Source organism: Rhinatrema bivittatum, chromosome 2 (genome assembly GCF_901001135.1).
Source record: "Rhinatrema bivittatum chromosome 2, aRhiBiv1.1, whole genome shotgun sequence".
Classification (NCBI taxonomy): Eukaryota; Metazoa; Chordata; class Amphibia; order Gymnophiona; family Rhinatrematidae; genus Rhinatrema; species Rhinatrema bivittatum.
Window position 1 is genome coordinate 597,260,139 of NC_042616.1, and position 144,179 is coordinate 597,404,317.

At 44.4% G+C, this 144,179-nt stretch overlaps 1 protein-coding gene across 5 annotated transcripts; it reads left to right on the plus strand.

The window, feature by feature from the left end:
• The first annotated feature begins 45,721 nt into the window (after window positions 1-45,721).
• On the plus strand, window positions 45,722-107,134 carry GATA6 (GATA binding protein 6). 5 transcript variants are annotated; one of them, XM_029591116.1, is made up of 7 exons: window positions 45,722-45,874; window positions 47,365-48,238; window positions 55,366-55,532; window positions 69,593-69,718; window positions 78,780-78,867; window positions 78,961-79,070; window positions 105,158-107,134. In XM_029591116.1, exons 2-7 carry the CDS (start codon window positions 47,404-47,406, stop codon window positions 105,323-105,325), a joined length of 1,494 nt encoding a protein of 497 aa, XP_029446976.1. In that variant the 5' UTR covers window positions 45,722-45,874; window positions 47,365-47,403; the 3' UTR covers window positions 105,326-107,134. The 5 variants fall into 5 exon arrangements, with proteins under 5 accessions (XP_029446976.1, XP_029446977.1, XP_029446975.1 ...); XM_029591117.1 differs by lacking the exon at window positions 45,722-45,874 and adding an exon at window positions 46,371-46,388; XM_029591115.1 differs by lacking the exon at window positions 45,722-45,874 and adding an exon at window positions 46,442-46,615.
• The last annotated feature ends 37,045 nt before the right edge of the window (window positions 107,135-144,179 follow it).

The window sequence follows — 144,179 nt, forward strand, 5'->3', positions numbered from 1 at the left end:
CCGCATCCTCTGGCAATGAATTCCAGAGGTTAATTGTCCATTGTCCATTGAGTGAAGATGGTTTCTAGTTTCCAGGTGCGTCACCCAGTGCTCGATATCTGTGCAGCCCGATGACATCACTGGGGGCAGGAGAATGATAAGTCAACACCAATGGGCAGTAAGCCGAGGAAAACAAAGTCCAGAAATGACAGCAGAAATCCAGATGCTGATAACAAGATGCAGTGCATTCTCAGCTGTTGATGGTAGTCACAGCAAGATGATTTTGTGAATACTAGGGCCCTTGGGGGGCCAGACTGCTGGTGTAATGTGCTGGGAGGGATCTCAGTACTGGGTCTGGGCTATGAGGAATATTATCATGTTACAGGCCATGTATATGAATTAAGCAGAAAAGACTCAATACTAATGTTCGCACCAAGAAAACACCAATAGACAACAATTTTTAGGGCCCTTAAGGAACCCTAAAATAGCTGGAAAATAAACATCTAAATTTAAAAATTATAAACATCTACCATCAGAAGCCTTATAAATAATATTATTAATAAATTATGTGATTTTGCTTTTCAGTAATAAATTGACTCTCCTGTAAAAATACAGAACCTTGAATTTTCTAGTTTTCTACTCTTGTGTATTAATCTAGTGGCCTGTGGCAGTCCTGAATGGTAGCACTGATAGCTCTGAAACAGCATCCTGTAATAGAAACAAAGTGTGACATTCTTTCTTATCTACAATAATAAACTTTAAAAGAAGATATTTTCAAAGAAGCTTGCACTTGATGGATCTCTGGTCTTCTTTCAACTTAACCAAATATGTAACTATGGGCTTCATTCACTCCTGCTTGGCACTTAGAACGTTTTCCAGCAAAAAGTCATTTGCCGCATTGGGTTAATTAAACGAATTACATTCCACATGAAGAGGCAGCTGGGATGCCTTGCATATGTCAGCAACACTGAATAATCCTCCTTTAGTTGGGTTTTATGGCTGATTGGCTGGTATTCAATCTCCAGTTGTAATATAATATTAGCTTTGTTAAAATAAGCACAGGTCTCATAGAAACATAAAACAGAACCCAACAGTAAATAAAGACCGTATCCCACATCCAGTCTGCCCATCAATGTCTCCTCCATAGCTTTATAGTCCCTTCATCTCCCGCAGAGATCCACTGTGCTTGTCCCATGTTTTTTTTTTTTATACTGTCCTCTCTACCAACACCACAAGGAGGCTGTTACATGAGTTCTCCACCCTCTCTTTAAAGAATATTTCCTTAGATTAGTAGCTCCCAAACTGGTCCTGGGACCCCCAACCAATTGGATTTTCAGGATATCCACAATGAATATGCATTAGATTAATTTGCATGTAATGGGACTGTGCATAGAAATCTATCTCATCTATATTCATTGTGAATGTAATCCCTGTGCTGAGGTCCTCACTGAGAAGTCCACGGGCCACCCTCAAATATGTGGGCTTAAGTTATTCAAACTTCCCATGTGGTTCTTAACTCCCTCTTTGAGTTCCAAGATTCCTTGTCTGGGGGGGGGGGGGGGGGGGGCGGGGAGACTCCATTCCAAGGCCCCGAGTGTTGTTAAGGCAGTCTCTGTATAGAGCAGCAACAATCAAGCCAGAAGCTGACCAAGATGTCCAACTCAGCTTTACTGACATTGGTTGGTGGAATAATGAAATGACTATTTACAACTCCTCACCCAATCCAATCTCGTCACATGTTTGGATTTTCAATAAATCTGTGTATTTGTAACTCTTAATACATTTTATAGTCGATTCCTGATCCTTGGCTAATTAGAAGGGTAGTTTTGCAAGTTCCCTCCCAAACATTAGGATTTGGGTTTCTCTAAACCAATTCAGTTGTTACACTTTAAAATCCATAAGGCATACCTTTGTCCAGATGAACAGAATATATTCCTTACTTCCCAGTTCAAACTCATCATTGTTGATATATGAAGGGTTTCTTGCCACTCCTTTCTTCACTATCCAGGTGATAATATAAAGGTATTGGTTAACACCAGATGGGTGCCAACTTAACCTCCTCCAAGGAATAAATGAGGACTCATTTCCTCAATAATCATAGAAAGTTTTTTGAGTCTTTTAGAATGAGAAACTCCCACGCTCTTTTAGGATGATATTTTATGAGTCCCTGGATCCGAAAGGGAACTCAGGGGAATGGTAAAAAATAAACCAGTTTCCAAAAATATCACACAAAGAGGAAAAAAGGGTGGATAGAATTTCTTCCTCCTAACAAAATGGTTAAAAGCTAGATTCTCTACAAGAGCAAAAGGTAAATTGTCTTCTATTCTATACCCAAGTTTCTTTCCAAGAAACCCAAAGGTTCTCCCAGAAAACAAACAAAAGTAAGGAGCATACAAGAAAGCATGCTACTTCTTTAAAAGGCAACACAAAATCTACACCTACAAAATGGTGCCTTGGGTTTTTATAGACCAGGACTCCACCATTAAATTTTCCATCATAGAAACATAGAAATGACGGCAGAAAAAGACCAAACGGCCCATCCAGTCTGCCTAGCAAGCTCCCACACTTATTTTCCCATACTTATCTGTTTTACCAATACCAATTTCAGGGCCCTTATTGGTAACTGTTTGATTCGAATTTCCTGCCACCCCCTGCCACTGATGAAGAGAGTAATGTTGGAGTTGTATCAAAGGTGAGCATAAGGCTTGTGGTTAAGGGTAATAACCGCCACATCAAGCAAGTTACCCCGATGCTTGTTTACCCAGACTGCACATCTACAGACTGAGGATATACAGTCAGATGTTGTCTGACTGTATATCCTCTTTTCCACATTTCCCTCTGCCATTGAAGCAGAGAGCAATGCTGTATATGCATTCAAAGTGAAAAATCAAGCTTAATTGGTTTAGGGTAGTAACCACCGCAATAAGTAAGCTACCCCCACGCTTATTTGTTTACCCAGACTGTGTGTAGTTCAGTTCTTGTTGGTTGTTGTCTGAATAAATGAGGGAGCTATAACTAAACTAAACATACTTCTGTTCCCTAGTCCTTAGTTAATTGGTATTTCCTTTAGTAGAGTCTCACTAGTGTTTTCTACACTAATATCCTGAAAATCTGACTGGCTAGGAGTCCCCCGCTCTCATTATATGATCATTTGTTTCAGAGCCACCTTTCTGTTGAAAGAGGCCTGCCTCCTGTGTATTTTTTTCTTGGAGGTATTTAAATTGTTGTGGACGAGGACCCCTAGGCTGAGACGGGGTTGGTGCAACCTGCAGGGAGGAGCCCTGCAGGTCCCCACTGTCAGCAGGTGGACCCAGATGAAGCAGAGGCTCAACTGGAGCTTCACCTTTACCAGCTCACGTTCCCCTCGAGTTGAGCTTTTTGGTGCAGGGGCCGGTAGGATTTAGGTGGGAGCCTTTGCTGGAGTGATCCAGCAATGAAACTGGAATGGAGCAGAAGATGAAGCATATCCAAAGGCAGGATATTTTCAGAGGCAGGCAGCATGTGAGAATGGCCAGGAGTCAGGCAGTTGTAGGAGGCAGGTGACAAGTGAAAATGTCCAGGAGTTAGGCCGAGTCAAATACCAGGTATCTGTCCATAGGCAGGAGGAACAGATAGACAGTGCAGGAAGGCATGGAGCAGAATGGGGGGGGGGGGGGGGGGCAGCAGATGAGGAGATAAAGATGAGATGAAGAACTGACCACAGGAACTAGAGATGGAGACAAGGACTACTAGAACTGAGGGCAAAGATGAAGACCAGGAATTAAAAACAAAGACCATTGGAACTGAAGATATGGAATGCAGGAACTTGAGAACGAAGGCAGAGAACGCTGAGGCTACTCACACTGCAAGGACTGTAGGGAGACCTGTTGCCAAGGTGAAGACTGCAGGGAGAGAGGGCCTTTTATAGGCCAGGGCTTGAGAGGTCATCCGTGGGTGCCGCAGGCCCTTTAAGTTTGGTGATGTCGGGCGCACGCACGCCTGTGGGTGGCCATGGGAAGAGCCAACGACATCCTGCCGCGTGTCACATTGAGCCTGTCTGAACATGGCGACTTGCCACACAGCTGCCTTGGTGGCATCGGGAACCAGTGATGTTGGCTCAGGGCCAGAGGTAAGATCGGTGAATTGTAGGGGAGACCCGCAGAATGCCAAATGCAACAGTAATATCTTTATCATATTTCCCTCTTTTCCTCCAGGGTATATATGTTTAGATTTGCTTTGTGTTGTGGAGACTTGGCATTATGAGTATGATATTATAATGATGAATTGTGTTTGCCCAGAGAGGATTACATATATTGAACAGTCAAGAGGAACTAAAAGAGTTGGAGGAATTATAGTATTTTACAACACATCATACAAGGTTAAGCAACTTTCTATAGATGCCAACCTGCTCATTGAAGCAGTTTTATTTAAGATACATGACTGGTTTATTTGCACAATTTATTTTCCTCCAAGCCAAAAGATATATGATTTACGCCTTCTTTATTATTTTGTAAGTACCTTAATGTTGAGGTTTAGGAATCTAATAATTCTTGGTGATTTCAATTTGCATTAGGAGGATAATAATTTCCTTGGCTTACAAGAGTTCCAGCTATTATTGCAAGCAATATCAGCAGTGCAATTAATTTTTGGTCCTACTCATAGGGCAGGTCATACTCTTGACTTACTATTGTGTAGAGATTCCGACCAGTATCGACTGAAGGATATCACTAAAAGAGCTGTACCTTGGTCTGATCATCTATTGATCGAGTATACATTGCTGTTAGATTCAAAAGGGAGTAAAGTGAAAACCTCTAGGGAAAAGAAGTTTAAATGCCCAATTCTTTATAATGACAAATTTAAAGACTGTTGGTTAGAAAAGATCAATACCATTAATTGGGATGATTTTCCCTTTATGAAATGACTGTAAAAATGGCAGTCCTCACAAATGCAAATATATGATCAAGATGCTCCTCTTTCTGAAGCCTCAGCAGAAGAGAAAAGAAAATATCCATTGTGGTTTGCACATAGTGTTGCTGAAGCAAAGTGAACTATCAGAAAGTTTTAAAAACAAAGAGGAAAGATAAGCCATCTTTAAATGCTTACAAGAAGGCCTTGAAGGTTTATCGTCAATGTAGTTTGAAAGCAAAAAGTGCTCACTATGGGGTAGATTTTAAAAAGGAGCACACAGGTGTACATGTGTGCGCTCTACCTGGGGCTCACACATGTACGCCTGATTTTATAACATGTGCGCGCATTTTATAAAATCTGGGGTCGGCGTGTGCAATGGGGTGCACAATTGTGCACCTTGCGTGCGCCGAGACCGCTCCGAGTCTCACTGCCTTCCCCCTTCCCTAACCCCCCCCCCCCCCCATCTTCCCTTCCCTTCCCCTACCTCCCCCGCCCTTTCCGCCCTACCTTTTTGGTCTTCTGTCTTTTGTCACAAAACTTACTTCAGCCCTGTATTTATTTCTTGGAGGTCTTTAAATTGTTGCAGACGAGGACCCTTAGGCTGAGACGGGGTTGGTGCAACCTGCAGGGAGGAGCAGGTGAGACCCAGATGAGGCAGAGGCCCAACTGGAGCTTCACCTTTACCAGCTCACATTCCCCTCGAGTTGAGCTTTTTGGTGGTGCTGAAGTATGTTGCACATGCCGGCCAACTGCCAGCGTGCGATCCCAGGCACAGCAGCAAATGGCCGTTGTGCCTGGAGCCTCTGACCCTGCCCTCTCCCCACCCCTTTAGTAAAGCCCTGGGACTTACACGTGTCCCACGGCTTTAAGCGTGTCACCGGGCCTTTTGAAAGTCCAGCCCTATATGTCTAAGTTGGAGCACTCACTTAATAAGTCCCTAGATCTTTTCAAAACAGTTAAACAATTAGCTAAGAAAGCTGATCCTGTAGAGCTCAATTATCCTGTAGAGCGCTAGCTGATCACTTTGATAACAAAATTTAGTGCAGCAAATTGGTCCTTTATTAATTAATTTAGATCATATAGATGAAAACCAAGTCCAAGATCAGTGGCTGGATTTTGATATGGTTTCATTAAAGGAAGTAGAAACTGGAGTTCTAGGTCTCAAGTCAACCACCTCTGCTCTGGACTCATGTCCATTTCAAGTTATTAAGAACTTGAAGGATATCTCTGTTACCATCCTGAGAAAGATGTTACCAAGTCACTAAGTACTGGTGTTCTGCCAGAAGTCTGGAAACAGACTACAGTTAAACCTAAAAAGAAAGATGCTAACTAACTACTGCCCTATTTCAAACCTACCAACTATTGTGAAAATATTGGAAAAAACAGTAAAAGAACTTTATGTTCGAAAGGCAGTTGTTAGATATGATTCAGTTTGGCTTCCATAGGAACCATTCAACGGAGTTTTTATTACTAAATGTTATGGATACTCTACTTGCCTACTTAGACTAAGGTTCATCTGGAACTTTGATCCATTTGGATCTGTCTGTAGCTTTTGACTCCTTACATCATGATATCTTATTAAGGACCTTGTCTATGACTGTATTAGATTGGTTTCGCTCATACTTGACTGACAGACTATAAAGGGTTCAGATCAAATCCAAGCACTCTTCATGGTGGAAAATAATGTGGGGCATGCTTTAGGGCTCGGCCTTGTCTTTGGTATTGTTTAACATTTACCTGGCTCTCATTGGAGCCATTTTTCAGTCACTAAACTTCAAATATTTTATATATGCAGATGACATTCAGTTTTTCTTGCCATAAAGTCCTAATGGTGATCTACCCGAAGTCAGGATACAAGAAGTTATTAGATAACTACAGAAATGGTTAACTGACTAACATTTATTCCTCAATATGAAGAAGACTCAGATTCTTTGGGTAGGAAAGGGGCCTGATTTAGTGACGTTGAAGGAAGTTTGGTTATCCAAAACCTTATGAGTCCCAATCCAATCAGAGATTAAGAGTTTGGAACGGGGTGGATTGGCCTATCAGGGCTTGGGGCATGCCCCGGTGGGCCAGTCAGGCCAGTCACATGACACTAGTGTTGCTCACAGCGGCCCCATGCCTGTGGAGCCGCTGAGATTAAACCTGACCCACAGCAGCTGTTCTCGCAGAGCAGGAGCCTCTACCGAGGCTCTCTGCTCATTTTTTATTTTGTTTTATTTTTTTCTTTTCCCGCGGCTGCAGCCACGATTCTATGGCTTATCTTTTATTTGTTGTCTCAATGGCTGCAGCATGGCTCTATAGGCCTGCAATTTTGTTTGTTTTCTTTTCCGCGAAGTTGCTATGTGGGATCGCTCCCTGCCCCTCCCCCATCACCACGGTGGCAGGAAACGTTCCGAGGCCTTCCTTCACACCACCCCATCACTCTTTTTGTCTTGCAAGGCAGCCAGCAGACCTCCCGCTGCTGCCTTACCACAGCTGAAGGCCTCAGGCTCTGACTGATGGCCTCTGACTCATTTCTGCTGACGGATCCCCTTATGTTGGGGTCGAAGCAAAAAATAACCCCACACTGCTGCATCTTTTCCCACAGCCAGGCCATCAGCTAGTATTCCTGCCTGGATCCCTCCTGCCCACCAGTGTAAGTAAAATTTTGTATATATATAAGAGGTTGCAGGGGAAAAGAGAGAGAGTGGGAGTGTATGAGGGAGCATGCATGTGTATATATGGGTCAGTGGGTGCAAGGCAGTGTGTGTGTGGGTGGTGTCTATTTGAGCTAGTGGGTGTGACTGAGGTATGTGTATATCTATTAGTGGGTATGAGGGGGCATGTATGTGTCAGTGGGTGTGTGCGTGTGTGTGAGTGTGTCAGCGGGCGTGAGGGAGTTTGTGTGTGTGTGTGTGTGTGTGTGTGTCAGCATGCGGTGAAGGAAGAGAAAATTTGTGCACTCCCTCACCCCCACTAATCCAGAACAATCTCAGGGTGACTGAAAAGTATAGAAAGCGAGGACGTTTTTAAATTCTTATTGGTTTTAATTATTGTGTATTATCTGATGTGTCTTCTATTTAAAAATATTTTGTTTTTTGTGTAATTTTTAAAAATTTTATATGAGTTTAATTATTGGATGTTCAGCTATTTTGAAATATTTATTCTTTTTATTAGTATGGATTTACTATTGCTGATTTATATTTCTTGGTTTGATATTTTATGAGGAATGGTAATGTCTCTCTCTTTCTATTGTTGCACTGTATACAGGATCTAGCTTGTTGCAGTTTCCAATTCAGTTTTTGTCTGCACATTTCCATTTAAACTTTATGGACTCTATTTTGTATTTAGAGAGGATCGATCTGTATTATGCATGTGTGACAATAAGACTGTACTTTGAATGTCCTTTTTAATGTAAAAAAAAGTTATAAATGCATAATTACTTGTGTGTGGGGAGAAAGAGGCTTGAGGTACAAAGCTGTAAGGTTTACCTATGATGCCTAATACCCTTGCACCATCCCTGGCTGCACTGGATCCATGTGGGAAAGCAGGAATCTGGAGCTGTACGGGTCCTGTATCTCTCTCCAGTCCAGCCAGGGCTTCATTTTTCTTTTAAGTCCTGGAGGAACAGGACCGGTCCTGGTCTCCCCACCCCTCCCAAGTAGGTAGGCAATGCAGAGCCTGGGGAACCATAAAAGCAGCAGATTCTGTAGCACTCTGCTGCTTTTATGGTTTGTGCTGGAATGGTAGCGGGGGCATGGAGAAGTGGAGGCAAGCTCCAGTCACAAAAAGGGAGGGGGTGAGCCAAGGGTAAGTGCCTGTGCAGTGTTGTGTAGGCTTCTGGAGGCTGGGCTTTCCTTCTGAAAGAGTTAACTCGCTGTGGAACCAGTGAGTCTCCTGGGGGGGGGGGGGGCAAAAAGAGTGGGGTGGGAATGAGAAAGGGAGAGGGTTGCTGCAGGGTGGGGTAGGGCTGGCAGCAAGCAAATATTTTTTACATAATGCTGTGGCAGTACTGGACCGGGAGCACTCACTGTGTGAGCATATGAGTAGCAGCACAATGACGGAATGTGTGTGTCAGAGAAAGAGTGTGTGTGTGTGTGTGTGTGTGTGTGTGTGTGTGTGTGTGCGTGTGGGTACCTTTCTCCCTAACACAGAAAGGCACTTATACACACTCTTTCTCTTTGACACACCCATACACTGAGAGTGAGAGTGTATGTGTGGGTGTCTTCGTATCAGAGAGACACACACACAAAGTAGGTGTCTGAAAGAGTATGCATGGGTGTTTGTGCCTGAGAGACACACTGTGTCAGACACTGGCTAGAACTAAGGTTGTCACATTACTTGGCAACTAGTTCATGAGCTGATTGGTTGACAAGAGACTTTCATACCAGATCAAGAATCCAAGATATAATTATGAGAGATATAACCAGTCTTGGGGGCAGATGGCAACCGATTGCATGGATGGAAGAGGGCCTTAAGCTCTGTTCGCTCAACCTTGGTCAAGGGTGTATTCTACTACTTACAGGCCGATACAGTACAGTGCACTCCACCGGAGCTAGCTTTACCCCTTATTCAGTAAGGGGTAATAGCGCGTCGAAAACGCGCGTCCAACCCCCCCGAAACTAATAGCGCCCACAACATGCAAATGCATGTTGATGGCCCTATTAGTTATTCCTGCGCAATACAGAAAGTAAAATGTGCAGCCAAGCCGCACATTTTACTTTCAGAAATTAACGCCTGCCCAAAGGCTGGCGTTAATTTCTGCCGGCACCGGGGAAGTGCACAGAAAAGCAGTAAAAACTGCTTTTCTGTGCACCCTCCGACTTAATATCATGGCGATATTAAGTCGGAGGCCCCAAAAGTAAAAAAAAGTAAAAATTAAAAAAAAAAAATTAAAAATCGGCCCGCGGCCCACGGGTCGGAAGACGGATGCTCAATTTTGCCGGCATCCGGTTTCCGAACCCGTGGCTGTCAGCAGGCTCGAGAACCGATGCCAGCAAAATTGAGCGTCGGCTGTCAAACCTGCTGACAGCCGCTGCTCCTGTCAAAAAGGAGGCGCTAGGGACGCGCTAGTGTCCCTAGCGCCTCCTTTTACCGCGGGCCCTAATTTGCATATGCCACCCTCCTGAATCGCGTGCCCAGGAGAGTGGCCTATGCGCACGCTCGCCAGCTCTCCCGCGCGTTTTTCTGAATTGGCCTGATAGTTATTTAGGAACACTTTGAATTTACATTGTTTTTTTGGCTCGATTCTGCCAGGCTCCAGGTCACCTGACGTACCTCTGAAGGGTCATTTTGGTGTGCTTTTGGGAACTGCTGAAACACATCCTGCAGGGAAAGCACACAAGGGAGTCAGACATATACCACGTGGGCCAGATTTGAAAAACATCCCCTGGGCTGATATTTTCTTGCAATCCGCCCCTGGTTTGGGAGTTTTCTTAGTCTCCCAATTATCTAAAAAACAGCAAATTTGTCATGTTACCAAAACCACTTTTTATAAGATTATGTTAGTTCGACCATTAAAAATGTTGTTACCCTCAATGTGCTTTCAAATGATCGTTCAGACCCCAGTCCTTAGTCACCTAGATTACTGTGCTTCTCTGGTTATTGGGCTTCCTGACAGGCTGATGCACGCTTTACAGTTAGTGCAGAACGCGTCTGCGAGAGTAATTTCTAGGACCTCAAGGAGCGAGCACATAACCCCTGTTTTGAAAGAACTACCCTGGCTCCCTGTTAAATGGAGAGGTTGATTCAGGTTGGTTGCCATTGTTTTTAAAGTTTTGAGAACAGTATCTCCATGTGTTTTCAGAAGCTATCTTGAGTGGTACATTAAGGTCACAGGAAGCCCAGCTCTTAGTTGCCCCTCCGGTCAAAAAATTCAGTTGGGTCCATACCAGAGGGTGGGCTTTCTCTTCAGTGGCAGCACATGAATGGAACAAATTGCCTGTTACACTTAGACAGCAACAGGATTTTAAAATGTTCAGGAAAGCTTTAAAAGCAGAGAACTTTCATGAAGCATTTGGATGAGCTGGCATACTAAGTAGTACTATTGTATTTACATGTTTATAATGTCTTACATGTTAACTTTTGTATTTTGTAATACTATTTTAATATTTTATGACTGTTTTTATGTAATCCGCACCAGGCAGTTGTCTGGAGATTACAGAATATAAAATCTTAAATAAATAAATATCCCCATATTCTTTATTATGAAGACCATTGACCATTTTAGTATTTGCCTTTTGGACTGTCTCTATAGTTTTATAACCTTTTTCAGGTATGCAAAGTTGTTCATTCGACTTTGGCAATATCTAGCATAAAGGAGTGTTCATAGTATATGCTCAAAATGTGATATCAGTGCAAATTAAAGACAAAAAGCTAAAAACACTTGCCTTATACTTCAGTGACCATTTGGTCTCATTTAAATGTGTTCTGAGACATGTACATGGGCAGGATCCAAATGAACCAATGGGGAAACAGAAATAAAAGGGGACAAGCAAGAAAAAATGCATTGACAAGGAAATCAACTCATATAATTTGCTATGTTTATATGTTGGTCAATCTATGTGTTACATTCCAAAAACCATATTTTCACTGCATTTTTTGGGAGATTTAATCATTGATTTTTTTTCCCTTAGAGTCTACTCTAGATGTCCCATCAAAAAATATTGCTTAAACGGGCGGATTTTAAAAGCCCTGCTCGCGTAAATCCACCCGGATTTACGCGAGCAGGGCCCTCGTGCGCCGGCGCGCAGAGCCCCGGGACGCGCGTATGTCCCGGGGTTTTTTGAAGGGGGCGTGTCGGGGCGGGGCCGAGTGACGCGGTGTTTCGGGGGCGGGATGCAGTGTTTCGGGGGCGGGACCAGGGGCGTGGTGCCGGACCGGGGGCGTGGTCGAGGCCTCCAGACCAGCCCCCGGGTCGGAGGATGGCGCGCGTAGATTTACGTCTGCTTCTCGCAGGCGTAAATCTAGGGACAAAGGTAAGGGGGGGGTTTAGATAGGGCCAGGGGGGTGGGTTAGGTAGGGGAAGGGAGGGAAAGGGAGGGAAAGGTGAGGGGAGGGCGAAAGAAAGTTCCCTCCGAGGCCGCTCCGATTTTGGAGCGGCCTCGGAAGGAACGGAGGCAGGCTGCGCGGCTCGGCGCACGCAGGCTGCCCAAAATCGGCAGCCTTGCGTGCGCCAATCCAGGATTTTAGATGATACGCGCGACTATGCGCGTATCTTATAAAATCCTGCGTACTTTTGTTTGCGCCTGCTGCGCAAACAAAAGTACGCGATCGCGCTTTTTTAAAAAATCTACCCCATAGGTTTTAATTAAACATGAAATGCAATTAAAATAACCTTTTCACCCAGCATGCAAAAACTGCAAGTTTTAACAAATTTCCCACAGATGATCATGAATGTACATGTGTACAGTACACTTTGGGACATTGTCCAGCCTCTGTGCAGGTAACAACATATGCACTTTTATCTAATACAACAAATACACATTAGGCATATGCAGATAGCAACATTTTGGATTGATTTCTTATTTCAGTGTGATTGCCATTTTTTATTCATTTCATTCGTTTTGGTTCCCAAGTTAATGGTAATTCATTTATTTCGTTTTGTCCTTTCATTCATTTCAATAAAATCAACTGGTGGAAGCAATGAACTCTATTTTGGGCTTTAACATTTGGGTTTTCTATCCAAGTTGAATGAAAGCTGCAGGCAGGCAGCAGAAGCAGCAGAGGGACCGGCACTCCAAGACAGCAAGAGTGGAGAAGAGCAGCATGAACACCCCAAGATATCAAAAGAGGAGTAAAGAGCACAAAGGACAATGGCATGAACAAACCAAGGCCCTTAAAGAAGAGCAAAGACGTTCATAAATGCCAAAATATACCTTCTCTTATCTGGGAATAACTGTCCCGATGTGCCTATTTGTTCATTGCCCAGCTGGAAACTACCTTCCCGCAGCTTGCCCTGCAAGGCCCGTGTTATCTGCGCCAGCTCCTCCTCGTGTCCATGAGGATTCAATTAGTCAGGGAGGCGGCAGGGCGGCAGCGCCTGGAAATCCCTGAGAGCCCCAAGCATTTTCGGGTCTTGAACTTTATCGGGTTTGAAAGTGTGACTGTGAAAGTAAAGAGCAGGGAAATGACAGCGCTCGGTAAATCAAACAGAGACAAGATCAGGGCTGTCAAAAAAAAAAAAAAGGCAGTGAAGGAACAGGCTCTGTGCTGAAAAGGCCTCAGACCTTAGTGTTGCTTATTATCACGGCTGCCTCGCACTCTGCAGCTTAAAAGAAACATTTTCTTCCTTGTAGTGTTCCCTGCCATAAGACGCTGTGTTCAGAAAACGTTTGTGGGCTAAACAATGAGGTGGTTGATTTCAGCTGTAGATTTCAGGGGGTTTTTTTTTTCACATTTCATTTTTAGATCACACTCTTATTATAGTGATTACATCTGCTAAGCTTGCTCCAGTTTTATTACCCCAAAATAAAATAAAATATCAAAGGTACGTGTTGCTGCTAAAAGGGAATAGTGGCCTGGATTCTTCTACACTACAGAATGAAAGACAACAAAAACACACTTTAGCTCAAAAATACTCTCTGCCTGTCTTCCTCTGTATGTTTTCAAACCCTTGAGATTCTTATTAGTCCTGACTTACAGTGGGAATATTTCTGGTGATTTAACATTTTCTGAAGGCCCAGGGATGCTCATGTTTGAAAACTTAGTGATAGCACACAACGTTTTGTGATGGCTGGTGATGGCATTACACTTCTTTGACTGTGTACCAGTTAGGGCAAGCACATAGTCCACATTTGCTGTTCAACATTTTTTTTACCATAGGCACAAAGGAGCCTATGTAATAAAACCTGCGCTAAAAATGCTTTAGTGTATGACTTGGTACACGTTTTATGTGCCTGTTAAAATGAGGCAACATGCCTTGCAATACATTTTATAAAAAAATACAAACAGACAGGTGCACAGTATTACTAAATGGTAAACCTCCAGTGTAAAAATTGCAAAACGTTAGCAGTACTTTAACCAATAATGTCAAGGGGAAGCAGAATTGTATCAGCCAACAATGCTGTTCTCAATCTGAGGTCTTGTGCCTGCAATGGGCTTTAGGCCAGATCATATAAATGCATTGAACTTTAATCATCTACAGTTCTCCTATACAGACCTCTGCTAAACAATCCTAACCCTTCTTTTATTACAGTTTTATTATATATCAAAAACTCAAAGAGTAAAATCAACACTTATCTTAACTTGAAGTGCAAAGTGTGTGCGTTCAACCCCGATGGCCTGTAAGCCACTCCTATGTATGAAACCCCAATACTGATGATGTTTTGGCACCATGTGCCTGCCTTAGGGGATTATTAAAAGTTATCTGCAATATGGAAGAAATAAAAATATAGAGGTCCATATTCAGTCAGTCTGGATAGCAAAGTTAGGGCCCTATTTTCTAAGCATTTTTCCCATAGACACTTTAGCTGGATAAACATATCCGGCTATCTTTAGAGGTATATTCAATAGTGCAGCCATACTATTGATTATAGCCAGCTATCTTAAAGTTATCCAGCTAACTTTATCCATTTAACTTTAGGACAACTCTAGGCACAACCAGACTTAGTAGGATAAGTTATCCAGCTAAATGCCACTGAATATGGACCTCATATATTATAAAGTGCATACTTTTTCAGATCTTAACACAATATCAAATAAAACCTCTAATCGGACAAAGCATCTCATATAGCTTATAAAGATGGCATATACTGTCCAGTCGACCTCTTTGTTTAATCTATGTGATTCCACTGAATTTAATTTAAAAATCCCAAATTGCTCCCTCCACAATAGCTGCAGATTAAAATCACCATCCTGTTTATTCTTTTGCAGTTTTTTTAAGTACTGCATACTTCAGATCTTCAAACCTATGTTTAAAAAGTATACAATGTGTCACTAAAGGGGCTTCGCTCCTTTCACACCATATGCATGATCGATGCTCTATTGTTCATTATCCCCATAGCTTATATTTGGCTTTTACAATATACACAAGCATGCAGGGGCACCAAATGATGTAAGTTACCCCTGCTGTATCACAAGTCGTACTCATTGTGTTCCAAAAATGTAACTGTGGTAGCAGTAGAGCCAACATGACATTGAGAACACACCAAACAATGTCCAAATTGGTGGTAACCAGTGGTGATATCGGCTTGGAGAATATTATTCCATTTATTTCCATACACTGAATGGACCATATATTTATACCTCTAGTGTAGGCAAATGAGAGAGATGTTCCAAAGTCCGAATGCAATTGAGCAAAGACCAATGTTTCTTCATGCTGCATTATATATGGTAAATCTCTGGAAAATATGGTATTATGCAAACCACATGAATATGATCTTTATGAGATCTAGTTTGCAACCATAAATCCCTCTGAGCCCACCATGTTCTCTTGTAGGCTCTATTAATTGCTGTCTGAGGTTAACTCCTCGGTGGAATATAATATTAGACATCTCTAAAGCAAAGTGTTTAAAATCAGCAGTGAATGAATAAAGCTTCTGCAGCCATAAGAATTGTCCTACTGATAAATTGTCTTGCAGGCCAACAAGATGAAAAGTTGAATAGCTAGGTAATGTATTCCAATCAATGGGTTTTCTGAATATAGAAAATGTAAAACCAATATTACATACCATAATCATAAGGTCCAGGTAAGGACTTTCATCTTTGGTGGAACACAATTTGTGCATATTCTAAATACAAATTTAATAGCTGCGGGGGGTAAAGGTACTCTGTTTAAAACCTTTAAGATATGGGACCTTTTGAAACATTTTTCTTCTTAACTGGTCCACTCCTTTTTATTGTTTATTGTTATCTCATGTAATGCTTTATTATAGGGCCCCAAAAGGACTTGATTTAGTGATCACACATTAACATTTTGATGGACCATCTTCATGTGCACATTAAGCCCCTCTTCTATTTTTAACACATGCAAAACAATCTTTATGCACGTTATGCTTTATTATAGGGCCCCAAAATTGGAAACAACCTTTAGTATATCTGTCTCACAGTTTGTACCTGGATTCTAGTTTTATAAATAGCTCTGAATTTGCAATGGCTTACCCTGCACCTTCGTTGCTCTATCTATAGGAAGAAGGAGTAAGCAAGCTAGGAAAAAATAAGCCTTTTAGACTTTTGGAGCCCAGTATTCATAATGGTACTTAGCAGGCTAAGATCCACTTAACCAGCTATGTGGCGCCGCTGACTATCCAGCTACGGTCAGCGGGTGCCACTTAGCTGCCTAAGTGGCACCCACTGACCATAGCTGTACAAATCAGGGGCAGGGAATGGGCAGATTGGGAAGGAGTTGAGTTGGCCAGATAAATTAAATGGCTAAACTGATATTCAAGTATGTGTTATGGGACCGGGCCGTGCCCCGGTCCCTCCTCCTACCTCGGGGCCGGCCCAGCCCGCACGAATGTCTCTTCGGCCGCATAGGCCTGATCCGCAGCCTGCCGTGGCTCTCCCTGTGCGAGGGAGATGCCACCGACTCGACGCTCTTGGCCCCGCCCCCTAGGTGCGCGCGCGCCCGGGGGCTGAGGCTTTAAAGGGGCCAGCGCGGGAAATTCAAGAGGACGCCCCAGATGACGTCAGACACTGCAGAGTATTTAAACCCTGCAGCTTGACTAGGACGGGGCCTTGCAACGAGGTTCTCTCAGTCCCCTGAGCTACTAGTTGCTGCATCCAGATCTTGGATCACTTCTTCAGACTTCAGACTTCTGGCTTCTGACCCAGCTTCGTCTCCTGACTTCGTCTTCAGCTTCTGCCCCTGGTTTTGGTTTGACTTCTGACTTCTGGTTTCCGACCCGGCTCTGTCCTACGACTCTGATTCCAGCTTCCGCTCCTGGCTTTGGCTTCATACCTCTGGCTTCTGACCCGGCTTCGTTCTTGGACTCCATCTTCAGCCTCTTCCACCTCCTCAGGTATCTGGTACTCGCTGGCCCAGAGGATTCTCCTAAGTCCCAGCGGCTCGGGCTCTCACGGGCTCCTCCCGGGGGAGCTGCGGGCTTCCGAAGGTGAAGATCCTTCTAGCCTCCTGGGCTCAGTTGGCCTCATCTTCCACCTCTTCAGCCGCTGCCCAGATCCTTGGTCGCATAGGGTCCCGCCTAAGTCCAAAAGGTCTGGTTCCTACGGGCTCCTCCTGGGGGGACTGCGGACATACAGTGGTAAAGTCTTCTCTGGAGTATCTTCAGCACGCCTCCCGGCTGAGACGCTTCCTGCGGGGTCCCACAGTATACCATCTACAGCAGCGGTTCTCAACCTGTGGGTCACAACCTCGGCGGGGGTCGAACGACCAAAACGCAGGGGTCGCCTAAACAGGGCCGGCGGAAGCACTAGGCGAACTAGGCGGTCGCCTAGGGCGCCAGCTTCCCGGGGGCGGCACTGCTCCGGTAAAATTAAGAGAGCCGCGCTTTCAAGCATGTGAGTCCTTTGCTGTCAGCCCGGGCGGAACGCGGCAGGACAGCTGGGGTCAGCGGCACCGGGCATGCTCTCTTCTTCCCGCCCCCCCCCCCCCCCGCGGTCCGGAAGAGGAAGTGGAGAGCATCGGGTGCCTGCGCGGGAAGAAGAGACCACGCTAGTGTCCGACGGGAAGAAGACTGCAGCGCGGCTCGGAGGAAAATGGAGTTTCAACCGCGGCCGATGGGACTCCGCCTCCGCGAGGGCTGAAAATGAAGAGGTTAGCGTTGGGAGGAGGCTGCTGCTGCTGCTAGTTCCCGGGGTGGGGGAGAGAGATAGTGAATGAACGAGCAAGCATGTGTGTTTGAGATCCTGTTTGTGTGAGTGAGAGATTGCATGTATGTGAATGATTGAGAGCCTGTGTATGTGAAAGAGAGTATGTCTGTGATTGAGAGCCTGCCTGTGAGAGAGAGAGCATGAATGTAAGTTTACCATTGGGAACCTGTATGTGTAAGTTTGTGTGAAAGAGTATGTGTGTATGATTGAGATCCTTTGTGTGTGAGAGAAATCATGTGTATGTATGATTAAGAGCCTGTGTGTATAAGTAAGAGAGAGATCATGTGTGTCTGTGTCTGATTGACAGCTGGTTTAGGTGATGGAGCATGTGAGTATGTGATTGAGAGCATGTGTTTAAATGAGAGAGAGAGATCATGTGTGTCTGTGTGTGATTGAGAGCTGATTTAGGTGACGGAGCATGTGAGTATGTGATTGAGAGCCTGTGTGTAAATGAGAGAAAGAGAGGACATGTTTGTAAGCATGTGAATGAGAGTCTGTGTGTGAGAGAAAAAGACAGCATGTATTTATGTGATTGAAAGCCTGTGTGTGTGTGTAAGCGTGAAAAGATAGACAGCATGTGTGTAAATGTGTAATTAAGACCCTATATGAGAGAGAAAAAACATGTGTATATGTGAGTACTGAGAGCATGTGTGTATAGGTGTGTCATTGAGAGCCAGTGTGAGAGAGAGCGCTGGTATGTGACTGAGAGAGGAGAAAGTTCCAAGCAAACCACCCCACCTCCTGCTAATTCAGAACAATCTCAGGACACCTGGATATCAAATGTTCCCAGGTATGCAGAGCAAAAAAAATTTTGTATCCTTATTATTTTTCATTACTGGGTCTTTGGGTCTGCTATTTTTAAATATTTTGTTGGTATCTGGAAATGTTTTATATGAGTTTTTAATTATTGGATATTCCACTCATCAGCTGTTTCAAAATATGTTCTTTTTGTTAGTACAGTTTTACTGCTGATGATTTTATATTTCTTGATTTGTTTTATAAGGATGGGTGATGTTTCTTTTTTCCTTTGTTACACTGCATACAGAGACTCTGGCTTGTTGCAGTTTCCAATTCAGTTTTTTCTGCATGCTGCTTGTTATGCGTTTTGGTCTCTTTATTCTATGTTAGGTGAGGGACAGCACGTGATTCAGGTGAGGTTTTCTGCTGGCGTGTTGTTTCTGTGTAGGACTCTATAGCAGCCTGACTTGGTCCGTTTTCCTAATAGGAGATGTATTGGTGTCTTAAGGCCTGGTGTAATATTTTCAGAGACTTATTGTACTTTAAAAGTGTGATCTTACATAAAATGCACACATTTACTTGTATTTAGTTTTAAACATATTGTATGGCTCTCATGGAATTACATTTTAAAATATGTGGCGTTTATGGCTCTCTCAGCCAAAAAGGTTCCTGACCCCTGGTATAGAGCTTAGCCACTACTGCTGCTTCTGGTGTGTACTACAGCCTGCATGGAAGAAGAGTAAGAGAGCTGCTGGAGGGGGTAAGTAAAGATGGCTTTTTAAGTTCATTTTTCTTGATTGACTGCCATTTTAATTATTTAATATTATGTGATGTGTCTGCTTTTTTTGTTTGAGCAACAAGTATAGCTTTGGTTTATGTTTATTTTATATATTTTTATTTATTTATTTATAAAAGAGTTTCTATACCGTCGATAAGACAAATCATCTCAATGGTTTACATGGCATAAAAATGTCAAATAAGTGTTCTGTTATAAATACAGACTTCGTTATTTTCATTAATGCACAATGTAAGTTAAATGTGTGTGGAGGCGGGGGGGGGGGGGGGCGGCATAGCTGACGTTTCGCCTAGGGCGCCTAATACCCTTGCACCGGCCCTGCGCCTAAAGCAGGTCCCCAACCACCGGTCCGCGGACCAGTACCGGGCCGTTGGGGTTTTTTGCCGGTCCGTGGCGCCACGGCTGCTGTGGGGAGGCAGGGCGAAGCTGGCGACCTGCCTCCTCCAACCCCAAAAGAGAAGAGACATGGCCCAAAAAGGTAGCGCGTCGCAGTGACGCATGTTGCTGGAGCCGCGCAGGCAGGAAGGAGGTGTATCAGCCACTGCAGGTGCTCCTCCTACTGCCTTCCTGCCTGCCCTGCCCCGGAAGACAAATGTTGCCGGAGCCGCATGGGGAGAAAGGAGGAGGCGCGTCAGCCGCGTGGGTAGAAGAGGCGCTTCAGCCGCGTGCAGAAGAGGAGCAGCGGGGCCGGGAAGACTAGGGCCACTGCAGAGCCCATCCTGTGGCAACCCGTAAAGAAGAGGCCCAGAGGTGAGAGAGAGGTGTGTGCGAGTATGAGATGAGTTGAAAGACTGTGTGTGTTTGCAGAGACAGCATGTGAGAGCCTCTGTGTGTGTGAAAGAGACAGCATGTAAGAGTGAGAGCCTGTGCTTGAGCAAGGCAGCATGTGGGGGTGTGAGAGAGCCTGTGTGTGAGACTCAGATAGCCTGTGCCAGTGAGAGCCTGTGTATGTGTGTGTGAGAGAGAAATGCATGTGAGAATGAGAACCTGACTGTGTGTTTGAGGGAAGAAGACAGGTGGAGAGAAAGAAATAGAAAAAAAGGCAATATAAAAGGAAATGGCAAAAAATTAGAAAGGGAAGCAGATGTAAAAAAAAATACTTTTTACTGATTGGCACATGTAATCTTTGGGAATGTGCAAGAGTAGCACTTTCTCTATGGCGGATCTCACAATGTACGAGATCAACATGGAGGAAGTGGAAACCCACGGGGCCTGCACAGAGGAGGCAGCAGAATGGGCTTCAGTGCCAATAGCAGCAATCAGTGTCTCCCCAATAGCCACGTGGCAGCAGTGGCAGTAATTAGATTAATTGTTTGACTCAGCTGAAGGTGACAAAGTATGAAGTGGGATGTGAAATCAGCTTGATCTGGTGGAGAATTAGGATTGCTGTTACACATGAACTGTATTTGGCAAACATAAAGGGAGCCAGGATAATCAATTGATGCCTGCAGCTGAGGACTGATTCATTATGACTCATGTAGAAATTAGTGCATTTTCCAGATTAGTCTGCATAACACAATTCTCAACATTCAGCATTATTTCTGCTGCATAGAGTTTTATCTGAGAGGCTCTGAGGTTGTGAGGGAGCCAGTAAGAGTGAGAGCATGAGTGTGTATGAGAAAATCCAGGGGAGTAAGAGTGTGTGTGAGTGGGGGGGGGGGGGGGAGAGAGTGTCTTACACCCTGAGAGTGTGTCAGTGTCTGTGAGAGTGAGAGGTTATGGTGGGTATAAGAGCATGAATGTGTAAGTATGTGACAGTGTATGTGTGAGAGAGAATGGACATGTGAGTGTATATGTGAGAGAGGATAACCTCCTAATCCTCGACAATATCAGGGTGACTGGAAATCAAGAGCTCCCATGTATGGACAGCAGGGGCTTTTTAAAATCCTTATTAGTTTTAATTATTGTGTGTTATTTGATATATGTGCTGTTTTGAAATATTATTGGTGTGTGGGAAATTAAAAAATGTATATGATTTTAATTAATAGAAATTCTATTTATCAGTAATTTTAAAATATTCTTTTATTAGTATGGTTTTACTATTATAACTGATTCTTTATGTTTCTTAATTTTATTGTTTTATGAGGAATGGTGGTTCTGTTTATAAATGTCATAATAAATAAGTATGCACTAAAATCCAACCCCATCCATAACCCCGCCCCCATATGACCAAAGCCCCACCCTCACCCCGCCCTCGCCCTGTGAGGGCGGGGCAAGGGCGGGGCAAGGGGTCACCGCAACATGAGGAACTGTATTTCGGGGTCACGGCATTAGAAAGGTTGAGAACCACTGATCTACAGTCTCAGCCGGCCCAAGGGTCCACGACCGTAATAGTATGACTGTCCTAAAGTTAGCCAGCTTTAACTATAACTTATCTAGCTAAGTGGTAGCCACTGAACATCTGGCTTTAGCAGCTGCCACTTAATCGGATAAGTCACTTATCCAGCTAAGTAGATAACCAGATAGTCAATGGGTGGGGAATGGGCGGATTGAGGTGGCACTACTTATCTGGTTATCTTAACCGGATATGCACCTATAGTCAGTCTTATCTGGTTGAGTTAACTGAATAAGTTAGACCTGCTCAATAACAGGTCTAATGTTTTCCGGATATTACTTATCTGGATAACTAGAAGTTATTTGGTTATATTCAGAAGCAAAGCTGTATAGCTGAATATCCCTTCTAAGTTATCTGCCTAATTATATCTGGATAACTTAAATAACACCATTTAAAATCCCAGGGCAGACATCAGATCCTGTTCTTAAAAGGCCTACATTTTCATAACAATGATAGGAGAGTTTTTAGGATGTTGAAAAAAATAAGAGACCCATCAAAAGTTAGTATGGAAAACAAATGGAAAGTGAACCATTTTATGGGTAATAAAAAAGTTGTATTTTTATTTCCTTTTGCTTATTACAGTGTTTTCAATGTATTTGTTTTGCTCTTCAAGTGAGAAGAAAAATATCCCCTCCCTAGAACTCTTTATTAGGCCTTTGAAAAGGTGGGCTGAGTGATGTTATATTACATCATAGAACACACACACACACACATACCATCTTGTTAAAGCAAAACTCAGTTTACTAAATATAATAAAAATTTGGTATAAAATCAACAAATGAATATCAGTAATATGTGCACAGCATCACAATAAACATTATATAGATTAATCAAGCCAAATAGTTATTACAATAACAAAGATAGAAATAAAGAAAAGAGTCTGTACAGAAAAAAATTTCCTCATAGGCCTTCCTTTCTTTGAGATAGTATCTTCTTGAAAATGAAAGGTTATTATGAGCTTGGGAACCCCACAAACCAACTGCTCACTCTTTGTCTGTGGGCCATTCAAAGAAACCTGCCAAATGCAATTCCTTATATTTTCATTTTCTGGCAAGTGTTAAGTGTACTGACTTGTACTCATATCTCTGACAATAACTAGCTGTAGCTCGTTAAGCTATGGCCAATTAAAGAAGCTGGTACCTCCTGAATCTCAAAATGTTCAAACACATGCCTTTACCTTAATGAAACAAATATAGAAAGAACAAAGTATCCTGGCTTATCTTCAGCTCATTAGTCCAAGCAGAATGCTATAGTTTCAGGTCTCAATGATCCTTATGCTAAACTATATGCAATGTACATATATTGATACACATTTATCAATTATTGGGGATTATTTTCATCCATTCTCAACCCACCTTTACAAGCAATGATCTTCTAGGAATCTAATTACTAACTACCTAAAATAATTTTAATACAGGCCTGGACTTACTGACATTTCTCAACATTCACTAACACTCGTCTTCAAAGCAATCATTTCTCTGGGTATACGCCTGCTCCTTTTACAGGCGTTTCATCTCATGCTTCTGGAAGCTCCATTGACAAATTTTTAAAAAGCATATAAGGTTAAAAGTACCTGCAGAAATGTTTTCTAAAAAATTTCAGCTGATAGCTAAAACAAAAAAGGGCCTGATTCACTAATGACATTTTTTTAAGAAAAAACATGCCATACTGGGTCAGACCAAGGGTCCATCAAGCCCAGCATCCTGTTTCCAACAGTGGCCAATCCAGGCCATAAGAACCTGGCACGTACCCAAAAACTAAGTCTATTCCATGTTACCGTTGCTAGTAATAGTGGTGGTTATTATCTAAGTCAACTTAATTAATAGCAGGTAATGGACTTCTCCTCCAAGAACTTATCCAATCCTTTTTTAAACACAGGTCCGCTCATTCCCACAAGGATGAGGCCCAGGCCAAAGCCTTTTCCTCCAATAAAGAGAGGATATACGTTGTCTTAGTAGCCACGTCAGGAAAGTATGTGGGTTGTAAGGAAAAGTGCATGTTGCACTGATTCAGGAAGCCCCTACAGGACAAGGGGTCACCTGAAAACCTGAAAACCGAAGAGGTGCCGGCAGGGGCACAGGTGGCCATAATGGCGGCGTCTGAGGGGTAGCAATCAATTTAGCATATGTTGCAGTGGCATCCAGCTGGTTATTTAAAATATTTATGGTGCTACCCAAGTTCTCCAAAACTTTCTGCTGCTGGGCCAGGCCGGGGATGGCCTGGAGGGCCGAGTCCATGGACTTGGCAATCTGTTAGGATAAGTAAGTGAGTGAACCCTTTGGCCGAGGTGAGAGGTGGAATCACCCAGGGGGAGGAGTCCCTCTGGGTCTCACCATCGGGAGGTGGAGCCTCGGCTGTAAGATGGAGATACAGCAGACGTAGAGGAGGAGACATAGAGGGTGACCCCTGGAGGTGGGCCACGGAACGACAGCAATTGCTGACATCAGTCTTGCTTGAGACAAGAGTCAAAGGAGGAAGCGGCAATACCCGAGGAGCGGGTGTGCCGAGAATTACAGTCACTGTATCACACTGAATCAGTAGTGAAGAATGCAGGGAGGTTCCTTGGTGGAAGAACACAGTAGTGATCCGCAGAGCAGGGTACACCAGCGAGGATTTTGCAGATGATACACAGCACAGGTCCGTAGTGCAGGGGGAACCCGGAAGTGAGTCCTCACGGCAATGGTCCGCAGAGCGGGGTACACCAGCCAGGGTTCCTCAGATGATATCACCGATAGAGTCTGCTGAGCAGGAGGAAACCCAGAACGGAGTCCTCATGGCAATGATTCGCAGAGTGGGGTACACCAGCGGGAATACCCACATAGCAATCAAAGCAGAGATACAGAAGTGGTACTCACAGCGACAGGTAGTAAGCAGAGATCCCGTAGAAAGCCTTATAGGAAGGCAGGCTGGAAACCGCGTGATAGGTCGTCTGAGGAGTGGATAGCCAAGAGACAAAGGTGGCCCCTGAGGAGCGAGTACGGGTACCCAGTAGTCTCAAACCATGGAAGCAAACCGTAACAAGTAGAGCAGAAGCTGGAACAACAGCGAGTGAACTCGTTGCCAAGTTGCCGGCTGTCTGGGCAGGCCAGATTAAATATGAGAGCAGAGTGACGTCATCTGGTAGGGATGCCCCCGAGGTTCCCGCCATGACGTGGGTAAAGCTGGTCAGGAGGTGCACGTGCGCGCCTAAGGATCCCCATGGGTAAGATGGCGGTTGGGAGCTTCCATGCTGCTCGGATAGGCCCGGGAACGGAGGGCAGAAGGCCGGTGGTAGCTGGCCGAAGCCGCGAATTCACCCAACGGAGCCAAGGTTGTGAAAGGGGAGGTGAGCAATGGTGGCTGCAGCCGTCTGTGGCCGCGGAGCATAACATTAGTATAAGAACTATGAAAATCTAATAAATTATCTTCCTCTCCCATACCCCACCCCATCATTCTCCAAAAAGAAATAAAAGGGTATTTACAACATACTTATTTCAGATACATCCATTACCCATACCCACACTGTGCACATGTAATCATGTTCCTGCACTCATACCCTTCAATCGTACTCACATTCCAATAAACCTATCACAGAAGAAAGTAGAATATTCCAAAGTGACAAATATTGTGTAAACGCCGTTTGCGGCAGCAGTAAAAACTCTTTTAAAGAGGTGAGAAAGACTTCCAATATGGTACCTTTTGGGATCTTTGTCCTGATGCTTCTTTCTTAGTCCAGGGTAAATAGAATATGAAAGAGGTTAAGGACAGAAGGCAGTGTGACCTGATTCCTATTTTCTGGTATGGTAAGAATAGAAAGTACATTTCACAGTACATTTGACAGATTTCCTCCCATTGAAGTTAGTAGGAGCTCTGCAGAACAAACAGAACAGCCCAGATTTACTTCTGTCAATATATCTGGGCTGAAGCCTTCTGGGAGGTGAATGAAATGAACATACTTATATGAGTGAATAAAATCGTTGGTATATTCCCACCATTATCTCACTTCACAGAACTCAGCCCTAGGGATGTGAATCGTTTTTGAACGATTAAAATTATCGTCAGATAATTTTAAAATCGTCCAAAATCGTTAGAGTGCACGATACGGTTGCCCGTATGACATAGTGAGGGCAAAGGTAGCGCCGGCGCCATTTTGAAGATTGGCAATACGGCCTGCGTGCAGGAGGTCGCTCCCGGACCCCCGCTGGACTTTTGGCAAGTCTTGTGGGGGTCAGGAGCCCCCCCCAAGCTGGCCAAAAGTCCATGGGGGTCCAGCGGGGGTCCGGGGGCGATCTCCTGGACGCGTGATGTCGGGAACCAGGAACCAAAATGGCGCCGGCGCTACCTTTGCCCTGTCACATGATAAGGGCAAAGGGCCACCGGCGCCATTTCTCTCAACGCAGCCGTGGCCAGAGAGAGGGAGATCGCGTCAGGACCCTGCCACTGGACCCCAGGTAATTTAAAACATTTTGGGGGGGGTTCGGGAGGGTGGGGGATTTGTTTTAAAGGTTCGGGGTGGGTTTTAGGGTTTTTTGGTGTGCTGGTTTTCCCGCCCTCCCCCGATTTATGATTTTTAACGATTTAAAAAAAAACAAAACACGACGATAAGATTTCCCTCCCCCCCCCAGCCAAAATCGATCATTAAGACGATTGATCACACGATTCACACCCCTACTCAGCCCAACCCACGAAAGTTCTCTTTTTCATCTAAATCAAGGAACTTGATTACGGTGCCTCTAATTACAAGCTCTTTAATATTTGGACTCTCTTTTCTATCTCTTATGCTGATTAATGCCCAATCTTTGGTCAAAAAAAACTCTTGTACTATCGGATTTACTACTAGAAAAAAAAACCTGAAAAAAACCTGATATATGCGGGGTTACTGAAACTCGGTTTAAATCCTCAGACTCTGTTCTTATAAACCAACTGCCACAACAGCTTTATGATTGTCATCTTGTATTTAGATCCAACAAAAGAGGTGGAGATTTAATGATTCTGTCCAAAAAGGAATTACAATTGAGATATGAACAAATTACTGCCCCAAAGCATTTTGAACTTCTGCTACTCAAAGCTCCACAATTTCAAATGTGTTTAATTTACGCCCCACCTGGACTATTAGAGTCTAATATCTCCCCACTAATTGAATTTCTTGTCCAAAAATTAGAACCCGACTTGCCTACTATTATTTTTGGTGATTTTAATATGCACGTTGATGCAAATCTTTTAACATTTAATTGTGAAACTTTCCTTAATGCTATGTCTGCTTTAGGATTTCAGCAATTAGTGGATTGTCCAATACATCAGGCTGGGCATACACTGGATCTTATATTTTACAATTCATATATAGATCATATTTCAGCACCAGTAATCCCAACCCATTCCTTGATCTGATCATCGACTAATTTCAACCAATTTCAAAATTAAACAACTAAATAGTAAAACATCTACACACACAAAAAACGATAGAATATAGAAACCTTGAAAACTAGATGACTTAATTGAGCATTTTCCAAAGGCTTTAGAAAATTAAATTTAGAAAACACTGAATCTGCCATCCATACATGGTTTACCCTAAATAACGAAGTAGCCCTTATTTGTTGCCCCAACATTAAGAAAGAGATTGTAATTAATAATAAACAAAATCACCATGGTACACCCCAGAATTAAGCAGATGAAATGTACGCTGAGAAAAGCAGAAAAGAAATGGAGAAGAAATCCCTCCATCTCCTTACCAACTAAATATAGAATTATATTGCATAAATATAACTCTCTGACAAACAAAACAAAAAAAGATTATTTCGCCACAAAAATACATAATTATCAATATAATGCCAGAGCATTGTTTTCTTATGTAGCGGATCTGACAAGGCCAGTCGGTGATCTTATGTTTCAAGATTTGAATACTGAAAAATGCAATGATATGGCTATCTTCTTTAAGGACAACACCCTCAAGTTAGTTAATAATTTTGCTGTAAATAGACCTAGTCAAATAGTATTGCCCTCTAATTCTGAAACTGAATGGAAAATCTTCGAAACAGTTTCCTCAATTGAAATTGAAAAAATCCTCAAAATACTAAATCCTGCCATGCATCCCATCGATGCAGTTCCTACTAAATTATTAAAAACAATTCCTAGCATTATTTCAAAACCTATTGCTGATATTGTTAACCTTTCTTTAACAGAAGGCTTAGTCCCAAACCAACTTAAATGCGCAATAGTGAAACCAGTGTTAAAGAAACCCAATTTGGATCCTTCTGATTTTTCTAACCTCAGGCCTATATCTAATTTCCCATGCTTAGCTAAAATTATTGAAAAAGTGGTGAATAATCAACTCTCAGAACATCTAGAAATGAATAGTGTTAAGGCTTATTCTGTGCTTATGGCCAGGGACACAAGAACACTTAGACTCAGTAAAAAGTATAATGTATGTTTATTAGTCAATATAAGTGTTCTCGGGAGATGCTGGGTACCCTTCGTCTTACAATCTGACCAGCATCTCATCCTATACAGAAAGTGATCCTTGTTTTATAGATAACATTCAAATACAGGGTAGAAGGTTCTAGAGACTTGCATGACTGCCCAAAGGATCATTTACATAAGTTGTGATGTCAACTGCATGATTAAATCATCGCTAACTATCCTGATTGGCTTCCCAGGATGTGTAGCCCATTTCCCATGACTTTCTTTGTTCTGGTTAAACTCTTACTGGTCAAGACAATCAACACGTCTGTAACTGTGTGGATTACAAACTCCTGAGAATAGTGCCTGAAGTTCCCCTGTGGTGACTCTATGAATAGACATCACCTGTCTGGTGCCAGCTTGCCTCCTCAGATATCCAGGGACATTCTGTAAGTCACTCAGAGTCCATTCAGCTCAGGCAGGCCAAAGACACGCAGAGGCTTCTGGGATTTCCTTCTCCATGTTGGTATACTTCTCATTCGCCTGCTTTTTCCATCGCAACACGGCTTCAGAAGATTTTATAGTACCAAAACCTTACTGGGGCATTACATGATACCATTTTAAGAGGAACAGATAATAGCCAGACCTAATTTTTGATGATGCTGGATATTTCTTCAGCATTCAATACAGTAAACCATTCCACCTTGCTAGATAGACTGAATGAAATTGGACTACAAGAAATTACATTAGAAACATAGAAACATAGAAATGACGGCAGAAGAAGACCAAACGGCCCATCCAGTCTGCCCAGCAAGTTTCACACTCTCTTTTTTTTCATACTTATCTGTTTCTCATGGCTCTTAGTAACCTTTTGGTTCTATTACCCTTCCACCCCCACCATTAATGTAGAGAGCAGTGTTGGAGCTGCATCTAAATGAAATATCTAGCTTAATTAGTTAGGGGTAGTAACCGCTGCAATAAGCAAGCTACACCCATGCTTGTTTACTCCGACTATGTAATTCGATCCTTGTTGGTTGTCTGTATATAGATCCACTTTTCTTCATTCCCCCTGCCGTTGAAGCAGAGAGTTATGCTGGATATGCATTGAAAGTGAAGTGTCAGTCTTTCTCCCCTGCTGTTGAAGCAGAGAGCTATGCTGGATATGCTTGAAGACTTTCTCCCCTGCCGTTGAAGCAGAGAGCTATGCTGGATATGCTTGAAGACTTTCTCCCTTGCCGTTGAAGCAGAGAGCTATGCTGGATATGCTTGAAGTGAGCTATGCTGGATATGCTTGGTTTAAATCCTATTTGGAAAATAGATTGTTTAAAATTAATAACACCGAATCCGATAGTTTTAATCTTCTTTATGGTGTCCCCCAAGGATCTTCACTCTCTGCTACACTTTTTAATATTTATATGTTCCCTCTCTGTAAACTTTTATCTAGTCTTAATATTACTTATTTTATTTATGCTGATGATGTGCAGATTTTAATTCCCATTGAAAATTCTACTAGTTCTACTTTAAAAATATGGGATATTTATTTAGTCGCTATTTAAAAAAGTTTTATCTGAAATGAATTTAGCTCTGAATGACAAAAAAACAGAAATCTTGTACATCTGCCCAAAATGAAGTCCCTTGAAGGAACTTGAAATACTGGAAGCTGCAAAAGGTTATCCTATTACGCTGAATGCTCGAGATTTGGGAATAATATTAGATTGTGAAGATAGCCTGAAGAAATGGATAAATAAAACAGTTAAAGATGGATTTTTTTAAGTTGAATATTTTAAAGAGAGTAAAACACCTTTTATACCCCAACGATTTTAGGACAATTTTACAAGCATTGATTTTTACTAAATTAGACTATTGCAACCCCCTCTTACTGGGCCTTCCTGCTAGCACTATGCGACCACTGCAACTCTTGAAGAATTCTGCTGCAAGGGTATTGACTAACACTAAGAAATTTGAGCACATCACCCTGTTCTGAAAGAGCTTCCTTGACTCCCTATGGAATACAGACCAGAATACAAAGCACTTACATTAATACATAAATCTTTGTACAACGAGAAGGTTGTTTGGTTAAATAGAGCGCTACATGAATAACCAGATCTGCGAACACTGGGCTATTACCAATTCCGACAATAAAATCTGCTCATATGAACACTGTACAAGAAAGAGCAAATGCCGTTTCCAACCTTTGGAACTCTTTACCACCACAGCTGAGGATGGAAACGGATATCAGACTTTTTAAAAAAAGGAGTCAAAACCTGGCTTTTTAACCAAGCCTTTAACAACAAAGATTGATTTCTTTTACTTATAATTTTTAGTGATATACATTTTAATGTATCTCACACGGCACCGTCCCTGACTCACTCAAGCATGCAGTAGTCAAACCCCTCTTAAAGAAGCCCTCCCTAGACCCAAAAGATCCGTCCAACTTCCGCCCTATTTCTAACCTCCCCCTCATAGCCAAGCTAATGGAAAGGGTTGTCAATTCACAACTCATGGAGCATCTTGAAAATCATGAGATCCTCCATGCATCTCAGTTCGGCTTCCGTAAACATCTCAACACAGAATCAATACTCCTCACCCTATCAGACCACCTCCTCAGAGGCATGGGCCTTGGGCACAACTACCTTCTTGCCCTCCTAGACATATCCGCAGCCTTTGACACCATCAACCACAACCACCTCCTTGCCCGCCTTGAAAGCATAGGCATCACTGGCCTTGCTCTTGCTTGGTTCAAGTCCTACTTATCAAAAAGAAAGTTCTCTGTCAAAATAGGAGACTCCATATCCTCCTCTCACCCCTTGCAACAGGGAGTCCCACAGGGCTCATCACTCTCCTCCACCCTCTTCAACCTTTACCTTTCCCCACTATGCCAACTCCTCACTAATCTCAAACTAAAGTTCTTCCTTTACGCTGATGATGTTCAGATCATTATACCGATCCACAACTCATCTCTGATGCACTAAACCACTGGGAAAGCTGCCTAACAGCCATCAACACCCTGCTCACCAACCTCCAACTGGCTCTCAATACCAACAAAACCGAACTCCCCCTTATCTCCTCCCACTCCCTTCCCTCCCACCTACTCTCTAATGACCCCAAGTTCTGCATCGCCACAGCCCAATCCTCCATCAGGGATCTTGGTGTCATTCTCAATCAAGAGATACATTAGCTCAATACTCAAAGATGGCTTCTTTAAACTCAATGTTTTATTGAAACTGAAGCCTCTTTTATACACCCAAGACTTCCGCACAGTAATCCAAGCCACTATCGCTACCAAATTAGACTACTGTAACGCACTTTTCCTTGGGCTCCCTTACTCCACGATAAAGCAATTACAGATGCTACAAAATGCAACAGCACGATTACTCTCAAATACCCGCAAGGGTGACCACATCACGCCCATCCTCAAAGAGCTACACTGGCTCCCTATCCTCTCCCGCATCCACTACAAAACTCTGGCCATTGTATACAAATCCCTCCATGTCTACAACTCCAACTGGCTTGACCTGCCTTTTAACCCATACCAGTCCTCTAGACCCATCAGAACAGCCAAGAAAGGCACTCTAACTGTACCCCCGCTTAAAACAGCTCGCCTCTCGTCCACACGAGACCATGCTTTCTCAATTGCCGGTCCGTCCCTATGGAATGCCCTTCCCCCCACCCTGTGCCTCGAAACATGCTCCATCAAATTTAAAAAGAAGTTAAAAACCTGGTTATTTAAACGTGCCTACCCAGAATAGTAGCTGGACTCCCTGCGCCTCCAGGTTCTGCCTTTCCAAGATACCTTATCCTAAGGTACCACAGAGTTTTCTCTTGTTGTTTTAATCTATCCTTCTATGCTGTTCTCAAGTTTTCCCCCCGCCCAGTTATGCCCCCTTGCTATCATGTAATTTCGGTATGATGTCCCCACTAATACCGGTATATAAAAGCTGTTAAATAAATAAATAAATGTTACATTTTGTAATTTTAAGATGTGCTTGGATCCATAGTTTTTGTATTTTATCCTCCTTTTATTCGCAAATGTAGTAACCAACATATGATTCATGTTGTAAACCGACGTGATATGTATCATCATGAATGCTGGTATACAAAAACCATTAATTAATAATAAATAAATAATAAATAAATAAAATAAACCTGGCAAGTACCCAAACACCAAGAAGATCCCATGCTACTGATGCAATTAATAGCAGTGGCTATTCCCTAAGTAAACTTGATTAATAGCAATTAATGGACTTCTCCTCCAAGCACTTATCCAAACCTTTTTTGAACCCAGCTACACTAACTGCACTAACCACATCCTCCGGCAACAAATTCCAGAGTTTTATTGTAACAGAGTAATGGAGTAATGGTGATTGCAGGAAGATGAGGAGGAAGCAAAACCTACCTTGCAGCTGCACTGCACCCTGCACCATAGCTAGCAGAGACTTTTCCTAACTTTCCACTCATGTCCTGTGGACTTTTTTTCCCAGTTGAGGTTGGTCCTGAGGCTCCATATCTGGGAAGGCAGCAGCTACAGCTGAATGTTAATGAGCCAGCATGAGACTTGAGTCAGTGTTTGCTCCGTTCTCAGGCCCCACGGTGGGGCCTGAGAACGGCTTCTGCATGGCTTCTGCATGGGTTGTGGGATCTGAGAGTGGAGAACACACTGTCAGTCTCATGCTGGCTCATTCACATTCAGCTGCCATTGCTTTTCTCCCAGACATTACTCTCTGAGTCTGGCCCCTGGAAAAAAAAAGTCCATGGGGTGGGGGCATTCATTCATTTATTTATTTACATATGATATTCTGGGGGTTTTTTTCCAAAAATGGTCTCAATGTAGATTGCAATCATCTTAAACTAGACTGACAGATATATTAGTACATTATAGTGTTGTGTGCAGTCAGCCTTGCATAAATGTCCCAGCATATTGGATCTTAATACTTCGTTAATTAACAAACTGGGGAATGGCTTGGTTGAACAGCCAAGCTTTTGTTTTTGTCTTAGAAGTGAAGCAGCAAGGTTCAAGGTGAAGGGATAGTGGTAGTGGTACCTTATTACCGATCTTGGGGGTAGCGTTTCTAACTAGCAAGGAAAAGGGAGAGAGAGGAAGGGGTTTCTAACTGGCAAGGAAAAAGGAAGAGAGAGGAAGGGGTTTTTTATTTAATAATGAGCTGGTGGCTGTCTGAGTGAGTGGGGGAAAGACTGAGGGAAGTTTTTTTCAAAGATCAACTGGTTGCTGATGGGAGGGGGAGGGGGCGGGGGATGGAGGGTTTTTTTAAATTTTCCTTTTCCCCCAGGACAATACTGTTGGCTTGCTGGCAAGAGGGAGGAAGAGGGCTTTTTTTTTTTTTTTCTTTTCACAAGGGCAGCATTTTTGTTAGAAAATGTTCTTAAACTGGCTAGTAACTTTCTTAAAAGGACAGACCAGTTCCAGGGCTGACCATGAGATTAAAGACGCTGTAGGGGAGGGACTGCAACCTCCCTCCCCCCCCCCCACACACACACACACACACACACACAACACTGCTCATCAGTCCCTGCACCTGGTCCAGGTGGTTTTAAGGAAGGTAATTAGCCGGTTCCTGGCACAAAAAAGGGTGAGAAACACTGCTCTGCAGCGGGACAGCATCTTTACTTACGCTTTCCACTGGATGCCAGAGCCAGTCACAACTCTGACTGACACCTGCCCAGGCCCCAAGGAGCTTACAGTTGCTATGTGTCAGTTTTATGCATAAAAGGACATTCATTTTTCAGCAACTTCTGAATCGGAGGATATCTGCAACAATTGCACTTGGTTTCTAATAGTTCTTGCAAGTCTATTTAACAAGTGTTTATTTCAATGTTTTTAATCATGGTTTTTGGCTACAATTAATTATTGCCTCCTTGGCTCCTTCTGTATAAGAGCACAGTCAGATATCCGAGGAGGAAGACGTGTGCATCTCCACTAAGTTGGTAAAGCAGTTTTCATGACTCCTGTATGTAAAGGCGCTTTGCTGGATGACATACTGTCTTTCTGATAAATGAAAAACGGCAATGGGATTAATAGATACATTTCTTCGTGCAACAGACAGTATATCATAGCTTCCAGACAAAGATTTTAGCAGGAGGATTTATGCTGGAGCCACAGGCAGAGAAATACACCCACTTCTACTTTGTAAAAAAAACAAATATATATATATATGCTTTGGTTAGTCTGTATCAGGTAAGGATCTGCTAGAAAAAAAAAAAGCCTCTCTTAAGAGTTCCTTGCATATTTTTATTTCAAAGAGTACTTAGATTCACCATTCACAAATCAGTGGCTTAGTCCTTCACAGATGGAGAAATAAAACATGGAAAGCTTGACACAATGTGCTCCTTTTATTTCACATATGGAGGGTGTGGCTCAGAAAAGTAGGTGGGGTGATATCCAATAGCATGGAAGGGATGCCTACCAACTATTTGACAAGAGAACACAGAAAGATTACGGGGCCCTGTGTATTTAAACTATACTAAGAAAACGTTCAAGCATGCAAGCAGTAAAAAATGAACAATGCATGCTAAATAAGTGCCACTTACTGTGGAATGCCCTAAAATGTTGTGCACCCACTAAAAAGAAACCTCTTTAGTTGGTGTGCAAAAAGTGTAGCGTGCACACAGTGCATATCGAAGTCTCCCATTTACAATGGGGGATTTCATTCTCCACTCTCCCCCCCCCCCCCAACCCAAAGCAAGGATGGATTCCTCAAAAGTGGCAATGTATCCCTATATTGAATGGCAACATACTTCCTCCAATCAAGACCCATATTCCCCAGCCTATCTCCATCAAGTCCTGAACCCCTCAAGATTGACCCAATCCCTCCTCAAAGAATTACCACCCCCCCCTCCCCAGTACAGGCATTCTCCATCAAGGAAGACCCCATAGACTGGATTCTCCCTCTTCCTGATCCCCCTGCCACTCTTATGAAATAAAATGAACTTCTTTTTTCAACAAGAACTATTAGTCAAGATCCTAATTCAACAATCTCCTAGGCATGCACTCATATCCTCCCATGCATGTGATGCTTGTTACAAGAAGCAACACCAAGTGAATTCAGCCTTGACATTAAGACAGTGGTTCTAGACTCCAAAACAAGTCTGACTTTCAGGGTAACCAAATTAGACCGATGCATGTGAGTATATCTCATTCAATTCCTGAAAATGTGAGTATATCTCATTCAATTCCTGAAAATCCAGACCTGTGTGGGGGCCCTGGGGGCTAGAGTGGATAACCATAGCATTAGGGAACCATCCAAATATTATTTCACTGCTAAATGAAAGGGTTTGATAAAATCAAGAATTCTGCTCAAATCAAATGTCACACAGCTTGACTGAAAATATAAGAAATAGTTCTATTCATTAGAAATGGAAGATTGAGAAATAGTGTGATGAAGCCATGCATGCCGTCATGCAGAGCACAGCTAATTTGCATGAATATTTTGTATATTTTCAGCAGGGCCATTCAGTGCTCATACTTCCAAACCCAGAAGTGCAAATGGAAGGGAGTAAGTCCTATACAAGTTCAGTGCATGTCCCATTGAATCTTCTTTCTTTTACTTTAACTAAAATAACCTTAAGTATGTAGAAGCTACATTTTTTTTTTAATTAATGAGAGCTCAACATTTATTGCAAAATGATTTTCTTTTTTCAGAAAAGAACAATCACCCTCGCAGGAAGAATAGTCCAAAAGAGAGCACCATTAATCCTGCCTAGTGTTATATACAGAACCTCCCTGTCTATCTATCTATAATAGTGGGCTCTAGGATACAGTGTTACACTCACTGCATAGGCAAGAGGTAAAGGGCCACCACTCGTGGAAGGAAAGGTTCCAGTGCTCTGTTAAGTCCTCTTCATCACAGTAACAAAGTAGATGGTGGTAGATTATAATAATCTTGCCCATACAATCTGCCCGGTTTAGATTCCTCCTCCAGTTTTCTATCACCCTGGGTAGATGAGCATACAAATGCCCACAAGCACATCAACTCCAGCATCTCTCACCAGTGTCTTCCACATGACCTTTCAACCTCCCCTGGCCACTAATGCCTTTCATATCCATCCCAAGCATATCCAAAACCTGCAACAGCGCTGCCCTCCACTGTGTCTACCAGTGGACCATCACAAGGACTTGTTGTCATCCTCTTTGATTCTGACCAGGTCACTGCTTAATCCAACACCAAGGTGCCCTTCCATGTCTTCTTACCAAGTTTCGTAATTCCACAGCTACCAGAATCAATGAGGCTGTTCATAAGTGTGCAGTGAAGGCAAGAGCTGTGCCTTTACATTCCACTGCACACCATCATGAATATTGTTCATATCACAGTAACTATGATGTATTTTGAACAGTTCTGTGCCCAGTCAGCCTGCTAAATAAATAATGACTCTTCTTATAAATATGGTGTATTCAAATTTGAGCTCATTTTGGAAGACGTTCATTTTTTTCTGAACTGTTTGTAATAATATGCAATATGGGCAGTACTGAATGACATCAGAACATCAGGCATAATGGATAGTGAGAGGCTGTCAGTTGTGCATGAACTTCATATCGACAATAATATGAATATCTTCAAATCTCAACAGATCACATAAGAACATAAGAAATGCCATACTGGGTCAGACCAAGGATGCATCAAGCTCAGTATCCTGTTTCCACATTGACCAATCCAAGTCACAGATACCTGGCAAGTACCCAAACATTAGATAGGTCACAAGCTAATATTGCTTATTAATTACTGTAATAGCAGTTTATGGATTTAACCTCTAGGAACTTATCCAAACCTTTTTTAAACCCAGTAACACTAACTGCTGAAACCATATCCCCTGGCAATGAATTCCAGAGTTTAACTATGCGCTGAGTGAAAAAGAATTGTCTTCAATTTTCATGAGGAACGTGCATAAGAAAATCAAAATGAGAACATGAGGATAACTAATACAACAGACTAATGAAAACAACAGCAACAAGACAAATAAAAAAAAAACATAACAGACACAATTTAATATAAGTAGCTACATACTATCCAAAAGGACTTAGAAACCCAAAGCAATAACTCTAAATAGAGATCAAACAGGGAATGCCAGAGAAAAAATTAGAATATAAGCATTTTTCTGAAACAGAACAGATGATTCTCAGACCCAGCAATAGAACATTCAGGAGACATTGTGCCAGCAGAGAACTCTCTGCTACTGGCTAGCACTTAAGAATAGCTGGGTGACTACTAGGGGGGATAAATATATTATTGTATACACACACACACACACACAAGAGTGAGAAAGGGAGGTTTGAGAGAGAGAGAGAGAGAGAGAGAGAGAGAGAGAGTCAATAACAAATAGGAAAACATCTGCTATAGGAAATTGTGAGTCAAAGGTAGATTTCGCATGCCACTAATCAAAGTATTGATGTTTACCATTATTTTAAATGGTTGATTTAATTACTCCTATTATTATTTTCGGTGCTGTTATTATTGTTTCTCCTGGTCTATAGTTTTATATTTGTATGTGTTATTTTTGTAACCCACCTAGAACTTTGGATTGGTGGGTTAGAAATGTTTTAAATTAATAAATATTGATTTTCTATCCTTAGCTAGGGGAAGAGTTTACAAATTAAGGGGCGTACTTACTCAAAGTTTTTCCCCATTCTGTGTCTATGGGAAAAATGCTTAGTAAATGACCCCCCCCCCCCCAGGTATGCAATATAGTTACAACTTCCTTAGTTTAGGTTTCCTTACAATTGTGATAATCGAGCCCTCTCTCCCCCCAACATTTTAGCAGCATATAAAACAATGGCCAGGTCCTATAATGGTGTTCCAGCACCTCTAATTCTCATGCTACAACTCAATTGATGCTCTCACATTTTGCTGGAAGATATACACAAAGGGGCCGATGCAATACAGTGCACGCAGCCAAGCGCATTGTATAACCTGCAGTTGGACGCGGGTTGTAGAGGCACTAATCAATCCCCTAATGCAATAAGGGGATTAGCGCCTATTCAACGCACATCTGATGTGGAATGAAGCTAATAACGCTCATCACAAGCGTCCGTTTCCTGAAACCCTGGCGTTGGTTCTCCTAACCGGTGGATGGCCGAGTTAGGAAAACCAATTGGGTTCTCGTTAGCAAGGAGGCGCTAGGGGTGCACCCCAGTGCCTCCTTACTAACGCAACCCCCTAATTTAAATATTGCATGGCGCCCCCCCCCCCCCCCTTGGAGGTGCCTGGGGTGCTTTAAGAAAGCGGGTGTTGACTGTTCACCCGCTTTCTACACTAATTTATTGCATCGGCCCCAAAGAGAGTACCAGTCACCAAGGGGCCAATGTGTGGAGCTTTAGCAGCAGAGCAAAAGCTTTGCGCCATGTTATTGCCAGCGCTAGAATTGTTTGGAGATGTGACAACCGGAGACCAGGCAGTTGGATTCTGTCGCCATTTAATGCATGCGCTAAACAGCAACCGGCTTTGGAAGGATTTCCCCTGAGCCTTCGTTATACTATTTATAGGAAGACGGAATGCATGCAGAACAGCAAAAATGGGCATTTTCGTCACAAATAACTGCTTACTGGCATGTGGGAAACAACCCCGCGGAGGTCCAGATTTAGATCAGCGCTGGAAATTTACCGCTGCGGGGGGACACACTAGTTTGGCTTCCCTTTAAAACGGCTTCATCTGCTAGGAATGTTTCCCCCTCACAGACTGCCTGAGAAAATGTTTGTTGCACTGCCCGATTAACCTCCCCCTCGTCTCCCCATTGTTCCGCGCATTATTGGCGCTAATTGTAGCTCCAGCTACTTTTTTGGAAAGGTGTTTGAACGCCCACCAGGCCTCCCCGCTTTAGTTACGGATGATGCATTTATGGAAGGCTGAAATATTGATCGCAACCCCAGCGCGGCATTAAGTAGCCTTACTACTACTACTACTAGGTTCCCCTGTGCAGGGATAATACAAGATCCACGGGTGGGTTTTGCTGGAGAATATAGAAGACGAGATTGAAATCTTGGACATGGATAATTGTTGCTACCAGGTACGAAAAGAAGCATTGAGGAGAATGGAGTAGTGCTTGGAGAGTAGACAGATGTAGGAAATTCCTTTATGATGCCGCTGCTGGTGACAGTAATGACTGCTTCTGACTCCCTGGGACAATACAGGCTCCTAATGCACAGTCCAGAGTGTGCTCGAGCGTCAAAACACGATTTAGGAGAATGATTTACGTCACAAAAGATGAAATTAAAAGTAAGGACATTAAAGGGGGAAACTGACCAATACCTATATTTATTTATTTCAAATACTACTTTATATAAAATAGCAAAACGTCAGTTTTGTAAGTTTTTCCCCTTCTCGGGGTTTTTGCAGATGATTCTTCGGGAGTTTTCATTCATAAAGGTTTTCCTTCTATCTACGTTTCTGAGTTTGCTGTAATCTTTATGGGAGCTGGATAAAGATATGTCTCACTAACAGCTCGATCCAGTATCGTCCGCTCGAGGATTGCCCGTCTGTAACGTGCTCGTAGCGCACAATTCGGGCGCGCAAGGCAGTTCGGCGATACAGTGTCCAGTTTCACGCGTCCGTATCGCTTCTGAAAACAGACGCATAACCCTTTCCGCACCCGGCATGTAAATGAACGAAAAAGCTGTATAATGAAGGAATTAGCTATTCCCCTGCGATACTGTAACGGGCGCTGATATTATCTCCTCCGTAACCCGCTGTTCTGCCGCGGCCTTAACCTGCTAGTTTACCGCCTCCCCCTAGTAGGAGTTAGTGTAGTGTAGTGTAGGGTAAAAACATTGCTTACCCGCCCTGGTCCCGTCCGGTCTCCTGCAGCCCCGTCCGGACCGGACGGGGCTGCAGGAGGACCGGACGGGACCAGGGCAAAAAAAAACAAACGAAAAAGTAGCAAGGCTCGGGGCCTGCTATGGTAAGTGTAAAAAGTGTAAAAAACAAAAAACCTGGTGTGTTATATAAAAAAATAAAACAATTTTAAATACCTGTCGGAGGGCCGTGGGTCCAGGCGGCCGGTGGGCGGCGGGCAGCCATCAGCGGCATCCGGTAGTCCCTTCTCCCTTCCTCCCTCCCTCCCCTGCCTGGATGAGCGCCAAAATCGCACGGGCGGGTCGGGCAGCGGGGGGGGGGGGGGGGGGGGGGCGGCAGCAGGATCCGGGAGCGGCGGGTAGGCAGCAGCGGGGTCCGGGGGGTCCGGGGCAGCGGCAGCGGGGGGCGGCAGCAGGATCCGGGAGCGGCGGGTAGGCAGCAGCGGGGTCCTGGGGGTGGCAGCGAGATCCGGGGAGCCAGCAGCGGCAGCATGTTCGATCGCGCAGGCAGGTAGGTGGCAAAGTAAAGATGGCCGCCTGCACGGGAAAATCGTGCAATTGGCCGCTGAAGACGTGACGTCACGACGTACCTGTCATTTCAAATGTCATTTGAAATGACAGGTACCAGCGCACCCAGGTTACTGTATAGGCGCTGTTACAGCGCCTATACAGTAAAATGGGTTGCGCGGGCATAACCCTTCCCTAACGCTTCACAGCCGCGGCATGCATTTGCATGCGATTAGAGGAGAGTATCGGGGAGTTAGTGAAGAGAACTGTGCGTGCGGGGAGGAAGGGTGCGCCTGACACTACCTCACTGTTTTTACCGCGGCCTTACTGGATCGAGCCGTAATAAAGGAGCATCAGTGCTCAGTAAAGTTCAGATTCTTGAGCATAATATTTAAGAATACAGGGATTCGTTCATTGCTGAAAAGGTACAGCCTTGCGCTGACCTTTTTTGGCAATTTTCTAACCGGAGCTAAGTTAGCGCTGAGAGCACCACAAAGTGCCGCTAAGTGGCGAATGCTTGCCCTGCACCTTCCATTAATACATACCAGGCATAGGAAGGCGGGGCGAGCACTTAATGAATGCAGATCTGGGAAATGGAGCACAGCAAGCAGCACTGAGCTTTATGCAAAGTTTAGCGCTGCTAAGGAGCTGCAGATTTACTGCTGCTGCAAAGTATGAGCAGTGCGGTTCCCAGGGGATTTAAAAGACTTCTTCACGTTTATAAACTTTTTTTTTCAAACTGTGATGTCCATTTTTCAAAACTGTCTGCATTAGGACAGTTTTGTTGCTATCCTTTCTGCCTGGCTGCCTGCCTCCTTTTTTCCACCTTTATTATTTTAAAAGGGTGGAATCAGATGCATTTTTTTTAAATTAGAGCCAAGGCTCTAAATTAAAGTACAGTTGAAGTGCCCTATGCTTATTCATTTAGCGCCAGATAATAAATGTATCTCATGTTAAATTCCCCATGCCAATGCAGCAGCAGAGCAATTTAATGCTAGCACCACCCTGAATAGTCCCTACCTGATAAATAATCCCCAAAATGTTTAAATCACATCCCATGATATTCAGAATTTACAATAGCTCGAATTCTGTACATCACCTCAGCAGTGCTACAGCAATGTGAAACAATTACATTTTATACGGGCATAGCCCTATTCGATTAATATACTAATGGATGGCTGGAAGGTACTTTTTTTTAGAATTCTAGATAGAAATCCAAAATTAATACCACGGGAAGTCCAATAAGTACAAAACAGCCTAAACAACCGTAATACATTAATGAATACGGCTTATATTTTAGAACTATGAAGAATAAATACATGCGAAATGTAACAATTAAAGCTGGAGTAAATTCCTTGAGCAGGAGATTTATTGAAATCTGTTTGCAATATAATATAAACCTTAATTTAAGAAACTTGGACTTGTAAAATCTGTTTGCATTTGCCGTCCCTTCCAGTGTAGCGAGACTGCAGCAGCCTAGTGGAAAGACTTTATAACATTGTGTGTGACCTTGATAACACTACATTATAAAGGACAGCAAAAAAAAAACAAAACCCCAAAAAACCTGCCCAACATGGAGACTGTAGCAACTGCCACCCTTATCTGCCTGGCCTTAGCTCGCCAGCAATGTATAAAGTACATGAAGTTACATAAACACAGCATGGAAAAGAATGCCTTGCACCCCTTTACTACAAATAGCCACTACGGTGATGACCTTTCTTGCGTATTCCAAGAGTAACAGGAGCATGCATTCCTGCTCGCCTGTGGAAAAACTGCTTCTCACTTGGGAGAAAACAATAAACACACACGTGTATACTTGGTTTCCTCGAGGCATGCGGAAATGCATCAAGGGGGAAAATATAAAACATATAATGTATTTATTCAAGAACGATTGCTGGGTAAATGGTGTGCAGAATTGTATTGCTACACACACACACACACACACACACACACACACTCACACACATGCCGGCAAATAATTGGAATTTGCCAAACGGTCAAGCTTTTGTGATTGCATCCACTAAACCAAGGGAAACGTAGGAATATATTGTTCAAGACTACTTGGATGCACAGAAGGATTAAATAATCTACATACGATTAAATTCTAGTACTAAACCAGTTTCTCTGTAATCATTTATAAGTTAAAACGCTACATACAATATAGCTATATGGTATTTCAACAACGGTTTTACAAGAACAGCATCACAAATGTAAAACGTAACTTTTTCGTTCAATTTTCTGGTTTTTTTTTGTAAAAAGGGTGATATGTTTTGTTAAAAGAGTATAAAATAGTAGAAATTTGTAGGGTTAAAGGCACAATATTATCCTAATCCTCCCTTGTGTAGATATTGCACGATGAAAAAAAAAAGGAACTCAATGCATTCCAGGGAAAGGTCTAATTTGTTAATAAACAGATTTACCATTTGTAAATGAATTAACAGTCCTTATCCACTGACTTAAAAGAGTGAATAAATGTACAATTTTAATACTGCCAAATGAAATCGGTAATGAAAAAATTATTAGAATGCATTCACATACACATACACACACCACACAGAGACATATAGAGAAAAGGAGATTTAGTTATTTATGGGTTTTATTACATTAATTTGTGTATTAAAATTTACGAATCGCTTTCCAGATTTTATAATAAATTCGCCCAAAGCGATGTACATCAAATAATATAATACAATGCATATAATCATTGAAAATACGTAATGAAACATTTAATGAAAATATTGGCGTATTAGAATTGGTTTTATTAAATAGCTCTTATTTAAATTTGGTTCGGTAAGATATTCAATGAAAGAGTTTGTTGGTCACCAGTACCTTGAAAATAAATAAGGAGAAGCACCTTCCTTTATTTATGCAGATTTCATTCCCGAGCCGTCACTATACCTCCCCATCACATCTGTCTCCGTTTTTAAATACAGTAATTAAATAATTGGCGAAACAGGAAACGAAGAATTCCAAGTCTAACAAGTGCCAAGTGCCTGAGCATTTCTTTCGGATCTACTTAATAAAAGCAGAACAGTGCAAATTTTGTCAATCGGCTAGATTACGTCAATAGTAAAGGTGAACACGTTAGAGTTAAAATAGTGGCTCAGACAAATTATGGGCTAACATCGGACAGAAATTAATTTTACTAACTCCCATAGCTTAATTTCTGTGTGCTGGCCAACAGTAAAAAACTAAAATGACATTTTTTTGTTTTGTTTGTAGTCTGGCTATTGAGTAAACAGGCGACTAATCAGTGATGACAAAAGTTTGGGAATCTGGAGGTAAAATGCAGGTCATCTCTTAAGTCTTTGGAGAACTTCAAACCAGACCCCTTGCCTCTGCATGCCTGCATCTCTCTGCCAGAGCCTGCTCCAGACCCCCTCCGATCTACTGCCACAAGGGACACAGGCGGATGAAGCTCCTCTTCCCTCTCTGCTTTTTTGTATTTTACAGTTTAGATTTACCGTGTGATATGTTACCTAGACCTACTTTGCATATATACTACTTTGCACATATACTACTTTGCATATGTGCAATATAAAAATATTGAATTTTCAGTAAACCATTGCGACTCGTTTCATACAAATAAAATTGCATATACAGACATAGCCAAAATTATAAAATAAATTCCATAAAGTAGCACAAAATTATAGTGAGATATCTGACCAGCTGTGTGATATGTGTTGTGTATGTATGTATATATATATATATATATGCGTGTGCTCTGAAAACACATATTAATATCCACAGCAATAGTTTTAAGTAGGCAGAGAGCAGATAGAGAGGGATATAGTTGTGATTTGTTCAAAGTTTAGTTATAACACTTGCTTTCAGTCTTTTTCATGCACTTTTATTTGTATTTGTTTTTAATTAATTGTAGATTTTGCTGAAGAAAAAAATATAAAGGTAGCCATTAATTTGAAGGCGTATTCCCCACCCCCTTTGTGGTCTGCTTATGACAGAATTGTAGAGATATTGCGAAGATATTAAACCCTTGATTTTTGACAATGTTTTAAAATTTGACTTGAATAAAATAAGGCATTTGAACAAAAATGAAATAATTCTGAAAAATAAATGAAAAGCAATAACACATTTCTTGGGGGTTTTCTCCGATGTCTAGAATCTGGAGAAAAGTTCTATTGGCAATTTTTTTATTTTCACCAAAAATGAAACAAAGAAATTCTTCTCCCCATGCTACATTTTATCAAGCATTAAAAAAAAAAAGAAGTAAAAATAACCCAGCCTTCTGCTGTTACACCGAGATGACAAAAATCAGGGACTGCATTTCCAGCTTTTATTTTTTGTTTCTCTCCCATCCCCCTTAAAAAAAAACCCAACCACACACAGTAACTCGCTGTATCCAATATCCCACTCGATAATGGAAACAAACACTCCATTTTCCACTCACCTTTGTCTGAAAAAAAAAAAAAAAAAGTCTTAGCAAACGATAAATCTACAGAATTTGACACTTGTGTTCATTTTGGTTTTTTTTTTTTTTTGGTCCGTCGGAGGGAGTAATTTCGGCTCTCTGCAGGGAGCGGGACACAAGCCCCGAAGTGCCACACGAAACCGTCTCTCTCGGTACGCACTGGTGATGACAGATCTCCAGCTGATAACCTCTGGGGAGACCACGCTCCTTCCCTTTCCACTCACTTTGCTGCCGAGGGCCTCGGGAGGCGCCGCTTCAGCCTCTCGGGCCTGCGGCTTCACCTGAGCTCTCCCCAGCCTGCAGGGAGCCCCCCCCACGTCACCCGCAAAAGTGGAGACCTTCCCGTGGTTGCGCCTCTCTTCTCTGGACTTTTTCCAAATAGCAGCCTCTGCCGGGAAGGCATTTGGGCTGACTTACGACCCCAGAAATCGATTCGCCAGTAAACTGATATGCATGAAGCCCATGTATATTTTATGTTATTTTTGTGTGTGTGTGTGTGTGTGTTTTGTTTTATCAACCACCAGTACCTGCCAGGAGAGATCATTCGTTTTAAGAAAGGTTCAGTTCTTTTACATAAAGACGATTGCTTATTTATAAACAGATATTCTTTTTCTTATTGTATTGATCCCCCAATAAGTTTATGCAAAGTCCTGAGAAATCTAATATTCCGGTATCCTCTATCTAGCTTTTTTTTTTTTGTCCTGTTTTGTTTGTTTGTTTTTTTTGTAGTTTTTGACAATTCTGCGTTCTCTGGAAGAAAAGGCTTTTTGTTAATTTTCATTCTGCTTAGTGTTTGGAAAAGGGATCGTTCTCTGGGATTTGCCTTCCGTTTCGGCCGCGGCTGGATCCTATCGCGCGGAGCGCCGGCTGGCGGGCGCCTCGTCTCCTGCCGCTCCCGCCCCTCTCCTCCCTCTCTTGCCTTTCCCCTCCCCACGCGTCTCTCCCGTCTCTTTTGTTTGTCCCCCTCCGCGGCGCCCGCGGGCCGCCGGGAGTGGCAGGACCGGCACACACACACACCCCCCCTCCCCCTCCCTGCGGGGATCAATGTTGATTTAGGGCTCAGTGAGCCCAATCAGGAGGCGCGCTAGTTTTTTCGCAGCCGGGCTGTAAGAGGCACCTCCTCCCCGCCTCTGCGCACATTGCGGCGATAGCAGCCCTGTGCCGAGTTGCCCGGGGCGCTCTTCTCTTGTCTCTCGCACCCTCCTGGATCTAAAGCCAGCGGCCAGCAAAGCAAAAAAAAAAAAAAAAGCCCCAATGGCATCCCAGCAGCGACTATAGGTTGGATTTCTTTTCTTTCTCTTTTGTTACTTGTCTTTTTTATTATTATTATTATTATTATTATTTATGACTGATTTCTGTCTTGCTCTTTAAGTGGGCGATCCCTGGGGGTTTGTGTGTGTACGGGATGGGTGGGGGGAGGGGGAGACAGGAATTAAAAAGCAGGGAGGAGAGCGAGGGTTGGCTCCTGTCCTGTTTGAAGGGCTTATCTGGGGCAACCTTATCTGGCAAGTCTTTGGGCCAGAGACAGGGAGCCGGGATCAGTGCGCGCCTATCGCGAGCCCCTTTCTGTCTGCTAATAACTTTTTTTTTTTTTTTTTTTATCTCTGACAGAGATAGCGAAAGGAGGGAAGGGTTTTTGCAGGTTGGGGTGGGATTGTTGTTGGGGGGTTTCTTTTTTTCTTGTGACTTTTGCCGGCCGGGGCTGTCAATGTTCCTGAGACGGACTCGCTCCTTTTTCCAGCCAGGATCGGATTTCCTGGGGAGGGAGGGGCTGATTCTTTAGTTTTCCTGGGTGAGAAAGCAGGAGGGGGGAATCCGATGGGGTCGGGGGGGGGGGGGCTGCTTTTTCTGGCTCCCCTGCCAGGCGCTCAGGGCTGACGGAGCTTGTTGATAGCGCAGTTCTGCCACTTCCAAGGTGCGCGGTTGTGGTGTGAGTCAGTGGTTGGGACTTGCAGCTGAATGTAAACGTTGGGAGGCCCTCGGTACGTGGTGCAGGCTGGCACGGGCTTCCTCCCACAGGTACACTGCTGCTTTTTTTTTCTTTTTTTCCCCCACCCTCTCCCAGTTCAGATTTGTACATTTTTTGTGCTGTGTGTGTGACTTTCACATCAACCTTCAGGGAGGAGAAGGTTGGAAGCGGCTCCTTGGGTCTTCCTCGCAAGTTTCCTCGGGCGCTGGAGGAAACCCGGGAGCCGCCGATGATGTTGGATTTGTGTTACGGGGGTGTAAGGATTGGGTTTATTCATTTAAATAAAATCAAATCCCCTCCCAGCCAGGACAAGAGTCACAGTTGTAGGCTCCCTCCTGGCTGTAATAAACGATGGCTGAGGGAGACAAGGAAGAGCCAAGTCTCTGCTGCTGCTGATCTGATTTCGTTTGGGACTTATCGGCAAGGGTTGTAGGATAATGTTTAGCTTAGATAAGAGTGAGAGAGGGGGGGAGAGACAGACAGAGAGAGAGAGAGACCTCCCATTGTAATGCCAGGCCCTCCATTCAGCTCGTTAATGACCTTTTGCTGTTGGGCTCCCATTGTCCTGGGACGGAGAAAATGGGGCGACAGCGCTGATTGCCCGCCCAGCCCCCCCCCCCCCCCCATCTTGAGATAAACTCGCACTAAAGCTAATTACAAAGCGTCTAAGTAGAGAGAGAGAGGGAGCAGCGTTTTGGTTTTCTGGCTTATTGCTAATGTTCTTCTCCTCTCCCTGTCTTTTCTCTCCCCGCCCCGCTGCTGGATGCCCGCGGGGGCCGACGATGTCTCCTCCTCGCAGCACCAAAGGGAGTCCGCGCTCACCCCCTCCTCGGCCCGGATGGACCTGACCGAGGCCGGCTGCTTCGTGGTGCAGCGCTTCCCCGTCGGCAGCCCCGGCGCCTTCCTGCCCTTCCCGGCCAAGGACCGCTCCTGCTCCTCCTCGCCCTCCCGCGCCTCCCCGGGCGTCGACTGCAAGGCGCTGCTGCTGCTCGACCCGGCGGCCCCGCCGCGGCCGGCGGGGGGCGCCGGAGCGCTCGGACCCTTCCCGCCCGCCGAGGACGCCCTGCTCCTGGCCGACCTGGACCAGGCCGGCCGCCTGCTCGCGCCGGGCCGGGCCGCCCGGCGGGGGCCCTTCGGCGAGCCCTGCGAGGAGATGTACCAGAGCCTGGCCCTCGCCGCCGGCGGCAGCCCGGGCCCGGCCGGCTACGACGGACCCGCCCCCGGCTTCCTGCACTCCGCCGCCAGCTCGCCGGTCTACGTGCCCACCAGCCGGGTGGGCCCGGTGATCCCCGGCATCGCCTACCACCCGAGCGGCGGCGCCGCCGCCCCCGCCGGCCACCCGGTCTGGCCCCAGCCCGTCGCCGACGGCCCCTCCTACAGCGGGGGCGGCGGCAGCCCGCACGCGCCCGCCCGCTTCCCCTACTCCCCCAGCCCCCCGGTGACGAACGGGGCCTCCAGGGAAGGGGGCTACGGCGCCAGCCTGAACGTCAGCGCCCGGGACCACCAGTACGGCCCCCTGGCCAGGTCGCTGAACGGATCTTACGCGAGCCCCTACGCGCCCTACGTGGGGCCCCAGCTCGCCGCCGCCTGGCCCCCGGGGCCCTTCGACAATCCCATGCTGCACGGCCTGCAGGGCAGGGCCGCCCCCATCCCCATGCGGGGACCCAGCGCAGGTAAGAGCCGCGCCCGGGCTGTCCGGGCCGATATACTTTTGACTGTTTTTCTGCTGCTTAAGTGAATGAATGAGTGAATGAATGAATGAGCGCAGGAAGGCTCGTAGGGAAGAGGCACGGGGAATCCGTGGAGTTACGGAGCTCTTCCAGGGTGGAAGAGAAAGTGAAAGCTCACGCTGAGCAACCAAATCCTGATTTTGCCTTGGTTAAGAAGAGATTTGTTCCCAGAGAAATTAGTTGTGCGCTTGATAGTTGCTATTGCTGCTGTATATAAACCCTGTACTTCCAAGGACATGTTCTGCGCTCAGCATAAACCGGTAGAAAACAAGACTTTGTAGCTAAGGCTCTAATCTAAGCGGCTGAAAGCTGATGCGCGGGATTTAGATGCTCATTCTAAATAACCTCAGGGTGATCTCCTTTTTTTTTTTAAACTGTGAAAGCATTGATTAACACCATATTCCTGTTATTTTATGAAAGTTAAATTATGTTAATAAGGCAGGTAATTTGCACGTTCTCGGTACTTTCCAAAGTAGCTTGCAGGATGCGTGAAAGGAATAAGAGTAAGATCCAGAGAAATACAATTCAGATAAACTGTCTGATTCACTGAGGCTTTTCTCCCATTCCCTAAACCCGATTCCTTTCGAGCTGTATTTCTGTTTGAGATTAAATCCCTGAGGGTGGGGGGGTGTTATGGGGGCTTTACAGTTTAGGCTTGCAGCTGTTCCTCAGGTCAGAGATAGAATAACACATGAACGGCAAATGACACCTTTATTTATTTCACATTTTTATATACCGGAATTCATGTAGCAAAGTTACATATCAATTCGGTTTACATTAGAACGTTCAACAGGCAAGACCGAAAGCAGTGCAATTACATCGAACAGGAGATTAAACTTGGGTCAAGTAAACTGGGGTGGCAAATGGAGAAAACTGCACATTGCTAATTTCATTTTTTAAACAACCACTCAGGTAGAAATAAAAGGTCAACCACCAAGTCGCAGGCCCTACTTTATGCCTAAATAATACATTGAGGATGGTCAGTGACGCCCTCTTCCTCGAGCTGAGGAAGGGAGCGCGCAGCCCTGGAGAGCTAATCAGGAATGAATCATCCCAGCGAGACGGAGTCGCCTCTGAGCTTGTTTGTTGACCTTTCTCTACACCTGACCAAGTGGCCTAACACGGCAAGCACTTTACCTGAAACAGCAGTCGGACTCCTTGGAAAGCGGGCGCCTATTTTGCAGCTCTGGGGGGGGGATGAAAACGCAAGATTCGTGCCCACGCAACGTTCGCCATTGGGAGGACTTAGGAGACGCATTTTACTAACACGGGAAGGGCACTGGGCACTGGGCACAGTGACCCTCACTAATGCTGGATCACTGCGGCCTGTGGGGATTGTGCACTTTTTCTTTTCACCGGGCACATCCACAGGTTATTTATTAGGTCCGGGCTTCTATTTACTGCCGTGACAGGGAGGGGGGAGACCTGTTTCTCACTCATAGCCTAGGTATCTCGGGGGTTATACTTGTACCGTTTGGGGTGTCTACATTTTTTGTTTCAGGGCCATGTGTAAGAGGGGGGATGATCGTGGCCCGCGGCTTAGAGGGATCGCCCTTAGGGCAGGGCGAGTCGAGGAGATATTTTCTTCCTTTCGGAACGGTTTCTGAGTATTAGAAACAGGAAAGGTCACCCTGCTTTGCCCTACGGTACTTCAGAAACGAACCCGCAGCCACCCCGGGGTGTAAGATCAGCCTAGCAGTGGGGATTTCCCTCCCCCCCCCCCCCCCAATTCTTGGCTTTGTAAAGAATTAACTGGAAGAGCCCGAGCTAAGACGTTTGCCAGATCAGAATCAGATATTTTTCGTTACTGTCCCCCTACTCCTATTCTTCTCCCCAGTTTTCAGACATACAATATATATAATATAATATGGCTTCCCAAAACTAGATCGTCAATAAAAGAAATACCCTTAGACTATCGACCTCCATGTAAAGTGGATATAAACATGTTTACCCTCGCGAGCCCTAGCAATTTATACTCTCCTTGGCTGTCGAAAAGTGGAAATGGCCCCACCTGTAAGGGGGGAAAAAAAGCGCAAAGAAAATTCTGAAAATTCTGTGAAATGTTTCAGCTTTGTTTTATATTTCATCATATTTATTCTATTTAAATAATATCAACCCCCTACAAATTGCAGTGAGCAGGTGATAAATACATTATACAGTATCAATATTTGTTCCGCAGAATAAACTTAGTGCTTCTATAATTAATCCTAACTATTATGTTGATCTCTCCTCTTTTTTCGAGTTCTGTTTCAAGTGATAGTAAAAGTAATTATTCATATAAGAAGAACTCTATTAATAAACTCCCTTCCCCCTCCCCCCCCCCCTTTCATTCTCAAACAGGGGAGAAAAAAAAAGGTCAGCTCTGCTTTATTATCTGACAGGGACTTTAATACAGCAGTTAAAAGGGGAGACATTTCAATCAGAAAAGAAAGCTGCGCGGCATAAAAAAGACGCAATGATCTGAGAGCAAAATACGTCTGTGGACCTTAAAACCACGGGGCTGAGGAGGAGAAAAGGAGAGGAGCTGGTGAAGGCGGCAGGTGCCCCCGGGCCAGTCCTTGTCCCGGGATAGCGCCGAGCCAGGTCTCCCGCTCCTTCCTCTTACAATCCCCCCCGAGGGAGCCCGAAGCTCGCTGGCCCGAGTGAAAGGCAGCAGGACGCAGTCTTCTTTGGAATGACAGCTCCTGTTAAGCGTTTAACTCCAGAGACTATAAATATTGAGGGCTTTTAATTTATACTGAGGGTACATGGCAGTGGCTGGACTGGTCAGTAAACCGCAGACGTGCCGAGACGATGCAGTTGCAGGTTGCATGCATATACGGAAAGCAACTTGTATTTTGTCCCGAAGTGACTGTGTGAACTTATTTTATGGGGTTTTTTTTTTTTAGGTCATCAACATAAATATGTGTGCTTAAGATTTGAAAGCACGATTTTGTCATGTTGAAGAAAATACAAATGTAATTTTTGCGAAGAAAAATATCGTGGAAACCAAATTCTTCCTCCTCCTCTTATTATTATTATTTTTTTTTATAGAGATTTGAATATATATATATATATATATATATATATATATATATTTACAGATTTTTGGGTAATAGAAAAATTGAGATGAGTGAACGCCCACCTCCGTTTCCATTTGACGAACTTGATTAAAACTGCAGCTTGAATATTGTATGTCCCTTATTCTTTCTTTGAAGCAGCTGTTAATTTAAGGATTTCCACAAATTAGTAGAATTAAAATAAAAACCCAAACCTTTTACATTCTGCTATGCTCCAAGCAGCTTCTGAGTGAACTGGGTGTTTCATCGGTCTATAATACATAAACACTTGTCAATTAGCTATAAATACTAAATAGGAGGTTACTAGAAATTAAGGGGCAGACGTTATCAGGATTTAAACACCGGGACACAGATTTTAGAAACCATTAGAACCTGTCCCCCATCCTCTTTACTGCGAGGATCGAAGAGGAGAGTTAGCATTCCTGCAATCAAATAATAACAGTAGGGGGGAAAAAAAGACGTGTTATGTGTGGCAGATTTTCTTTTTTTTTTTAAGGAAAAAAACAACAACCCATAATTCCCTCTCAAGACAGTTCACTTCTGAACCAGCTCAAGTTATTCATTTTACATGAAATAGGGCCAGGAAAACAAAACAAATGCTTTTGTGACTTTGCCATCTTTGGAAAAGTAATTTCATACCGTTTGCCAATTGTTTTTATGACATAATTTATAACTTCATTCGGAATGTTCAGAGCTTTTAAACTTTTATGGAGTTATTTATGCCCCTGCCCTTGAGTTCAGTTTGTCATTACAGGGTGAAATACAAACCCGGGATTGGGGAGAGGGTATAAACCAGTCCAGACATAATTGTTTACCTCCAGTGTATCCCTTGAAGTCCCCACTTATTTCGAAGGTGACAAAATTCTGCGGTAGAAATAGTGAAAAGCCGAATGAAGGCTTCTAATGCATGGCCTCTTTCAGATCTGTCCATTGCACAGAATTTCATTGTTTAAGCGCTTCTGTCAAGGCGCCTTCTGCATCCATTTCAATACATTTTTGTACAAGAAAATAAAATATGCCGTGAGATATTGCAGGACGATTTTCATGTAAAAAATTTCGAAGTTAAATGCTTGGCTTCTGCAGGAGTTATTTAAGGTTAATTCTCATCTTGTTATTATTATTGGCTTTTAGTAACACATTAACAATATATCGAAATGATAGATAAATACAGACATCAGTTGTAAACAACCATAATAAAAGTTTAAAAGAGCTAACTGACAATGTATCAAATTCTGTCCTATATCTTTGTTTAATTATTGTATTAATATTCAATAATTTTTATTTGTATTTAATATAACATCAATTATTACAACTTGCAATGAACAAGGGATACATACATTACACAATATCAATATTTAAACCTATAACAGTTGAAATATATAACAGTTGTGCGATTAATCTCCGCTATTATATCGATTCCTCCCTTCTGCAGTTTCCAGCTTAAATAGTATAATCAGTTATTAATTTAGCAGGAACTATCCATATTAATAAGTTCCCTTCCTCCTCCCTTTCCGTCTTGAAAAAGAAAAAAAAATTCAAAGTAACATATCAAACATGCCACAAAATTTGACAAATCTTAACAATGTAAATGCTAATCATCACCATAAAAATATATGAACTTGGAAATTCTGCTTTTAACTAATTATTAATTAATAATAAAGTCCAAGGATTTAACTTATTTTGTAATCTCTCATTGGATAAGTATTAAAATGTGATATTGTGCGTTTTAGTTGGCAAAGTATTAATATAAGGTTGCCAAAGAATATTTTATTTTATTATAATATAACACTCTTACAACTTGTTTTCAGCATACAGCATATATTAAACAATGTTGTAATTTAATTCTACAGTAGTTGACATACAGAATAGTTATGTGTTTCAACTGAGCTATCAATTATATCCCTCCCGTCTCAATTAGATTCCGACTTGCAGCTTTAATAAACAGATATTTTCTGAATAAAATTTTATATACACAAATGTTAAACTCTGCATTTTCTAGCGTCCTATCTGGATACTAATCCGTTATTAAAGGTTGGTCTGGTTTATTGTGATTTATTAGAAAATCAATAAATAAAGAATTAAAAAAAAAAAAAAAAAAAAAGGTTGGTCTGGAGGACAAGTCAAACGAGAAAATGAAAGTTTTCTTTGTTATTTTTTTTCTCAAAAGTAGAATAAATTGAATAGAATAGGACTGGGCACTTTTTCTGCTCCCTGAAGTTATAGATTACCAAAAGGTATAAGGTCTCAGGCAGCCTAATTTTTCTGTTTATGAGCTCCCAAAATAAATGATTCATACCCATATGGCTCCAGAGAATCTTGCCCTCATGCTTGGCAAGAGGAAAAAATACAGTTACTATATTTTCTGCCTACTGCTTTTTAATTGCTTTTAACAATCTCTGCATCATTTGCTGAGGTTTTTGCGTTGGTACTTAATTAAAAAAAACCAAAACATTTCTTTGCCATTAGTTTCTTTCTTTCTTTCTTTCTTTTTTTTTTAACGATGACACGGGCCAAAATAATTTAAGGGTCAAAGGGAGATGGGACATCAGGAGTTTTTCACTTCGTGCTTTTAATCACTGTAAAAAATCAGTGATCATGCCAGTGCGCCTGTAATTTATTACTCCTGCTAAGGCATACATAAATTTACTTGCGAAACTCTGCTGGATCGTGTTTCAGGTTAATCCCACATATCATTCAGGCCCTTTCCATTTTTTAATTATATATTTTTCCCCAGGTAAAAAGCATCACACACACAGTTTGCCGGTTTTCACTCCCCTGAGAAAAGAATCTATGACATTTTAATAAATATGTATCACATTGTTTTCTTTTTAAATTATATATATTTGTACGGATAATTGAGTTGAGCAAATACAAATTTCATAGCAGCCAAATCAGGTTTGAAACACTGCTCATTTCAGAGGTCACTGAGAATTTCTCATTAATTCTTTGAAAGAACATAATTTATTCCTTGCCAAAACTAGGAAAGGGGGGCATTTAGATTTTTCGGCTTCCAGATACCAAGTTTTGTTGTTTTTATTGCACTAAAAAATCATCTGTTTCCCCTCAGGAGCCTTACAAGCGGATAGGATTAGAATAACCATATTTTAATGAAACCAATTTGATATATATTTTTACCCACGATGTTAAATTAAACAGAAGGAAGTTACTGAAGAACAAATCTAAGACTAACCTTTTTTGATGTAATAGTAATAAGCACCCAGTCGAATTTATATTTTTGTGAGTCAAACAAAAATGTCTATAAATTAGAACGGCTAAGTAACAACGAGGCTCTCAGGTGGAAAAGAATTAAACTAGTCCAGGGCAAAGATGATCTTACACAACTTGGCTATTCACCTTCATTTCCACACAAGTAAACTAACTGGCCCACCACCATATTATTTTACAAAAAGAATAATTTTAAAAAGCCCTGCCTTATGCAGCTTAGACTGCTACATTTGAAAGATTTGGGAAAGTTAAATCGCCTGCACATTGAGGCCGCCCTGTGAATGGGGCCGCTTGTCGTGACGGATGGGATGCGGGACTCGGTGATCGGGTGAGACCTCGGCTGCGAAAAGCAATTAAGCAAATGAAGGGGGGACGGACCCTTAACATACAACAGACACAAAATGACATTTCTGAAAGGTTTTCCGAATCTGTCAACATCAGACCGTCAGCATTGGTTAAGGGCTGGATCTGGTTTAAAAAGACTTTAACTTATATTGGGGGAGGAGGGGGGAGGGGAGGATAACAGTCAGCAGAAGGGGCTGATGATGATCGATTCCATGATTTGTGTTGAATTTTTTTTTTTTTTTTTTGTGAGTGATAAACCGATAACTTCACGTGTGAGTTACCGGAGAGAAATGCCCTCTCCTGTCTCCTCTCTCATAAAGCTGTCCGCACAAGGCAGGGCCCGAGTGAGGCGGGGGGGATCGGGATCTGTGCCCGCCTGGGATGTCACCGCTTGGCTTTTTGTCTCCTCTCTCTCTCCCCCCCCCCCCCCCCCCCCCCCAGACTTGCTGGACGACCTGGCGGAGAGCAGGGAGTGCGTGAACTGTGGCTCCATCCAGACCCCGCTCTGGAGACGGGACGGCACCGGCCACTACTTGTGCAACGCCTGCGGCCTCTACAGCAAGATGAACGGCCTGAGCAGACCCCTCATCAAGCCCCAGAAGAGAGTGGTGAGTGCCGGCGGCTGGGAGGAGGCCCTGCCTTCTCTCCTCCTGGGTGCGATCTCCCCCCCACCCCCCAAGGGGCTCTGCTTCCCTGTTCGGGCAAAATCCCCCCCAAAGAACTAGAAGCAGAGTGCCCTGGGGCTGGGTGGATTAATGACTTCCAGCCAAAGGGCAATCAAATGGGCCAGTGGGGACCTCCCCCATCCCATGGCTGCACCATCCCGGACTAACTGGGGCAGTTTTTGTGTTTTTTTTTTAATGAACGTTTACTCATTAGAAAACTAGGCTAGCATCCTGCTGTCCCGTGCAGGGATCCCACTGCATGCCCAGGAAGGGGCAGGCTAAGTAGCCCCCAAAGGTCAGGGGTTTTATGGGTGCAGAACTTGTGCTCACCCCCCACAGGTTTATTCTTCCAAGCAGCCCTGCCAGGTCCTCCGGGAGCCGAGCAAGGGCTACAGTAATCTCCTAACCCCCCCCCCCCCCTTCCCCTCCGGCTTCCCTAATCCAGCCAGACCTTTATCAGACTTGCGATTTAAAACTGATATACCGCAAATCCTAATTTCTAAGCGGTGAGCAATAAAACATTCATAAAACCAGAATGCATCCAAGAATCTTTATTGGAGGACGCTGCCATGGCCTTTTCCGATTTCACTTGCCCACCTCTCCACCTGCACTATGAACGGGGAATGCAGTCAGCAAGAGGGAAGGGCTGGAAAACCTTACAGATTCCCTGGGCTGGAACAGCAAGGTGGCCTCAGTCCTTGGAGAGACTGATTAGAAAAAGAAAACCTATACTCAAATAAAAAAAAAAAAAGAGAAAAGGAAAGAAATCCAGACTTGGACTATGATGAGGAAACCTGTCTGTGGGAGGCACTGCTGCTTTGTAGTGCAATATGAGCCTCTCCCTGGTAAAAGTCATCTTCAGATCGCAGCTCTAAAAGGTTTGAGTGTGAAGCAGATTTTTGAACTGGGTACTGGGTTCAAGCTAGTTTAATCAGCACAATCGAATTAGCATGGCCCGATTTAACACATTCTGTTTGTTCTGGGTTAGTTTCAGAAAAGCTTTTTTTTTTTTACCTTAAAGGATTTAATTTTATCTGCACAGCTCAGGGCAACAACCATCACAAAAATTAATTGTAGTTGACATTTTGTTTTTGTTGTTGAATGTAGGTGCTAATATCTTAAGCTCTCTTCTGGTGCTTTTAAACATTTCCAAATGTTGACTCCACAGCAGTTTAGAAAAAGTCAAAAGCTTTTGTGAGGTCACTGCCAGCCAATGAATGGCATTAATGAACAAGAACAAATTGCAGCCAGTACATTACAACTGCTTACAACCTGGATACACTTTCAGGCCGATACAGTACAGTGCGCCTCGACCGAGAGCACTGTTAGCCTGCTCTTGGACGCAGTAAAGCAGTAAAAACTGCTTTTCTGTGCACCCTCTGACTTAATATCAGGGCGATATTAAGTCTGAGGTCCCGAAGAGTAAAAAAAAGTTAAAAAAAAAAAAATTTGAATTCGGCTCGCGGCTGTTGGGCCGAAAACCAGATGCTCAATTTTGCTGGTGTCCAGTTTCCAAGCCCATGGCTGTCAGCGGGCTCGAGAACCGACGCCAGCAAAATTGAGCGTCGGCTGTCAAACCCGCTGACAGCCGCTGCTCCGGGCTAAAAGGCGCTATGGACGCGCTAGTGTCCCTAGCGCCTCCTTTTTTCCCGATTCTACCGCACCACCTCATTTGCATACTGAATCGCGCGCACCGGGGAGTGGCCGGTGCGGGCGCCGGGAGAGCGGGCGTTCGTCCGCTCTCCCGCGTTTTTACTGAATCGGCCTGATTATTTGGAAAACAACAAGGACTGGCCACAGAAGCCAAGTGGTTCAGTTCAAGGAGTGGGGATTTAGGCTAATGCTGGAGTTTTGATGACCCCCCATGCTGATGGAGTGAGACACCCATAGTGCTGATGTCAAATAATAGAAGTAGAGGCTACAAAAACTGAAATGTCTTTCTCCTGGAACTTGGGTCACTTGGCAGCTCTGGATTTCCAGTTGGCTCATTCCCCCACTCAAGCAGGTTGATCAAGACTCGGCTTTTACCCCCTGTATGCATGGAACTATAGTTCTGCTCTTTTGGGCGAAACCAGAACTAAGCGGCTGGCCTGATGCATCATGTGACTAGTGCTGCGTGCTGCCATGCAGAAGACCTGGGTTTGATTTCTGGCTCAGGCCTTTGCCCCCTGGGCTCCATCAGGGATGGGGTTGCTGTATTCATAACGTTTGGAGGGAATCTTGGCCATCATACAGTGATAATGCCTAGAAGCCAAGCTCAGAGTCCACATTAACTGGGCTTGCATAGAGGAAGCCATAACCATCAGCCCCCGGCTGAGGACTGGAGCTTTGACGGCTGAGCTGAATAGGGAGGGTGATAAACCCTGGGTAGTTGGCTTGGGGTGCTATAGCCCTACAGAAAGCAGTTCTGACTGAGCCAGAAGCCTGGGCAGGGGAATTGCCGTCAGTGTGTTAAGCCAGCACTAGATCATCTTGTCAGGGAAATAGGGAGTGAGCTGGCAAGAATAGAGTGGGACTCTGTGTAGGAAAGGTTAGCACCAAGGGCTAACTCTGATGCAAACCTTTTATTAAGTATGCATTAACAGATGCTAAAGCATACTAAACATCACAGATTGCCTGTATGCTACTTACACTATACATACAAAGGCAGGGCAAGCGCATACTGTCTGCAGAGTGAGAAAGCCAAACTCTGGGGGATCGAGTGCTCAACGTTGTCCAGCAGTGCAATGTCTGACATTTTCCAGCCCTCCAGAGAGTTCTCATTTATCACAGCAAAGCAGGTACAAATTCAAAAGGTTTCCCACCAAATTATTTGCTTGAGGCCCAGCGCTTTCCAAGTGACTCATTTCAGAAATGCCCTTCCATGCACATCGCCTCTTCATTTTATTATTGCACTGAAACATTCATCCAGTGTGAAACAGCTGAGCCTGGCGCAGTGCAGCGCCAAAAGGCCACGATGGAAGGCCACGTTGGCACCAGGCACGGTGCACATGTTCCAGCACTGTTACTATGATTCTCTTAAGTGGGCACTATATATATATATATATATGAGCAATATCCTCGGAAGGTGGGCACAATGCAATGAGGTGAATCAGCTGAAGGCCTTTTGGCGGTGCAGCTTTCTACATACGTTTGTTAAAACTCATGAGATTGATTCCACATCATGACTGCTGTGAATCTGAAGCAAGAGCTGGAGCTGCTTCCAAAACAACAGATTTATGGTGTAAGCCGAATACCAGGCTTGTGATGAATGGAACAGAGATCACTTGTTGCAGGGACTTTTATAACCCATTCACCTTCATTTCATTTGTTTATGAGGTTTGGCTTTGCTTATGATATTCAGCACACATACTCATAAAGCCCTTTGTTATATGACTGCTTCTGATATAAGGTTGCTGTATCTTGGCTCCAAACTCCACTTGAGATCATCATAAATGGCTTGTTTAGGACAGACTCTGCTGTCACAGATGAAAGTTCACTTCTGGCTTCCTAGAAGAGCCTTAGAGAGGATGTACTGTACTCTGTCATATATCATTTGTTCCTTGTTCTGTCCTCTTCCTTTTAACTTGTAGTAAAAACTAATTGGATTCCAGCTTATGCCCGCACTGGTTTATGTTGTCCTAACGCCACTGCTTTTTCCCTCTGAGCTCTCTGGGCTGCAGATACATATTGAGCCTTTGATTTCAGTTCACGTTTGCATGTTTCCCCTGTCCAAACAAGACATTATGGCTCTTCTTGATAATAAAACAGAAACTGATGCGAGATAAAGGTGCCTTTCTAGTATAACTCATTATCCTTGCCCACTGCCCTGAAGATCTTCTGAGCTTGATCAATATTTGTATTCCAGCACCATTTTTAAAGTGTCAGTTCTACTGGGAGGTGATCCCATGCAATCTCCAGACTTTCTATGATGAAATACATGCGTCCATATGTCACCTCCGAGTCTACACCCACTCATTCTCATTTTTTGAATTTTCCTTCTATAGCTTTCCTTTCAGTGAAGAATGCTTGCCTCTGGGTCATTATTTATACCCTTGGGATATTGTTTCTCTCTTATCTCTTTCTCCTTCTTTTTCTTCTAGATATGTTTGTTTAGGTTCTTAAGTCTCATCTGGTTTATATGCTGTAAAGGCAGAGACTGTACCTTTCTGGTAAATGGTCCACTTCCCTCCAGAGCTGGACACAACATGCCAGATGCTGCCTCACCACCTTCAGTTTCCTATGCAGCCCTAGCATTGCAGGAACTCTCCCCACTACCTTGTTGCGCTCTCCGCACCATCTTGTCACCCTGTTTGACAACTTTGAAGACATCAGATATGATTAGCCCCATATCTGTCCTGTTTTGGTGGCTGTCAGTACCTCGTCTCCAAATTCTGCACTGTTCTTCTGGGTTTCTGCACCCCAAATGCATGACTCGGCATTGTTTTTGCATTAAAACTTAACTGTAGCATCAGAAGCGTAGTCAGGCCATTTGGCACCTGCAGTGAAGTGAAAAAGTGCGCCCTCACTCTTGACGCAATACACAACACCACGAGTTGGGAGATTAATTAAATATTTTATCTGGCAGTTTCCTCCTCCTCCTTTGGACTTCCAGCTCAATTGGCGCCAGTACGGGGATACTGTTGCTTTTAGCCTTATTTATTTATAAAAATGTATAACCCAGTCTATCTACAGTTCGAGGCAGAGTACAAAATGACATGCATATTAAAACTTATAGCCATCAAAAGATTAACAAAAAATATACCTCCACGCATCAAATACTGTTCACCATATTTACATTGGAATAATGAGCATGGACAATATTTTTATCTGTATCCTATGGACAGATCAGAGGATTCAGTATCATCAGACATATCCACTATATATAATGTAAGAGACTGGGAAACTGCCTACAAAATTTCTCTTTGAAAATCTGGGGGACCCCCTAGACCCATTGGTTCTTGCACACCCACAGCCACAGACTTTGCTCCTGCTTTGTGGCAGGTTAAAAAGTCAACACTATACAGCACACACAGGGAATTTCAAAATGAAATCCCAGCATATTGCTTGCCAGCTTCACTCTCCCCCTTACAATCTTCTACACCCCGTCCCCGTCATGCCCTCCAAACATACAATTAAAAATTATGCATTTATAATAAGATTTTATATGAAAACATTCAAAGTACAGTCTTCTGAGACCAAAAATCTCTCCTACAACATGTATACTAAATTTACATGCACTGTTGTGATGCCAATCAGAAAATCCTGCTAAAAAGTAGATATTTGGAACCTATATGGTATTAGGCCTTTGGCATGTTGGTTGTGGTCTTGGCCTTGAAAAAGCCATGAGTAAACTGAATTACAATTATAATATAATAAACTTCAATACCAAAACAGCACTAACTGCCAACACTCAAACAGTAACAACCCTACCTATGAAAAGGGAACACTGCAAATATTAACACCAGGCCATATAACAGTAGAAAATAGAAAAAGCCAAGCTGCTATAGATCCCTACAGAGAAATTACATGCTAGCAGAATACCTCGAGTTCAATCACACATGCAGAATACAGACAGACCCTCACCAAATAAAGGTAAAGAGACCATAAAGTATAAAGAGAAATGTGTAGACAAAAACTGAATTGGAAACTACAAAGAAGCCAGCCTCTGTATGCAGTGCAACAATGGAAAATCAGAACATGCTCACAAAGGAGAGGAGGAGCAAAAATCCTCAAAAACTATTATATCCAAAAAATATTTAATTCACATTCAATTATTGACACACACAGTTTGACTTAGATTTTTAAAGAAGTGAAATTTGTAAAACTAAGGGGTAGATTTTAAAACATACGCACGCGTCATGTGCGCGCTGTTCCTGGCGCGGGCACATGGACGTGCCGATTTTATAACATGTGCGCGCTGCATGGAGGGAAATTTCCTAACCCCCTTCCTTCCTCTTACCCCTCCTCTCTCCTCCCCACCCCCTAAACCTAACCTATCTTGCATCAAATTTTTAATTTTATTACTTACTGCTCCTCGGAGAAGTAATTTATGCATGCCGGCCGGCTGCTGGCGTGCGCTTCCCTGGGACAGCGGCTAATGGCTGCTGTCATAGCCAGCCTCCGTCCCACCCAGAACACGCCCCCAGCTCGCCCCTTTCTCAGGGCCCGGCATTTTGTACGCGTCTTGCCACTTACACGCGTGGCCGGGCCCTTTTGAAAATGCACGTGGCACATGCGTAAGTGGGGATTTTTACGCACGTGGTCGATTTAAAATTCAGCCGTAAACTTTTCAAAAGATTTTTACAAGTCATTCCACCTTGAATGAGACAAAAAATGTATTCAGAAAAAAAGAATAACAAGCTATTCCATTTTTAAAGAAAGTTTCTTGTTTGTTGATGCTCTTTTTGGGACAGTAGAGTTGTTTTGGTGGACACTGTTTCTTAGACACTAAAAACACCATTTGAAAAAATTGGACACAGGCACATGATGATGGTCAGAAAACAGTCAGGAGTATAAAATGTAATCTCTTGACTTGTCCATTTGATGTCCTTTAATCTTAAAAAGATGTAGTTTTAAAAATGTCACTTCTTTAAAAATCTAAATCAAACTGTACGTGCCAATAATTGAATGTGAATTAAATATTTTTTGTATCTAATGGTTTTGAGGAGTTTTGCTCCATTCTCCTTTTGTGAGTTAGCTTTTTTGAGTAGATAGTTTGTCTCCTTTTTTTGATTTTTACAAATCAGAAACATGGCCATTCCTCACAAAACGACAATAAAATCAAGAACTATAAAATCATCAATCATAATAGTAAAACCATCCAATACTTAAAAACTCATAAAATTTCCAAACACTAATAAATATTTCAAAAAGCAGACACAAATAATTACAAATAATTAAAACTAATAAGGATAAAAAAAAATTCCTATCTTCTGATTTTTACGTGCCTTACGACTCACTCTGTCACACACATTCACACATTCTCTCACATGCTCAGTCACACATGTTCATTCTCTCTCACATGCTCAGTCACACACACACACACACACACACACACGCTCCTGCTCATATGCTCAGTCACACAAACACATGCTCGCTCACAAACTGTCACACACTCTCACTGCTCACATGCTCATATATACACACACGCTCGTTCGCATGCTCAGTCTCTCTCTCTCTCTCTCTCTCTCACACACACACACACACATATACATGCTTTCTCACTTGTTCCTCCTCTCTGGAAGCATAAGGAGCAGTAGCAGACTCCTCCTCTTTCAGCTTATCAGACTTTCTTCTAGCCTCAGGCCCAGCTGCTCCTTCTCCTGATTATGGGGAGGGGAGAGGAAGATTGATGGTGTTTCTTTCTGCTAACCGGCCACGCATCTCCTCCTGTTCCAGAAAACCGAGGAAGGCCAAGTCTTCTTTTTGCAGCCTGCACCACACCGCACTGCTCCTGTTCCCAATTGGAAGTGGAGGAAGCCAATGACGCTTTTTGCTGAGCCGCACTGTGCTCCTCCTGATCCAGGGTGCCAGAGGAAAGGGAAAGCTGATGCTTCAGTTTGCGGTGCCGGGCTGTTTTCCTGCTCTAGATTGGAGGGGGAAAGATGATTCTTATGGCTCTGTGGGCCATGCTGCTTCTAATTGTGGGGCGGGATGAGGGGAGGAGAAGTGATTGTTCAGGCTTCCTGGGCAGCAGTGTTTTCTGATTTGCCCTGAGAAGAGGGTGGACAGCTCAGGCCCAGCAGCTCTTCAAAGCCTGGGAGGAAGAGCTCTAGCAGAAGGAGTGTGACAGCGCCCCTGAAGCATGGTGCCTATGGCCAAGGCCATATCGGCCATAGGCTAGCTATGGCTCTGTGTAGCATTCCAAACCATTCCTCAACTTGTCTTTAATCTTCCCGCTCTCAAGAGCATTAGCCTCACCAGAGCTGTCTTTAGGCAGGTGAAAAAGGTGCAGGCAGAATGGGCTGAGCAGTTAGAGAGGCCCCATGGCAGTTGCACCGCCCCAATCTAAAGATGGGCCTTTGATGAGGGCTGGTGGCAGGAGGAAGGAGCTGGGTTTTGGTGTGTGGGCCCCACCTCTTCTCTACACTAGGTTCCCCCCAAAGTAATGAGACTGCTGGGGCTGTTCATGGGCTCAGCTCTTAGCAAAGCATGGGGTGGAGTTGCAACAGATTGTCAATGAGCACGGGGCTTATAAAATCCTTGCGTAGTAACATATACTAATACAGTGAAGGAGGGCAGATAAAGACCAAAATGGCCCAACTAGTCTGTGCATTTGATTTTTGTGCACTTGGGTAGATGCACATATGAGTTCCCACATGCAACCCAACACCATCTCTCTCTCCCTGCCTTCCCTTTCTTACCACTCCTTATCCTCCCAAGCACATTCAAAATCTATTAAAGAGATGACCTCCACCATCTCTGGTAGTAGGCCCCTTTCATGTTAAAATCCATCCTCCCCATGCTCATTAAAGTTTGTACTTCTCCATAGTTCCTCCATGCAGGTCCTTCAGCCTTTCTGGAAGCCCAGTTCAATTATACCTTTGCTGTTTAGGATCCTAATTGCCACTCCAAGCAGGTTACCTGAATGCCTCTTAGGAAGCACAAGGAATTGCTAATGCTGTTCTTGGGCTGACAGCTCCTTAACTGCGCCGGGCCACACTCCAGCCTAAACATAGAAAAATAGAAACTTAGAACATGATGGCAGATAAAGGCCATAGAGCCCATCCAGTCTGCCCATCTACATCTCCCATTCAGCTCTATAGTCCCTTCCTCTCCCTAAGAGATCCTCTGTGCTTGTCCCATATTTTCCTGAATTCTGATTCATTCTTCATCTCCACCTTCACAGAGAGTCTCGTCCATGTGCCCACCAGCCTTTACGTACAAAAATATTTCCTTAGATTAGTCTTGATTACCTGCATGGGGAGTAACCTGCATGGAACAGCAGCTACTTCCCCTAACAGAAGGCATGGGGATTACTGCCCTTAACCAATTAACGTTCATGATTGTGATGCAGCTGCAACATCGCTCTCCGCTTCAATGGTGGGGGGAAAATGGAGAACAGGATTCAGCCAGTCAGCGCTGAGCCCTGATTTTTATGGTCCAGGGTACTGACACATGGACATTAGGGAAACGTGCAGGACTGCTTCTACGGCCTATTCCAAAAGCAAAGCATTTTCAAGCATCAGCATTGAATGAATTATCAGCAGGGCTGCTTACCCTCGTAAAATTGTTGTTAGCAGTAATTTTGTTATGGGTTTGACAGTGCTTGGTTTTGATTGTTAATATTACTTCCCTTAACATAAGGCTTGGGGCAGCAGTTACCACCCTTAACAGAAACGTGGGGTATCCTGCACGGAGTGGCAGTTACTACCATAAGAAGCTTGGATGGACCATTTAGATCTTAGTTTTCCCCATATGCTCTATGATGAAGACCACTGACCATTTTAGTAGCTGCCCTCTGGACTGTCTCTATTCCATTTATATTCTTTTGAAGGTTGAAGGTGGGGATCTCCAGAATTATATACTGTATTGCAAATGAGGTCTCACCAGAGACTTATAGAGAGGCACTATAAGGGGAGATACCAGTAGTGTAACACAGGGGATCGGTCCTCAGTCCAGTTCTTTTCCTCAGAGTGAACTCTGTTTACCACTATCCTTTGTCACCTCCGACTCGACCAGTTTCTAACCCAGTCAGTCCCTTCTTAGGGCGCTCAAAGTCACCTATGCAGGAGCATGTTGAAGGTCTTCCTGAAATCCAAGTACACTACATCTAGCGCTCTCTTCCAATCTCTGGTCATTCTTCCAACAAGCCCTACCTCTGGTAAATGCATGCTGCCTTGCTTGCAGATGGCACTAATCTCTCTGATTTTAGCAGCAATTCTGTCTTGTTGTTTTGAGACTCCTCCTTCCTTCCACTTTGTGACCAGGAAGCACCTCTGCCTGTCTCCAGTGCTTTGGAACCAATCCTGACTCTAAAGAAGCATCGACGAGGTCAGCCAGCGGCACTGCCAGGACATCTTTAATATCCTCGGACGGATCCTGTCTGGCCCCATTGCTTTATCTACTTGTAGTTTTGCTCCCACAGTCTTTTGACAATTATTCAGGGTTGTTGTCTATCTCCCTTCCATTCCTCTTTGTGACAGTTACCTGTGGTCCTCCTCCGGGCCCACTGAATAGAAATGTTTGATGAGCAGCTCTGCTTTTCCCTTGCCAGCCTCTCTTCTTCACCTTTGAATCTTACAATCCAATCACTAACATATCTAATAAAGTCTTTGCCACCCTCTTTTATGAATCAGCTATTTTTTTGTTCCACTTTCATCTTTGTTCTCCATGTCATGGCTATTTTCTCAGCTTTGTTTGGCTCCTCCACATGTTGCCTGTCTTTTTCCTTCTGTGATCCCTTGTAGTTTATAAACGCTAAACCTTTTTTGCCTTTTTTTTTTTTTTTTTTAAATCACAGTGGCTTTTTTTTTTTCCCCCTTTTATTTACTTTCCTAACAAAAAGGTTTGTTGCCCTTACAATACCTCCTTTCAGTTTTGCTCACTGCTCTTCTACTTCCCCTAGCTTATCCCATCCTGTTAATGACTCCTTGAGGTTACTCCCTCCTTCTTAACAAAGTTAGTTTTCCAGACATTCAGGACCTTCACCTTTGAATGAACCACCACTGCCTTTGCGCAAATACTTGTCCACATCATCCGGTGGTCACTGGATCTCAGGTGATTTTTCCCCTCCCCGACTTCAGAAATACTCCCCTCGTTCGGGAGCACACAGGTCCAGTATCGCTCCCTCACGTGTCTGTCCCATTACCAGTTGCTGGATCAGTTCTTCCCGCAGAGACTCCAGGATTTCCCTGCTTCTAGACGCACCACAGCTGGGATGTCCCAATCAACATCTGGCATTGAAATCCCCTAGCGATAGTGCCTCCTCTTTCATTGCAGTTTTGTGACTGTGTTCAGTGTGTTGTGTTCAGTGAAATCTCTATCCATTCCTTCTGCCTGTGAAAGAAGTCTGTATTATCACGCCAGTATAAATGGATGCTCCATTCTTTCTTTCCAGATTAACCCAGAGTGCTTCCTCCTTACTTCATCAACCCATCAGTTCTGTTGCTTTAATATTATTATTATATACAATGACATTCCTCCTCCTTTTCTTTCTGCCCTGTCCTTCCAAAATATATTATATCCTGGCATAACTATATCCCAGTCATGGTTCTCTTTGCACCATGTTTCTGTGTCCACCACCAAGTCCATCTCTCTGCTTCTAGATCTGTGAACCTCACTGCAGATCGTGGCATCAGCTGCCAAGGACGTGACCTCACTTCTAGTTCCTCTGCCATACTGCTTGTGATAACATTGAGCAGAACTAGCCCCACGACTGAGCTTTGTGCCTGCCTGCTCGCTTTATCCTGAATATGACAGTTTTCTTACTGTTCCAGGCACTATGCAAGTTGCCTGCAGTTCATGTGCCTTTTCTCTTCGAACACCCCCTCTGCAAAAGCCTTCTGGGTACTGCTCAGATGATTGAAATCCATGCATTGAACCACTGGGTCACACAGAACGACTTAAGAAATGCAAAAATAGGAGAAAATGGGGAAGAGGGATGCTTGAAAGGCATGTAAAAGTAATTTGTGGGTACAGAGTGTAACTGTACTTGGTGCTTGGCTTGCATTGGCGTCATTGACTACTGTTTTCAAACAAGCCCATTTCTATTGATTTGATTCACTTCATGCATGAGGACAATGGTCGTGGGAAATGAGCACTTCCATACAGAGTTAGCAGAAAAAAACAGATGAAAGTGTAATACGTCTGAGGGATGGAGAGATGTGAAATTGGTTTAAGCCTGCAGTCAGGCTATGCTTTTTTTTTTAATTTATTTTTTTAGTTGGCAACGTGTTTTTCCAAGAAAATATCACAACGAAAATAATATTAATAGCAGTAAATGGGCTGTATGCAGGGCAAAACCGGAAGGCGACTCAGCTAAGATACGGGGGCTCAATCAGGGGCCAATGTAATGTGCTGAGCGTTAAACTGTGGGCTGAAAGTTAGCGCACAGTTTCTTACCACACAAGCTAATTTTTTTTTAAGCTCCCAATGCAATGGTATGCTAGTGCATCAGGAGTTCAAAATACACGCAAATCAGAAAATGTGTGCAAAGAAAAGGCTTAGTGTACAGCAAAACAAGATGTATGCACATAAATCATACTTTATGCATGATTTATGCTTTATGTGCACAAAGCATGTTTTCTGCACATAAAATACAGACTACAGGTCCTGGCACTGGAGCTCTTTCTTCTGCCCATAGACTGACACAAGCATCGGAAACTTCTGGCCCAAGTAAAATATCCAGCGCCAGGCAGCTCTCTGCATGAAGGTGAAAGTGGTGCTGGAGGAGGGGATAATAGAAAATCCCTTCATTTGCATGGGCTTTCCATGCAAGGGCACTAGGCAGTGCGTGCAGTTCTCCACCCACAGTTTTGGTGTGCAAAACTCCTTGCTGCATCAGGAGTAAAGTTTGCAGCCTAAAACAACGTGTGCACAACTGGGGGTAAAACTGCATGATCTCCTGAGCGCCCTCCTTATTACATCGGGCCCTCAGACTCCAGCGCCAGCAGTGCTTACCCCCGTGCTCACGGTCACAGCCTAAGCACCCAGGAACATTTACAAGGCAGGAGCAAGGAAATCAGATGCAGCACAAATTCCTGCTTTCATTTAAGAGGCGCTCTTTGGATACTGATGTTGTTAAAGTTGGCTGGGAAAGCAGCCTCTTTTTTTTTTTATCCTTACTGAGCTAATAAGGAGGAAACCTAGAAATCTATCCCAGTGTACACAGCTTTGTATGGCAATCCACAATCTTTGGGAAACAAACCCCACCCAAACAATCCTTTTTATTTTTTTTAAATAGGTGAGGTAATATTTAACAGTGTGATCCAATTTGACCCTTGTTTTCAGCTGTAGTAAATCTGGAGCATTGTTTTTTGGTTTTTTTTTTTTTTTTTATTACCTACCTTTGTAAATCTCATTTAATTCAGTGGAGTTGGGATTTGCCTTCCACTTGCAAATCACAGTTACATCCAGGCAACAAAGCAAGTAGCGTCTTATCCTTCACTTATAAAGGCAGTGCGTTTTAGTGCTAGAGGACAGCTTTAATGCTAAGGCTGAGCCTTTGGCGTCCCTTTCAACCCTGCAAAGGAACCCCATTCTCTTTCTACAAACCCCCGTAATGAAACCCAAAACATTATGGGCTAAGGCTTTCTCCCATTCTCTGCCTATGGGGAGGAAAAAGCTGAGTGAAGCAGGCCAGCCACGTTAGGGGAAGAAATCCCACAGCCCTGGTCACACCATCCACTGCTTTCTCTTTTCTAGATGATGGAATTTAGTAGGAGCAGAGCCAGCTTAGATATAAATTCCAATGGCACTAAAGTCATGGTGCCATAAAGACATAATTATATTTCTAGTTTCTGCTGGAAGATGGGGATGCTGACATGGAGCGCCAGACAGCAAACTGCTATCAACCATCTTAATAGCTGGATTGTGAAAAATATAGAAACAAAAAATGTACAAACGGGGGAAAATAATCCTGAAAGGGTTAACTTCTGAGTTGTGCCACAGAAAATCTCCCTGGTGACTCTAGTTAGTCCCTGTTGTGGATGATTTCTTTTTCTTAGCATACTGCCAACAAACTTTTAGTGGGCACCTAGTAGTGACTTTCCAGTGGTAAAAAGTTATCTGGCGGGTATTTTCATCTGCCCTTCCTATTTAATTAGATTTTTTGGATTTTTTTAACCTGCTTTTTCAAATTATATTCAAAGTAGCTTAAAAGCATTTATAGAAATCAGGTACAGTAAGTCCCTGCTTACAGTCTAAGTGGGTATTGGAGGCAATAGGAGATAAAACGTCTTGCCCTTGGGTCCTGTGGGCAAAGTGGGCTTTGAGTTGCTCCTATGAATACTGAACTGTAAAAGGGATACTGCTTTGAAGAATTATTTTTGTTTGTTTATGCATTTATTCTCTGCTTTCAGCCTTCCTCGAGGCGGATTGGTCTGTCTTGTGCCAACTGTCACACCTCAACCACCACCCTGTGGCGCAGAAATGCAGAAGGGGAACCTGTCTGCAATGCCTGTGGGCTCTACATGAAACTGCATGGGGTAAGGATCTATTTTAAAACTTTCCAAAGTCACATTATACACTGTATAGGTGTGTATTCCTTCTAACAAATTAGAAAATGGCAACGATATTGTCTATTTAATCCTGTTTCGGTAAGGCTGCAAACTGAAAAAAAAAAAAAGACAACATTTTGTAAAAATTGGTATTTTGTGTTAGCACGCACTAACTTTATGTTAGCAAGCACTAACTCTAGTTAGTGCACGCTAACTGAAAAAGTTTCAATTGGGAGAGAGGTTCGTTAGCTAGAGGTATGATTCTGCATTCCTATTGGCTGTCTTCTTACTTGTTTGCATTGCCAAGGTTGCAAGATAGTGGTTGTGGGGGGATGGCCAGTGCCTGGTAAAAAATGTAAACAAACAAGTGATATAATAATACCATCAAATTCTAGTCAGCAAAAGCATGTAATGAAAATGCATATTTTGAATTTGCCAATTCTTTGTATTTTAGGAAGGGGGCCCTGGCACTATGGGATATGCTTACTTTTAATTCCCCTGGTGGGTTTCTAGGTGACTGGTGAGAGGGCGAGTGACTGTATATGGTGACAGGTGGGAGAGAGACTAGTGAGAGAGAGAGGCAGCCTGGTTTGTGTGTGGCGGGTGACTGGTGAGAGGAGGATATGACTGGGGTGACTGTATGGGATGACAGGTGGGAGACAGTGGCAGCCTGGTGTGTGTGTGTGGGGTGACTGTATGGGTGACAGGTCTCACCAGTCACCACCCCAACCATTCTCTCTTCTACCTGTCACCCTATACAGTCACCCCAATCACTTCAACTCTCACCAGTCACCTCACCATAAACATAGATACACACTAGGGGAATTAAAAGTATGCATATCCCAAAATATTTATTTATTTAGATTTATATTTTGCTTTTTGCACTTTTTACCAGGGCTCCTTTCCTAAACTACAAAAAAATTGGCGAATTCAAAATATGCCTTTGCATTATATGCTTTTACTTTTGCTGACTAGAGCTTGATGCTATGATTACATCACTTGTTTGTTTAATTTGTTACCAGGCACTGGTCATTCCCCCCACAAACACCACCTTGCAGCCTTGGCAACACAAGTAACTAAAGAGACGGCTAATGGGAATTCAGAACCATACCTCTAGCTAACGAACTGTTCCCCCAATTGACACTTTTTAACATAGTGCACACTAACCGAATATGTTACCAATAACTCTGATATTAGGGAAACCTGAAATAAACACCCCCAAACCAAATGAAATCAAGTAGATAATGACCCAAAATTAAAATGACATAAAAAAAAAGTGCACCCCTAATATACTGTATCTCAACAAAGTTGTTGGCAATAAATAAAATAGGATCCCCTGGCAGCAGAATCCAAAATTCCTCAATGTATCTTTGACTCTGGTTATTATTGCATATCTACCCTTTCTGTCAGTTAAAATAGTAATGAAAGAGAGATCTGGATGAATAAGATGAACAGGTTCAGATTTTTCAGGGTTTTTTTTTTTTTTTTGTATTTATCACTTTTTTCAGTTATCATTCTGGCTTGAACATGAATGTAATACATTCATTTTGTAAGTTGTCTTAAGCATGTTCAACACTGGATTCCTAAAAGGAAACTGTTCCCTGCATTATTTCAAAAGTGTGCATGGTGGGCAGTAATATATGCATTATGTTGACTAAAATTTGCACTTGGAAGATTGTTGGTTTTGAAATTCCATAAACGGCTTCCCTACAATTCTTCCAAACCCCTGCACACAACATTACCACCAGCTACCCCCATGCACACTACAATTGGTCTATCTGGACTATTATGTCATAAATGACACCGCACACAGCAGTGTCACTCTTCTGAACCTGGCTGCCCCCAGGGTTTCTGGAGAATTACAGAAGAATTACTAAATGACCATTTCCTAGCGTGTAGCCAGATGGACTCAGGACCAATGAATATAGTGCTCTTCTGCTAGCAGATGGGAGACGATTTCAAAGTTGATGTCACTCCAGATATACCCCTGCAGTAACCTTAGCTCCTCAGTATCTCTCAGTCTCCTAGCAGATGCGGACACTATCCCACATACTAGAATAGTGTTAAGAATTACAGCATAGAAGAAAGAAAAAGAAGATTTACCTTAAAGAAGATCGAGCCCCGCTTTCCTGTGGTGAAACCTAAGGGTTCCTCCCCCAGTTGAGAATTCCTGAGGTGATTTCCAATATCCTTCAGAGGTGTGCCTTGGTCCGGTAGCCGGTTTCCGGCGTGGTCTTAGCCCCAGAGTGGCTAAAAGCCAGCGGGTGCACAACCGAGTGCGGCGGTGAAGGTAAAGCCCTCTCCCCCCGCAGCTGGAGACTGTCCTGGTATTCAATCGGTAAGTGCCGAGACCAGGTAAGCAGAAAACTTTAAATTCAGGTCTCCGAGGCTTGGATTGTCGTACCGATTCGATTTCCTTTCCGGCGAGGTAAAAGGGAACACCGATCGGGTTGAGCAGCCCTGGTTGGGCTAGGCCCCGATCCGGTATAGGGATCCAAGTGGAGACCCTCGGGGGTGCCATCTTACGCGTGGGGGGGCATTGGCGCCATCTCCCTTCTCGACTGGCGGTCCGCACGGGGCAGGCCGGGCAACCGATGCACCTAACTTGTGCGCGTCCAGTACAGACACACACACAGCGGTGTGCTCAACTGAGTGCACACCACGTGCACAACCGAGCGCACACCGCACACATCTACATGCACAGCCGCGTTTACAATTACATGCGCGCATTGAAGCTAGACCGGCACCCAAGAAGGCCAGAAGGAATTCTCTGTGCACAGCCTGCCACATAAGAGCCGCGCAGCCTGAACTAGAGTCCTACCTGTGCCAGAATTGCAAGGAAGCACAGGGGGGAACCAAAGCCTGGTCCCTCACTATCTGGGGATGGGTCTGGAACTCCTATAGATGATAGTTCCCCAGATCTATGCATCTCTGAGATAGCCTCTCCACAAGAGGGCCCCTCAGGGGCTCCTACACAGACTCCCCCTGGGGTTAACATGGACCCAGGGTTCTTCTCCTGGTTAGAATTTTTCTAGGGGCTACAAGCCTTTGTTCAGGCGCAATCAGCCCCAGCTGCACCCCGGGCTCTTCCTCCTGGCCCTGCTTGGATGCCTCGGGACATGCCTCGCCTAACCAAGAATTTCCCTGACAGGGGCCCAGACACCTCAGACGATGATGGCGACTCCATGGAAGAAGGAGAAATTCCTCCAGGCCTGGATTCATATCAAACCATGCTTTGCTTCTTCCACAAGGATGAACTACCAGTCCTTGTTTCCCAGACTCTGAAGACTCTGGGTATACCAGGAACAGACCCGATGGCGGAACCAAAGAAGAACCTCATCCTGGTATCCCTTCATAAAGCCTCATGCTACTTCCCAATGATGGAAGCCATCCCGGAGGCCAGCTTTAAACGAGGTTGGGCCTTGGAAGCCCTATACCCTCTAGAAACATCGACCAAGGAATGCCTGTGTTTCCCGAAAGTGAACACCATGGTCTGTGCCGTCTCTAAGTGAACAATGATTCCCGTTGAGGGAGGGGCAGCATTGAAGGATACTCAGGATAGACGACTGGAATCCATCCTTAAGCAGGTCTTCAATGCAACAGCAATGACACTGCAGATTGCCTCTTGCTGTGCACTGGTGGCACGTTCCTGCTTGATCCTCTTGAGAGAGGCAAATACCTCCGGAACGTATACCGGTGAGACGATGGAACCTGCAGCAGCATTCCTGACGGACGCAAGCTCAGACCTGGTGCGTACCTCAGCCAGAGGCATAGCCTCGGTAGTGGCAGCCAGAAGACAACTATGGCTACAGAATTGGTCTTCTGATGCGAGATTTAAAGCGAATCTCACAAGGATGCCCTTTAAAGGATCCCTCTTGTTCGGAAGCGAATTGGAGAATTTAGCCAGCAAGTGGGGTGAATCCCCAGTGCCTCGGCTACCGGAAGATAGGAATAAAAGATCTCAGCATCCCTCTCCCAGAAGAACCAAGGGCAGAGGCTCACAATGCTTTAGACCCTACAGGAACTCACAGTTCCAGGCACCTCGCCCCTTTGGAAGGCCCCAGCCCTTTCTGAACCGACGGACCAAGAAAGGGGCAGGCCCGGGGGAAGGCTCCAGCCATGCTCCACAATGAGAATGGGCTGACCCATCCACAGGAAGAGGAAATAGGGGGTCGACTTGCCCTCTTCTACCAAAAATGGGTCGAGATCACGTCGGACAAATGGGTATTAAACATCATTCCAGAAGGTTACTCTCTGGAGTTTCGCAGCATCCCTCGAGACAAATTTATGATGTCACCCTGTCACTCCCATACCAAGAGACTGGCAGTGGAAGCCACCCTGACAAGACTACTCAGTCTGAAGGCAATAACTCCGGTTCCCATGCCTCAGCAAAATAAGGGGGCTATTCCATCTATTTTATTGTTCCCAAGAAGGAAGGATCATTCTGAGCCATCTTGGATCTCAAGAACGTCAACCGTCATTTGCAGATACTACACTTCTGCATGGAGACTCTTCGATCAGTCATAATGTCAGTACAACCAGGAGAGTTTCTGACCTCTCTGGACCTGTCCGAAGCCTACCTTCACATCTCAGTCCATCAAGATCACCAGCATATTCTACGCTTTGCGATACTGGGTCACCATTACCAGTTCCGAACACTACCTTTCGGCCTAGTGACCACCCCCAGAGCATTCACCAAAATTATGTTGGTCATTTATTATTATTTATTTATTTAGAACTTTTATATACCGGCATTAGTATGCAAACATCATGCCGGTTTACATCATAACTAACAGACTGAAAATACAATTAACAGGGCAGGGTAAAAACAGGGCGCATAAATACAAGTGCAGACAGTAAGGAGGAAGAGAGAAAACATCAACTTTGAACGGTGACAGGAAGGCTAAACGAGAGTCTATATACAATTTAAGTACTACTTACAGGATTAAAGGAGAGGAAGAAGATGGAGTCAGTTAGTCATGGCAGCAATACTGAGGAAGGAAGGGATCTTGGTACACCCTTACCTGGACAACTAGATGCTCAGGGCAAAGTCTTCGGAAGAGAGCCGACAAGTGACCAGCAGAGTCAAAAGCCTACTGCAGGAACTCGGTTGGGTCGTGAACACGATGGGCAAGGGCCCATATGCGATCGCTCCTGCACTCCTTACTGTCACGGTGGAACCCACTGTCCCAGGACTAATCAATTCAACTCCCAACTACCAGCAGAGGTATGTTCTCAGCTCCAGTGGTGGCTACAGGAGGAGCACCTAAGCAGAGGAGTAAGCCTATCCCCACCCAACTGGACCTTGATCACCACGGACATGAGCCTACAAGGGTGGGGAGCCCACTGACAGGAACTGATGCCCCAGGGACAATGGAACAAGGAAGAAGCGAAATGGAACATAAACCACCTGGAAGTTCGAGCAGTCAGACTAGCATGCCTGCAATTCAGCCACAGACTCCAAGGCAAAGTGATTCAAGTAATGTCAGACAACACAACAACTGTCACTTACATCAACCACCAAGGAGGAACCAGGAGCCAGCAGGTGTCTCTTGAGATAGATCCCCTCATGGCATGGACGGAGATAAACCTATAAGGAATCTCGGCCTCCCACATTGCAAGAAAAGACAAGGTCTCAGCAAACTTCCTCACAAGAGAGAGCCTGGACCCGGGGGAATGGATGCTGTTGACCACAGCCTTCTAACTGATAGCACATTGCTGGAGCCTTCCAGCCATGGACCTACTGGCCACCCGTCTCAGTGCCCAAGTTCCCAGGTTCTTCTGCCGTAGGCAGAAGCTACACACCCAAGGAATTGACTCTCTCGTCCAGACTTGGCCAAAGGAAGCCTTCCCCCCATGGCAACTATTGGTCACAGTTATCCGCAAGATAGAACATTACAGGGGAATAGTTGTACTAGTGGCCCCGGATTGGCCAAGACAACCCTGGTATGCAGACATGCAAAGACTCCTTGCGGGGAATCCTCTGTGCCTACCTCCACACAGGGACCTTCTCCGACAGGGCCCGATTTTCCACGAAGATCCGGCTCAATTCTCTCTTACGGTCTGGCACTTGAGAGGACTCGCCTGAAGAAGCGTGGTTACTCAAAGGCAGTGATTGACACCCTACTCCGAGCATGCAAATTCTCCATATCCCTGTCTTATATATGGATCTGGAGATTATTCAAAGCCTGCTGTGAGGACTGCGGGATACTCCTGTGGACAGCCAAGGTTCCTATGATTCTGGAATTCCTACAGGATGGTATGAAGAAGGGGTTGTCACTCAACTCCCTCAAGGTCCAAGTAGCCACACTGTCCTGCTTCAGGGCCGAAGTGGACAGTATCCGGCTATCAACCTATCCGGATTTGACCCGCTTCCTGAAAGGTGTTAAACAACTCCGACCACCCCTGAAGTGGACGGTGCCTCTATGGAATCTCAATCTAGTATTGGACTTCCTAGCTGGGGATTCCTTCAGACCAACGCCTTGTAACATTGAAGACTATATTCCTGGTGGCAATATTTTCAGCTCGTCGCATCTCCAAACTACAGGCACTATCCTGTCGGAAACCATTCCTTAGGTTCACTCCTGGAAACATACAGCTGCGCACCGTCCCCTCCTTTCTACCGAAAGTGGTTTCCTAGTTTCACTTGAACCAAATCATCACTCTACCATCTCCGGATGGACATAAGGACTCAGTAGACTCACGCCTTATTTGCCATCTAAATGTTGGCAGACTCCTAGTATGGTACCTGCAATTATCGGAACCGGTGCGCAAAACGGACCGCTTGTTCATCCTTCACAGCAGGAAGAAACAAGGAGAAGCAGCCTCGTGGGCAACCATAGCCCACTGGATCAAGGAAGTAATCAAGGCAGCCTACAATCAAGGCAGCCTACATAGAGGCAGGGAAGCCCTTACCACTACAGGTTAAGGCTCATTCTACGAGGGCTCAGGCAGTTTCTTGGGCAGAAACAAAGCTACTGTCGCTCACCGAGATCTGTCAGTGCTCCTCCATGCACACCTTCTCCAGGTTCTACCACCTGGATGTTCAAGCCCAAGAAGACGCAGCCTTCGCAAGGGCAGTATTAAGTGGGCCACGGGCAGCCTCCTGTCCTGTCCGGGAGTAGCTTTTGTACATCCCATTGGTCCTGAGTCCATCTGGCTACACGCTAGGAAATGGAGAAATTACTTACCTGATAATTTTGTTTTCCTTAGTGTAGACAGATGGATTCAGCATCCCGCCCATGGCTGCCCCAGAAAAGGAGAACCTCAGATAGCAAACTTCAAGACTAAGCAAATACGGGTAAGCCACGGCCTACCCCTATTTCAAGACACCCACAGTTTGTCCAATGTCGACGTTAATTTGTTGAGTGCACTGGCGGTCTCCAGTTTGGAAATTTAGTTAAACCAGTTTCAGTTTGAATCAAGTTTATTGAAGTTATTTAAGCAAAGATATATCCACAATGGCTTTTTGAAGAGAATACTGAGGAGCTAAGGTTTACTGCAGGGGTATATCTAGAGTGACGTTAGCTTTGAAATCTGACTCCGTCTCCCATCTTCTAGCAGAAGAGCACTATACCCATTGGTCCTGAGTCCATCTGTCTACACTAAGGAAAACGAAATTATCAGGTAAGTAATTTCTCTATTGGATAAAACCTAATTAATTGCTAAAATGTGATTATTACTTGTCAAATGGCCATTTGAAACATGAGTCTGTGCGAGGAAGGTGCAGTTTTCTCCTCAGTTTGCAGATTTCAGGGTTTAGGCTGTATTTAAACAGATAGGAGGGTTAAAAGGTTGGAACCTGATGACAGATGCTGCCTTAAGACGTTTAATCAAACCCAAGATAGGGCTCAGAGTTAATTTGCAGGGGCAAAGAAGCCCTGAAGTAAAACATTGGAGGGTTGCATCTCCGACAATGCATCATTCTAGTTAAGGCAAGCACTTTGATTAGCCACTGTGAGGACAACTGACTGTGTAAAATGTTAAGTGTGCCAAATTTAGAGCTGGATTTCACCTTTAATGCTGATGGGTCCTTTCTGCTAAAAAAAAAAAAAAAGCAGCAAATAAAGTGGCTGCTGTGTCTAGTGGAGGGCTGCTGACTCTTTAAAGCAACCCTTCAGTAACGCATACTTGAAGGTCAGCCAGGCAGAAGTGCTGTAGCCTATAAGGCATTAGGAGGTGAAAACAATTTCAGACAAACACAGGAATTCGGAGTTCCCGTCCCAGCAACACAGGGGAATAGGAGACCCTATCGGGCTTGTCCCAAGTCTCTGCTCTCCCCAGGCTGCTGACTGCCTACTTCAGGAAAGACTTTTAGGGCACATTTCTTTAAAATCTCCTACAGCTCTCTTGAATTGTGGTTCTTCTTTATGTCCACTAATACAATACGGTATCGGTGAAGGTGAACATGTACTGCCATGGGACTGTGGCTCATGGTGCCAGCACCCACTCCAAAATAGTACAGTGGGTAATGTGTGGCAGTTGGCTTAGTTTTCTAATCAGGATTAAAGCCTCCTCTGCAGAGAGTCTCTAGACCTTGGGAAAAAAATGCATGCTTTATTTCAAACAGAATTAACTTAAAAAACTGCACACTAGCTATCATAAATCTTGGAAAACAAGGATCTTTTATTCCCTCTCTTCTCTCTTACCCCCCTTGTCTGGATGACTGCCCCATGATAGGATCTCCTTGCTGACGGAGGGCATGGGCGTAAGGCTGTACCCAGAGCTGATCTCCTGTCCTCTGTCATTTCTTCCCTTCCTAAGCACCACCCCCCCCCCACCCCATGTCCAAATGCTGACAGTCTCCAGCCTGGATTTCCTGTAGCGTGGCCGGGTCACCAGAGACATTGCAGAGATTTGTTTCTAAGTCAAGGCAATTGTACTTTTTCTACATTAATAGCTTCTTTGTAAGTAGCTGGCAAACAGCAATGGCTTTAGCAGGAGGTTTCCAAGTCATAATATTGGTTAGGGAGTTCTTAAGTTACTTTGAAGATTGCTTAATCAGGAACGTGAGCAAACCACTTGACATAAGGTGAACATCTTGTTGCAGGTGCCGAGGCCCCTCGCCATGAAAAAAGAGGGGATACAAACCAGGAAGCGAAAACCAAAAAACATGAATAAATCCAAGGCATCCTCCGGTAAATGAAACGCACATACAGGAACGCAGCTCCTTACATGACGCTTGCCAAAACCGAAGGCTTTGCTTCTCATCGCCTTTACTTTTGTTCCAGGTAACAACAATAATCCAGTTACTATGACTCCGACTTCCACGTCTTCTGCAAACTCTGATGACTGCATCAAGAGTGCCTCTCCGAACAGACAAACTGTGTCCTCCTCCGGGGTAGGCACTGACATGATATCTTCTAAGTACATCAAAGGATGTTATCCTAGCTATTATCTTATCGAGCAGTACAGTAATCTAAACAAAGCTTTGTTTTAGTGTCCTGGTGGCCTGCTTCTTGAAGGAAGTTACATATAAAAGTAAACATGAAAGGATGGCAGGCTTATAGGCACTTTGCAGACCTCTTAATTACAACCAATATAGTTAACTCCAGAAAGGCAGTCAAAAAGACTTTTCTTCCAGGTTTGCACTCAAACTACATTCTTCCACCTCTACCCCTGCCAATAATTTTTATTCATACTCACCTATCCCGAGATCCAATAGCAGTATTGCTCCTGGAGAAAACGGCAATCTTAGTAAACTGAAATCAAAAGGGGGTGTAGCACCCGAGGTTTCCAGACCCCCACAGATCTCTTGTGCACTACTGCATCTCTTGCTGTGGCTAGTTTTTTTTTTGTTTTGTGGTATACCAGATGGGGAGGAGTTAAGAGGCCATCCTTGGGGCATACGGTGGAAGAACAGCAGAGAAAGAGGCGTGGGCTTGCGGCCTGACATGGGACCACCACCATCACGCGGGCCAGAGATCGGCAGTAGTGGCGTTCTCTTGTGGAAGCCCTTGTATACCGTTTGAGCTCAAAGAGGGCTGAATAAATGAGTGAACAAAGATAGTCGAATAAGAGGAGTCACACTCCACTCGTGTATTCCTCTCCCTTGAAATTAACTTTCAGCCAGAAGGTTTGTCTCAGTTCATCATATTCAATCTTCGGTGGGCATTAGCTCACTGCAGAGTCCCACTGGTGGCTGACACTAGCAGGACATCCTTCAGGGGTGGCAGAGAGCGAAAGAGAGAGACACAGGCACAACATCTAATGGATAAAGAAAGCCAGGAACAGAACTAAATTTCTGTTTACTAGTACCAGCATTGCACTCAGCAGAAGTCACTGTTATGGCATAATTGTCCCCTCTGTCATATGGACACACAGTAATCTGACGGTAGTGTCTCCTGACATACAGGTCGATACTCTAAGGCTGCGGTAGAAAGAGTGCGGCATTGCCAGGCGCACCCTCGTTCCCCGCACGCACAGTTCTCTTCACCTAGCGCTCGATACTCTCTTCTAATTGCATGCAAATGCATGCCGCAGCTGCGAAGCCTTAGGCAAGCGTTAGGCCCGCGCAACCCATTTTACTGTATAGAGCGCCTATACAGTATCCTGGGTTCGCGGGCCTAACGCTTCACGGCCGCGCTGGTATCTGTCATTTCAAATGACATTTGAAATGACAGGTACCAGGAAGTGGACAGTTATGTTCCCCGATGCTCGGCAAACTTTCCCCCAGCCCCCACTCACCTGCCCTGGCCTCGTCCGGTCTCCGGTGCAGCCCCAGTCTGTCTCCTCCTCCCGAGGCAAAAAAAAAACCCGAAAAAGTAGCAAGGCTCGGGCCTGCTACGGTAGTCCCTTCTCCCTTCTCCCCTCCTCCCGATTTCGGTGCTCAAGGCGGCCGGGTGGGCGTGCATTCATCTAGGCAGAGGGAGCCCGCGGCGAAAGCGGCCTCCGGCTCCCTCTGCCTGGATGAATGCACGGCCCCCGCCGGCAGTAAATGAATGCCCGTGCGATTACGGCGCTCAAGGCGGCCGGGTGGGCGTGCATTCATCCAGGCAGAGGGAGCCGGCGGCGAAAGCGGCCGGCTCCCTCTGCCTGGATGAATGCACGGCCCCCGCCGGCAGTGAATGAATGCCCGTGCGATTTCGGCGCTCATGCCTTGAGCGCCGAAATCGCAAGGGCATTGTTTCTGTTTATCCCAGTCTAATCGGTTGCCCATTCAGGAGCCAAAGTTATTTTCATTATGACTAGGGTTCAGTGGTCTTTTTCTGATTTAAAAAAAAAAAAAGGCTGGAGATCAACTTATTTGTTAGAAAGAGGTTTTCCTATAAGGAATTTGATGCATGAATGAATGCCCGTGCGATTTCGGCGCTCAAGGCATGAGCGCCGAATCGCACGGGCATTCATTCACTGCCGGCGGGGGCCGTGCATTCATCCAGGCAGAGGGAGCCGGAGGCCGCTTTCGCCGCCGGCTCCCTCTGCCTGGATGAATGCACGCCCACCCGGCCGCCTTGAGCACCGAAATCGGGAGGAGGGGAGAAGGGAGAAGGGACTACCGTAGCAGGCCCGAGCCTTGCTACTTTTTCGGTTTTTTGGTTTTTTTTTGCTTCGGGAGGAGGGGACAGGACTGGGGCTGCACCGGAGACCGGACGGGGCCTTGAGCGCCGAAATCGCCCCCATTTTTTACACTTTATTCCCGTTTTAATTTTCTAACACCACACTAACACCAAGTAGAGGGTGGCGGTAAACTAACAGGTTAAGGACGCGGCAAAATAGCGGGTTACAAAGGAGATAATCTGAGCGCGCGTCACAGTATCGGAGGGGAATAGCTAATTCCTTCATTATACAGCTAATTCATTCATTTACATATCATATACATGCTGCGTGCGGAAAGGGTTATGCGTCTGTTTTAAGAAGCGCTAAGGACGCGTGAAACTGGAGACTGTATTGCTGGATCGCCTTACGCATCCGAATTGTGCGCTCCCAGCTCGTTACAGACGGGAAATCCTCAACCGCACGTTACAGTATCGACCTGATAGCCATTATCACCTCAGCAAAAACAATCGGAGCCCAGCTGGATTTTCCTTTTCCTATTCCTTTAATGGTAAAATGCAGGGGCTTTCATTAATTCTTAGCATGTATCAATGCCCTCCAAGTCAAATTCTTTTCAGCTACTTCATTGCTGAAATATGCAATTTTTATTTTTTTTTATCACAGTTAGGAAAAGGAAAAAGAAAAAGAACTTTTTGGAATTCTTTTTCCCTTGACTCTGTAATTAGAAATAATATTTGACTCTCTTGTAAATGAAGGTTGAACTCTTGTAGTGAAGCCTGGCAGATACAGTACTACAGTCTAAAGCAGCCCCTGCATATAATATTCTTACAAGCCATTTGAAGGCCTTTTATGTTAAAACAATTTTTATTAGGTTTTCAATCGACAACACAAAAACATCTGATTGTTCCTATTTACTTGGATAGGGCTCAGAGTGTTACCCTTCCGAGTTCAATGTGAATTTTGTGTTGTCGATTGAAAGCCTTTTAAATGTGTTCCATGATGTTCAAAGAGGATTCATTTTGTTTTTAAGGTCAATCAACATTAACCAATAGTCAAAAGGTTCTTTTTTTTCCTTTTCTGTCTCGCAGTCCCTTGTGCAGCAGGTGCCTGACAGCACCTCTCAGTTTATCTTGTGTAACTTTTTTTTTTTTTGCATTTTAGTTTTGTGCTTTGTAGCTGTGCTCTCCTGAGCAGAGTGCTGATGCTGACATCAGCCACAGCCTGTGAAAGATGTGTTTAGGCATTAATGAGGTCAACACTCTGAAGCCATCAACCATACAATCTAAAAAAAATAAATTGGAAATCTTAATAAATTGTTGCATCCGAGGTACCTGCTTCACATTTTCCCACCAGATGGAAAGAAATTCTATCAGATGTTAATATTCACCTTTTGTTGTTTGTTTTGGCTTGCTCCTTTTGGTTTCCAGTTGAAGCAACTGGCCTTTATCAGGGAAATTATGTCATGAGCAAGGCCGGAAAGGTCCCAGGTGTCAGGTCACCCGGGACTCTAAAATTTGAGGCCTGGTACCTGACGTTTCTGCAAGACTGATAGGAGCTGCCCTTCAGAGTGTCCTTGGGGTGGGATATGAATATGGCGACCAGCCTGGATAAGGGAGCCCACAACAGCCCCGGTAATCCCACCCCTGGCACTATAATTTCCTGTCACTTTGGGGGTAGAGCTAAACATGTCAGCATTCTGGGACCTTGCTGTGGCTGATTTGGGCCCAGGGGAAAGAAGTGGCAAGGCTAGAAAGAGACCTGAGAGAGGGAGGAAATAGGGAAAGTAGAGAACAAAAGTAAGAAAAATTGTAAAAGAAGCAAAAAAAAAGAAGAAAAGCAAAAATGAAATCAGTCAAAACCAAGAAAATAACAGAAAAAATATTTTTTTGGGAAAAAACAACATTTTTCTCTGGTTTCTAAAATGTTTGGCTAGCGCTCAGGTTTTCCAAAAAAAATGTTTCCACTTTTCCCCTGGCCAGGGCTGGTGCAAGGGTCAGTAGCGCCCTAGGCAGACCAGTGTAACACTGCCCCCCTCCCCCCCTCCCGAGTTGAATGTGCCCTCTAGCAGTGGTAGATATATAGAGTTATGGTTACCCTCTTACAGTTCTCTCTCTCTCTCTCTCTTATTTTGAAAATGATGCCTTCGTGTAGCCGAGCGGCGCCCTACCCCCGGCCCCCCCCCCCCCCTAGGCAACCACCTAGTGCCGCCTAATGGTCGTGCTGGCCCTGCCCCTGTCCATGAACATTTTTTTAGCTACTCTGCGCTTCACCCATTTTTATTCCCTTTCTACCCAAACCTTTGAGAATGTTGTACAAAAACCTGACTTGCATACCCCATACCCCACACTTCCACCATTGCCACTGCCATCATTCTTTCCCTATCTCCCCCAACTCCCACCCACACTCCTCTAATCCCTATGACATTAGATATTGAAATGACCTTAGATGATAGACAGGAGAAAAAATACCTTATTTTTTCTGTCAGAAAAATATATATATTGTGGCAGAGTGCCTTGTTGTTCAGATATTGATTTCATAGCAGAAATAGGCAGCGGATCGCATATGGCCTTGACACAAGCTATTACCTTACCTTCTCTTTTTTTCTTCTGTGAATTCCATGTCTGAACAAGGCAGCTAAACATGACCTACGCTTTCTGAAACTACACAAAACAGAGGTTTATAAGTAGATGCAATAAGTTCCCTCTCAAAATGTTCTTATCCTAACTGTTTCTTGAACCTAAATAAAAACATGGAACAATGCTTTTCAGTAACAGTGCTCCAGTTCAAGGGAGTTATGGTTAAAAATGTGCAGTGGGAAGACCTACAGTCAGTTTCAGAAAAGCTCATTTTATCTTGGTCCGTAAAGCATAGTTTTTGGTGGAGTCCTTTATTCTGCAGATAAATATTTTGTTGAGAAAAGGAAGGTTGGGAATAAAATAGTGGATCTCAGTTCTAGCCCTTGGGACCTACCAGCTAATCTGGTTTTTAGGATATGCATGCAAAAAACTATATTTACATACACTGCTTCCATTGTATGCAAATGCATCTCATGCATAAGACTGGCCAGCGGGCCCCACGGATTGAGAACCACTCATCTAAGGTCATTTCAATATTATCCTTAGGTTTTCTAACCCATTAGCTCTCTTGGACTGGAACAAAGCTATGACATGGTGGTACTTTTAATGAATAATGCTCCAGTTCAACAGTTCAAGGGATCTTGCAATAATAAGAGGAAGAACTGTTTTCAGTCTCTCAAGTTCTCATTTTGTCTAGTTTCAGGACTTGTGTCTTGTGCTAGGAGACTTACGCCGCCACTGGTGGCAGTGACAGTCTTCCGTCCATGGCTTGGCAGGGGATGTTGTAGAGGAAGCATTCATAGTCCCCGGGAGGGGGGGGGGGGGGGGGCAGAGGTGTCCAAATCATTGTATTATAGTGACACCTAGTGGCCAGATGTAGGCCCTATAATTGCAGGGGTTCTGCTGTGCATGGCCACTGGCCCCAGTGACTGTTGCTGCAATGACTGGGCTGAGTGAGTTGGGAAGGGATACAGAATAAGGGGGAAATCCCAGGTAGCTGTAAATGGAAGTTCAACAGAGGTTGCTCCTGATTCAGTTGGGAGACTTAAAGAGCAGTAGAGATATGCTTTCATTTGAAACAACACAGGAAACGAAAATAAAACAAAAGAAATTTTATTTTCCATTTGGTTTCATTTTGAAAAGGAGCAGTCACCAAACTAAAAAAAAAAAAAAAAAATAGACCCCCCCCCCCTCTGGTGAAAGCCCCTTCTCCTACCCACCACCAATAAAATAAACACCCATACTTACCACACTCCCTCTGTCTCTCATACACAGGCTCTGTCTCACTTCCTCACACACATTCTTGTGTGTGTGATATACTCATGTGTGTGAGTGACACAGCCTGTCTATTACACATACACACACTTGCACATTAATTCTTTCACACATACATGGGCTCTCGCACATGCACACACATGCTCTCAGGGCTTACACATATCTTTGGGCCACATTGGGATGGGGTCTGCTGCAGCCCCACTGGGCCTCTCTTCGGGCTGCAGCAGGATAACTGATGCTGGTGGTGTCCACAGGAACAGTCCAGCGCATCCTACTCAAAGGCCAACACTGCTCACTCACCAGTCACTGTCACCCCTCCCTCCCAGATCAGTCTCTCACTCTCACTAGCCACTGTCACCCCTCCCTGCAGATCAGTCTCTCGTCAACATGACTGCTCCCTGCAGATCAGTCTCTCGCTATCACCAGTCACTGTCACCTCTCCCCTAGACCAGTCTCTCTCTCTCTTTCACCAGTCACTGTCACCCCCTCCCCCTGACCAGTCTCTCTAGTCAGTGTCATCCCCTGCCTCCACATCAGTCTCTCTCTCTCACTCACAAGTCACTGTCACCCCTCCTCCCTGATCACTCTCTCTCTCTCTCTCTTTCCAGTCACTGTGTTATCCCCTATCTCCATACCAGTCTCTTTCACTTCTCTCTCTATAATTATTGTCACTCCACCCTCTGCCTTCCCCTTCCCCCCAAGACCAGTGTCTTCTCTCACTCTCTCTCTTCTCCAGGAGCAGGGAGGAGCCGGAGTGCTGTTTGGCTAAATTCAGAGCAGAGGCTTCAGTGAGAGTTTATCACCAGCTCACCCCAGGGCTGCCACTGAAAAGCTAGACCTGCAGACCAATACCTTGCTTATACTAGGTCTCCTGCTGTGCTCCTCTTCAGTCACAGCCCTGCCCTGCCTCAAGCTCCGGTCCCTGTGTGCTACCTCCCTGCCTGCCACTCTGCCGCTGCCTTGGCTTTCCCATCCAGTTTTATGGTCATGGTCTCGCCTCCTTCTCTGTGATCTTCCTCTTCCTCAGGCCCCCACCGAGCCGCTGTCCTGAGCAACAGAGGGAAAATCACAGCTGACCAATGAAATGCTGCCCATCAACTTTTAAAAAATAATAATGCAGCTGTAGCCGTAACGGCAAACAGCACTAGAATAATTTGAGCAGGGCAAAGCATCAAGGCAAGGAAATAGTCTCACCTTAGCTTCAGCCCTGCCGCTTGCTTAATAAAGTGGTGTAGCACGAGGCTAGGGCTGTGCATTCGTTTTCGCCATATTGGCGATCTGCAACGTATATTGCACTATTCGTAGTATTCGTGGGGAAGCGAAACGTATCGCGATTCCCCACGAATACACGAATCTTCCCCGAATTATACGGCCACTTAAATAAAAATTTAAACAAACCCCCCACCCTCCTGAACCCCCCCCAAGACTTACCAAAACTCCCTGGTGGTCCAGCGGGTAGTCCAGGAACCATCCCCTGCACTCACGCCCTCAGTGCTGGTTTCATCCTGGCGCCGATAGCCTTTGTCACAGGGGCTACCGGTACCATTGGTCAGCCCCTGTCACATGGCCATCGGTGCCATCTTGTGCTCCTACCATGTGACAGGGGCTGACCAATGGCACCAGTAGCCCCTGTGACATAGTATGGGCAAAGGCTATCGGTGCCATTTTGAGTAGTGGCATCGGACGGCCGGAGTGCAGGAGGTCGCTCTGAGACCCCCAGGGACTTTTGGCCAGCTTGGGGGGGCCTCCTGACCCCCACAAGACTTGCCAAAAGTCCAGCGGGGGTCCGGGGGCGATCTCCTGCACGCCGACCGTCCGATGCCAGTACTCAAAATGGCGCCGATAGTCTTTGCCCATACTATGTCACAGGGGCTACCGGTGGCATTGGTCAGCCCCTGTCACATGGTAGGAGCACAAGATGGCGCCGATGGCCATGTGACAGGGGCTGACCAATGGTACCGGTAGCCCCTGTGACAAAGGCTATAAGTGCCATGATGAAACCGGCACCGAGGGCGTGAGTGTAGGGGATGGTTCCCGGACTCCCCGCTGGACCACCAGGGAGTTTTGGTAAGTCTTGGGGGGGGGGGGGTCAGGAAGGTGGGGGGTTGTAGTTAATTTGATTTTAAGCTGGCACACGAATAAAAATCGCCATATTAACGCATCGGGGTGCCATACGGCCGAATGCAACGTATCTGCTCCCTGACGAATCCAAATCACGAATGCAACGTATGGCGTCCCTTTGCACATCCCTACACGAGGCAGAATAAGGTGGTGAGCCTGTGCGCTGCAATGACGTGGGTCGCTCATGCTGCACACCTCTCTGTTTTTAAATGTGTGCTGCTCTTGAAACGTGAGGAACTGAGGTGAGGTAGATGCTGCACTGCTATTTTGGGGGAGCATTTTCTGCCGCCTCAAAATTCTGCTGCCTGAAGCAGCTGCCTCACCCTGCCTCATTATAGCACCGCCCCTGCTCCCAGATCCTCTTTGGATCCCATCTTGCCTCATCTGTGGGTTGAAATGGGTGTGAGGCAGGAGCAATCCCCAGTCTCTCCTGCCCAGCAACTGCTGTTTTTTCAAAATGGTCCTGGCCTTGGGTCATTTGGTGCTCCTTTTAAACCCATGGGTGGGGGTCTGAGGGGATATGTGAGAGCTGAGGATACTTGGAGGGGACACAATTAATTTTTGCAGGCTTGGTGGGCAGTGCCGCAGACACTATTTTGATTTTTGTGCTTTTCCCTTTCTTTTTTCATTTTGTTTCGTATAAACAAAATAAAAGAAATAATACATGAAACAAAAAAATGTAAAAAAACAAAAAGAAGTTGACATTTTTTTCAATGCACATCCCTAAAAAGCAGGAGTAGACTGCAGGGCCAAAAAAAATAAATGCGGGCTAGATCTAGAGTTGTTTCAGGAAGTTTCTAACCCAATGTGGGCTGTTTGAAGCCCATCCTTTCTTTTCCCGATTAAGGTTTGTATCTTCTGAGACTACACCACATGAGATTTCAGGACCAGGTGACATATTTTCTCTCCCAAAAATCTCTTACCCATAATCCCTTGCAAACTGGAACAAATATTTGGAACTACGCTGCATTCAGGGGTAAAGCTCCAGTTCATTGGGGTTATGAGTATAAACGCTTGGCAATAGAAAGCAGCTTTCCCCTTTCCCTAGAATGATCTCAGAAGCTGTAAATTGTCTGTGTGCCTTATCGTCAAGCACTGTTTCTGTTGGAGATGTAAACAGCAGTGGGTTGCAGATGATCCCGATTCAGTCTGTTGCCCAGCCCTGAAACAAATTGAGGGCCCCCTAAATTAAACAAGTCTTATTAGTTTAATTTGGTTAAAACTTCTTGTTGAGCCTAGACCTAGGCTCAAGGCCAGGGCTTGCCTAGGGCACAAGTCAAGGTCCGAAGCAGGGGCCATGGCCTACACCCAAGCACGACACGATGCCTTGCCTAAGGGCATAGGTCGAGGCTCAATGTAGGGGCTACAGCCTAGACTTTGAGTGTGATGCTGGGGTTTCGGCCTAGGGCCAGGCTGATGCCGGGGCATTGAATGAGTCCTGAGCAAAGGCCCAGACACCCCCCCCCTCCAAAAGATTTTGTCGGGGTCAGGAAATTTAATGACCCTTCATTTACCTGATCTTTCAGGTATCAAAAGTTACAGCCAGGAGGCCGGGTCCTGACATGGGGCCCAGCCCAAAGGCTGGGTCTTGATGTCTAGGCCTTGGCCTAGGCCTGAGTTCAGGACCAATGCCAGAGCCCAGTGCAGATGCTGTGTCCTGACAGCTGGGCCTCAGCCCAGGCCCAAGGCTGGTGATGCCTAGGCTGGAGCCTGAATCCAGACCCGATGCTGGAACCCAGGCCTGAGGTCTGCCCCAGCATCAGGCCATAGTGCTCTCCATTGAGGAGCATGCACTGGAGTTAATTTACTCTGGCATGTCCCCAGTGGACGCCATCATTTGCAGAAGAAAGAACACAAGAAGAGGACCTATGTAGCCCATGCTCAGGTCTAGGGGTCTGAGCCTGACCTTGGGCCTAGGCCAGAGCCAAGGCCCAGACTTTGGGACCCAGCAACTGGACCAGGCCTCAATTTCGGGCATAGGTTTGGGCTCCGGCCTAGGTCGAGGCCCAGGCATTGGGACCCGGGCTCCTGGCTGGGCCCCAACATCAGGACTGGGCGCGGGCCAAGGCTTAGGTATCGGGACTCAGCCTCCAGACCAGGTTCTAGGCTTTGGTCTAGGTCAAGGCCCAGATGGTGGGGACCCAGCCTCTTAGCTGGGCCCCAGCATCAGGCCCTGGGGGTGGGCCGAGGCTCAGGCATCAGAAGCTGGCCTCTGGACCAGACCCCGGTGTTGGGCCTGGTCCTGTGCTGTGGTCTAAGTTGAAGCCCAGACATTGGGACCCAGCCTCTAGGCCAGGCCCAGGCCTAGGCCCAGGCATTGGGACCAAGCCTTCGGGCGAGGCCCAAGCATTGAGCCCCAGTCTCCGAACCGGGCCGTTTATCGGGCCTGGGATATAACCTAGGCTGAGGCCCAAGTTTTGTTACCTGGCTGAGGTCCCAGCGTCCAGCTTAGGCCCCGGCTTTGAGCCTAAGCTGAGGTGTCAGGAGCAGGCCTCTAAGCCTCAGTCTTGTGTAGCGCCTAGGTCAATGTCATGACAACCTACCGCGGCCTTGGCCTATTCAAGGTCAAGGCTTCAGCCTGAGCCTAGGCCTCGCCAATGGATCCCCACCGGGCAGGTTAAGCGAGGGCTGGGGGGATATCCTGGCCTCAGCATTTTTCCAGGTGAGAGGGATGGGTGGCGGTAACAGGAGGCCTTGGGATACCCTGTTTCCTTTTTTTTTTATTTGTTTTGGTGGGTTTTTTAAAATGTTTGATTCATATTTTTTTTTCAAATGAAAGAAACAAATTAAACATTAAATGAAATGAAATTCATGGGCAAAACCTTCCCTAAAATGAAAAATGAAACATTTTTTACTCATATACTCCCCTTCTTAGTTGTATTTGATCTAATAACAGGAAGAAAACCATATAATTTCTCATGAAAAATAATATTCTCCTTAGCAGGGTATACTGTAGGATATTACACTATTTCCCACTCGCAGGGGAACATCTCATCAAAGTTGAATTGCTCAGCTGAATTAGAATTCTCATTTATCACTGGTAATATAATATATGATTTACAGTAAAGTTTTGTTTTCTCTTTAGCTCTCCCCTTAGTAGAATAGATGAGGAAACAGGAAAATTCAGACTCAAGCATTTCTTTAAAAAAATCTGTGCAAAGTGTAGTTTTTGTTACTTAAGTCTTATAAATAACTTATTTCTTAGCACTCAGGTAGGTGGATCCATGACCAGTAGGTTATGCACCTCTACCAGCAGATGGAGATGGAACAAAGATGATGGCACAGCATATATACCCCTACACTGACATCAGCCTGTCAGTATTTTCCACATGCATCTCCCTACTGAGGATTGCGTTAAAAAGATTTTTGTGGTAGGAGAAAAGAAGAAAGAAGTTTATTGCTCTGCTGGTTTCTGCTGGCATGGACTTAGCTGTAAAAAAAAAACCAACAACTGAAAGGCAAGCAGGTGCAGGAAGCCTAGCATGGCAGTGAAGGTCTACGCCCTCTCCCCCCACAGCCGGACACCGACACTGTACTCTGCCGGGTCAGGCTGAGCTCAGATAAAGAGTAAGTAAAAAAAAAAAGAGAGAGAAAAGAGATAAGGGGGAGTTGAGTTTGGGGATTCGTGCCGATCCGACATCCGTTCCCGCCTCCGGGGGAGCTTGGGGACTCAGGCTGCTTGGTGGGTTGAGCAGCCTTCTGGGCTAGGCCCCACTGTCAGGCTTGGTTTCTTCTTTGCATGGGTAGGCCGCAGCGGCACTCGCATGCTTTTTTCTCTGCACCCTCTTCAGTATGTCAGTTCGAGCTTATGTGCCTGGCTGTGTGTTGGTTTGTTCACTTAGCTGGGCGCTCAGTTGGGTGCATAGGAGCACCTACCTGGACGCTCAGTTGTGTGTGTAGGGGCGCCTAGGTGGACACACAGTGGTGTGCTTAAGGGCGTCTAGGTGGGGCTCAAGTTGCATATGGATGGTGAGCGCTCGGGTGGCTGTTCAGTTGTGCATCTACCTGAATAGTGTATTAGGTGTCTATATTTTGAGCGCCTAATATTTTTCCGCACCTATTGTGAGCACAGGTGGGCGCACAGTTCTCAGATGCATGTTGTAGCATACTGACAACTCTATGATGCTGATAGCAAAGAAGTCTAAGCACCTTAACCTTTGTGCTGCTTGCCATATTCAGGCATCTCATCTTGGTGTTCCCTTTAACTTGTGTCAGCACTGTTTGGAGGCTTAGGAAGAATTGTCCCCATCTGATTTTGCTAAGCCCGGTCCTTCCCAGCATGATGAGGGAATAGAAAAAGAGCTGCCAGAGGTTTCACCTGAAGTTGGGACTCGCCTAACTGTTCGTCAGCGGGAGAAGGTAATTCAGTGTGTGCCTGGTTTTGGCATGGACCCCTCTGCCTCTTCTTGGGTGGAATTTTTCAAGGGCTGAAGTCCTTTCTTCAGGCACAGTTGTCGGCCCCGGCCAATCTTAACAGATCAGGATTGCATTTCCCGCATGCCTGGTGCTGCTGGTAAGCTTTTGGAGTATGTCTAGAACTGCTGCGAGTCACGCTGATGGGGACCCAGATGGCACAGCTGATGAAGCTGATCCTTAATCCCTTGAGAATGGGGAAAATTCCTCCGGGGCTGGAGCCGTATTAAACTATGTTGCGTTTCCTTCATAGAGATGAGTTACCAGCTCTGAATTCCCAGACATTAAAGATGCTGGGCATACGGGGGGGAGGGGGGGGTGTTGATTTCCATGCCTGAGCCAAAGAAAGATCCCATTTTGGTTTAAGAACATAAGAACATAAGAAAATGCCATACTGGGTCAGAGCAAGGGTCCATCAAGCCCAGCATCCTGTTTCCAACAGTGGCCAATCCAGGCCATAAGAACCTGGCAAGTACCCAAAAACGTTCTTTGCATAAAGCCTCATGATTCTTCCCTCTTACAGAGGATATTCAAGAATTGATTGATCTTGAATGGGGCACCCCAGAAGCTAATTTTAAAGGGTGACTAGCTTTGGAAAGGCTGTACCCCCTAGATTCGGCTGCGAGAGAGCAATTGCACTTCCATGCAATGGTTTCCTGAGCACCTGTATTTCAAAAAAACAAACCGTCCAATCAGATCACAACATCAGGCCAGACTTCCGATCCCTTCTCCTAAGCTAACTAAACTTACATCCACTAAAGAACGTTCGCTCATCATAGCAGGAACCAAAATGTGGAACAATATGCCCGCTGATCTGCGCCAAGAACCCTGCCACCGAAAATTTAAACATGACCTAAAAACATGGCTGTTTAGAAAAGCCTTCCTTTGAAGGATGGGAATCATGCAATTACATACTTCGCTGCTCAACCTATTCCTGATTCCTCTATTCTACCTTGCCTTTCCCTTTCCCCTCTGACTCCCCTCCCTCTCTGACATGGGGGGGTGGGGGGATAAGAGAGTCAGACCAGCAGTGCGGGTCTGGCTCCCTTTCCCCCCACTATGATTCCCCCTTTCCCTTACCCTCCTCTAACTTAGAAATAATTCCCTTCAAGACAGACTTTAGTTAATATTGTTACACATATGTATTTGATATGTATACTCCTAGTTCTTCTGTTAAATAAGCACTTCGCTTTTTCCACTTATTTTCATTGTAAAGCCTTTGGCTGAATTACTGTTTGCTGTAAACTGAGGTGATGTGCATTACGTGGCGTGGTATATAAAAAACTATAAATAAATAAATACTGGCAGCCAACTGCCCGAGAGTGGGAGAACGCTCCCAGGACCCCCACTGGACCACCAAGGTACTTAACATTTTGGGGGGGGGGGGGGGGTTGGAGGGGTCCGGAGGGGGGGGATACTAAAAAACTAATTTTAAAAGGGTCGGGCTGTGTTTTTGGGTTATCGGCTCAGCGCAGCCGATAAAAAAAACCAAAAACGATTGAACCGCAGAAAAAATAATTTTCCGATGGTCCACGAATCCGAAACTGGAACCGATTCTGGTTCCGATTCACATCTCTAATGCTCATTGGCTTACTTGTTCTTCTCACTCCTACACATGCTTACTAGCTCAGTTGCACACTCATGCTCTGGAGACCACAACAAGCCCAAATGTATTATGCAGTACAACAATGGAAAAACAGAAACATCATCATTCCTCACAAAACATCAAGCAATAAAATCAAGAGATATATAAACATCATTCATAATATTAAAACTATACAAATAATAAAAAAAATTGTCAAAACAGCTGACAAACATCCCATAATTTAAAAACTCACATAAACTTTTTCAAATATTTCCCAAATACCAAATATTTCAAAACAGCAAACACATGAAATAACACCTACATATTTAAAATAATAGGATTAAAAAATCTCCAACTCTCCATACCTGGAATATTTTGATTCTAATTGCCCAGAGATTGTTGTGGATTGGCGGAAGGGGGGGGGGGGGGGCTGCACAAACTTTATCCTCTGCCTCCTCTTGACACATATATATGCTGTCACATAAACAGGCTCTCTCTCTCATAGACATGCAAGCTCTCTCACATCTACAGGCTGTCTCGCTCTCACACACATGCAGGCTCTCACATATACAAACAGGCTCTCTCTCTCTCATACATATGCAGGCTCTCACATACACAGAATCTCTCATACAGACACGCAGACTCTCACATATACATGTAGTCTCTCACATGTGCATACAGGTTCTCTCATACACACACACAAGCGCTCTCTCATATACACATACAGGCTCTCACATAGACATCCAGGCTCCCTCTCTCTCACATAGAGATCTCTCTCATATACACATGCAGGTTTCCTCATACATACATACAAACTCTATCTCATATACACAAACATACACTTTCAGATTGCTTCCTTTCTTCTGGGACTTGTCTTAGGTCGCTGTGGGATGGCTGAGCTGCTCCTCACTGAGGATGGGAGATGGGAGAAGGCCATACTGGCAGTGCTGCAGTTGCACTGTTCCTTTGGATGGGTGGGGGGGGGGGGGGGGGGAGAGGCCTCTGTGGATGGCCCCATAGGCCTGTCTTCGGACTGCAGTGAGATGGGCTCTACTGCAGCCCCATTGAGCCTTTTTTGGGCTGTGACAGGTAGGCTTTGCTGCAGCCTCGCAGTCTTCTCTTTGGGCTGCAGTGGGATGGACACCACTGCAGACCCGCCAAGCTTTTCTTTGGGCCATGTCGGGTGGGTTCTGATTCTTCTTTTCTTTGGCTGTTGAGGAAACTACGTGACTAGAGCTACTGTCCTACCGGGGGTTGCCCGATCCCCCAATATGCTAATCCGCCCTGTGTGTATTTTTTTTTAAATTTTATTTTTATTGAATTTTACAAATAATACAAGAATAATCTTGTACCAGCAATAGGAGATAAGTATCGTAATTTACAAATAAAAATAAAAAGATAAAAAGGAATATAAAGTGAAAATTACACTTCTACATCTTCAATATAAATATCTCCAAATAGCAAGAAAATGGGAGACCAAGATAATTACAGAGCGAAAAATAGCAGGAAAAGGGGCTAAACAAAGTAATCCGGAGAGCTAACCTCTCCACTTTTACAACAAGTCAACCCAACATATGAGGACAATTAGGTATGGGAATTCAGGATCACCCATAGTTGTGAGGGTTTAAAGAAAATATAGTTAGAATTATGATAATTAACTAAACATTTGCAAGAATATCTCAAATTAAATTTTGCCCCATGTGATATCACCTCTGGTCTCATTGTGAGAAATTTCCTTGGTTGTTCTTGAGTTGTCCTTGTAATATCAGGATATATCCAAATTTTCTGGCCATGAAATAGCTGCAAACGATTACGAAGGAAAAACTTCAATACCGAATTCCTTTCTGAAGTAAAGGCAAACGAAACCAATAAAGTTCCCCTTTTTTGGACAGCTGTCTCCTGAGATAGTTCTAAAATATCTGTCAAATTTAGAGAAGAATCTAGTGCTTGATCTTCAGTTGTTTGCCCCTGTGTAGTTTATTCTTTTTATGGTTTTCTATACTTCTTTCCTGTTTATTTCTGGTTGTTTTTTTTCAAGGATTCCCTTTCATGTATTCTTTTTTTTTTAAAGATAGTAGTGTAACATTTTAGTCCTGTTGAAAACTACATTTTTTGCATGTTGTGATACCCATGGATTAAGGTTAGAAATACCCAAATAAGTTGCTCTATCTGATCCTTTGAGATTGCATAGCCCCCTTCTTTTTTTATTTTTATTTTTTGCCTTTTTATAAAGTCAGTACTTTGTGCTTTAGGCCTTTTCATCTGCTGGTTTAGATGTGCAGTGTTTGCTTGACTTTGCATAAACAGGCTGAAGTGTTTGATTTCCATGGAGGGGGGGTGATTAGCACTATTGTATGTATATCTAGATAAAACTACATCACTATCATTTACATTGAATGCTTGGGTGATGCTATAGTTGTGGAGGTGCTCCTGCCTGTAAGGGGGAAAATGACTGGTGTTTTTGCTGTTTTGTGCATTGTAAACATATTTGCTTATTTATTGGCTCTGGGAATAATTTTTCAGAACAATATTAAAAAAAAAAATGGCCATGCTTAACATAGCAAGGATGCCGGAAAGATGTTGTCATATTGAATACTAGCTGAAATTGAGCAGTGCCCTATTCAGTCATGGAACCTGGTCAACACAGATAAGGAGTGTTGTTACAGATAAGAGGTTTCATAAATACACATGCATGTGTAAAAGTAAAATTATATAGTATTACCATTATATGTAAAGGAGAATCCACACAGGAAATTGAAGGATTTATTTTCTTACCTCTTACACTATCCATGTAACTTGTGATAGAGTCTGTGCCCTGCCCCCACACAACATCCCCAGTTATATGCAAATATATATCACCCTTTTTTTTTCAATGAGATATATTTTCTTACCTGCTTTAGATGTACAGACACATAAAGATTATAAACTCTTTCTATTTGTTTCTATTCTAGGGCTGAATTGCATGCACTTTTATACACTTGGTTCTCATTCAGTCTCATTTGTTGTTCTATGTTTCTGTACATTTGTTGTTAAATTAAATAAGCTTTTCATTTCCTAGCATGTAGCAAGATGGACTCAGGACCAGTGGGTTATGTGCTCTTCTGCTTGCAGATGGGAGACGGAGTCAGATTTCAGAGCTGACGTCACCCTAGATATACCCGTGCCGTGACCTCAGTTGTTCAGTATCTCTCTCTCTCCTAGCAGATGCGGACACTATCCCACACACTAAAACAGTGTTAAGAATTACAGCAAAGAAGAAAATTTTTTACCTTAAAGAAGATTGATCTCCTGAGGTGATACCTAAGGGTCCCTCCCTTAGTTGAGAATTCCTGAGGTGATTTTCTATATCCGTCAGAGGTGTGCCTTGGTCCGGTAGCTGGTTCCCAGCGTGGACTTAGCCTCCAGAGTGGCTAAAAGGCAGTGGGTGAACAACTGAGCATGGTAGTGAAGGTAAAGCCCTCTACCCCCGCAGCTGGAGACCGTCCTGGCACGCGATCGGTAAGCGCTGACATCAGGTAAGCAAAAGACTTTAAATTAAGGACTCCGGTCTCCAGGGCTTGGATTGCCGTACCGTTCTTAGTTTTTGGGTACTTGCCAGGTTCTTATAGCCTGGTTTGGCCACTGTTGGAAACAGGATGCTGGGCTTGATGGACCCTTGGTCTGACCCAGTATGGCATGTTCTTATGATTCCGTTTTTCTTCCAGCGAGGTAAGAAGGGAGCACCGTTTGGGTTGAGCAGCCTTGGTTGGGCTAGACCCCGATCCAGTGCAGGGGTCCAGACATGTGGAGACCTTCGGGGGCACCATCTTATGCACGGGGGTGGGCATAGTCACCATCGTACCTTCTCAATCATCTGTACGCGTGGGACAGGCCAGACAACGAATGCGCCCAACTTGAGCGCATCCAATATAGGCATGCGCACACCGCACGCACAACGGAGTGCACACCGCATGCATAACTACAACCGCACTCAGAACTACACGCGCGCACAGTGCTCTCGCGCATAACCGCAAGCATATTGAAATGCATTACTGTGCGTCTATATACAGAGGCAATGGCACCGGCATCCAAGAAGCTCAGAAGGCATTCCCTTTGCACAGCCTGCCACATCAGAGCCGCACAGCCTAAACTAGAGTCCTGTCTGTGCCATCATTGCGAAGAAGCACAAGGGGTACCAAAGCCTGGACCCTCACAGTCTGAGGATGGGTCCGGAACTACTACATACGATAGCACCCCGGACCTATGTAACTCCGAAATGGCATCTCCACAAGAGGGCATTTCAGGGGCTCCTGCTCCGACTCCCCTGGGGCTAACATGGACCCAGGGGCCTTCTCCTGGTTAGAATTTTTCCAGAGACTGCAAACCTTCGTTCAGGCGCAATCAGCCCCAGCTGCGACCCAGGTCCAACCCCAGCCAGGAGCACCTGACCCTCCCGGCCCTGCTCGAGTGCCACGAGACATGCCTCGCTTCACCAATAATTTTACTGACAGGGACCCGGACACCTCAGACGATGATGTTGCCTCACTGGAGGAAGGGGAAATCCCTTCAGGCCTGGAACCATACAGAACAATGATTCGCTTCTTTCACAGGGACGAATTACTGGCCCTGGTTTCACAGACCCTGAAGACTCTGGGGATCCCAGGCACAGATCCTATGGTGAAACCAAAGAAGAACCCCATCTTGGTGTCCCTTCGTAAGGCCTCATGCTATTTCCCAATGATGGAAGCCATCCAGGAACTGATTGCCCTGGAGTGGGATGCTCCGGAGGCCAGCTTTAAAGGAGGTCGGGCCTTGGAAGCCTTGTACCCTGGAACCAGCGACCAAGGAAAGCCTGCGTTTCTCGAAAGTGGACGCCATGGTCTGCACCATCTCGAAGCGAACAACCATTTCCGTGGAGGGAGGAGCGGCATTGAAGGATATTCAGGATAGACAATTAGAATCCACCCTTAAGCAAGCATTTGACGCGACAGCTTTGACACTGCAGATAGCTTCCTGCTGCGCGCTGGTGGCACGTTGCTGCTTGCTCCTATTGAGAGAGGCAGATAATTCCGTATGCCGGTGAAACGATCGAACCTGCTGCATCCTTCCTGATGGACACAAGCTCAGACCTGGTGCGTACCTCAGTCAGAGGAGTAGCCTCAGTAGTGGCGGCTAGAAGGAAATTATGGTTGCAGAACTGGTCGGCAGACGCAACTTCTAAGGCGAATCTCACAAGAATGCCCTTTAGAGATCTCTCCTATTCGGAAGCGAATTAGAGAAGTTAGCTAGCAAGTGGAGCGAATCTCCTATGCCTCAGCTACTGAAAGACAGGGGTAAAAGATCCCAATGCCCCTCCCCCATAAGAACTAGGGGCAGAGGCTCCCAATGTTTTCAATCCTACAGGAACTCATCATTCCATGTACCTCAACCCTCCGGAAGGTCATAGCCCTTTCGTAATAGACAAACCAAGCGAGGAACAGGCCCGCGGGCAGGCTCGAACCGTGCTTCCCAATGAGAATGGGCCGACCCATCCACATGAAAAGGAAGTAGGGGGTCGGCTTTCCCTCTTCTACCAACGATGGGTCGAAATCACGTCGGACAAATAGATACTAACTTTATTCGAAAAGGTTACTCTCTGGAGTTTCGCAGCATTCCTCGGGACAAATTTATGATATCACCCTGCCACTCCCACACCAAGAGACTGGCAGTGGAATCCACTCTGACAAGACTACTCAGTCTGAAGTCTATAACTCCGGTACCTACGCCCCAGAAAAATACTGGGCGTTATTCCATCTATTTTATCGTTCCCAAGAAAGAAGGATCATTCTGACCCATCTTGGACATCAAGAATGTGAACCGTCATCTGTGGGTACTACACTTCCGCATGGAAACTCTCCACTCCATAATAATGGCAGTACAACCGGGAGAGTTCCTAACCTCCCTGGACCTATCCAAAGCCTACTTTCACATCTCAGTCCATCAAGATCACCAGCATTTTCTAAGCTTTGCGGTACTGGGACACCATTACCAGTTCCGAGCACCTCCCTTCGGCCTAGCAACCGCCCCCAGAACATTCTCCAAAATTATGGTGGTTGTAGCGGCAATACTGAGGAAGGAAGAGATCTTGGTACACCCTTACTTGGACAACTGGCTGATCAGGGCAAAGTCTTCAGAAGAGTGCCGGCAGATGACCAGCAGAGTGAAGAACCTACTGCAGGAACTTGGTTGGGTCATGAACACCGTCAAGAGCAGTCTGCAGCCCTCTCAATCTCTAGAGTACCTGGGAGCCTGTTTTGACACCAAACAGAGCAAAGTCTTCCTCTCTCCCCCAAGGAGAAGGAAGCTGATGGAACAATTATGGTGACTGATGACCAATGCACACCCCAAGGTATGGGACTATCTTCAAGTTCTCGGGCTCATGGCATCAACCTTGGAGGTTGTTCCATGGGCAAGGGCTTACATGCGACCATTCCTGCACTCCTTACTGTCACGCTGGAACTCACTGTCCCAGGACTACTCAATTTGCCTCCAACTACCAGCGAGGTACATTCTCAGCTTCAGTGGTGGCTACAGGAAGACCACCTAAGCAGAGGAGTAAGCCTATCCTCACCGAACTGGATCGTGCTCATCATGTATGTGAGCCTACGAGGGTGGGGAGCCCACTGTCAGGAACTGACAGCCCAGGAACAATGGAGCAAGGAAGAGGCGGGATGGAACTGCTTGGAAGCTCGAGCAGTCAGACTAGAATGCCTGTGATTCAGCCACAGACTCCGAGGCAAAGCAATTCGAGTAATATCGGACAACGCTACAACGGTTGCCTACATCAACCACCAGGGAGGAACTAGGTGCCTGCAGGTGTATCTGGAGATAGACCCTCTCATGGCATGGGTGGAGATAAACCTACAAGGGATCTCTGCCTCCCACATCGCAGGAAAAGACAACATCTCAGCAGACTTCCTCAGCAGAGAGATCCTGGACCCGGGGGAATGGACGCTGTCTACCACAGCCTTCCAACTGATAGTAAATCGCTGGGGCCTCCCAGCCATGGACCTACTGGCCACATCTCTCAGTGCCCAAGTCCCCAGGTTCTTCAGCCGCAGACTAGAGCCACACTCCCAAGGGATCGACGCTCTCGTCCAGACCTGGCCAGAGAAAGACTTACTGTATACCTTCTCTCCATGGCCACTACTGGGGAAGATCAGCCGCAAGAAAGAACACCACAGGGGACTAGTCCTACTAGTGGCCCCGGATTGGCCAAGATGCCCATGGTATGCAGATATGCAAAGACTCCTTGCGGGGAGCCCTCTGTGTCGACCTCCACACCGGGACCTTTTCCAGCAGGGCCCGATTCTTCACGAAGATCCATCTCGATTCTCTCTTACCGTATGGCCCTTGAGAGGACTCGCTTGAAGACGTGAGGTTATTTGAAGGCCATGATTGACACCCTGCTCCGAGCGCGCAAGTTCTGGAGAATATTTGAAGCCTGGTGCGAGGACCGTGGGGTATCCCCATGGACAGCCAAGATTCCCATGATTCTGGAGTTTCTACAGGACGGTATGAAGAAGGGGTTGTCACTCAACTCCCTCAAGGTCCAAGTAGCAGCTGTCTCCTGCTTCAGAGCCAAAGTGGACGGAATCAGTCTATCAGCTCATCCGGACTTTGCCCATTTCCTAAAAGGGGTTAAGCAACTTCAGCCACCACTAAAGTGGCTGGTGCCCCTATAAAACCACAATCTGGTATTAGACTTCCTAGCGGGAGCTTCCTTCAGACCAATGTGCGGTCTGTCACTATGCCTCTTAACAATGAAGACGGTATTCCTGGTGGCAATATGTTCAGCTCGTCGCATCTCCAAACTACAGGCACTATCCTGTCGGGAACCATTCCTTAGGTTCACTCCTGGAACCATACAGCTGCGCACCATTCCCTCCTTTGTACGGAAAGTGGTATCCAAGTTTCATTTGAACCAAGCCATTCTCCATAGCATCTCCGGATGAACATAAGGACTCTGAAGACTCAAGTCTTCTTCGCCATCTAAATATCATCAGACTCCTGGTGCGATACCTGGAAAGATCGGAACCGGTGCGCAAAATGGATTGCTTGTTGGTTCTCCACAGCAGGAAGAATCAAGGAGAAGTGGCTTCGCGGACGAAACATAGCTTGCGGGATCAAGGAATAATCAAGATGGCCCACATAGAGGCAGGAAAGCCCTTGTCCCTACAGGTTAAGGCTCATTCTACTAGGGCCCAGGCAGTATCTTGGGGAGAAACCAAGCTGCTGTCGCTCGCCGAGATCTGTCGGACAGCGACGTGGTCCTCCTTACACACTTTCTCCAAGTTCTACCACCTGGATGTTCAGGCCCGAGAAGACACAGCCTTCACAAGGGCAGTACTAAGTGGGCCACGGGCAGCCTCCTGCCCTGTCCGGGAGTAGCTTTTGTACATCCCACTGGTCCTGAGTTCATCTGGCTACGCGCTAGGAAATGGAGAAATTACTTACCTGATAATTTCATTTTCCTTAGTGTAGACAGATGGACTTGGCATCCTGCCCACGGCTGCCCCAGAGAAGGAGGACCAGGAGGACCTCGGAAAGCAGACCTTGAGATTAAGCAAATATGGGTAAGCTGTTGTCTACCCTAGTTCAAGACACCCGCTGTTGTCTGGTGTCGGCGTTGATTGGTTGAGTGCACTGGCAGTCTCTAGTTTTTGAAATCAGTTGAATCAGTTCAATCAAGTTTAATTAGTTTTAATCAAGTTATTTAAGCAAATATATATCCATAATGGCTTTTTGAAGAGAATACTGAAGAACTGAGGTCACTGCAGGGGTATATCTAGGGTGACATCAGCTTTGAAATCTGACTCCATCTCCCATCTGCTAGCAGAAGAGCACATAACCCACTGGTCCTGAGTCCATCTGTCTACACTAAGGAAAACAAAATTATCAGGTAAGTAATTTCTCCAATATTGCTGGTCCTAAGATTAAATAAGGACAAACTCTTAGGCTGCAGTCTAGGCTATTCAAACTAGGGCAGTGTTTCTCTACTACACTGAGTTCTCCATACCTTCACTTGGGTTCCGAGTGCCTTCTCCTGCTCCATACTTTGGTTTACAAATGTTAATAATTTAATTATTTTCAACTACCCTAGTAGTTAATGTCTTACCCATTGAAAGGATTGAAATATATGTAAAGGTAGAATACTTCTCTGGCTTTTTCTGGCTATTTCTCCTTTCTTTGGTAATGATAGGGCAGATAGCTCCTTTCTCCGCAGTAGCGGCGGTGGTGGTGGTGGTGGGAGAAGGAATAGAGGTAAACAGTCTCACTCAATTGCCTGATCTCTACTTCATTAGATGGGCAGGAAGAAGAAGCTGCCAAAATTCTCAGTCCCAAATCTACATTCCTTCAGCAGGCAGTAGGGATGAGCAGTCTTGAAAAATTAATTTCAGTTCATTGGTTTGTTTCGTGGGTGCCTCATTTTGTTTCATTAGTTTTGGAATTAAAAAATATTAGTTATTTTCATTACATTTATTTTTGTTTTTATATTGAAGTTGACTTCACCTCTATAAAAGAAAAAGGGATGACTAGCCGTGGGCCATATGCTGGGGCCCAGCCAATTCTGGGTGCTGGTCTCCAAGCCTTGGGCCTGGTCTTGGGGCCCAGCTGAAGACCAAGTCCTGGTTGCCGAGGCACAAGACTAGACCCAAATCTCACACTGGGGTCCAGCAAAGGCCAGGTCCTAGTCACTGAGGACCAGGCCCAATGATGGGACCCAGCTGAGGCTGGGTCCCAAACACTTAAGCCTGGACGTAGGACCTAGGCTTATTCCAGGATCCGACCAAGACCTGAATCCCAATCATCAATGCCCAGTCCTAGGCCTGAGACGAAGGCCTGGGTCTGATGCCAGGACCCAGCCATACTCGAGTCCTGGTCGCTGAGACCTGGGCCTAGGCCTGGGTCTAATGGTGGGGCCCACTGAGGCTTAATTCAAGTCACTGAGGCACAAGCCTGTATTTAGGTCTAAGTTGTGTCCCAGTTGCTGAGGGTAGACCTGCATCAGAGGTCTAGGCCTGAGGTCTAGGCCCAGGACCATGTCTTCTAATGTCTTCCTTGCTTGATCTAGTGACTACAAATGATGTCCCCACCTACAGGATGCGCCACAGAAACATAACTGCAGCATCTTTCTCCAGGGCATACCGCAATATTTTGTTGTACGACTGTACAAATGTACAACAGTCAAGGAAATTATGCTGTCCAACTTGGAAGAGGTCCAACTTGGAAGAGGTCACCGCAACAATGTCACTGCAGCACATACTGCAGGACTAGGACTTCTTTTTAAGTCTCTGGATTAAAAAGATGTTGGAAAGTCTACTCCCAGGCTTCTGGTTCCAAGCCTACAAGCGCAGGTCATGGTGACTGGGACCCTGCCTTGGTCAGGATCTGGGGCTGAGCACGGACCTAGGCCTTTGGCCTAGGGCTCAGGTCTATGCCTGTGCCTCAGTGACTGGGACCTGGCCTTGTGCTGTGCCCCCACTTCAGGCCTATCCATAAGTCCAGGATTAGGCCTCAGTGACTGGGACCCAGGCTCACCTGGATCCTACATCAGGTCCAGGCATAAGCCCCAGCCTGGGCCTTGTTGACTGGGATCTGGCCACTTCTGGGCCCCGGGCCTAGGCTTGTGCCTTGACATCTGGGACACTGCCTCGGGCCAGGCTGTGAGGCAGACCCATGTCCTGGTCTTGATGTGAGGCCTAGACTCATGCCCAGGTCTTGATGACCAGAACCTGGCATTTGCCAGGGTCTAGTTTTGGGTTCAGGCCTAGGCTTGGATCTTGGTGACTGGGATGTGGCTTCAGTTGAGATGTGGCTTCAGTTGAGCCCCAGCTTTGGGCCTGGGTCTTGGCAACAGGGACCCTGCCTCAGGCTGGGCCCAGGCCTGGGTCTCTGTGATTATAGTAGGCCAAGATTTGATCCTGTTGGTGGTCTGCCTTTTGTTTATTTTTTTTTTTTATAGAGCAAATATGAATATACATTAAAATCTTTGGGGTAGATTTTATGAATTTGCGCGATCGCGTACTTTTGTTCGCTTACCAGGCGCGAACAAAAGTACGCTGGATTTTATAAGATACGCGTGTAGTCGTGCGTATCTTATAAAATTTGGGGTCGGCGCGCGCAAGGGGGTGCACATTTGTGCAACCTGCGCGTGCCGAGCCCAGCGAGCGCTGCCTGTTCCCTCCGAGGCCGCTTCGATTTCGGGGATGTAAACAATGTTTTTACTAAAGTTGGATAATACTTGCTGTCAATTGAATACTCACCTTGCAGTTCCTTAAATAAGACTTTCAAACTGAAGTAACATTTTCTTACTTCTGTTAGTTTTCAGGCTAAGTAAATTATTTTTTTTTAATTCCTATATATTTATTTATTTATTTAGAAACTTTTATATACCGGTATTAGTGGGGACATCATACCGGTTTATATATAGTCCCTTCTACATACAAACATGGTCCAGTGCTGATTTCATGCTTGATTTCCAGAGTTGTGGAATTTCTTATGAAGCCCCTGCCTAGATTTTAAATTTTCCTGAAAATGTCAGCATTTTAATAATTTTGCTATTAGAATTTGATTCATTTTAACTTGCAGTTTAAATGCAGCAACAGTTGATGGTTCTGGCAAATAACGACAACACTGATTGAGGAGTCAGTGCTTAGAGTTCCACTATTGACAAGGTCATACTTGCTTGCTGTGTGAGTTTCTTTGACCTTTTATAGTTTTTTTTTCCTGTTGGCCTCCTTGATGCTTCAAACACAAACATCGCTTAATTTAGTGGTTAGTATTTAAAACAAATCCTGGTATATTTCTTTGGAAAATTTCCAAATATAAGAAAGAAAAAAAAATAGAGGTGTGTTTTTTAATAAGTAAAACTGAAATAGATTTGATCTTTGCTATCCTTTTTCTCATCATTAATTATGTCTTTTTGTTTCTTTTTTTGTCTAGTTGGGTTCTTCTGTGATGTCTGCTCAGGCCGAGAGCACCAGCCCCGATAATAGTGCACTCAAGTATTCAGGTCAAGAAGGGATGTATGCAGGAGTCAGCCTGACCTCCACAGCTGAAGTGACGGCGTCTGTGAGGCAGGATTCATGGTGTGCTCTGGCTCTCGCATGACTTGGCTGAGAATCCTGCTGGATACCCCTCCCCTGCACAGAGTCTGCAGCCTTTAGGTGCCCACCTGTCTTTTTCCCTCCACTCATCCAACTAGCCAGATCGGTGATGGAAGTTTCCTTTCAACGTTTTGGTTTTGGTGCCTTGAATAGAAGAGGGGTTTTCGCAAGGTGCTTGGCCGTTGACATCCGGCTTCTTGTCTATGCAAGGAAAACGAGGCAAGGGGCAAAGCTAAAATATGCTGAGAAAGAGCAACCTCACTTTTGCTGGTTCCCTGAAAATGTATCGTCAATGTCTCCAGCAGTGCTGCCTCTTTGGTGTATATTTTTTTTTCACTTCTTCTAATGGATTGGTCTTTGAGGATCCTCTACTATGCCAAGAGAAAGCGCTGTTCTCAAACTCCAGAGAATGCTTTTTTTTCTATGCACCTCTCCAAACAGATTGCTGCATCTCTTACTCTTCCACCTCTTGAGATTGCTGCATTCCCTCCCATTCATTGATTGCTGCAGCCCCCATATTCTGTCATCTACCCCACACACGGATGAGCTCCTTACCCTTCTCCATCCTCCGCACAAAGAAAAGAGTTTGTTGGATCTCAGCTGCTGTGTCCTATTTACCTGCTGCAGCTTGAAGGTAACGGCACTGAGCTTGTTGGCCACTTAAGCTGTGTGTGTGCCCCCTACTGCCTGACATACATCACACAGATTCACTTCCACTTATTGACTCTGGGATCATAATTAGACTGCAGCAGGAAACTCAAGGCAGCAATTTGGGATTAAACTTTAAGGAGAAGTAGGGCGAGCTTGGGGATAGGGTAGAAACCTGAAGACGTCTGAGATCTGCACAGCTCAGCAGTTTCACCTGGGCTAAAGGGGGAGCCATTTGCTTCCACTTTAGGCCATGCTCAGATAGTTGGATCAGTGCTGGTCAAGTGGCGGTCTGATTTTTCTTACTTGGTTTTGTCTGTTTCTGTATCAGAGTTAAATTGAAGATAAAACACAAATGTTTGGTACAAACTTCTCCAGGTTCCTAGTTCTACGTCTCCCGACTTTCTCTCCCCCAAAAACCAAAACCAAAAAATCCCCCACTGGACATAGTGCTGAGCTGCATTTTTAATTTTGCATATCGCTATTGACTGAAGAATTCACAAATCTCAGTTTTATGACTGAACTGTAACCAGTCAAGAATTTCTAAACAGGGTAGCAAGCAGAATACCTTTCTTCCATGTACACAATCATTGTTTGTTTTTTTTTTAAAGAAAAAAAGTGCAATTTGCGTGGCAGCAATCAGTGTTAAATCACTTGCATATGATTTAACCACTTTGTTTTCCTTGTTTTGTAATGAATGTAAACATTTTAACTTAATGGTACTTTAATAATTTAAAACAAAAGTTAACAAGGCCTCCTCATAAATTTCTTGTATTGTGACAAACATCCCACTGGTGTGTCTTCAATTGTTACTTTTTTTTTTTTTTTTCAAGAACAAATCTTTTCTCAGGAAAATTGCCTTTATTCATTTGTTCACGAGTTTTTAAACAGATGAAAAACAAAAAAACACCCCCCCTGTACAAACGTTATCTCCTTAGATACGTGCCACAACGATGCAAAAACTGAAACAAAACGTCTACTACCTAACAAATAAATTTGTAAATACTTCAGAAGATATTTGGCATCGTTAAAGGGTTAGGATGCACTCTGTATAGTATGACTGGCCCACTATTTTTTTTTTTAAATGGGATGTCATTTGCAAGGTTACTTCATCCGACCTTTTGAAAATAATAATAAAAAAAAAAGTTATTGTTTTTCTTCTGCATCATATGGCTTTCTTTCTTTGTTCCAATTTTGGTAAAGCACAAAATATGGCTCCATGAACAGTTCTAGTCGAGGTGCTTTGAGGGCTTGCTATGGGAAGTGCATGTTCGAGGGAAGAATTGTATGGAATTTAGACACAACCGTAATAGCCTGATCCAGGCAAGCCCATTCAAGGCTGTCAAGAGAATACCATTCATTCCTAATGTGGTCATTACCAAATGGCCCCTGATTAGCTAAGGCTCCCTCCTTATGCTTTGCCTGTGATAAACATTCTTGGGGCCTGAGAGAAACCTTTCTTTGGTGAGCTTCATCAGCATCCTCTCCTCTGCCTCCAAACATTCACAACTAACACAGCTTTTATTCATCTCACAGAGGCCTCAACCCGAAATCTATTTACTTCCCAGTGTAAGAAGTCCAGGCTGCCTCCCTTTTTCCTACATAGTTCCCATTATCTCCAGTGGGAGAAAGTTTGCCAGCTTTATTTGTTTTCGCCCTTGGAAAATCATGTGACCCATGCTGTGCTGCCTTTGTCTTTATAATCTACCATATTCCACCTACCTGAACTATGAAACAAATATCAAGGCAGCTACTGTAAAAGGTACCATTTTTGCAGACTTTATTGTTGTTTTTGTTTTTACTTTTTCATATTGTACATATGCAACCATACTCCTCCTTTACTCATCATGCTTACAACACCGTTAAACACACAGGAAATCAAAGATTAACAACATATACATTCTTTCCTAAACATTTTTTTTTGTATTGTGAAACCCCTTTTGGGGTGGATTGTTCCTAGAGAAAAAACTGTGAAAACAGGCTTTCTACCATGTGAGTAAGGGTTACATTGTACTGCCAGGAGTCACATAGATAAGGACTAAGACTCCTGCACCATATGAGAAGGACATGACTGCTGGGGATACGCTGTATGGAGTCCTACAGGATAGGTGCTGCACACTTGGAGGTCCGGCTAGCAGTTAACCGCATAAACCTATCCAGCTAACTTTGGAGGTATATTCAATAGTGAAACTGCGCTATTGAATATAGCTGGCTATCTTAATGTTAGCCAGCTCCCTATAGCATCCTAACTTTAGGTCAGCTCTTTGACCTGACCAGATTTAGCCAGCTAAGTCATCTGGCTAAATCTGAATATTGGAGTTAGCAGGTTAACTTAGCTGGCTAACTCAATTCCTTCCAGTTACGCCCCTGGAATGCCCCTAACTTACAGGGTCTTTCATCAAAATGCGTTATGGTGTTAACATTATCACACATGTTAACGCCAGTGGCGTAGCCACGGGTGGGCCTGGGTGGGCAGCTGCCCACCCAATTTAGACCCAGGCCCACCCAACTGACACCAGAACTGCAAGGCTGTCGCGGGATCCCATCCCCGCGACAGTGAAGAGGAGAACCCATGCCTGGCGCGCCATCACGGCACACGTGGGGAAGCGGTCCTACAACCATATGGCCGACCGATCTTCCTGTTTGCGGGGGGAGGGGGGGAGCGGAAGCGCAGTGCACAGCTTCCACCTCCTCCCCCCAAAGCAGGAAGATCAGCTGGCCTCTCCTGCTATCTTCGGGCCGTATGGCCGACCGATCTTCCTGTTTGGGGGGGGGGGGGGGAGAGGAGAGCGGAAGCGCCGCGCACAGTTTCCGCTTCCTCCCCCCAGAGCAGGAAGATCAGCTGGCCTCTCCTGCTGCCACTGGCCTCCTGCGTACAGCCGACCGATCTTCCTGTTGGGGGGGGGGAGAAGAAGAGCGGAAGCGCCGCGCACAGCTTCCGCTCCCCCCCCCCCCCAGCAGGAAGATCGGTCGGCCGTATGGCTCGAAGATAGCAGGAGGCCAGTGGCAGCAGGAGAGGCCAGCTGATCTTCCTGCTCTGGGGGGAGGAAGCGGAAACTGTGCGCGGCGCTTCCGCTCTCCCCCCCCCCCCCAAACAGGAAGATAGGTCGGCCATACGGCCCGAAGATAGCAGGAGGCCAGTGGCAGCAGGAGAGGCCAGCTGATCTTCCTGCTCTGGGGGGAGGAAGCGGAAACTGTGCACAGGCTTGAATGTGTATGTGAGGATGAGAATGGGGGCCTTGTGTGTGTGTGGGTGAAAATCGGACCCTGGGTGTGTATGGGAGTGAGAATGGAGTCTTGAATGTGTGTGGGTGATAATGGAAGCTTGAATATGTGGATGAGGTTGGAAGCTTGAATATGTGGGTGAAGTTGGAAGCTTGAATGTGTGTATCTATGGGTGAGGATGGAAGCTTGAATGTGTGTATATATGGGTGAGAATGGGAGCCTGGGTTTGTGTGTGTGGGTGAGAATGGAAGCTTGAATATGTGGGTGAGGATGGAAGCTTGAATGTGTATATATATGGGTGAGAATGGGAGCCTGGGTTTGTGTGTGTGGGTGAGAATGGAAGCTTGAATATATGGGTGAGAATGGAAGCTTGAATATGTGGGTGAGGATGGAAGCTTGAATGTGTATATATATGGGTGAGAATGGGAGAATGGGTTTGTGTGTGTGGATGAGAATGGGTGCCTGGATGTGCGTCTGTGTGTGCATAAGAATATAAGCCTGGGGAGGGGTGAGAAAGTGAGAGCTTGTATGTGTGTCTGCAGAGAATGTGAGCTGGGGGGGGGAGAGCATATGAGAGTGAGAGCTTGAGTGTGTGAGGGAGTCTGTGAGAGAAAGCGTGTGTGTGTGTGTGTGTGTGTGTGTAAGGGAAGAAGACAGTAGTAGAAAAGACACTGAAGAGGAATTAGGAAATGAGCGACAAGGGAAAAAATGGGAAAGAGAGACCAGGACCAACTGATTAGAAAAATACAAAGATCAGACAACAAAGGTAAAATATATATCTATATATATATATAGAGAGAGAGAGAGATGTTAGCAATTTAAATATGTCATCTTTGGGAATGTGCATTCTTATATTTTTGTATTTTGCTCTTAAGTATTCCACTGTTCAGAAATTTTAGTTTCTCAGGCTTTCTATTTTGTTTTTTTCTGCATGTTTCTGTTTCTAATTTATAGTCTCTAATTTCTATATTAGGTAAGGGTCGGTCTCAGTTTTGCCTGTTTGTGACAGAAATGAGTATTTCTAGCATATAGTTTCTCTGTAGTAGTAGTCCAGCCTGTTGATGATTAATTATATTTTATTGTATTTATGAAGATTTCTGGGTTTCTGCAAAGATGGTTCATGAAAGAATACATTAATTTTTGTTTTATTATATGATTGGATTTGATTGTTTTCTATACTTGAAATAATTGAAGTAAATTATTTTAAAGTTTCATACATGACACATAATGGCTGTTGCAAACTACTTAGAAAGCCATTCTAGGGTGCAGTATATGGCATTATTTATCAGTAAGAAAACAACTAGTAGACCTGCATGCCTTGTGCCCACCTATGTTAACCTTGTGCCCACCCAAAAAATCAATTCTGGCTACGCCACTGGTTAACGCATGTGATAAGAATAGTAATGCATGGTGTGAATGCAAATTTTTGGGAGGGGCGGGATCAGGGAGGAATTTGGGTGGGATTTAGTAAAATGAGGGGCAATATTGCCCCATGTGATAGCATAACTCATGGTTTTAACGCCAGAAATAACGACACCTTTTCCTGTTAGGCTGTGCTATATTCCCATAACATAATTTGTGATAAATTTTTAGAATTGCATTTTGGCCATTTCTGGGCTTGGAGAGCGGGGAGGGAAGAGAGAGAGACTGCCTCTGGGGAGGGCCTCCCAGTATGCAACTATTTATATCTGATTAGCAGGGCCATCTAACAGGTCAAGGTGAGGTGGTGGTGCTTTAGGGTTTAGGGGGCTAGGGGCCAGTTTCTCATGTAGAGTGAGACGTACAAACAGGACAGTACACCTTGGTGAAGATTTGATTTCATTTGGCGTGAGGAAAGTTTCACAAAGATGAAATTTTGTACTATGTTGTCTCATCCTAGCTTGATGGTACCCTGTTATAGAGTCCATCAAGCTAGGGTGAGAGAAATGGCATCTCTGTGAGACTTTACTCACAACAAATGACATCAAATCTTCACCAAGGTGTACTCTGCTGTTCGTATGTCTCACTCTACATGAGAAACTGGTCCCTAAACCATTATCAACACTTCACCTCGAGCTATTTGATGTTTGATGGCCCTCCTATACTAGTATGAAGGCTTTGTAGATAGTCTCTCTCTCACTATCTCTCTCTCCTCCCCCTTGATAAATCTAGAGGTTAGCCAGCTAAATTCTGGAAGCTAGAATTTAGCCACATATGTGCCCAAAAATTCATTTAGCTGGCTAATGTCTGAGTTAACCGGTTTAAATGCTTTTGAATATGGACGGAGCCTTTGGGTGGAGCAAATGAGGCTCCAGTTACCAGTGCTCCTCTCCTTGCTGTCTTGTGTTGCTGCTTGTACTGCTTGTATTGCTGCTTGCACTGCAATGCCCTCAGGCCATGAAAGCAGTATAGGCATTGATCATTAAAAGGTGTATTTTGCCTGGTGAAGGATCAATGGTGTGTACTAATTGGTAGGACTACTTTTATGCAGTGAAGCAGAAGATGTATGGTGTATATATGGAAGAAAGTACTTTGTAATATTTTTACATATGTTGCCCTTCCATGCCAGTGGATCTTGAATTTATGTGCCTAAGTAGTTGGAGGTATTTTTGTGGACTTCAATGAGGCATTTTCTATAGGTGTCTGGTTGCCTAATTATATCCTATGAAGCCGGGTAACATGTTCAAAGCATATGTAAATGAGGTAGAGTGACTGAAGGGGCAACTGTTTTTATCTTCTTGACCTTAAATCATGCTGACATCACTGCCTGAGCATTTTCCATGCACTTCCTCCACTCAGTTCTTTATGTGCTAGTGTAATGGGAGTGACTTTGTAAATTTTAAAAGGAATAATGAGCCTCCTGCAGGTTGTAATGAGGCAGGTAATGTATTTAGCACCCCCAGCAGGGCCAGACTGAGCCAGGTGGATGTCCTGGGCAGGTCAGAGTGGCAACCCAAGAAGGAAGTTGCACCCCGTGTCTCTCCCTTCCCCCCTCCCCACTAAAAAACTTAAAATGTCCCCCCTTCCCCACCCCTGGCTGACACCACCCACCCAACTGTTACCTCCAAAAGCGAACCATGGACACACTACCAGGATTGCTGTTCTCAGCGATTCCAGCCGCTTGCAGCATAACTTAGGATAAAAGACACTTCTAGCGTTATTACCTACTTTTTTTTTCTATGATGCGTTACTTCCCTGGATATCTCTGAGGATATCCAGGTAAGTAGTGAGTTATCTGGAATAATTGAATATTGGCCTCATTAAGACTTATATATGTGGCACTGGACTTGGGCTCATGCCCAGACATGGAGGTACTTGTGCCACATCTCTTCTCCCCGCCCCAGAATGTCCATGCTCCGCCCTCATATCGCCCCCATGTTTTTCCGAAACAATACGAGATATTTGCGCATCGGGACTTGTGTGTGCATTTGGGCAGCTTTTACAATCTCCCAAATTTGGTGTGCACCTGGCTTTTAAAATTCACCTTTATGTCATACTTTGGAATTTTCAAAAGTATGCACATAGTTCTAGATGGAAAAAGAACCACAGAAAAAGGAAGTGCAATTGCATGCAAATCTTTTTTTCTTGGTCAATTTTCATTACCCTCGGAAATGGCTTTCAAAATTTCCTTCCCTATGAAATGCTTATGTGTCAGCGAAGTCATACTTTTACTATTAATCAAATTTCAAAGGATTTTATGGCAACTTGTCTTAAGAAAAATATGGGGGAAAATAAGTGGAGAAATAAATGCCATGCCACCAGGGGGAACTTAGTATGACAGGTGCTTGCTTTTTCTTAACAGCTTCTATGAGACCAGTCAGTAAGTCATATGTTCCTGATGACTAATTTGTAATTTAAGTTTTCAAAACCTCTCAGCATAATTTGGCAGTGTAGGTTCAATATATTAGCATGGGCAATGCGGGAGAGTGGTTGAACTGCAAGCAATGTAATAGAATTTCACTCGCTTCCTAGCCAAACATCAAACTCTAAAGGAAAAACACTAGGGAAACCCATGAGAACATATATTTTGCCAAAAATGGAAGCAATGTTTCATGTGACATGAAGGCAATACTAGAAAACCAAAGGGGTAAAAATGAATAAATGTTAGTTGTGTTTAAGCTTAGGTACCTATGCATACCATCAGAGTGAGAGCATCTTAGTCAGAATATGTGGGGAATGTATTATTGCATAATTTTAAGCCATTATACACATGAATTTTTTGTTTCATGAGTTATAAAGAAAACCCTTCACAAGTACCAATGATTTACTTGTTTACAACGAATGAAATGTGTATTGCTCCTTTAACCTCTTTGCTTTTTCTTGTCACATGCCTTCTCGCACTACACTGAGAGGTCTCCCTTTATTCTTCCATTTACATAGTCTAATACCATGTGGGCCGATACAGTAAAAGTTGCGGGAGAGCGGGAGAGCGCCTGCTCTCCCGGCACGCGTATAGGCCACTCTCCTGTGAACGCAATTCAGAGGGGAAGAATATGCTAATGAGGGCCCGCGGTAAAAAGAAGCGCTAGGGACACTAGCGCGTCCCTAGCACCTCTTTTTTGACAGGAGCAGCGGCTGTCGGCGAGTTTGACAGCTGACGCTCAATTTTGCCAGCGTCGGTTCTCAAACCCGCTGACAGCCACGGGTTCGGAAAATGGACGCTGGGCCGATTTTAAATTTTTTTATTTTTTTTTATTTTTTTTATTTTTGGGGCCTCCGAATTAATATCGCTATGACTTCCCTGGCGCCGGCAGAAATTAACGCCAGCCTTTGGGCAGGCATTAATTTTTGAAAGTAAAATGTGCGGCTTCACTGCACATTTTGCTTTCTGGATCGCGCGGGAATAACTAATAGGGCCATCTACATGCATTAGTTAGCCCGCGTTTGGACGCGCATTTTCGATACGCTATTACCCCTTACTGTATAAGGGGTAAAGCTAGCACGTCGAAAATGCGCGTCCAAACGCGGGCTAACTGTGCTCCACCGGCGCGCACTGAACTGTATCGACCCGATGGAGAGCAAAGACAGGCATCACATCATGACATCAAATGTGTAGCAAAAGCAACCAAACTGATCCTTTGGACATACTGCATCTGTGTGTGAAATAAATTATTTTGTGGTCTGATGTTATATGTGATCACCTCTTCCTGTAGCTTTCTGGTAATAAGGTACATTGTTGAAACAAATATGTGCACCGGAGATACTGGTGAAAAGTTTGGATCAAAACTCATACTGAAACATGCATAGTTGATATGAAATTGTGCCAATAGAATATTTTGTTTATTTGTGTGGTTATCCGTATGTGAAGAATGATTAGTTTTCAATTTCCTAAACTCATGAAAAGTTAAATTTCCTGTTTCAGGTTGAGATATTCCATACCTTTTGGCCCAGATTTTTATAAGTATGCCAATACAGTCTGATCATAACTTATTGGATCTATGCATGTTTTCTACATAGGTTCAATATTTAAGCATATTCTTCATAATGCATAGGCACTAGGCATATGCGTTCGTTGCTCCAATCATTTGATTTGTTTCAGCAGTACATGTGTATCTGACAAATGGATAGTGTGCACGCAGAAACCAAGATTCATTCATTTCATTTAATAAATTTATTAATCGCCTAACACTGCAAGGCCTAGGCGATATACATAAAAACATACATAATAATAATAAAACAAAACATAAATAATATACTCATTTAAATCGGGTTTCATAGAAACCATATCATATTGCACAGATCTAACATTAGATGGTAACTTTGCAATAGCCACACGGGCGCACATGTATGCACAAGTGCTGGCTCATGCCAAGGACGTGGCCATATTATAACATACGCATGCATGGTATAAAATAGGCTTTATGCATGTACATATGCGCAAACTTTTATATGGATGCATGCATGTACGTGCAAATGCCTCTACTGCGTAAGTGGAGGGATTTTAGTAGACGCGCTCTGACGCAATTACCAGTTTCCCCAGTTCGCCCAGGTAAAGGATAAGACTTCCTAACACCCCCTACTTAATTAGCCTCCCTTTTACTCTGTTAGCCCCTACCCTTAAACCCCGCAGACTAGCCTAGTTTTTTGTTTGTTTTAGGACTTACACGCCATCCATAGCAGAAGTAAAATTATGCGGTAGGAGACCCCGGCATGCGCTTATGTGTGTATTTATGCATTGGTTTCATTCATAAAACCTGGAATGCCAATGCCCTGTCCAGACCATGCCCCACCTCTTTTTCAGAAAAAAATGTTGTTCATGTACCAGAGATGTACTTGGGCGCCTTTTAAAATCTGCGCAGCATGCGCTGGCCCACCTTCTGCGTATATGTCCCACCTTGGGCACACACCAGGATTTTAAAATTCACCCTTTATGGTATAGGTGTATGTACATGTGGAGTACATATGCACACACCATTCGTTTCTGCACATACACTATCCATTTTTCAGGTATGCGTGTATCACCGAAACAAATCAAATGAATGGATAGATACATGCTGAAATTGTTGTCTGCATGCAACTTAACAGTTTCCCTTGCCATTGTCAATAGGATGACTTGGGATCAGGATCTGGTTTCCCAAAAAAATGTATTAACATGAGGAAACACTACTTAGATCTATTCCCACATTGGTCCATAAGATCCCCTAACAGGATTTTGCAACCAATATTCATGAGATACATTTATATTAGTAATGTTTATTAGCATGAAATAGTTACCTTAAAAACCTAACCTTCTGGGGGTTTTTGGGGAATGGATTTTGAAACTACTGAACATTTTTCTCTCCAGAATGTGATGGCCCCTACATTCAATCTCGGTACAAAAATGTCATCTTTTTTTCTTTCCTTGCTTTACTCTCTTTCTCTAACAAACAAGTCATCTTCTTCCAGATGTTCTTTCCATGCCCTTTATGAAAGTGTCAATGACTGGCATATTGGAGCAAAAACTCGCATCCAAAAGACTCCGCTATGCCGCATTTGTTTACCTGCTTCCAAGTCTGGATTTTCCACTAGACAGTGTAAGCTGCTGCCTAAGGTCACCTCTTCCTCTCTTCCAGTGACTCTTTCTTCAAAGTACCCTCAGCCTGAGGGGCAGCATCCTGTTTTTGATTCACCCCTTTAAAGGCTCAGAGGTGGGCCAGCAATATTCGGAGTGGTGAAAAATTGCCGCTGGCACATCTCTGCATCTTTAAGGTCTGATAGGACACTACTCTCTCAGGTTGAGCAGCATTTGAGGGGGGGGGGGCTGTTGTGTGGAGTAAGAGATGCCCCTTTCACTATGATACTTCCTTGGGGAGGAAGTACCTCAGCCACTGTGTATAGGGACACCAAAGGCATGCTCCCAATGAGTACATATGAAGGAAAAGCATCACTTTTCTAATGTTTACAAAAAAAAACCCCAAACGTGATAATCCAAAATGCCAATAGTATGTCACAATCTGAGTAGAGACGCTCAAGAGTATTAATGACCTGTCATAATAGGCTTCATCTTATGCATGAATATGCTGGATGAGTGGCGACATGGAACCATGTTTCGAACTCCCGTCGTTCTTTCTCAAGGGCTTAGTTCAGCGTTGTATTTGTAGTCCGTCTTGATTTGAGATTTAAGCAATCTTAAATCAAGACGGACTACAAATACAACGCTGAACTAAGCCCTTGAGAAAGAACGACGGGAGTTCGAAACATGGTTCCATGTCACCACTCATCCAGCGTATTCATGCATAAGATGAAGCCTATTATGACAGGTCATTAATACTCTTGAGCGTCTCTACTCAGATTGTGACATACTATTGGCATTTTGGATTATCACGTTTGATTTTCTGCCATAGTTTTTGTATTCACTGTAATTGGGATTCACGTGAGTTGCTGTTGATACAAAAAAAACCCTCTATAAAACAAAGACTATTTTCTTATGTTGGTGTATTATAATTGGTGTTAATTAGTAAATGGTTATTTTATTGTTTAATAGAACATTATATGCATTTGCCTGTGTTTTCAAAGAAATTCTAAATATCCTCTTATGCGCGTAACCCTTTTAAAATCTTCTCCATAGGTCTTTATCTTTATCTGCTATTACATTCTATCTAGTGTGCCCAGTTTACTTCCTGCTGCAATGCCATAGACCCCAGCTGATCCCCTCACTTCTTTGCACTTAATGATCTTCTTACTTGCTCCATGAGTTCTTGAATTATTTTTTATTTATTTATTTATTTTTGCCCCTTTTTTTTTCTTCCCTAGGAAGTTGTTCCAAGTATCTATCACCCTTTCTGTGAAGAAATATTTTCTGGTGATATTTCTGAGTCTACCCCCTTGGAGCCTCATAGCATGAGCCCTAGTTCTCAAACTTCTTTACTTCTAAGAAAAAAAAGAGTAAAATAGTTTGCTTTCACCAGCTCCGGGCCAAACTACTTTTTATAAATATTGTTAGGCCTCTCTGTAAATTGTGGACTGAAGTCTTTAATGACACAAACTAAATGTATCCAATACATTACATACTGAATACAGAGCAGCTGCCAAAGCACACACTGCATTGTAGACCTGCAATACAGCTAACCTACAGTTGACGTGCTAAAATCAGGACATTTTTAGTTCTGCCCCTTTTTTTCAGTACAATACCCTAAAAATCGGTACAGCCCATAAAAAATCAGGACAGTTGGCAACACTAACTGGATTCCAAACTGGTTGAGTGATAGGTAACAGAGGGTAGTACTAAAAGGGAAATATAGTTAGGCATCTAATATTGATATTCAGCACTATCTGCAGTAAAGCAGTTATGTATGTAAGTGGATGTGCAGAGAGTAATGCTAGAATTTTATAAACATTGAGGCTGGAGCTGCACAGTTGATGAAATATCACGGAGCTCTGCTCCAAAGGTATGTACATGTTTCAGTGTGCCCATATATTTCCAAATGCATACCTTTCTCTACCTATTTTATAAACATATGTGCGTATATTTTAGGTACGTAAAAAAATATAACGTACGCATAATAACTCCAATTTATTTGTGGAGGCAGGTATTTTATGAAGTATGTACATTTTGAAAATATTTGCAGGCATATTTGAAATCACCAGTTTCCTAGCGTGTAGCCAGATGGACTCAGGACCAGTGGGTATTGTGCTTTTCTGCTAGCAGATGAGAGACTGAGTCAGATTTCAAAGCTGACGTCACTCTAGATATACCCCTGCAGTATATCTAAAGTGACTTCCCCTGCAGCTCTTCAGTATCTCTCCGTCTCCTAGCAGATGTGGACACTATCCCTCATATAATATAATAGTGTTAAGAATTACAGCAAAGAAGAAACAACATTTGCCTTTAAGAAGATCAAGCCCCTCTCTCCTGTGGTGATACTAAGGGTTCCTCTTCTAGTTGAGAATTCCTGAGGTGATCTCCGATATCCCTCAGAGGTGTGCCTTGGTCCGGTAGCAGGTTCCCAGCGTGGACTTAGCCCCCTGGGTGGCTGAAAGGCAGCGGGTGCAGAACTGAGCCTGGCGGTGAAGGTAATTCCCTCTCCCCGCGCAGCTGGAGACTGGCACACGATCGTAAGCGCCGAGACCAGGTAAGAAACAATATTTAAATTCAGGTCTCCGGTCTCCAGAGCTCGGATTGCCATACCGACTTCTTCTCCCAGCGAGGTCAAAAGGGAGCACCAATCAGATTGAACAGCCTTGTTTGGGCTAGGCCCCAATCCGGTGCAAGGGTCCACACATGTGGAGACCCTCGAGGGGCACTATCTTACTCGCAGGGGTCGTCGGCGCCATCTTTCCTTCTTGACCAGTGGCATGCGCGGGGCAGGCTGGTCAGCCGATGCTCCTAACTTGCGCGCGGAAAACAGGGTCGTGCGTACAACTGAGCGCACACCGCGTGCATAACCAAGCGCACCCCTCATGCACAACTACATGCTCAGCCACGTTTACAGCTACACGCACGCATTGAAGCTGGAGGCAACAGTACTGGCGCCCAAGAAGGCCAGAAGGCACTCTCTTTGCACAGCCTGCCACATAAGAGCTGCACAGCCTTAATTGGAGTCCTGTCTGTGTCAACATTGCAAAGAAGCCCAGGGGGAACCAAAGCCTGGTCCCTTACTGTCGGGAGATGGTTCCGGAACTACCAACAATAGCTCCCTGGATTTATGTATCTCCGAGATGGCTTCCCCACAGGAGGGCACCTCTGGGGCCCCTACTCTGACTCCCCCTGGGATTAACATGGACCCAGGGACCTTCTCCTGGTTGGAATTTTTCCAGGGCCTGCAAGCCTTCGTTCAGGCACAATCAGCCCCGGATGCGTCCCGGGTTCAAACCCTGCCGGAAGCACAAGATCCTCCCAGCCCTGCTCGGATGCCTCAAGACATGCCTCGCCTAACCAAGAACTTCCCTGACAGGGACCCAGACACCTCAGATGATGAGGGTGACTCCCTGGAAGAAGGAGAAATCCCTCCAGGAATGGAACCATACCGAACCATGCTTCACTTCTTCCACAAGGATGAATTACCTTGTTGCCCAAACTGAAGATGCTGGGTATTCCAAGCCTGGACCCTATGGTGGAACCAAAGGAGAACCCCATCTTGGTGTCCCTTTGTAAGGCCTCATGCTACTTTCCAATGATTGAAGCCATCCAGGAACTGATTGACCTGGAGTGGGATGCCCCAGAGGCCAGCTTCAAAGGGGGTAGGGCCTTGGAAGCTCTATATACACTCTAGAGTCAGCGACCAAGGAACGCCTGCGTTTCCCAAAAGTGGATGCTATGATCTGTGCCATCTCAAAGCGAACAACGATTCCTGTTGAGGGAGGGGCTGCATTGAAAGATACTCAGGACAGATGATTGGAATCCATCCTTAAGCAGGCCTTCGACGCAACAGCGATAACACTGCAGATTGCTTCCTGCTGCGTACTGGTGGCACGTTCCTGCTTGCTCCTCTCGAGAGAGGCAAATAACTCCGGAACGTATACCGGTGATACGTTGGAACCTGCAGCAGCCTTACTGATGGATGCAAGCTCAGACATGGTGCGCACCTCAGCCAGGGGTGTAGCTTCGGTAGTGGCAGCCAGAAGACAACTATGGCTACGGAATTGGTCTGCGGACGTGACATCTAAAGCGAATCTCACAACAATGCCCTTTAAAGGATCTCTCTTGTTCTGAAGCAAATTGGAGACGTTAGCCAGCAAATGGGGCAAATCCCCAGTGCCTCAGCTACCAGAAGATAGGAATAAAAGATCTCAGTGTCCCTCCCCCAGAAGAACGAAGGGCAGAGGCTTGCAGCACTTTAGACCCTACAGAAACTCACAGTTTCAGGCAACTCGTCCCTCCAGAAGGTCCCAGCCCTTTCGGAATCATCAGACCAAGAGGAGAGCAGGCCCAGGGGCAGGCTCCAGCCATGCTCCACAATGAGAATGAGCCGACCCATCCACAGGGAGAGGAGATAGGGGGTCGACTTACCCTCTTCTACCAAAGATGGGTCGAGATAACGTCGGTCAATTGGGTACTAAACATCATTCGAGAAGGTTACTCTCTGGAGCTCCACAGCATCCTTTCAGACAAATTTATGATGTCACCCTGCCACTCCCACACCAAAAGACTGGCAGTAGAAACCACTGTAACAAGGCTACTCAGACTGAATGCAATAACTCCGGTTCCCATGCACCAACAAAATACGGGGAGCTATTCCATCTATTTTATCATTCCCAAGAAGGAAGGATCTTTCTGGCCCATCTTGGATCGCAAGAACGTCAACAGTCATCTGTGGATACTACACTTCTGCATGGAAACTCTTCGCTCCGTAATAATTTATTTATTTATTTAACAGTTTTATATACCGACCTTCATGGTAAATAACCATATCAGATCGGTTTTCAATAAACAAGAATATAATTGGGGTCGCAATTCAAGTAAACGAAAGGTAAACAATAGGTAGAAATGAGTCAAAGTTACAATCAACAGGGTAAGAGAACTTGGAAGCTTGCAGGAAGCTGGAAGGAAGACAAGGCAGGAATTAAATAAATACAAAGTGATAATATAGTGCGTACAGGTTAAAGCATAATGGTGCCTTAATCTGGAAGAGTCAGAGTCCATTTGTGAGAATAAACACTGTGGCAGCACAACCGGGAGAGTTCTTAACCTCCCTGGACCTCTCTGAAGCCTACCTTCACATCCCAATCCATCAGGATCACCAGTGCTTACTGCACTTTGCGATACTGGGTCACCAATACCAGTTCCGAATGCTACCCTTCGGCCTAGCAACCGCCCCCAGAACTTGGTACACCCTTACCTGGACAACTGGCTGATCAGGGCAAAGTCTTCGGAAGAAAGCCGGCAGGTGACCAGCAGAGTCAAGAGCCTACTGCAGGACTCATTTGGGTCGTGAACATGAGCAAGAGCAGTCTACAGCCCTCTCAATCTCTAGAGTATCTAGGAGCCCGTTTCGACACCAAACAGAACAAAATCTTCCTCCCTCCTCTGAGGAGAAGGAAACTGATGGAACAATTATGATGATTGATGACCAATGCACACCCCAAGGTATGAGACTATCTTCAAGTTTTCGGCCTCATGGCATCAAACCTGAAGGTCGTCCCATGGGCAAGGGCCCATATGCGACCGCTCCAGCGCTCCTTACTGTCACGGTGGAACCCACTGTCCCAGGGCTACTCAATTTGCCTCCAACTACCAGCAGAGGTACATTCTCAGCTCCCGTGGTGGCTACAGGAAGACCACCTAAGCAGAGGAGTAAGCCTATCCCCACTTGCCTGAAGAAGCACAGTTACTCAAAGGCCGTGATTGACACCCTGCTCCGAGTGCACAAGTTCTCCACATCCCTGTCTTACATACGGATCTGGAGAGTATTTGAATCCTGGTGCGAGGACTGCGGGATTCTCCCGTGGACAGCCAAGATTCCCATGATTCTGGAGTTCCTACAGGATGGTATGAAGAAGGGGTTGTCACTCAACTCCCTCAAGGTCCAAGTATCCGCACTGTCCTGCTTCAGAGCCGAAGTGGACGGTATCCGGCTATCAACCCATCTGGATTTGACCCGATTCCTGAAAGGTGTTAAACAACTCCGACCACCCCTAAAGTGGCCAGTGCCTCTATTTAATCTCAATCTAGTATTAGACTTCCTAGCTGGGGCTTCCTTCAGACCAACACCATGCCTCTTAACATTGAAGAAGGTATTCCTGGTGCAATACGTTCAGCTCATCGCATCTCCGAACTACAGGCACTATCCTGTCGGGAAACATTCCTTAGGTTCACGCCTGGAACCATACAACTGTGCACTGTCCCCTCCTTCCTACCAAAAGTGGTTTCCGAGTTTCACTTGAATCAAAGCATCTCACTACCATCTCCGGATGCACATAAGGTCTCAGAAGACTCACGCCTTCGCCATCTAAATGTCGGCAGACTCCTACTGCAGTACCTGGAAAGATTAGAACCGGTGCACAAAACGGATCGCTTGTTTGTTCTTCAGAGCGGGAAGAAACAAGAAGAAGCGGCCTCGCGGGTGACCATAGCCCACTGGATCAAGGAAGTAATCAAGGCAGCCTACATAGAGACAGGAAAGTCCTTACCACTACAGGTTAAGGCTCATTCTACGAGGGCACAGGCAGTTTCTTGGCAGAAACCAAGCTACTGTTGCCTGCTGAGATCTGTCGGGCGGCAACGTGGTCCTCCATACCCACCTTCTCCAGGTTCTACCACATGGATGTTCAAGCCCGAGAAGACGCAGCCTTCACCAGGGCAGTATTAAATGGGCCAAGGGCAGCCTCCCGCCCTGTCAGGGAGTAGCTTTTGTACATCCCACTGGTCCTGAGTCCATTTGGCTACACGCTAGGAAATGGAGAAATTACTTACCTGATAATTTTGTTTTCCTTAGTGTAGACAGATGGACTCAGCATCCCACTTACAGCTGCCCCAGAAAAGGAGAACCTCAGATAGCAAACCTTGAGACTAAGCAAATAAGGGTAAGCCACGGCTTACCCCTAGTTCAAGACAACCACAGTTTTCCGGTGTCTGCGTTAATTGGTTGAGTGCACTGGCTCTCCAGTTTCTAAATTAGTTGAACCAGTTCAAGTTTTAATCAAGTTTAATCAAGTTATTTAAACAAAGATATATCCACAATGGCTTTTTGAAGAGAATACTGCAGAGCTGAGGTTACTGCAGGGGTATATCTAGAATGACGTCAGCTTTGAAATCTGACTCCGTCTCCCATCTGCTAGCAGAAGAGAATAATACCCACTGGTCCTGAGTCCATCTGCCTACACTAAGGAAAACAAAATTATCAGGTAAGTAATTTCTCTATTTGTCACTACTACTGCCAGATGAGCCAGTCCTTCTCTAGTTCACATAGACCCTTTAACATTTCATCCAGACCTCCCCCACAAAAATTGCAGACAAGTCCAATTTCACTTGCATGAGAAGGATTGCCAACTGGCTCCAGATTTTCAGGTCAGGTTGAGCCAGTCCTAGTTTTACACCATTGTATGCTAGGACTTATTCTGATTTCCCTATTGCATTCCCTAAGAAAAGCATGCAGGGAAGTAAAACCAGGACTGGCTCAACCTGTCCTGAAAATCTGGAGAAAGTTGGTAACCCGCATGAGTCAATTAGGGTTCATATTAGACTCAAACCTAACAATCCCTGATCCTGTTAAAGCTATAGTTAAAGCATAGGGGCTGATTTTAAATGGCTGGCGTGTGTAAAAAATGGGGGTTATGCACGCTGCTGGGCCTTGCGCGTGTTGCATGCATTTTAGAAGGGGCCCGGCTGAGCGTGTAACTCCTGTTACACGCAGAAGTGGCGAGCCAAAGAAAAGGGGAGGCGAGGGGCAGGGCTGGAGCAGGCCGGTACAGCCGCCATTTGCCACACAAAAGTTGCAGAAAACTACCCACCTTTGTGCACACTGCGCACACACAGGTTACAAAATCCGGCGCGCATGTTATAAAATGGGCGCGTCCATTAAAATCTACCCCATAATGCGCAAGTTAAGGCCACCACTTGATTTCTCAGACTTCCAGACCGTACTACAGGTTTTGGTGTTTTCTAGCTTGGATTACTGTTATAAGCTCTGTACTCTGATACCAATCAGTGTTTTTACTTTTTACTCCTTTTTCTTTTATACTCTGCCTATCTCTTCTCTTATCCCACTCTAAGCCTGTCTTTTCCCTCCCAAATGTGCCTTGTTTTTCCTCTTGCCTTTCTCTTATATTCCCCTCCTTTCCATTCCTTCTCTTTCCCTCCTTCCTAGTCATTTCTTCGCGTTCCATCTCATACTCTATTATATCTCTTATCCAGGTTTCCCCCTGACAATCCCTTCTCTTCTCTCCTTCCTTTCTTCCTTTCATACACCATACCCCATTCCATCAACTATTCTCCTCTCTCCCATCCAGTTCTCCTAATCTCCTCCTGATATCTCCTGTTGATTGCACACTGTCTGCTGTCTGTGAGCAGTGTGGTGCCAGCAGGTAACTCTTATGTTCTCACAGTTTACTGCAAATGCAGATCCTGCCATAACCTGAACGGAAGAGCTGGGGGAGACTAAAGTGGAAGGGGATGGCAAGGAAATGGACAGGGGAAAAATTAGGAGTGAGAGGAGGAGGTCATAGTACCAGCAGGCTAGCTGGTGAAACCATTGTTTCCATGATTCCACAGCAAGTCTGACATTTTGCAGGCGTTACTGTGACCATGGAAAATGGGTTGATGAAGTTGTACGATATTTTATCTTTCAGAAGAACTTATTATTGAAGACCGATGCATTGCAAGGCTTAATACATCGATTTAATCTTAATTTTATGAGTTTTAAATCATCTCCTCCCTAAAAGAAAACAATTTGGGCAAAGCAAAGACACTAGCCAATTGTTTTCTGCTACCACACAACAAACAGCCCTATGACTTTGTTGTAATACCGCAGAATCTATTTGATCTCTGACTTTACCTTAATTTTCTCTCAGCTACGGATTCTCTATACTTATTCCGTGCTTTCTTGAATTCTAATATTGCTTTTGCCTCTGCCATCACCCCCACTACCACCATTCTGTTAGACATTCAAAGGACCATATTCATTCATTGTTCCCATTTTTTTTTTTTTGGGGGGGGGGGGAGTTAATTTTCAAAAGGATGTACATTTGTGGCATAGATGGTTCTGGTAACTTAACAATGAGATTTTTCTTTCATGGGCTACATGCAAGGAAGTAGGAAGGAGGTTTCTTATGAGAGTGATTTCCATCCGATAAAACTGTATTCAAATGTATTTAGTGTCCCCCTGCTGGGGATACCCCAGTGGGAATAGGCACAGATCTAATGATTTTTATTCTTTGCAGGGAATAGACCTGAATATTTGTGTATTTGTATTAATGCATTTTCTTATATGCACCTTAGCTATAAAGTAAGGCCTTACATCTTTAGGCTATGCTGGTCATAGTCTCCACGGGAACAGTGTGCACCCTGGTGCAAGGTTTATTATTACAACTCCTTACTATTGTGTTAGTTCATGTCTGAAATGTGGAAAAATTGTGAGTAAGCATCCGTCCCTCTCATAATTTGTTTTTTTGTAGGAAGGGGAGAGTGTTGTGCCTCTTGGGCAAGCCACTAGATGGCCCTATGTCCCTGCATTGAAAAGTAAACATCTCTGTGAGCAATCCATCCTCTTCTGCCCCTCCCAACCTGGAGGGCTGGGATTGGTTGCCTCATCCTATTAGTGAAGCTAGTTTAATATTTGGTGTGGTCAGTTTCAGTTAACCTCAGAATAGTAGGGATACTGTTTTTTTTTTTTTTGTACCCCCGGTGAGGTCCTCTGCCTCATCAGGAAATTTAGTTGGAGGAGATTCTCCACTGTGCACCCCGTGCTAGAGGAACTCCCTATTATTTTTTGCAGTGAAATAGATTTTTGCTGGATCACCTTTTGGGACTCCCATGAAAGCGTTGAAGACTTGTGAGCCTCACTCAACTCCTTAGGTGAGGCAAGCACCAGTGACAGTGTGAGATTTTTGATGGCTAAAATGCATCTTAATTTAGAGGGGATTGCTGTTTAACCTTATACCCTTTGGAGAAGATTCCCACTGGACCCAAAAGACAAGGGCTGAAGAACCTATGAGCACTAATCTACTCCCTAGATGGGGCAAGCAATAGTAACAGTATAGCAAAAATCACAGAAAGATTTTTCTGGTAATGTTTTGGTGGGAGGTTTTTTTTTTAAATCTACCCCTCATCATGGGGATCCAGAGCTGGGATAGCCTGGTTCCTGATTATCCAAGACTTTTCCTTTTGAAAAGTCACCTCCATCTAAATGTTGAAGAGACTGAAAAAGATCTTTGGGGACCCCCCCCCCCCCCCTTAGGATCTCCACCTCTATGGGACCAGGACACAGGCTGGATGACTGGGAATGAACATCTGAACCAAGGTAGGATTTTTCTATGATAAAGGGAGTCCTACCTACCATAGATTTTAATACAGTGCTGGGACAGTTTATACACTCAGAGTAAAAATGGTAACTAAACCCCAGGAAAGAAAGAGAAAGGACATTGACAAATAAAACAGAGGCATCTGTAAACCTCACAGCTGCATTTTTCCATTCCTGATAAATTGGACTTTACTTTGACTTTAAGGAATCAGTAAACTTTTCTTTTAACACCCAGCATGTTGTCCTGCCTGTTTGTCCCAGGATCTCACCCCTTGGGATTCACCTCTAACAACAGCCAGGAAGAGAGGAGCACACCACCACCTGGGCCATAAGCTTAAAGTTTCCTTCCACAAAAACGATCCACCCTTGGGACATGCTTCATGGAGCAATTGGTTCAGGAACCAACAAGAGAGGGAGCAATTTTAGATTTAATCCTTAGTGGAACACAGGATTTGGTGAGAGAGGTAACGGTGGTGGTGCCACTTGGCAATAGTGATCAAACATGATCAAATTTAAACTAATAACTGGAAGGGGGACAATAAGTAAATCTACAGCTCTAACACTAAACTTTCAAAAGGGAAACTTTGATAAAATGAGGAAAATAGAAAAAAACTGAAAGGAGCAGCTGCAAAGGTTAAAAGTGTTCAACAGGCATGGACATTGTTTAAAAATACAATCCTAGAGCCACAGTCCAGATGTATTCCACGCATTAAGAAAGGTGGAAGGAAGGCAAAACGATTACTGTTATGGTTAAAAGGTGAGGTGAAAGAGGCTATTTTATCCAAAAAACATCCTTCAAAAATTGGAAGAAGGATCCAGCTGAAGAAAATGGGATAACTCATAAGCATTGTCAAGTTAAGTGTAAAACCTTGATAAGACAGACGAAGAGAGAATTTGAAATGAAATTGGCCATAGAGGCAAAAACTCATAATATAAACTTTTTAAAATATATCCGAAGCAAGAAATCTGTTAGGGAGTTGGTTGGATCATTAGATGACCAAGGGGTTAAAGGGGCTCTTAGAGAAGATAAGGCCATTGCAGAAAGACTAAATGAATTCTTTGCTTCCGTATTTACTAATGAGGATGTTGGGGAGATACCAGTTCTGGAGATAGTAGTAGGCCAGGTTGACAAGATGTAGTAGGCCAGGTTGACAAACTAAAGAGTAGCAAATTACCTGGACAGGATGGTATGCATCCTAGGAAACTGAAGGAACTCAAAAATGAAATTTCTGATTTATTAGTTAAAATTTGTAACCGATCAGTAAAATTATCCATTGCACCTGAAGACTGGAGGGTGGCCAATGTAACCCCAATATTTGAAAAGGGCTCCAGGGGCGATCCGGGTAACTATAGACCAGTGAGCCTGACTTCAGTGCCAGGAAAAATAGTGGAAACTATCCTAAAGATCAAAATTGTAGAGCATATAGAAAGACATGGTTTAATGGAACACAGTCAACATGGATTTACCCAAGGGAAGTCTTGCTAACAAATCTGCTTCATTTTTTTGAAGGGGTTAATAAACATGTGGATAAAGGTGAACCGGTAGATGTAGTGTATTTGGATTTTCAGAAGGCGTTTGACAAAGTCCCTCATGAGAGGCTTCTAAGAAAACTAAAAAGTCATGGGATAGGAGGCGATGTCCTTTCGTGGAGTACAAACTGGTTAAAAGACAGGGAACAGAGAGCAGGATTAAATGGTCAATTTTCTCAGTGGAAAAGGGTAAACAGTGGTGTGCCTCAGGGATCTGTACTTGGACTGGTGCTTTTCAATATATATATAAATGATCTGGAAAGAAATACGAGTGAGGTTATCAAATTTGCAGACAATCCAAAATTATTCAGAGTAGTTAAATCACAAGCAGATTGTGATACATTGCAGGAGGACCTTGCAAGACAGATGAAATTTAATGTGGACAAGTGCAAGGTGTTGCATATAAGGAAAAATAACTCTTGCTGTAGTTACACAATGTTAGGTTCCATATTAGGAACTACCACCCAAGAAAAAGTTCTAGGCATCATAGTGGATAATACTTTAAAATTGTCAGCTCAGTGTGCTGCAGCAGTCAAAAAGCAAACAGAATGTTAGGAATTGTTAGGAAGGGAATGGTTAATAAAACATAAAATGTCATAATGCCTTTGTATTGCTCCATGGTGAGACTCCACCTTGAATACTGTGTACAATTCTGGTCGCTGCATCTCAAAAAAGATATAGTTGCGATGGAGAAGGTACAGAGAAGGGCAACCAAAATGATAAAGGGGATGGAACAGCTCCCCTATGAGGAAAGGCTGAAGAGGTTAGGGCTGTTCTACTTGGAGAAGAGATGGCTGAGGGGGGATATGATAGAGGTCTTTAAGATCATGAGAGGTCTTGAACGAGTAGATGTAAATCTGTTATTTATATTTTCACATAATAGAAGGACTAGGGGCATTCCATGAAGTTAGCAAATAGCACATTTAAGACTAATCGGAGAAAATTCTTCTTCACTCAATGCACAATTAAGTTCTGGAATTTGTTGCCAGAGGATGTGGTTAGTGCAGTTAGTGTAGCTGGGTTTAAAAAAGGATTGGAGGAGAAGTCCATTAAGTGCTATTAATCAAGTTTACTTAGGGGCAGCTTTTCAAAGGCTATGCGCGTAACATACGCATGTAACCCGAAAAAATCTGCCTCTGCGCGTGCCGAGCCTATTTTGCATAGGCTCGGCGGCGTGCGCAAGCCCATGGATGCGCATATGTCCCGGAGTTTCGAAAAAGGGGTGGAAGGGGGTGGGTCCAGGGGCGTGGCGGTGGTCCGGGGCCGGTCTGGGGGCAGTCCGGTGGCAGTCCCGAGGCCTCCTTCATTGTGGCTGTGCCAGAGGTTTGCGCGCCGGCAGCAGGCCGGCACGTGCAAGTTACGCCTGACTCAGGCAGGTATAAGAAATAAATTAAGGTGCGGGGGGATTTAGGTAGGGCTGGGGGGTGGGCTAGATAGGGGAAGGGAGGGGAAGGTGGTGATGGGGGGGACCGAACAAAAAGTTCCCTCCGAGGCCGCTCCGAAATCGTTACTTGATACACGGCATATGAAAAAGTGATACCGACAATGTGAACCCAGTTTAGGACACAGTGGCAAATTCTCCCGCAGTCCCTGAAGCAGGCACATAGTGCCGAAACATGGCCAATGTCGGACGGGCAGATCCGAACCCATGAGAATCAAAAAAGGCGGCGACCTTGATAAGTATACAACAATAGGAAAATATAGTGGATCGGATAAGCAGCCGGGGAGAAGGGATTTTAAGAAAAAACATTAGAAAAACAATATTAAAAAGTAGAAATTTTCATAAATAATAAAGAATAATAGACGGGGGCGGACAAAAAGGATAACTGCAAATCGGTTATCCTTACAACAAGCCCCCGTACAAAAACCACCAGGCAAGGTTTTCTCTTGAAACAGCAAAAGTTGGAGAATTGAGTAAGAAGGGAAAGAGTTTTGTTGGTGATTAGTGATTACTGGCATCAGTAGCATGGGATCTTCTTGGTGTTTGGGTACTTGCCAGGTTCTTGTGGCCTGGTTTGGCCTCTGTTGGAAACAGGATGCTGGGCTTGATGGACCCTTGGTCTGACCCAGCATGGCAATTTCTTATGTTCTTATGTTTTTATGTTCTTATGACAGAGGGTAATGTTATGGGAGAAGTGCTAGCCATAGCTGCCCTGAAGCAGCCATAGCTGCAAATTCCATGTGTGCCCTTGGAATTTAAACCTCCCCCAACAAAGAGTTACATGTGCATATACCCTGGTTTTATGAGCAGAAATGGCCTTTTAAAAATTGCACAAGTAAAAAATTTCATGCAAAAGCAATTTCGCACGTACTTTTACTCGCATTACAATCTAATGGATGGCATTGGGGCATAGACATGATTTATGCACATACTTCTGATTTTCATAACTATACATTCACAAAGTTATACTTGCTCCTGAGCACATGTAACTTTGTGCATGTATGTTGGCATATACATATAAATCTGCTTTGAAAATTCTGGCTAAAATCTGCAGGTAAATAGTAGGGGTATGAAGAGAGAAAAAATTAATTTTTGTTCGGTTCATTTTCAGGAGGTTTTTTTTCCCATGAATTTCACTTCATGGATTGCTTGATTCATTTTATTCATGTGAAAAAAACAAATTAAGCAATAACTCCCCCCCTCCCCCCCAAAAAATGTCCAGAAATGAAATTGAAGCCTCCCTCTCCCCTTCTGGAAAAATGCTGAAGCCAGGATCCCCTCTGGCCCCCACATATCTAGTTTGCTGGGTATCCACCAGCAAAGACTAGGCTGAAGCTTTGGACGCGTAAGCTGAGGCTTCAGCTTAGACTGGAGCCTGGCCCTAGGCCCAACACCATGGCCTGGCCTGGAGATCGGGACCCGATGCCAGGACCTTAGCCCAGATCCAGGCCCAATGTTGTGACCGGACTGGAGGCTGGGTCTTGATGCCAGTGTCTTGGCCCAGATCCTGGCCCAATACTGCCACCTGACCTGGAGGCCAGGTCTTGATGCCTGGACCTCAGCCTAGGGCGGAGCCCAAGCTGAGGCCCAACACCACAACCCAATCCAGTCATTTTCTATTAGCATATCAATCCCAGCAGGAGGAGTCCTGGATTAAATGATTGTTACTCATATGATGCTGAGTGTTTGACAACATATATGTAACCAATAGATTATGTACACATATCAAGTTTTGATAGGTCATGTAGTAAACCTTGAGATCCATTTTCAGCCACTGTGCAGCTCGGCTAGTTAGCCAGCTAAACATAGCCACTAAATATACCCGGCTATCTTAAAGTTACCCGGTTATGTCTAACTAACTTTAGGACAAACCTATGGCTGGACTAGAGTTAGCCGTATAAGTTAAGCGCTAACGCCGCTCCTCCTCAGAACGCCTCAGATACATCTGGTGAGATTGTTATCATCAAGAAACACTGGCATATATTACAAATGCACGAAGTATTTAATGAGTTGCCATGCTTTGCATATACCCATAGTAAAAATTTCAAGGAATATGTTACTCAATGTTATTGCAACAAGAAATGCAAATACAAAAATCGCTGGGTCATTCGTCCTATGGGTCATGTGCACATTGAAACCAAGGCAAGCAGTTACAGGTATAGAGTGGGAGATATCTCAGCGATCACTTACGATTTCATTAAGGTATAGTAAGAATTGCTTATCTTCATGAGTGGTGTATGCTATAATTTGCCCGTGTGTACTGGTGTACATAGGACGTACAAAATGCATGATAAAATTACGGCTTAATGAACATAACTTTGCATCACAACTAACAAATTGACAACACCCATGGTACAACACTGCATAGAAAAGAACCGTCACAAGATCTGAAGTGGTTAGTAGTGGATCAGGTGCAAGTTTATTTTCGAGGTGACAGCAATGAATATATTTTAAATGAAAGAGAACGATAATGAATATACAAACTGAATACTGTGTAACCTATGGAAATGAACAAAGAAGCAGAATGATACTCATTGATATGATGCTGAGTGTTTGACAACATATATGTAACCAATAGATTATGTACCCATATCAAGTTTTAATAGGTCATGTAGCAAATTTTAAGAAGCCGGGAAGTAAGTGCGTACATACCTGTGCACGCATCAAGAATAAGGAGGCAGAAAAGGGGTGGAGCATGGGAGTTCCTGGGTGGGGCCAAGACTTACGCACCTAAGCCCCGAATTTTGCAAGGCTGAACACGCAATGCGCGCCATGTTACCTGCATAACTTTACTATGATCCTGATGAGGTGCAAGATCCTGGACATTCGGGGGGGGGGGGGGGGGAAAGAGAGAGAATCTGACACTCTATATATCTCCCACTGTAAGAGAGGCACTTTCAACCAAGGGGGGGGGGGGGGGGGGTTAGGGGGGGGTTCAGTGTTAGATTGGTCTGCGTAGGGCAAAGGATCTGTAGACTCTTTCAACACCCCTTCCCAAAACCCACTCTGAGTTGAAAGCGCCCCTCTTACAGTGGGAGATATATAGAATGTCAGATTCTCTCTCTTTCTCTTTCCATGGTCACTTATGTGAGTACACGCGTAAAGGCTCCACACATATGTGTGGTAGGGATTTTTTTAAATGATACGCGTGTACTTGCACGCACGATATAAAATTAAGCATATTTTTGCTTGATCGCCCAATATGCGTGTTTTTGGGTGCATGCGAGCTCCTTTTAAATTGTACCTGTTACATTCTAAATACCAGGTGAAGTGATTTGCTGAAAGTCACACAGTAGGAAGTAGCACAATAACACAGTAGATGATGTAGTTAAAAAAAAAAAAAAACAATCAGTACATCCAGTCGGCCCAGTTATTTCCATCCATACTGTCAAGGATATAGCCCACCTGGAAGCCCAAGAGCATCACTGTAAGATATCACTCCTTATCCAAGACACCTTTTCTTGTCTTCCTCCATAATGTCTTCTTTCCTCCCTCCTGGGCAGCTGAGCATGCAAGATGCTCTCAAAGTGAGGCAAATCGAGCCAGGATCTCCAGATACACATTTGTCCTTTAACCACTTCAATATACTGCCAGTCAAATATCCATATATAACTGCAATGATAATGCTCTATAAACTAAGCCTCATATATCCACAAACACCTAGTAATTTCGGTCCTGAGAAATGTGAGCTTTATTCTGAATGTGCTTAATAAAACATATAAGCTTTTCCTTAATGTTAAGTGCAATATGGACAAAGGTGGAACTGTCTGGAATGTCAAATCACTTTTTTATGCTGAACTATAGATTCCTTGACTGCTTATAACAGTTTTGGGGGTGATTTCAGAGTGAAGTATCTTTTAAGCACAATATCTTAAAGACATTTTATTCCCCCCTCCTGCTTTTCTTTACTGTTCATTTTGGGTAACATGCACAGAATTGTCTAAAAGAAAAATGAATGCATGTTTTTTTCTGAATGCAAAGTAATCATGAATCGTGCAGCAGAGCAGCATGAGCAAAGGTCTGAATGGTTGTGTTCACAGCAGAAGGTTGGTCTCATAAATGTGAACTTTGCCCTCTCTAGCCTAGGATTGCCAGACCCACAGTGTAATCAAACAAGGTACTTTCAAAGGGTGAGGCACTCTAGGCCTTTTTATGATCCATGTAAGCCTCAAGGATATAGAGAATAAAATAGTGTGATTGCTATGTTAGTCCACTTGAATGCACAGAAATAAAAGGTCAACCGAAAAAATATAAAGTGATACCTGATGACGGGTGTGCAACTCCTTAAAGCTTGTCAAGAAATGTATCAAGCTAGTCCAATAAAAAGGAATCACCTTTTACTTTTTTGTGGCCCTTTTTTCCATGAAGTACATAGATAAAAAATCAGAACTTTAGCTTTGTCTATGTTGTGAGGGCAGTTCTGTAAGCTGCTGAGTGAAGCAAATGTTGAAAGAATAAGCACAAAGAAAATGCATGGGCTGATTCATGAATCAGAAGTGGACATAATTACATGAGGCATGTGGGTAACAGCCACTGCCTGTTTCACAGCTCACCAGAAAGAATTACAACAAAGTAGAAGTCTCAAAATGAAATATTAAGGGACCTCTTTAGCAATTAAGAAAGCAGTGTGAATTATTTTTTTGCTAGGATGTATTTTGCACCACTGACAGAAAGCAACTTTCAACTTATGAAAGGTAATAAACCTTGACTGGGGAGGCCTGATGGTGCAGTAGCATGACTGTGTAGGAGGCCCATTGTTGAATTCTGCATGCAGTTTCCAGTCCTCAGATCGGCTTAAAGTTGTACTTGTGCTAGATTCTGGGGTTACCCTCGTATGTGCCCTTCAACCAGAGGACTGAACTATAGGAGAAGGAATAAACCATAGGTCACTGAACTAAAGGAGAAGAAATAAAAATGAAGCAAATTTGAGGTAGCCACAATTAAAGACTTCAGATCATCCCTGCCATTTAAGGCTTTATGTAGTACCCTAGCAGCAGTCAGTTTCCAATGAGGATAGACATAATTGTTTTGGAAGTAGAGACAGGTGTTCCAATATTAGGAGGCATTTATAAGACAAGACATCTTCATATAGAGGAATCTTAAAACAATGTGCTGCACTTGTAGGCTACTGTCTTTGAAGTCTGCTCCAAGATAGGGATTTGTTGCTCTTTTACGATTAAAAGGGGCATACCAATGGTACCTTGGTATGTTTCAGCCAACTTCCCTTGCATCTCACCAACAAATCATCCTGACACACCTGTGGCACTGAGCCTACGATTTTGCCTCCCTCCAGATGACTGCAGTAAGGGTCACCCATTGGTGCCTTGCCCCCTCCTTAAAGACTGCTATACAGGGTTGCCAGGGTTGCACTCCGGGCCTCTTCAGTCCCCCCTCAAGGACACCAAATTCTCCTCTTTCACATGGAAGACTGAGGAGATCTGTCTGGGACTTTCCCCTGCCCTATACAGGATCAGATGTGGAGCTCGCTGACAGTATTATGTAGTCAGGAGGGAATAATACCCACACAGCCATTCCAAGGCGCTGTCAGGCCAACATCCCCCTTGCTCAGCCTCAAGCATAAGAAGTTTGTGGTGGTTTGTCCCTCTTACTGTGCCGTAGCTTAGAAGCAGGGGAGAGCATGCTGCGCTAGTTTCAGTTAAAAGAAGGGGACAGTAGGCCAGATGATGGATGGTCTGGCCAATTATGTATGTAGGTATTTATTTATTTGATTGTTCTTTAAATTCTGTTGTTCTAGAACTCACAATGGTGGACAACAAAGCAGGTAAACATACATACAATAATAGTACAATAATAAATCACATATGCTGTAAATAAAAAATATGTAATCCCTGCTAGGGGTACATAAAAGCGGACCAGGTGGTGAGAGATTCATATTCTTACACTAGTCTGTGTGTTCAAAAACATTGGTCAAGCTGATGGTGTAGTGCAGTGAATCTCAATGTTTTTTCTGTTGGGACACATCTGACAGATGATGCTCACATCTGTTGCACACTGAACACATGGTGATCCACAGGAATCTTCAACCTCCAAAAATTGAGTGCACAACAGAACTAGGACATTTCCCTGTACAACTCATCATAGAAGAGTCCTCGTGGCCCCTAGAGATGACATCACCAGCACTGCACTATATAAGGGCAGCTTCCCGGAAGCAACTTGCCTCAGCAGGTCCAACTACTCATCAGTACTGGGAGTTGCTTCCCTGCATTCCAGTCTTCACCCAGCTTGTCTTCAGTCTTTGCCCAGCTTCTCCTCGGCCTTCTTTCCAGCCTGTTTCAGCCTCGTTGCTCACTTGTTCTTGCATTTGCCTTTCTGCCCAGCTTATCTGTCCCTCTTCTCCTCCTTTGGATGGATACCTGTTTTTTTACCTCAGCCTGGACCCTGGATATGCCTGACCACTGTTTGCTTCTGACCACTACCTAGACTTTGGATATGTCTGACTGCTGCCTGCATCTGACCACTGTCTGGACCTCGGATATGCCCTACTGCCACCTGCCCATGACGCTGGCTAACAACAGACCTCTTCTGCCATCAGCGGAGACCCCCATCTAAGTTCTGCCAACCCCGGCACCCAAAGGCTTAAACCGAAGGGAACGTGGGCTGGTATAGGTGAAGGTCCTGACCAGTCTCTGCTTTGCCTGGGTCCACCTGCTGATGATAGTGATCTGCTGTTGCAATGATCTTGCCTCATCCCAAGGATCCGCAGGCACAACAAGAAGCAATGCACCATCCATGCACATCCTGCTGTGAAATCACAACAAATGATACTGATATAAATCCTTACACGCTAGCAAAATACCTCACCTGGATCACAAATACAGAACACAGACAGACAATCTTCCAAATACAGAACAGAAGATCACAAATTACAAATGTGGAGACAAAACCTGGAATGGAAACCTCAAGGACCTCCTCCGCATGCAGTGCAAAACTGAAGAACATTTCCTCCAAAACTAAGCAATGGTCATAGATAGAAGAAATGCACTTTCTCAAACTGACATATTTTGGCTCTTGCACCTCGTCACTTCCCCTTCATGCCCCCATCATCCTTCACTTCTTCCAAGTACTCACGTTCAATCATCCCCTCACACACTCATATCCCTGCCCAGTATTTCCGAGCCCTCCCTTCATCCTCTTTCTTCTCTCCCCTGCTCAGATTTCCCTGCCCTTCTCTCCCCCTCCCTTCCCCGCATACCCTGCCCTCCTCTTTCTCATCCTTTCTTGCTTAGCATCCCCATTTCCCCCTGCCCCCTTCTCTTTCCCTCCGCTTAGGAGCCCCTAGACCTCCATTTCTCCCCCCCCCCCAACAAGGTCCACAACCCCTCCACCTCTCCCCATCCAGCAACCCCAACTTCCTTTCCCCATACCTTCCTGCTCAGCACTCCTGAACACCAGGCTCTCCACATCTCCCTACCTAGTTGCACTCACACACCCGTCTCTCTCTTCCTCACCCCTCCGCCTGCCTAACAGCACACACACCCATGAACTCCTATCTCATCACATCTCCCTACCTAGTTGCACCCACACCCAATCTCTCCCTTCTCCAAATCAACTCCAGCCCTCCATGCCCCACAGCCTGCCAGACTCCATCTTTTCCCCCACCCCACTCAGCAAATTCCTAATCTCTTTTTCTCCCCTACACCTTCTTGTCTAGCAGCCAGCACCCTCCCTCTCTCCTTCACCCCTCAGCTGTGTTATTTACAATGGGTTATGTGCAGCACACCCACACAACTAAAGGTTCTCCCAGGAGTGGGGAAGGGAAACTGGAGCAGAAAAGAAAAGCAAGATAAAATAGAATAAACACACAATATTACTATTGCAAGTAATATAAGCAGCTCATTTATATAACATATTGAGGGCCTGGTTTACTAAGGCTTTTTCTCTATAATCTTTCTATGGGGAAAAGGTTTAGTGAATCAGACCCTTAAATTCTTATACTCTATAGGAAACATAAGCACATGACATGATAGTAAAAATAAAAATTTATTAGCATTGGAAAATGCAAGGGCCTCACTGGACTGGCAAGGCCAGAGATGTAGGAGGCGAAACAGGCAGCGAGGCTATGTTTGTTAGGAAACAGAAATTATCTGAAAACAAAGTCAATCAGACTCCAGGTCTTTAGAAAAAGCAAAGCTTCCATATGAACTTGTGGCTACAAACTTGCAAGCCTTTACTGAAGGTAGTATGGCTCACATAACAAGATACAGTCTCCACATTAAATGCTAGAAAGTTCCTTCTGTTTTAAAACCTTGTGAGTTGTAGCTAACTTTCCCATGGAGAATCCAGATGCTAATATGCATCCTGATGCTCTCAGGCTTATCTTAAAGGGCCCAAGTGGTCTGAATATGTGCTAGGGATGTGCAGAGAAAAACATTTTTGTTTTCATTATTCAGTTCGTTTTTGGGAGGTTATTTTCTCACGAATTTTAGTTCATGAATTGTTTGATAGGGATGTGAACCTGAAAAATGAGATTAATAAGGCTAATTCATTTCACTTGGGAGGCCCCAAGCCGAATTGGGAGCACCCTGAATAAAGCAAAACTTATTCGTTCATTTCGTTTTTAAAAAAAATGAATCAGACCTAGTTCTAGACCTGAAGCCAGGGCCTCACCTAGGTCAAGGCCACAAGCCAAAGCGGGGACAGCCACCTAGGCCCAACTGCAATGCCCCCAAGAGGCCCCCAAGAGAGTGTTTGATTGCGCAAGTGCATGAGAGACAATGTATGTGAATGTGTGGGAGCAGATGTGGGTGTATGAGAGTGTGTCTGTATATCAGCGATCATTTGTGTGTGTGTGCATGTCTGTGAGAAAGTGTGAGTGAGCATGTGTGTATGAGATTGTGAGTGAGCATATGAATGGGAGAGATTGCCTTGGAGATATTTAAATGTCTCTATCATATCTCCCCTATCCTGCTTTTCTTCTCAGGTATACAAGTTTAGATCTTTAAGTCTGTCCCCATAGCCCAGTATAACTATATTTCAGTCATATTTTCTGTGTACTATGTCTCCATGACAGCCACCTCATCCACGTCAGCTTCTTCTTGACTGCCTCTAGATCTGGGATTTTATTTCTTGTACTATGAGCAGAGCCCCTAGTTTCCTGTGGCAGATTTTTCAAGATTCTACAGCAAGAGTTAGCAAATTCTGTGGCAGATTTTTTCAAGGTTCTGTGGCAATAATGTGGCAAATTTGCATAATTTTGCATAAAGATTCACACCTCAGAGTATTAAAAAAAATCATTTTTTATTGAAAACCATTCATATTGTTCATTTTTAATTTTAAATCTTTTTACTGTTATTTAAAAAACAATTGTGAGCACATGATACATATTTGTCTCTGATATGCATCCTGTGTCAATGTAACAGTTATTTAAATATATATATAAAAAAAATCTCACCCCGCTATCTCCCCAACCCTCCCTCTCTTCTCCACCCAACCCCCATCCCCTATTAGGAAGGCAAAAAACCACTAAAAAGGTAGCCAAAATTGTTAAGGATTAAACTCCGAGTTCTATGAGGTAGGGCCATTACTATGTGGCATCCAAATGTCTATCATCCTTTTCTTGGCCCTTAGAGAGGAATGCTTGCTTGAAAGTTGTTCCATGACTAGGAGATTATGGATACTGTTGCGCCATTAAGTAAGAGAAGGAGCATCTGATTGTCTCCACACACGAAAAATAGAAGTTGTAGCTAATAGAAATATTTTGTTAATCCAGGCTGTTTCACCTTTCCAGGAACTGATGATAGGAAAGGAATATGTCAAATAGTGCAAGTTGAAGCTGAAAAGGAATATGGAGCTCCAAAATGGAGAATCCTAGTGGTTAGAGCAATAGCCTTTGAACCAGTGAGACCAGCATTCAAATCCCCCTCTTGCTCCTTGGGCAAGTCACTTTACCCTCTGTTGCCTCAGGTACAGACTTACAGGGTCATTCATCAAAACACAATAACTACTGCATCGCAAATTTAACATTTAAATGAAGGAAAGGGGAGGGGTTTGGACAGGGTTAAAAAAAATGTGAAGCTGGTACTGCTGTAGGCAATAATGTTTTACACATTATTGCCGGCAGTAGTGCCAGAATTAACTACACCTTTCTCATTGGCGCTATGAGGGCGATAGTGTACAGTGCGCCCGCAACCGTGGTGGGTAAAAATGCACTGCTGTGATGCGTCCACCAGCTCACTATCGCCCCACCACTTTTTTTGTGACTCATCATTCTGCTATATTCATCGCGGTTAGATTGTGAGCCCTCTGGGGACAAAGAAATAACTATAGTACCTGAATGTAATCCACTTTGAAGGGCTGAAATGCGTAATATAAAAAAATAATAAATAAAATCCAGCCTGCATAAAAAAAAAAAGGCCTGCTTCCAAAAAGAGCGAATGAAACTGTACTTCTAGTAATGTATCAGAATAATCATATTGTTTATTTTTAAACAATATTTAAACCATATACAAATAAAAAATGTACCAAGTACAAAAATCAACAATGTATCAAGTGAAGACATACAGAGATCAATAAGAAAAGTCATTTTGACGGATAATGCGGGAACACGTTCCTGGATAACTTTAGATATAACCGGCTATATTTAAAAGAATATAGCTGGTTAAGTGGTGAAATGAGAGCACAAGAAGAAAAAATAATGGCGGGCATACTGGACCAAACACATCCCCTCTGCTTCCTTCCATTCAAGGATTAAATGCTTGGCCCTGCTGGCCGAACCTGCAGCCCCTTCCCCCAGTCCCCTTCCATTGAAGAAAGTTAAAAATTTCAGTGCTGGACCCGGTCTCTCCACCTCCCGTCCACTCCTCCCACCATTCCTCTCATTTTGTAGAATGGAGGCGTAGCTTAGTGGTTAGAGCAGTGGGCTATGAACCAGGAGACCAGCATTTGAGTCCCACTGTTACTCCTTGTGACCTTGGGCAACTCACTTTACCCTCCATTGCCTCAGGTACAAACTTAGGGGGTCATTTTCTATTGCTTATCGCGTGTGATAGCTTGCTAGGGGCGGAGTCGGGGTGGCAAGGGGAGGAGTCGGGGCGGACTGCTCGATGTTTTTGCTGGCGGCGATAAGGTAAGACATGTTATCGTCGCCAGTAGCGCGCTGAATAACACCTTTTATGGTGTTGCCATTTGGTGCGAAAGCCGGCAGCCGGCGCACCGCAGTGGTGCAATGGCTGCCAACTTTCGCAGGCCCGCCCCCCCCCCCTTCACCCCCCGCCCCCTGTTTTCACTGGATTCACCATTTTGCGGTAGAATGGTGAATCCAGGCCTTAGATTGTAAGCCCTCTGGGGATAGGGAAATACCTACAGTACCTGAATGTGATCCACTTTGAAGTACTGCAGAAAGTAAATAAATAAATCTAAATAAATGTATTTATAAATAAATAAATAAATCTAAATAAATAAACTCCCAGATTCTGCCATCACTAAGCAGCTGCAGAAAAAGCGTTCACTTCCAGCATAGCTGCACAGTGATGCTGAAGCAGCGGGTCTGGATCATGGTAGGACATGATCTGAAGACTAAACAGAATGGAAGGTTACTGAGAGGGTGGGATGGTAAGGTTTTGGGTGGGAAAGATGTGGAGGGGGTGCTCTGGAACTTTCCAAATTATGAACATTTTCACCAGACCCAGGATGATTTTAAACAGGGATATTCAGTGGGAAGTTTATCCCATTGAATGTCCAGGACAAGTTATCCAGCTATATTCAAAAGAGTAAAGCCAGATAAGTGGTGAAACGAGACTGAAAGAAAAAATAATAGATGGCGGCCTGCTGGGCCAAATGCGTCCCCTCCTACCCAAGGATTAAATTATCTTTAGCTGGATAACTTGTCCACTAAAAGTCCTGCTGAATATGGACCTCATAAGTTACAAACTTAACTGTGAAATGTCACTTTTGTTTTGAATTGAAAGACTGCAATCATTCTTTAATTTTTTTTCTTGAGAATGTTCTTGTCATCTTTCTGAGTATATGAGCTTCTGTATGCTAAAAATGCCCTCAGTAACAGCAGCTTGTCATTCTGTTAATTGCACAGAAAGATATGTGCACATATATGGGACACATGGTAACAGATGAAAAAAGGGGGTTGAATTAGCATAAATTGAAACTTGTTTGAAATAATGCCACACATCAAAGCTTTTTTGAATTGAAATTAATGCCCTCTCTGACAACTGTGGGACACCAGCCATTGCAGACTTCCAAAATACATCCAGGTCTCTTTGTTATTGCATAATGACTGGCAGGGTTCAGAAGTATGCATGGTAGTTGCTGCTTTGTAAGAGATATATGCGTATACATTACCAAACGTATTCATACAATTTTATACCTGTTAACTGACTCATACAAATGAAATTGGATGTCTGTTATCTGCAGTATTTGGATGGGAGACCTGGGTGAGCTGGTGGGGATTCAAGGTGAAGCGCTAGAGGGTGTAGGTAAACTGGAGAAGGACTGGGTAAACTGGGGGAGGTATCAGCAAACTGGCAATTTCAAGTATCCACGCAGGTAAGTATTTTCAAATGATATACGTGCATACTTTATAAAATACCCATCTTCCCATATAAATCAGGGTTATGACACTTATATGTTATATTTTTACGCATGTAAAATATATGTTTGCATGTTTATAAAACAGGTAGAACAGGAAGTATTTTCTTGCATTGGGAATATTCATGTGTAATGAAATATGTGCACATACTTTTGGAGCAGAAATCATGGCATTTTATAAACTGTACAGCTCTCCTTGCACAGTAGATAAAATACTAATATTAATCTCCATGCATCCACTTACACATGTAAATTTTGCACCATGAATTGGTTTGAAAGTTAGAGTCAAAATGAGAAAAACTATGTAAATATATCCTGAAATGAGTTGGGTTTCACTCAGTAGAACTGCATTAGGAGATAAATATGAACAATTTGCAAGATTAAAGAAATTACATATACGAAGAATATACATAGTCAAATATAAATACAATAAATATGTTATACATTACATATTAAATAAATGTAGTCAATCTTAATAGAAAAAACATATCTAAAAAATAAACTGTATTTAGAAAGCAACTATAACCAACCAAAAAGAAGTAAATACAAATAAATGTCTTAAATAATCATGTAACCCTGGGTCCATTGGGGGTCGTTTTCTCAGCCTTGGGGGGCAAGGGATGAATTCACCCAAAGTGAAGAATAACACAGTCTCTCCTGGGCCGTGGTCAGGGAGCAGGATAAATTGCAGGGAAAACTGGGCTATGGACACACGCACATGCACTTTCCACCCCAAATAAATCCACTGTCCACTCTAAAAGGTTGTGCTCCAAACTAGAAAAATAGTTTATTGTAGAAAGTTCTTCAATCTTCAAAAAAAAAACAAAAAACAGTAGAGTAGAAAGCATTCCAGAAATAATCTAATACTTGTTGCCTCAATATCTCAGACTTCATATTCTATTTAACAATCCATTCTTCAGCTTACCCTGGCCTTCTTATTATCCCACATTCTGATTTTGTTACTCACAGTGGCCTGATCAGTTCAAGGATCAGCTCCGATTCTGCAGACAAGGAATCAACGGAGCCCCTTAGCAAGTTCCTGCTGGCACAGTTTGTCTCCTGGTCCAAGCAAGTGCCTACCACAGTTAAAATACTCTCTTTCTTTACTCTTCAACACCAAACCCTAGACCTTTTCCCCTCAGGCTTTTTAAGACACTGGATGAGTAACTGCCTGACTCCTGCTTCTCCCTCCCTGTTACCCTGGGAGAGGGTCACAGTTACATCCTCCTGCTAGCTTGTTCACGCTGGAAAAGCCCCAGACCAAGGATAGTCAGGGATTGTTATAACCTTCCCCTAAATCCAAGCCTATAGGGTCTGTACCAAACTGTCTGTCAAAAAGTGCATGCATCTCCCTCTGACCAAAAGATGACTTTGAATCACTGGACCTTCCTCACATTACCTTACTGCAACCTTTACAGACTTCCCATAAGGGGAAGATTTCCATTTTAACATAGCACATCGTCAGTATATCAACCTTACACACTGTGTGGCTCACAGGGTCCACAATCAGAGCCATAAAAATCACAGAAGTCAAAATGATCAAAAATAAATTATACTTGTAAATACAATAATTTATCTAAGGCACAATCCCAATCAGAATGATAAATTTGGGCTCCTGAATATTGAAGAGTTAGCTATAACTAATGTCTCTCATATCAAATCAGGTTTTCATATTTAGAATGGCAGAATCTCCCAAAGATAAGGCAATTATTTTGTCTATTTGCAAGAAGAAGCCTCTATGTATCTAAGACAAAATGTATATACATGTATATAAATTTAAAGCTGTATTAGCAAAAAAATAACCAAGCAAAAAATAATGAAATAACAATCAGATTAAAAAAGATTTTACACATCTTAAAACTAACAAACCCTAAAAAATGTACATGACACATTAAACCCTCTACCAAGTAAAAAAAAATCAAACACTTGTATATATTAAGAAAGGTCGATCTAGGACATAGAAAAAAATTCTGTAACAGTGGAGACTGAAACAGGACCATTCTCAAGCATATTTATTTTTCAAAATGCCACACCAAAACTTATATGATCAAAAATAACCAATCACATTACAAGAACGTTCTTTTCTACTTTCCATTTAT

Excerpts from the sequence above, each read along its gene's own strand:
- GATA6 (XM_029591113.1), top strand. The coding sequence starts at position 47,329 with ATGCCCGCGGGGGCCGACGATGTCTCCTCCTCGCAGCACCAAAGGGAG. Across the intron at positions 69,719-78,779 it reads TCTACATGAAACTGCATGGG|GTGCCGAGGCCCCTCGCCAT; the intron begins GTAAGGATCTAT and ends ATCTTGTTGCAG. Across the intron at positions 79,071-105,157 it reads AAACTGTGTCCTCCTCCGGG|TTGGGTTCTTCTGTGATGTC; the intron begins GTAGGCACTGAC and ends TTTTTTGTCTAG.